The 128194-nt window shown below is 41.3% G+C and overlaps 1 protein-coding gene across 1 annotated transcript; it reads left to right on the top strand.

Annotated features, from left to right (window-relative positions):
* Positions 1-16374: 16374 nt before the first annotated feature.
* On the top strand, positions 16375-112236 carry CACNG3 (calcium voltage-gated channel auxiliary subunit gamma 3). The gene is made up of 4 exons (XM_054580946.1): positions 16375-16585; positions 103372-103455; positions 106720-106860; positions 111445-112236. The coding sequence occupies exons 1-4, from the start codon at positions 16375-16377 to the stop codon at positions 111954-111956; spliced, it is 948 nt and encodes a 315-aa protein (XP_054436921.1). The 3' UTR covers positions 111957-112236.
* The last annotated feature ends 15958 nt before the right edge of the window (positions 112237-128194 follow it).

The following is a 128194-nucleotide window of genomic DNA, read 5'->3' as shown; positions in this document are numbered from 1 at the left end:
ATACAAAAGCCATATATGAAAAACCTACAGCCAATATCATACTCAATAGGCAAAAACTTAAAGCTTTCCCACTAAGACTGGGAACTAGACAAGGTTGTCCACTTTTACCACTTCTATTCAACATAGTACTGGAAGCCCTAGCCACAATGATCAGACAAGAAAAAGAAGTAAAAAGCATCCAAATTTTAAAGGAGGAAGTAAAACTATCATTGTTTGCAGATTACATGATAGTGTGCATAAAAAACTCTGTAGATTCCACCAAAAAACTACTCAACCTAGTAAGGGAATTTGGCAAAACAACAGGATACAAAGACAATTTCAGAAATGGAAGGCATTTTTGTACACCAAAAATGAAATATCAGAATCAGAAATCAAGAAAAAAATTCCATTTGCTATAGCAACAAGAAAAATAAAGTACCTAGGAATAAACTTCACCAAGGAGGTAAAAGACCTGTACACACAAAAAAATACAACACTGAAGAAAGAAATTAAGGAAGACACAAATAAATGGAAGTATTACCATGTTCGTGGATTGGAAGAATTAACATTATCAAAATGTCCATACTACCCAAAGCAATTTATACATTCAATGCAATCCCTATTAAAATACCAATAATGTATTTCACAGACATAGAACAAACATTTAAAAAATTTATATGGAATTATAACTGACCCTGAATAGCTGCAGCGATTTTGAGAAAAAAGAACAAAGTAGGAAGGATCACAATACCTGGCATCAAACTATATTACAAGGCTACTGTAATCCAAGCAGTCTGGTACTGGCATAAGAACAGACACATAGATCAACAGAACAGAACAGAGAGCCCAGAAATAAACCCATGTCTCTATGGTCAATTAATATTTGACAAAGGGGGCAGAAGCATAAATTGGAGTAAAAATAACCTCTTTGACGAATGGTGTTGGGAGAGCTGGACAGCTACATGCAAAAAATTGAAATTTGACCACCAACTTACACCATACACAAAAATCAATTCAAGATGGGTAAAAGACTTAAATATAAGTTGAGACACCATAAAAGTCCTAGTGGAGAACATAGGCAGGAAACTCTCAGATATTCCTCACAGCAATATTTTCACCAATATGTCCCCTAGAGCAAGGGATGTAAAGGAAAGAAGAAACAAATGGGACTTCATCAAAATAAGAAACTTCTGCACAGTTAAAGAAAACATCAGCAAAATGAAAAGGGAACCAACTGTATGGGAAAATCTGTTTGCCAATGATACCTCAGACAAGGGTTTGATCTCCAAAGTATATAAAGAACTCACACAACTCCACTCCAGGAAGACATATGATCCAATTAAAAAATGGGCAAAAGACCTGAACAGACATTTCTCCAAGGAGGACATACACTGGGCCCAGAGACATATGAAAGGATGCTCAGCATCACTAGCTATCAGAGAAATGCAACTTGAAACCAGAATGAGATACCACTGCACACCAGTCAGAATGGCCATCATAAACAGGGCAACAAACAAGTGCTGGCGAGGTTGTGGAGAAAAGGGAACCCTAGTACACTGTTGGTGAGAATGCAGACTGGTGCAGCCACTGTAAAAAACAGTTTGGAATTTCCTCAAAAAGCTAAAAATGGAACTGCCTTTTGACCCAGCCATTCCACTGCTGGGATTATACCCTAAGAATTCCAAAACACCCATTCAAAAGAACCTATGCACCCCAATGTTCATAGCAGCACAATTTACAATAGCCAAGGGCTGGAAGCAACCTAAGTGCCCATCAGTAAATGAGTGGATCAAAAGACTATGGTACATTTATGCAATGGAATACTACGCAGCAGAAAGAAAGAAAGAGCTACTACCCTTTGCAACAGCAGGGATGGAACTGGAGAGCATTATGCTAAATGAAATAAATAAGGGGGTGAAAGACAAATACCACATGACCTCACCTATAAGTGGAACCTAACCAACAAAACAAACAAGCAAGGAAAATATAACCAGCAACATTGAAAGAAGAAAGAAACCAACAGAAATGAGAGGGAAAGGCAAGGGGGTAACAGGGAAAGACAGGGGAAAGGTCAAATCAAGGAACTTCCTCTGGGCTTTGTTTGTTGTTTCTCCAGTTCTTGAAGCTGTAGGGTTAGGTCATTTATTTGAAATGTTTCTATCTTTTTGAGGTATGAAAAACATATGAACAAAGCCAAAGTGGGAAGGAATGAGGAAGGGAATCGGGGGGGTGTTGGGGGGGCAGGGGAATGTGGTGGTGTGTAAATAGAGACAAACGTATTTGAAGAATAAAAATAAATTAAAGGAAAAAAAGCAAGAAAAAGAAAATGCCTGCAACAAAGACTGCTCTACCCAGCAAGGCTCTCAATTAAAATGGAAGTAGAAATAAGGAGTTTCCCAGACAAAAGAAGGCTAAAAGAATACACCTCCACCAAGCCAGCATTGCAAAATATGCTAATGGGACAGCTTTAGGAAGATGAAGAAAAAGATGAATATCCACTTCCTTTCACAGTCACCAATACTTGGTATTACCAATATTTGTAATACTTACTATTCTGATTGTGACAATGATGTTATTTTAATTGTTACTTCATTATTTGTTGAAACTAAACCTGTTTTTATATATTTCTTGCCTATTTCTATTATTTTTTTAAAAAAGCTTTAAATGACTTTTTGGTATTCTTTATCCATTTTTTGATTAAACATTTGTAGAACTTTTTCCCTAAAAAGAAACAAAAACTACTAGCCTTTTTATAGATGTGTTGCAAATACTTTCCTATTCTATTACTTGTCCTTTAACTCTTTTTTACATGAATATTACTGTATAGTCTTAAATGTTTAATATAGTCATATTGTCAATATTTTACTTTATAGCTTCTGGGTTTGAATATTTTACTTCAGTGTAAGAAAAATATTTTTTTGTATTTTCACCAACATTTCCTTAGATTTTACATATTGATTTTTAACTCACCTGAATGTTTTTTGTATAATGTGTGAAATAGGGCTCTATATTTGTTTTATTTCAAGTAATAGTGGTCCATGCACCTTCTATGTTGAATAAGCCTTATTTTACCCATTGATCTGAAATATCAATTTAATCATATAGTACATTGTTAGAAAGCTATATACATTTGTTTCTAGAATGCTCATTTTATTTCATTGATCTACTTGATTATTTCTTTGTTGGTGTCATGATTGCTGAGATTTTATAATGGATTTAATTTTTTAAATATTTATAATGGATATAGACATTTAAAAATAAATAAAGAAAATCAATCTGCATTGAAGAAAGAGAAAGAAAGAAAGAAAGAAAGAAAGAAAGAAAGAAAGAAAGAAAGAAAGAAAGAAAGAAAGAAAGAAAGAACTCCTACCTTTTGTAACAACATGGGTGGAACTGGAGAATATTAGGCTAAGTGAAATAAGCCAGTTGGTGAAAGAAAAATACCATATGATCTCACCTATAAGTGGAATCTATTCATCAAAATAATCTAACAAACAAAATAAAGCTCAGGCAAGGAAACATGGAGGAGGCTGAAAGTGACCAGAGGGGAAGGGGAAGGAAGACAATGGTGGAAGGGAGAGGGAACTAAACTAAGAACATGTATGATCCTTGTGCATGAACGATCCTTGGGCATGGACAACAGAATGGGAATTGACTGTGAGGGTGGGATGGGTGGAGGAGGACAAAGGGGGGAAAATCGAGACAACTGTAATAGAATAAACATGACAAAAAATAAAAATAAAAAATGTAAAAAAAAAACATTGCAGGCTAGAATGTATTGGCAAGAAATATTCAAAGTGACAAAAAGCAAGGACCTACAACCGAATCTACTCTACTCATCAAGGCTATGATTTAGAATCAAAAGACAGATAAAGAGCTTTGCAGACAAGAGACAGCTAAATGAGTTCATCACCAACAAACCAGTATTATATGTAATGTTAAAGGGTCTTCTTTAAGAAGAAGAAGAAGAAGATAAAAAATATGAACAATAAAATGGCAATAAATACATATCTATCAATATTTGAATATAAAAAACAAGGAGGCAGAACAGAAACAGAATCATAGATACAAAGAACATTTTGATGATTGCCAGATGAGAGGGTGGTCATGGGGAAGAATGAAAACAGAAAAGGGATTAAGAAATACAAATTAGTAGTTACAGAATAGTCATTGAGATGTAGAGTACAGCATAGAGAATAGAGCAGCCAAAGAACATATATCTGTGACCCATGGATATGGACAAGGATTGTCTCAGGGAGTGGGGAGGGCTCAGGGAAGGGGGACAAAGAGGAAAAATTAGGACAACTGTAATAACATAAACAATAAAATATAATTTATAAAAGATTATAGTTAAGGAAAATAAATTTAAAATGCAGAAAATATTATGAATGACTTCATATTGATAAATGAAACAATATTGATGAAATAGATTATATTCTAGGAAAACATATATGGCCAAAAAGTTGATTACAAAAGAAGGATGAAAAGATCTGAGTAAGATTCAAAACCATGGGAAAAACTAAAAATTAGGCAAGGAATGGCTGTGGGCCCTGTTGGTTTCATGGATGAGATCACATGTTCGGACAAACTGGTGGGAGTTGGTGGGATCTATACTTCCATATCTCTATTTTGTTCTAAACCAGGGGTACCCCTGAAGCCATTCAGAAAACTTAGGAGTGGGGCCGATGGGCTGGGGACTATGGTAAAATGAAGCAGGCATGCATCGTTGAAGGGGGTAAATGCTACTCTCCACCAAGTTGCTGGCAGGTATGGGGGCCAACACTCAAGTGAGTGCAATGCAAATTTTAAAACCAGGTGAGCACAGCAAAACATAAGCAGACTAGAAAGAACCAATGAACTTCTAATTTGCATGTTCTCTTGGAGATTCTAAAAATACACAGGATTTAAAGCAATACACCTCCATACCATTGCTTGGAATTATTTTGAAAACTGTTTCTCAGAAGAGACAGTTACCCTAAGCAGTCCTTCCAGGTGGGATATTTTGCTGGAAAACTTGCAGCACTGAGGGAAGCCATTGATGAAGATAACATAAGATTTCATTTTCTACCTCAATTGGAGTTCTTGAGAGGTTATGGTAAAGGAAAACAACTATTTTGAAAATTATTTACTCAAAAAATATTTATCAAGTACCAATGATGTGTCGTGTGCTATTTTAAGTATGAGACTAGAGCAGTGAATAAAATAGAAAAATTTACTGCTTTCATGGAACTTTATGTTCTAGAGGTTGTAAAAATAAACAATAAGAGGAACCCAGGATCCTCTGGTCAACTTCAGCATTAAATTTAAAAAAACTTTAATTTTGTAATTAAGAGTCACTCATAGGTATTAAAGCCCAAACCCACAATAATACAATATCTGAGACTTATTTCAAAATAATCCAGTAGTGAAGGGCAATTATGGAACATAGAGATGAAACAAGATAGGCCATGTGTCAATAATTGTTGTAGCCAGCAATGGGTGGTACAGGGCATTCATTAACTAAAATTTCCTTCCCTCTTTCATACATGTTTGAAATTTCTTCATAATGAGAAGTTTAATCCAATTCAGTTGAAATCAAAATTCAACTTCATATTCAATTCAGTCTTTTGCTCCTTCCAGCCCAGCCAGAACATGAGTGGAGGGCCTCCACGTGGGAGAGAAGAAGCTGGGGTGGCCTCTGCTGGCTCCTCTGGGGCTAAGGGAAGGGGCTGGGTGTGATGGGAAAGGGTAAATGGCAAAAGTCTTCTTGCTTATATGGTGCCATCGGTGGTTCTCTTTGGCCACGATTCTCTCTCTCTCTCTCTCTCTCTCTCTCTCTCTCTCTGTCTCTCTGTGCATTCTGGCTTTCAAATGCTGTTCTCTTTTGAGTGTGGTCCCATGAAGAGAATTGGAGCCTAGTTATTTCCTCAGCATCCACATGGTACTCAGGGTCAAGTTTGCCTTCTTAATGCCTTTTCTCCTTCCCCTGTGATGGAGAGTGGTGCCAGCCAGCTTCTTCCTTTCATGGTTCTCCAGGCGAAACTGGCCACTGTTCTCTACATCCATGAGTCCGTCTGTGCACCAAAGCCCAGACAGCACTTGTCAGTTTCCCTCAGGTGTTGAATCCTGGTGCTCTTCCCTGGCCTCTGCTCTGTTCCAGGTGCCACAGCTCAGAGAGCACCAGCCAGGGAGGGTCATCTTCCCTCTCACAGGCCCCTAGTCCCCCCAGTGAGTTCATTGGACCTCTTCTCACTTGGTTTGGTGGGGAAGAGTCACCACCTCCTTCACCATGGGGATGGAACAGAAAGAGCCAAAGCACCTTCTTCCCCAAGGCTCAGGACTTGGTATGTCCTGCACCTCATTGAATTCTGGTCTTCAATCCATCGTAACCCACATGGACCTCACCAGAGTGAGAGCTGCAGGACCTGTCTGGCTGTCTCTTCATGACCCCTAGGGAGTCACCTGGCAGCATTTTGGCTCTGGCTGTGGGAATATTTCATGCTTATTGTAATCATTCTTGGAGCTTCAGCCAACATTTTAAGCCAAAAGGAAAAGCCCTAAACTACAGCCCAGTTAATGCAACAGCCTTCTAATTTGCCTCCTGGTCTTCAGTCTTACCTCTGTAGAGTCCATTATTCACTCAGTTGCTAGAGTGAAATTTCCAAAGTATAGATCAAATTACGTCACTCCCCTGCTTAAAATTGTGCGATGACTTTACAATGTTAAAGACTAAAATAAACAAACTGTTTGCCCTGGCCCAAGAGTTCCATATAACCCGACCCCAGCTCACCCCCCCAACCTCACTGGCTGAGACTGTTCCTCTTGTTCTTAAGATTCCCACCGCACTAACATTTCTGTCCTTCAAAAAGACATGTTCATTCTCATGGCAGGGCTTCTGTGCCTGACAACTCTTCTGCTGGGAACACTTCCCTGGGTCCTTTAGGGCTGAGTCTTCCTCCACCACTGACTTTTCTCAACTCAAAGTCACCTCCTCAGAATGCCCTCTGTCACATGCTACTTACAGCAGCCCTTGTGCCACCAACACTGCTCATCATATCTTATCACCTTACCTGATTTTATTTTCTTCACAGCATTTATCACAACCAGCGTTTTTTGTTTGATTGCATGTTCACTGCTCATCTCCCTCACCTGGAATGTAAGTTCCTCAGAGGCAGAGATATGTGTTGTTCCCCACTGTATCTTCAGTACATACAGCAGTCTGACAAGTATTTGTGGAATGATCTAATGGCTAAAGGCCCTGCATGCTCTGACAGCTATGTATTTGTAGTGCACACTGAACATCTGTTATTTTTACTTCCTACCACTGATTCATCTTTCTGGTAAGAGTACCCTTGAATGCCTGTAAAGAATTAGCCCTGTACCCACTCTCTGTTTACATGAATTAAGGTGAGACTGATCTTCCTCCTTATGCGTCTGGGGACAGAAAACTAGCCCAGACCTGAAAATCAGTGACTCTTCACCTCTTGGCCACCACGATTGATTCCGTTGGGTATGAACCAAATGGGTCAATGAGAAACCTGCCCCAAGACATTTACTGTACATGTTGATAGACAAATGTCCCCTTTCTGCTAGGGTTGGTAGGATGCAAGCCAGGAGTTCCTGGTGCTTGCGAGCCAGGCTGAGCATGCAGCCAGGGCAGAGGGAGACAGGGCTGAGGTTGGGGGTAGATCCCAGGCCCATTCTCTCAGGAAATTCATATGCACTGGATTGTTTATTTTAGACACTTTGACTTGGGTTTCTGTCAGCTGTGACTGGAAGCTTCATGATCAATAGTTACCTCTCTAATTTCACATCTCTTCATCTGTATAAATTGGGAGTTATGTTCAGCTGCTAAACTTGAAAAGGAGTGAATTAAGGAGTCTTTTTGTCATATAATAGCTTTGGCAATAAGCCATGTGACCTGAGATGGTGGCTCCATAGTACTATTAGGAACTCAGGCTTCTTCAATTTTATTTTATTTTCAGCCACTTAAACATGTACTCATCACCTTATGGCAACATGGTGATTGATGGACCTCCAGCTCTGGTTTCCAGTTCAGACAGGAACAGAGAGAAGGACAAGACAGCACACATGTCTTAGCAAAGTCTGACCACCAACCCCCTTGAAGGAGATTTTACAGAGCACAAAATAACATTTTCTCCATCATTTTCATTATAAAACATATGGGACATAAATTTTGCCATTTTAACCATTTTAAGTGTAGTTTAGTGGTATTAATGACATTCAGAATGTTATAAAAAAATCACCTCTGTTTTTAAAGCTTTTCATCACACCGAACAATTCTTTATCTGTTAAGCAATAACTCTCCATGCCCATCTCCTGTCAGCCCCTAGAAACCTCTAATCTACTTTCTGTCTCTACAAATTTGCTCATTCTAGGTATCTATGAGTGGGATCACACAATATTCCTCCTTTTGTACCTAGACGTTAATTCAGTTAATGCAATGTCTTCAAGGTTCATCCATGTTGTAACATGTGGCCATATTTCATTTTTTATACTTTCTTTTTTAAATTTTATATTAATTAATTTATTTTTTCAACTACATTTGTCTCTGCCTTCCCTCCACCACTTTCCCTTGCCCCCTCCCTCCCTTCCACCCTCCCTCAACTCTACCCCTTTGGTTTTGTCCATGAGTCCTTGCTATATGTTCCTTGACTTTCCCCCTTCCCTTCCTTTTCCCCAGACCCTCCTCCCTCCTTCCCTCTTGTCTCTGTTGGTTTCTTTTCCTTTCACTGTTGCTGGTCTTATTTTCACCAGTTCAAAAGAACCTATGCACCCCAATGTTCATAGCAGCACAATTTACAATAGCCAAGTGTTGGAAGCAACCTAAATGCCCATCAGTAGATGATTGTATCAAAAAACTATGGTACATTTACACAATGGAATACTATGCAGCAGAAAGAAAAAAAGAACTACTAAACTTCGCAACAGCATGGATGGAACTCGAGAGCATTATGCTAAGTGAAATAAGCCAGGGGGCGAAAGACAAATACCATATGATCTCACCTATAAGCAGAACCTAACCAACAATACAAAAATGCAAGGAAAATAAGACCAAATTTCATTTTTTTAGTGTGGCTGAATAATATTCCTCTGTATGTATATAACACATACATTTATCCATCCCTCATCTGTTGATGATATCTGATTTATCACCACTTTTTGGCTATTATTGCTCACAAAATAACTTTTAATTATACTTTATTGGTTAGAATTTTGTTACAGGGCATCCTTATCTTCAAGGAAGACTGAAAGATGTAATTTTCTTTCAAGTAGAGAAAGTGGGCTCCTCACCACTTTATTAGTTAAAAAGAAATGAAAGCTATTAGGTAAGCAGCAGAAGCCTTTGCAGCAGTCCAGCCTTTTGCCAGCAAATGTCTTCCCATACATAGAACACATTTGCCTTTTCCCAAAGGAGACAACCACTTGCAATGTGCAGTCATCTTCAACAGGTCTGGGTGTGTCTTCTTTTGTTCTGAACTACCAGCACACCCATCATTCAATAGCACAGATGGAACCAGGTAACCAGAGGTCCTTTAAAAAACAGAGACTGAGGCACACACAGCATTTACAGGTTCACAGAAACTGTCAAATTCAGCTGAGCAGGAATAACAAAATTTCGCTTTCTTGAGAATGGAGGAAGTTTCCTGCTAGCAAGGAAGAACTCCTTTACTTATTACTCACCATCACCCTTCTATCTGCCCTCTGGATTCTCCTTTGTCCAGCTCTCTCCCTGAACTCATCTTGGAAACACAAGCTTCCTGTTGGGCTCAAGTTTCTATAAGAGTTTATCTGTTTAGGAGTTTAATAAACACAGGTTGCTACATATCAAGCTTGGGAATTATTTGGCAATATAATTCTTTGATAAAGCTAATAAGCTTCCAGTATTTTATCTAAGGGTATTTATGACCAAACATTCTATCTGTACATAATATTCAAGCATGAATATTCTGCCATACTAAGCTTCTTTCATTTTCTCAAACTAATCATGCACTCGGGTTTTTAACATGCTGGTCCAACTACCTGGGGCACAGTTCCCTGCTCTTCATTGGCTATTCATCCTTGAGTGTTCAGTTTAAATGGCACTTCCTCTGTGCCATTTCTTCCATGACCCTCAGTGACAGTGGTTGTCCCTGACCTGTAATCCTGAGCAGAGTGCTTACCAGCCCTCCTTGTTATCTTAGGTAGAGTTCTCTTGAAGCAGAGCTTGAAGCAGGGATTCAGATGCATGTGACATATAGAAGGAGTGATCTTTAGGAAAAACTTATAAGGGACTATGGAAACAGCATAAGGAAGGGTAGGGTGATTTCTCAGAGGAGCAACATTAGCATCACCTGGGAATTTGCTGGAAACAAAAAAATGTTAAGAACCACCTTAGAGACTCTGGGGGTGGAACTGGTAATCTATTATTTAACCAGATTTTTAAGTGATCATGATGCACACTAACATTTGAGAACCACAAGGAATGGGGACAAAGTCAAACAAGTATGTGGTCCCAGATAAAGTCTAGCTTTGGCCTGATCCATGGAGGACTCTAGAGCATAAATTGCAGCACAGAGTTGTCCCTGCCTCTGGTGAGAGGGCAGTGCTCCCGTATCAGACACTCGTTGACTGCAGGCTGGTGAGGCAGCTTCTATCAGCCAAGAACAATTCTCCCTAGAAGGAGGCAGCTGAGGGTAGGCAAAGCAGGTGGGAAGGTCAGGGTTAGGTCTGAAATGTACCAACCCAGTAAAGGGAACCTGGGCATCTGTGGGTAGCCAGCAACATCCACCACAACTGTTTCTTTTTTCTTAATTATCTCTGTCCTCTCCATTGGACTGAGTTCTGGGTGATCAAGAACAATGTCCTTCTTGCTTATTGATTTACCAGTGCCTATCACAGTGTGCAAAACAATAATTATTTATGCAATTAATTGGTTAAACACATGCTAATCGAGTGCCTTCTATATCCTGGATATTGTTCCAGGGACTTATAGTCTTGTGATTTATATGTGAGTAACACAAACTACTTGTCCTCATGAAACTCTTTTGCTCTAGTTGGGGAGATGTGAATAAACACACAAATATGTGCATATATGTGTGTGTGTGTGTGTGTGTGTTTTGAGAAGGGTATCTCAGGAAAGAGAATTCCAGGCACAGGGATAGATGGATAAATCACAGGGAACACCTGGCATTTCTGCACTGATACAGCAGAAGGTGGTTGGGAGAGATGGAGACATGCTGCTTACTGTTTTCACTTATTTTTTAATTAACTTTAATCATTTATCAGAGTATACATGCACAAAATTTTAAAAAATCAAATAAGATCTAACAGGCTGAAGGGAAAAGCAGTTGTCCTGGTCCCACTCCAGTCCCTGTCCCCAAAGGTAAGCACAGTTACCCACTTCTGTCTTAGTTTAGCTCACTTCAACCCAAATATAGTTGAGGTAATTTTTAGTTCATCTATTGCTTATCCTAACTTTCAATAACATTCTTCAACCTCTCACTCTTTCATCAACTGTACACAGTATATCTTGGCTGTTCTCTTTGTAATGTCAGGATGTTGTATCCTTCCTGTTCCTCCCCTCCTCCCACCATCCAGCTTCTGTCCCTACTCTAGGAAGCAGGAACAAAACTTGCAAGTACTTGGATGATTTTCACCATCTCCTTAATTTACACCTGTGTGGGTGCCTTTACCTTAGAAGAGTTTTTCTCTTTTAACTCATGCCCCTTGGAAGAAGGGCACAGACAAAGGTAAGGCTGGTTTGGTACCACCAACACCCAGCCCAGTTCCTCTTCTAGCAGAGGTTTTCAGAATCTTCAGTGCTCCTAAATCCTGCCATGTTGTCTTCTCTATCACGACCATGTTTTACTGTTAAGCCCATGGGCACCATCCAAGTGGAGGTGTCGTGGAAACTCCTCCTAATTTGAGAATGTCTTTCCTTCCCCATCTGATAGCTCTGGGAACACAGCTGGTTGGGCCAGGAAGTGGCACATGACACAAACTAGGTCAGTCAGTTTTTCTCTTCTGGAAATTTTAAATTGGGACTAAAGCTGCCCAGTTTAGTCTGGGTGGGTCTCCTGAACAGAGATGACATAAAATGTCAAAACCAAGCTTACATCGTGAGTACTGAAAAGTAGAGGAAGCAAAACAATTATTTTGTCAACTAAAAACAGGCAAAAATGAAAAGAGAGTGACTGTAAAGACTCCCGTTGGCTTTGATTACCTAGCTTCAGCCCCTTGCTAAGGCCTGACTGTGACTTTGCCCCAATGATTCTTAAAACACTGCCACACCATTATACCAAGGCCCCCCTAATTTTTTTGTTTATTTTTTATTTATACATCATGTTTATTCTATTACAGTTGTCTCAATTTATACCCCTTGGTGGGGGTATCCCTTGGTGGAGGGTATACCCCTTAGTGGGGGTCCACCCAACCCACCCCCACCCCCTGCTCCCACAGTCAATTCCCACTCTGTTGTCCATGTCAATGGGTCATTCATACATGTTCTTTGTCTAATCCCTTCTCCTTCTTTCCACCATTGTCTTCTTTCCCCATCCCCTCTGGTCACTTTCAGTCTGCTCCATGTTTCCTTGCCTGTGGTTTATTTTGTTCGTTAGTTTATTTTGTTGAATAGAGTTCACTTAGAGGTGAGACAAGCTCCAGTGAGTCTCTGCTATTTACAGTCAAAATTAACTTATGACTATCCTCTGCTATAGACTGGGCTCCTTGTAGGGTAGGAAACTTGTCTCTATATTCTGTGAATTGCTAAGCAGAATGCCCTGTACATAGTAGTCACTGAAGAAGCACTTACTGAATTGACTCAGCTGTCAGTACTCCTCCATAAACCACTTTCAGGGGGCACTGACCCTTCTTGAGATGAGGGTAACTCTGAGAGGACAAGTGGAAAAAAAGACAGAGGTCCTGTGCCAGCTGCTCTCCTAGCCGAGTCCAGTGGAGAGGTTGCGGGGAGGGTAGAAGCCTTAAAAAGAGAATCAAATGTTAGATTCATTCTGTCTAAACACCTCCCAGTCTCCTGCTACGTCAGTAGGATCAGAGAAGGTCATTAGCAAACACAGAGGCTCTATCACTATAAGGAGAGATAGTGCTTTGAATCTCCTGAGTGCTTGATTGTCCTGGTGAAAGAGCCCTCTAGTGGTGAAATAGCATTATACCTAGGCTTAGAAGCAGATTCTAAGCACACATGTACACACACCTACACATCAACTGAATGAAAGGATGAGGTCATCCCCTAGTAAGTGGGGAGGCATCATCGGGAACTAACTGACGGCATCCCTGCCTCCTCACTCCCACTCTAGTCAGGTGTTCTGACTTGTTGCAAATGCAGGTTCAGGACTTCCCACACTCTGTGATCAAAGGCTCAGTACAAAGCTCCATTCTTTTTACGTGTCCCTTTCTCTCCTTCAGAAAAATTGTGCACATGCTCTCCCATGACTGTTGTCTTCATCTGCCTGAGCTCCTGACCCTTCCTCCCAACCCAACACTGACCTACCTGGAGACCTAATTCCCTCTGCTGAACTTTCTGGACACCGCCTCTTGTATGTCTGGAATTAATGACAGAGCTAAAGAGGTGAAGACAGACATGCTCTTGTTTTACTGTGGGTCTGGTGAGTGGAGTGACTGGAGCACACTCTCCTTAAGCCCAAAGCAAAGCCCACTGACCTTTTGTCTACATGGTCCTGCTTTGAGAAAAGACCTTTCTCATCCCTGGTCAAGTGAGGAAAAAAACAGCTCCTGAAGTGGCTGCTTTTGGTCATTATTAATTAATTATTTCATGTTATTTGTTTCACCTCCATGTTACATGTGGCTTTTTTTTCCATTGAGAGGCAAGTTTTCTTTTTAGGAAAAGAAACCTCTAAAGAAGGCCCTGTGCATCTCCCCCTATCTCCTATCACTCATTTTGGTTATGTGGCAAATCTTCAGTACAATTTCTTCTTCAAAAATCAGTGTTTGTGAACCACAACACATGCGTATGCAATTAAATGCACAAACCCACTGTATACCTGTACTCAGGCATGTACATCCACACATGCAAACAGCTATGCATTTATGGCAAACACTTTTACATGACCCGTAACACTGCATGAAGTTACAGACTTGTATTTACATGTCTGCTTTACAACAAACTCAAAACCTATAATTAAATTGAATACAGCACAAGTAAACATTCAAACATAACTGTTCCATGACTATATATTTGAACCTATGCATGTATATGCATGTATGTTTAACATCAAGAACCAAGTCTTCAAGTAACCCTGGTATAAAATAAAAAGTGGCAAAATCACCAATAAGTTGTGTGCTGCATTTAGAACTCTTCAGTACATTACTGCTACTCAGTCATCTGTATGGAATCTCTCAAGACAGCTAGAGATGGCACCAGGAGAATATATGTGTCTGTGATTACCCCCCATTATATTTTTGTCCAGTTAAATAACATTCAAACATGGCAGTTGGTTATGGACACATCTCTGGGACTGCAGAAATAACCCAAGCAGCCTCAATTCCAAACACTGGCCTCTGGGTATCCATCCTATCAGGCCACAGGGAAAAAAATAATAAAGGCATTCTGTGGACTCTTTTTAGTTAACTCAGTGAGTGCTCAAGTACATGCCAGAAGACATAGTAATAAAAAGATGGTTAAATGCTAATCTTTTGTAACATTTACTATTTCTAAGGGAGAGTCTCACTAACTTTCCAGTATGCAGTGGAATTTACACTTTGGACTAACAAGAAAACCAGACTTAATTTTACCTGCCTTCTGTTCTAACTTAGAAAGCATGTTAACAAATGAACATCCCAGGGACCTTTGGAAGGAGTCTGACATTCTCCGTGACTTTCCCTTCTTGAATCCATCACACACACTCCCAGTGTAGGAATGGTAAAATATATGAGGTATATTCATAGATCAATATTTCACACCCCTTCCCCCAAGTTCCTGATATATGTACAACAGAGTCTATATACAATTAGCTCCTTCTGTTTTTTAGGAGTACAAGATCATATGTATATGCCCAGTTCCAGGTCTGGTCTGAGCACATTGTTTCTGGTGTAAACCAGAGCTCCAGAGAAGTGAAGGTAGACATATTGGCTTGTTTTGTCGGGAACCAAAGTGAGACAAACTATACACAGATGTGTCTGCGACAACACGTTCTGCCCTCCCAAGTGAGCCATAGAACCGTCATCCAGAGTCGCAGGCCCCTTTAAGAAGACTCGGGTCTTTCCCAATGGGCTCCAGCGGCGCCCGCAGTAAAAGGCAAACTTGCCTGGCTCATCGGTGGTGGGGGTTGGGGAAGTGGGGGGACGCCGAGTTGGGTGAAAGCTGTGAGAGCGCCACAGTGCGCGGCGGAGTTCTCTCCCCTTCCCCTTCCTTAACCCTTGCGGGAGCGGAGAAACACGGTCGTAGTGCAGAGCAAGGAGCCGGGGCTCAGACTGCCCTGGGCTCCCAAACTTTGAGCGGAGTGTGGGCTTGACTAGCCAGAGCCGACGGGGAAAGGGCGTAGGGGAGGAGAACCCTTGTGCAGCCGAGGTCTTTAGCTCAGGCGCTAAAAAGGCTGGGGCGCAGCAGCGGGAGTGACAGGGTGGTAGCAGTCAGCTCAGCTGCACGGACCTGAATTAAGCCTTGGCATCTGGAAGGCGGAGGATGGGCAACGGGAAGGGAGCTGTCCGTTCAGCACCACGGACCCTGTTCCCCTCCACTGAAACCACCGGCCCCAGCCCAGGACTGTCTATTCTCTAGTTTGAGCGGGGGTGTTGGGAGCAGGGGGAGAGCTTTCCTAGGAGGCTGGGAAGCAGTGAACACTCTTCTCCGCGACCCGCCTCCCAGCAGTGCTATTTTTTGCCATCCGCCCTCACCCCCAGCACACACATTCGCGCACCCACAGGCACGCGCGCACACACACACACACACACACACACGCACGCACGCGCGCGCGCGCCCATACACGCACGCGCGCGCGCGCACACACACATACACACATACACACAGAGACCTCTCTAGATTTCTTTGCCTTGAGTCTCCCGGGGCTGTGAGAAGCCAGGCGCATCTCAAACCGAGCTGACAGCTCTAGGCTCCGGAGCCATGCTGTGCACGGATTCTCATCTTTACCAAGCTCTTGAGGAATGAAAGGAACCCAGGGACCCTCAGAAGGCAGCAGTGATGTGGACCAACCCCCTGGAGCCTGCACCCTTCCGAGGGCCATAGGCAGACCAGGGAACTGGAGAGAGCTCCAGACAGGAAATTCCAGTTTTCCCAAAGTCCCTGTGGATGCTGACAAAAGGAGATCCGAATTTTTGGAAGAGCCTATCTTAGGTTATCCAGCTGCAGAGTGATTTTTTCCTCTGGCATTGAACTTCCCCTTCAACCCCCAGCCATTCAGAATACCATGAAGAATTATGAGGATGTGTGACAGAGGTATCCAGATGCTGATCACCACCGTGGGAGCCTTCGCAGCGTTTAGTTTAATGACCATTGCAGTGGGCACGGACTACTGGTTATATTCCAGAGGCGTGTGCAGGACTAAATCTACAAGTGATAATGAAACCAGCAGGAAGAATGAAGAAGTAATGACCCACTCGGGGCTGTGGAGGACCTGCTGCCTAGAAGGTATTTACAAATTCCTCTCAATGGCCCTTAATAACCCAGTTTCTGATATTCTGATATTCCATAGCGGGGTAGGGGGAGGTAGAGGCAGTGAATGGGGGGGGGCAATGGTTCAGATTATTGCCGAGGAGGTGCAGATGTCCAGACCGGTCCAAGTAGAACTAATGCTGTGTTGTATGGGATGAAGTGGTTGGATCTTATTGTTTTTGGTATAAGCTTCATGACATGAGGTTTTATAGCACTCTCTGTAGCTTCTGCAATTGAGAAAAGTCCTTAAATACAAAATCCCTAGACACATTGTGAACTGCTTTGATCTCTGGCTTGAGATGGGGTCTTTGGTTTTACTTAAATTGTATTTCAGTGGGAGAGGGGATGGAAGGGGGGGGAGAGAGAGAGAGAGAGAGAAAGAGAGAGAGAGAGAGACAGAGAGAGAGACTCCCTGACCTCATCTGATACACTCTTAGCTATCCTTATTTACCAATATAGTCTTATCAGTTTCTTCTGAGTTTGGTTTAACTAGATATTTTCATGAACTTCCATTGCCAACCAGTTCCACACTAACATATGTGAACTCCTGCACACACACACATATACACACATTTTAAGAAAATTTCCTTATAAATACACATTTTATTATTTTGGGATCAAAACAAAACTGAAGTCTTGGTATTTGGCATCTACATGTCTTCTTTCATATATCATCCCCAAACCCCCAAAATGTATTTCCATTATATTTGCATAAGGGTGATTCTCCAAGAATGACAGCTATTGTTTCTAATTTAAAAAATTGAGAATTAGCTTTCAATTATTTTGAAGAGGACAAATCAATTTTAGAATGTCAAGTTCTTGGGTTTAAACTTGCTTTCACTACACCGGGAGTCACTCTCAGCATCACTAGACAATGGCTGGATGTCTGTGGTAGAAAACAGAAAGAAAAGACAATCAAAGCTTTTGGAGCCTACGTGCCTGAGGAGAGGCCCTGGATTAAATGGTTAGAAGGAAGCTTTCTTGGGCTTCTAAGGAATCTGTGAAGCTTGTCTCAATGATGGGGAAGGAAAGCTGGATTTTCTATATGCTCTTCTTCCCTGCTCATCATTGGTTCTCCATGCCTGCATTCTCACTGGCTAGCACTCATCAGGGCTTCTTGAGAACTTGCATTTATGTCAATTGCTTAGGAAATCATGCTATGACATCACTTGCTAGTGTAATATTGCTTCATTCCCTGGCCTTCTGCCCATGTTCTGACACTCTGAACAACTGCTGTCCTGACTGCAAGACTTACTACAACTGAGTATGTTTCCAATGCAAATTTGCAAGTGGTGGGAAGTCCAAGTGGGAAAGATTATTTTAAATGCAAAAAGGATCACTGTATGTAAAGTCAGAACACCTCGGTGAGGGCTGCAAACTATCTGCACAATCTTGGCTAAGACATTTGCCCTCTTCAACACCCAGTTTACTAATCTGGGAAATGATTAATTCAGAATAGGTGGTCTTAAATTAGCACTATCCAAACCTCATATTTTATCCAGTGTCCTGATGGAAATTAAAGAACAATTGTTTCCTAAACACTGGCAAAAAGCTAACATTTGTGTTCATTTGTGGTTGGGTATGGTGAAGTCATTTACCTTAGGGAAATCCCATAGTTTGCTTTCTTTATTGACAATAAGGAACTGAATTATCTTTTGTAAAGGTGTAATTTTGTGGATGTTTTGATGCTTACATGGTTCTAGGGATGGCATAAAGAAGTCTGAGACTCCTACCAATGTCTACACATGTAGATAATATTTCAGTTATTTCTGATTGTTTTGCCTCTTGCAACTAAACTTTAAAATGCACAATTAAACACCAGTTCTAGCTTCCCTCTTTAGGATCTATGATTCCTGAACCTTTGCCATTTCTCAACTGAAGTTTTCTCTTTTCTCCAACATCATGTCCTATACCCACAGTTTGCACAGGAATTGGAGACCCACCCAGGCATTCTGTGAAAAATGAGAATTTGAATCAAACAAGAATTGGTTGAATTTAAGATATGTTCTTGGTCAGATGAATTCTTCTGAGAAAATTTGTTTCAGTCTCCATGCAATTTGGCCCAGCTACTTTTTGTTTACATTTTTGAAGAATAAATACAGTAAGATGCATAAACTTTAATGAATCACAGTAAAATTTTTTGCTATATGTACACCCCTATAACCAACATCGAGTTGGGCCTGGCTGAAACTGAAGCTAAGATCTTTCTTGGAGTGGAGTGGGTGGAGATTGAAGAGGGTATAGGAGGGATAAATGGTGATAGAAAGAGACTTAACTTAGGGTAGTGAACACACAATACAGTGTACAGATCATGGGCTGTGGAATTGTGCATCTGAAACCTGTTTAATTTTGTTAACAAGTGTCACCCCAATAAATTCAATAAAAAAAGAATAAATAAATTCCACAACTGCTAAAAAAAAACTTCTTCATGTACTGTCTACATCAAGTGTTCAAGGAATTTGCAGGGGCCTCTGATTTCTGCATGGGCAGACACATGCAGTAGACAGACCCATGCTTTGACGGAATGAAGGTGCACAGCCATCTCCTGCTTGGTATCTTCCAGAACCTCAACATCTTCATTTTTTTCTGGTCCTTTAAGTGTCAAAGGATAACTACAGAGTGGCAGTAGCAGTTTTGTAGCTCATTTTTTTTATATCAAATTAGAAGAGTCTGTTCATCTACATTTTTTAAAGAACTATGAGAGAATGTGGCCATGTTATTCAAAAGAAGAGAATGCTCAGCAGGAACATGACAACTCTTTGCAAATATCTGAAAAGCTGTCTGAAAGAGATTTGAAATGCTCTGTGTGGTCTCAAAGGCATGGAAGTGGGAGCTAGAGGTAAACAGGTTTTATCTCAATATAAAAATGTATTCAGTGTAGAATAGGAAGCTTTAAGAGGTGATGAGTTCCTCACCACCAAATATATTCAAGTATAAGAAAGACATTCAAGTACATTAAATGCTCCCAAACTTGGCTAGTTATCAGAATCAAATAAGGAACTTTAAAAATAGATTATCAGGTCCTGCAACTAGATTCTCTATTTCCATAGGTCTGCAGTGGATTACTAGAGTCTGAATTTTCTAAAAGTCCTACAAGTTATTACAATGTTAAAGCCAATATGTACTGAATATTTACAATGGACCTAGGGATGACTAAATGTGTTAGGAAGAATCACATTTCTGAAGCAAGAGAAGGGATGTTTCCAGGTTTCATTTCTATAATTTATCATAATGTCATTTATATTAGCATTTACTAGGAGCTAGAACTGTTTTAAGAATTTTTAAAAATTAATTTTCCCCTTCAAAGGTGCTCAGTGGTATGGATATTATTACCCTTATTTTACAGATGAGGAAACTGAAGCTGAATAAGTTATATAAGTTTCCCAAGGTCACATACTTGAACTCAGCAGTAACTTACTTCACCTAAGCCATGCTGCTTCTCAGAGCACTTGCTAGAGAACATTAACTCCTGCTCTGGTAGATATAGGTTGCTACATTAGCTTGTGAGAATGCTGAGACACATGGGTCTTTCCATTCAGATGCTCCACCTCGCAGAACACTCAGCATGCCTGTGCAGCATCTGCAGGGGCACAGAAGCCACCAGACAGGCACAAACTCAGAGGCAGCAAGGACATTCTTTGAATGCAAAAACAATCGACCTATGTAGAGACACCCACACTGAGAAACGGGAATGAATGCCTGACTCATTATCTGGAAGGCATGCGAAGCATTCACAGAGTAGTTTCCCAACCTGCTGCAGGTTTTCAATAGCAGAGTATGAATTTGAATGAGAACGTGTTTGACATGTGATGCTCTCATTAGGAAAATCTCTTTCTTGAAGTCCTAGATGCAATCAAAATGATGTATTTAGACAGTGAAAAGACCATTGCACTGGCCTGGGAGCAAGGAACCCTGGCAGATAATCACATATATATCACTAACATTTATGTGAATTGTGCATGTTATTTTCCTCATTTGGACCTTGGTTTACCCAAATCTAAAATGAGAGCCTCAGCCCTGACCAGTGTGGCTCAGTTCATTGTGCATTGTCCTGCAAAACAAAAGGTTCAATTCCAGTCAGGGCATGTAACTGGGTTGCAGGTTTGGTCCCCAGTTGGGGCGCGGATGAGAGACAACTCATTGATGTTTCTCTCTCACATCAATATTTCTTTCCCTCTCTTTCTCTCTCCTTCCTCTTCTCTCTCAAATAAATAAATAAGTAAATAAATAAATCTTTAAAATGAGGGAGTTTCAGGTAAGATTAGAGAGTACCAAGCCCAAATTGTCATGTGGACTAGGCAGGTAATGTAAAGTGTGAAAAAAGCATTTCACAGTTGTCTTAACTCAGTTCTATGGTGGGGGCGGGGGGCAGGGAGGAGTAACAGTGCATTTAGGAAGATGTAACTGAAACTTTGTCTCAATGTGGGGGCAATAGAGAGAGTTGGGAGTGGTGGCAAATCGGAGAGCACAGCCCATTGTAAGGGACAATTACTACTTAAGTTGATTTTTATGCAGGGGAAATATGTACCAATTTGGCCCAATATTTCAAATTTTAAAATGCCAGAAATAAAATGTCTTGATTTTTTAAATACAGGCAACTAATTCAACTTTTTAAAAAGATGTTGTCAGCCAAATCAAACCTGCTTCGTAGCTGAATTTGATGCAGGGGCTGCCAGTTTTGAACCCTGGAAGTTATTTAAAAGGCCCTTTTAACTCAAATTTCTTATATTTTCACACTTGACTACTGAATTCCTCTTCATTATCAATAATCACTTTTTAAATTCATTTTTAAAATACTTACTAGGAAAGCTCATTTAGGATTTTAGGACATGGAAATAAAATTATGGAAAAGAATTTCACTAAATGCTATTTCTGCTACAGATGGTCTTGGGTGACATCAAACATCAGACTGAAAAACTAAAAAAAAAAAATAATAATAACCAATCATTAGAAATTTTCCCATATTTCCAAATCCCCAGATGGTCAACTTTTTCAACCAGATGGGGTTCCAGCTTTATTGATGTGTTCAGAAGCCTTCAGGGAAGTGGCAAAGGTATGGGTGAGGATGGGGTGAGACAGGCACGTAACACTGGTTGTTTCCTGTGTGCCAAGCCCAGTGCCAGGTGCTTTCACACACATGAACTCATACTTTGCCTATCTCCCAGTAAAATAGAAACTTGATAAGGACAGAGATTCTTGTCTGTTGATGGCACTGCTATATCTCTGGAGCTTACAAACAGTACCAAGTGGTCATTCCTGTGCCTCCTGTCCTAGGTCTAATGCTGTGCCTTCCTTTAGACATGGGTGTGGAATATATCAGGACCCTCTTACCCTCTTTCTTACTCCTGACCTTCTCCCTGTTCCTTTCACTGCACTGTTCCTCCTTATCCCTAAAGCCCAAGAAAGAAGTGGGCTGGAGTCTTCAGGTAGGATGGGGAAGAATGACCATGACTATGTTTGGGGGGCATGTCAGAGTTGGGGCTGGCAGGTTTAGTAAGGGTGTGAGCCTGACTAACATTCAGCCAGAACACATCTGTGTAATCACACAAGTTATTAAAATGTTGAAATATTTCCCTGCCTGTTGGTAAGCAGCTCCTGGCCCAAGTTTCCCCACCCCAACCTCCACCATCAATACAGCCACCCTAGCCATTCCTAGAATCTCCCAGACATCTGTTAAATCCACCAAATAAAGGGTTAAAACCTGACCCAGCAAGGCCATCATGATCCTGCTCCAGCCCTATGTAAACATATATTCTGGTTGGCAGGTCTTTGGTCTTACCAGTGTTTATTTCATATCTTATTCCTAGATGTGTCATCATTGGTGGAAAAGCCCTACTCCTTTTCTTTCTACCTCAAATCCAGCCCCTTTATCTTCTGATTCTAGGACTTGACACATCTCAGGAAGTAGATACCTTGAAAATACTGCTGTTTGGTTCATATTTGAAATTTTATCTTCTGCATTAGAATAAAGGCAAGTGATTTGCATTCTGTGGTTGGGTGGCCAGTGTGGGTTACCAGCATCAGGAAAAAAATAAAACAAGGAATTGGGCAAAAAGATGACTGTGTCCTTTTAATGATCTCATAGAGTGGTGTCTAATGGGTTTATCTGAAGGGTCCTCTGATTCTCTCAAGGAATGGAACTTTGTCTGACTTAGCTTTCATTATGAATTCAAGCCCAGCTGCATAGTTATATGCTTACTTGTAGAAAGCCTCAGAAGATGTATGTAAAATTTTTGTTCAGTAGAGATAATTTCTCTTCATTAGGGGAGATAAACAGAAATGTTGTGGATATATTGCCACCTTCTAGGACATTAATCAGTTTTATATATAACTTAAAAATCTTATTTCGAATACTTCCACTGAAAACAATATAATATCCTCCTTTGAACCAGCTTTGTCATTCAGCTGGTTCCCTCAATGATGCATTGAATAAAACTTGACACAAATTCCCTGTGTATTTTAAGAGAATTGTGTTTCTAACAATTTGAATATTATACTCTGACATGAGGAAGTACCCCCAATGAACCAATGTTTCTGAAGTTAAAGAGAAGCCTATAAAACTCCAATGCTGTTTTTCTTTTTCCCCATTCCCACAACCCTGCCAGAGCCCACTTTTTCAATGTAGGAGTAAATGAGCCTTTAATAATTTATGAGAGACAACAGAGAATATCAGATAACAGGGGTTTTGAGGTCAGGTAGACATGCATTCTTACCTTGGAAGTTGGTTAACCTCTGAGCATAAATTTCTTCATCCGTAAGATTAGAAAACAAACATACCAAGCGCTTTCCAATGTTTCTGTCTCAGCTCTTCTTGTGGTTCCTTCATTCCTTCATATCTCTAAGCAATACGTTGACCTACTAGTAGTCCTTGATTCATCCATTTTAGACAATATTTATTTGTTAAGACAAATGATGTTAGTTTTCTCATACCACTATCTTTCCTCCCAATACTTTTAGTTCCTCAATGGCTTCAAGAAGAATTGTTCATGAAAATTGAGGGTGTCTGGAAAAAAAGAGATGGTCATGTTGTTCCTGGATTGGGTACTTCTTAGCACAACTGTTCATCTGCTCTTGTGTCTACTTCAGCAAGAAAGTTGAGTTAAACACCAGGGCTGAGAGAGGAACTAGGAATGGAGAAGCCTGTTAGGAATGGGGAGGTCCTACAAGTTCAGTGGATTCAACAGTGGATAGCTGAGTTTGAGCCATTTGTCAGTAACCCACCCAACAGAGCAGACTGTTAGGCAAGAAGACCCCAGCTAAGGTTGCATAACATTTAAGAACATGTTACCCTGCCCAGGGTGGCTTGGCTTAGGGGTCAAGCAGAGGCTAAGAGTCATCACATGCACCACTCCTCAAACCATGCACCACTCCCAAAACCATGCACCTTGGTCCAGAACTGAGTCTATCTAAAGGGAGGAGTGCCTTTTAAAAATGTTCACAAGTTACCACAGGCCCAGCAGTATGAGGCCATGAATTATCAGTGGTGAGAGCTAATGTGGGGTGGAAAAGACTGGACCAGCCTCAAATAGCCCACATCAGAGAAGGAAGGCCCCCAGGGCCCTCCAATAGCCAATACATGTGTCTCCAAGACATTCAACAAGTAGCACCCTGCCATCAGTGTTAGCTGGAGAAAGAGTAACAAAGAACAATAGAGGTTTACACCTTCACCTAGCCAAGTGATGCTTTGGCCTTTTTAAAAATTTCTGCTCCCTGCTCACAACATACAGAAGGTGCTAGGATCTAAAAGAGGTTGGATCAGGGATACAACTTTCCAATGAGATATATAATTGGAAGTTTTAACAACCAAAAGTGAGTGGAAATTTGCCAAAAATCATTAAAGAAATAAAGGATTGGATACAACACAGTTGAAAAATAGAAGTTACACACTTATACTCCTAATGCTAACATATTGCTTAGGATGGAGGTGACATCTGAAACGATACTTAGAATTATCTAAACATAGGTGGTAATTGAATACACGAGAGTACAGAAAGAAGTGCTAGGGAAAGCTCAGTACATATAAGGAGGGAAAGTGACAGAACCCAAAAGAGTATTGACACTTGTGGGGCAAGGAGCAGAGAAAATGGTTAAAGTTGAGAAAAAACAGAAATGAAGAAGGAGCAGAATTCAGGATTTAGCTAGCACTTTGAAGGTCTCCCAAGGCTTGCTCCCAAGTGATGCTGATAAACAGCAAAGTCTAGACTAGAAGCTCTCCAGTCTAAGAGAGTTCCCAGCAAATCTGGAGGTTCACCTCAGGGCTGCTTCCTGAGTTTCACAAGGAATCCACTCCAGGGTAGGTGTGCCCTTCCTCCTGGGATCAATAAGTCAGGTCTACTTCCAAAGAAGCTAAAGGAGAGGATGGGCCATGAGAATCCCAGAAAGATGTGACAAGGAAGTAGTAAAAATAATTAATATATAACACTTAATGCGTACCTTCTTTGTGCCAAGCTATGATTATTGGGACAGATGGAGTATTCATCTCTAGGCTAAACCTTGAGTATTTATTTATGTACTTAACATATGCCAGGCACTGTTCTAAGTAAGCATTTGACAAATAGTATTCAATCCTTCTGACTTTTCAGGAGGTAGATACTTCTATTTCCCCATTTTGCAAACAGAGAGACCCAGAGAGGCACATGGTTATCAAGAGACTGGGCTGGGACTCTAACCCTACTTTATACAACTGGATAAACAGTTGCAACTGTATCTTCTAATAACCCTGTGTGATACTTGTAGGCTTGTTTCACATAAGGAGACTGAAGCTGAAAAGTAAAGTAGCTCACACATCACCTGCAAGGTGGTGGCAGGGCTAGGACTTGAACCAGAAGCTTCACAGTAACCACCACATTCACTCAATTCAGGGCCCCAGGCCTGGCGGGGTAAGTCTTCTCCAGCCTGCCCACTACTCTATCAAAGTTTTGTTTCAGTCACTGGCTCTGAACCTCTCAATATCTAGAAATATTGCAAAAAATAATAAACCAAACTATTGTCAATTTTTATTCCAAACCCAGAAAGCAAGATCAAGGAAAAGAAATGGTAAAACGAACATGTTTAGATGTTGCAGCACTAGGTTGCAAAAACAAACAAACAAACAAACAAACAACCCAAAAAGCGATGACACCTCTGGAGATCAAATATAAATTTTTTTAAAGGGCCACACCAATCATTAGAATTGAGAACAGTTTCTTTCCCAAAGAGTCTGATTGGGACAGGTGAGCAAACTATCAGCAGATTCTGACAACTTCCACACTGAAGATGGAGAGTTTGCAAACTCAGGGATACTGTTAAGTTTGCGACTGTCCCACTTTCTGAGGACTAAACTTGGGCACATCATTTATTTGGTTCTTTGAGTTTTAGACCCTGTGTCAGGCAAGAGATCTCACCTATAAACGGAACCTAACCAACAAAACAAAGATGAAAGGAAAATAAGACCAGCAACACTAAAAGGAAAAGAAACCAACAGAGACAAGAGGGAAGGAGGGAGGGGTGCGGGGAAAAGGAAGGGAAGGGGGAAGTCAAGGAACATATAGCAAGGACTCATGGACAAAACCAAAGGGGAAGGATTGAGGGAGGGAGGGGGAGAGGGGGCAGGGGAAAGTGGTGGGGGGAAGGCAGAGACAAATGGATTTGGAAAAATAAATTAATTAATAAAAAAAAAGATTTCTAGCTGGGTAACTCTGTGACTTAGGGGTCTGAAGCCCAATCCTACACAATGCTCAGAGGGCCAAAGCCATCTCTGAAGACAACCAAACACCCACCAGATCTGCAGTAGACCAATGTATCACCAGGCCTGGTTCTCAGTGACCTTGGGCCTGAGTAGTTCAGAATTGATCAGCCGAGGTGAGCTTGGGGCAGGCAAGACCTAACATCATTTATCCACCTTTTAATCTGCATGTTGTAGAAAAACATTATCAAATACATTATTATCATCAAAATTCTCTTTACCATATTTCCCTAAACAACCAGCCAAGAACCAGAGCCTGGCTTATACTAGATGTTCAATGGATATACATTGAATTTGTTGCTTGAGGTAAGTCAAATCACCCTGAGCTTCTCCTAGGAAACCATATTAATCTCTAGCAATTGCTCTTCTTCTCTTAAGTGCTTCCAAACCATCTTTTAACTAATATCTTATAATCCCTGCCACAACTATTAGTAACTCAGGTGCCTGTAGTTTGAGGCAGTCTGTCTAGACAATATTATTTCTCCATCCCTTATATTCCATCTTTTCCTCGAAGATTATCTAGACTTGTTCTACAGTCTCATTTAAAAATTCCCTCAATACTCTGGTGCAAACTTGGTGGGTGGGTAAGGAAGTACATGTTGTGTGGACATATTGTACACACATCCAGCAGACACTGTTTCTATTCTTTGGGCATAAGATTCTATATATATTTAGTTACCTGCATGCTTAGGAAATGGAATTACGACCATTCTGTATTCTGCAACATATGTGATTCAGCATCACGTATAGCTGCCTTGAAATGCAATAATACCTACCTGTAAAATTAAAGTGATTTAAAAAATCATGGGTGTCTTCCATCTTCTCATCTATTATAAAATTCTACTGTCACCTGTGGAAATTGGTTTTGGCATAGAGCAGTTAATAAAGATATGTATTTACAGCAAATCATTTTTATTTTTCATCAATTACAGGACAGCTGAACCAATTAACTGTTTATCGGCTTAAAATGCCTTAAAATATGTACTAGCAAATAAGTCCTCGTTTTTCAAAATATTAATTTTCACTGAAGATGAATCTGGCTCACAATCAAAAGTGTCTAACTGTACAGAGAAAAATAAAAAGACCAAATCAAGAGGCAATGGTGTGAGTCAGTCCAAATTCTGCCGCACAACATAGCAATCGTGCCTTTCTGCTCTTTCACTCTAGTGAGTGATGGCTTAGCTTTCGAGCTGCAGGGAGATGGCAGGGGTTGGGTTCCAAGTGATATTAAAGTCTTAACCCAGGAAAATTCAGTCTGGGCCACCCCCCAAAACAATTATCCAGTTGGAGCCCCTGGGGCTCGGCTGCAGTTATATCCCAGTGGCTGAGGAAATGAAGAGTCCTAGCCTAGCACACCGGACTTTCTCCAAACTGTTCTAAAGCAGGGGAATGGGCTGGGTGGGAAGAAGGATGAAATGGTAAATAGTGTGATCAAGGCAGGGTTCCTTGAGAAGGTGACATTTAATCTAAAATATGAAGGAGATGGGGAACCAAGCCAGGTGGCTCTCAGGGGAAAAGCACTCCAGGCAGAAGGAACAGTGAATGCAAAGGCCCAGAGGTGGAGATGTTCCTAGGCTGTTCAGGAGCAAGGAAGCCAGTGTGGTTGAAGAGGAGGAATGAGGAGGGGAGGCATAGAAGATCAGCCAAGGGTACTGGAGGCTAGGTAGTTCAGGATCTTGAAGGAAGTTGTAAGGACTTTGAGCCCAGAAATAACATGTTCTTGAGTTTGCCATGCCTGAGTCTTCTCCTTAACTGCATTATTTGCTGCTTGACAGAAAGGGCACTTTGTCTTGTGATCTCCCTTGTTCCCTGCAGCAAGACCATCGGCTCTAGTCTTTAGAGCTTTTGCCTCACCTCAGCCTTGCATTTTTCTAAGACTGGACACAATGAAATAGCATCTCTTCAGTACTGTTGTTCTTTCTCCCCTGAACACAAACTCATATCATTTTCAGTATTATATTTCTCATTGTGGGGAAATAGGGTAAAAAAAATGACAGTAATATGGAGGTTTCTAATGCTTACTGATTCTTAGAGTCATTGTCCTATCAGGCACCCCTTCTTAACTCACAGATTCTCACTTTCTCCACTCCAGCTAGTATCTTCTCTCATTCAGGTCCCCCTTCCCAGCTTGGAGATTCTTAGGAGACATGACACAAATGGTTTGCTTTTGGGGACTACCTCCAGCCTGTGTCACCTGCCCTATAAGTCCTTATTGAGCATCCACTATGTGCTGGACACTGAGTTAGGTGCTGAGGATTCACCAGAGAATAAAGTAGGCAAGTTCCTGTCTTTGATAAATTCATAAAAGTGTAGGGAAGAGGCTGAGAATTGCACCTGGATAAACAGTGCAGGGTGCTCCTGCAGCTTGGAGTACGGTTCTGGATTCGTCAGAGGAGGGGTCTTGTCACAGAAATGTTCTTTAGGGCTGTGTGTCCCCAAGTTGCCTGGCCTAAAAATAGGTGCTCAAAATCCACTTGCCAAATACACTAAAATCTTGTGTAGGGTCCACAGAGGAGAACTGACTTCTCCTAAATGCTGGGGGCTAGAGTGGAAATGCATTCATTCTCCTGGTTTCTAATCCCTTAGCAGAGGAGGAAGAGAACAGGATGATAACTATCTCTAGAAGTCCACGGAGACAAATTGAATCACTACAAATTTCTCTCTTTTAAAAAGATCCTGGATATTTAATTTTTGTCATGTTGTTTTGGGTAGCATTTTTTTCTACTGTATTTCTTAATTAAAATACATTTAATATAAAAGTAATACAAAAACATATTTTCAATATACATTTTTAAAACAAAAGTAAACAAGGCAAAGTTTCCCCACTACCTTCACTACAGTCTCATTCCCTCACCCCTAAATGACTGCTACTTTCAGTTTAGTAAATATCCAATGAATGTCATTTCCCTATTTTTCTGTTCTAGTAAGTCAAAGAGATTAGAAAGATCATATTTTTCTCTTTAAGTTCAAACTCTTCAAACTGTACTCAAAAGCTTTAAAAAATTATCTTACAATTTATTAAGATATTTAGTTATGCACACAATTTAAAACATCAAATCACATAGAAGAGGTTTTAATGATAAACATTCACCTCAGGGATACTCATGCCTTCTCACCCCAAGTCCTACTCCTCATAGTAAACTTTTTTTGAAACCGTTTCTGACTCAGTTCTTCTCATGGTTCCATCCAAATCTCTACATAATATGTTCACCCTCTATTTCTTCATTTATAATCTATTGACTTTCTGCCATAATAGGTGAGGATTTAGCTAACTCACTCCTCCCTCTGTATTGATTACCTTTCTAATGTCTAAAAAAAAGCATAAATCTTCCTTTTTTTGCCATCCTCCTTGGGTAGAACGTCTTAGCTTCCCACCTTAGAGAATGAGGTTGTCCACATTCTCCCTTCTATCTTCCTATGTCTGTGAGTTGCATTTTTAGTTTTTCATTGTCAAAATTCATTGTATTTGGGTTCTACTCTAGAGCTATGCTAATGTCTTCCATGTTGGGGCTATAGATTAGTTCCAAAGTCTGAAAACCACTGATCATTGTTTGATTATGCACATGTTTATTGCAAAACTAAGCTGTTATCTGGGATTACATTTTCCTCTTTGCTGATTCAATGTCACAATCTCTGAGTCACTCAAAGAAAAATGTCCAAATGAAGCCTCCTTTCTAACACCTAACTGGTTGTTCAAAATCCTGCCATGACTTTTGGGTACACTTTTCAATTTTTCTGGAGTTTCTGATGAACTCAAACTGTTTTTTTTAACAGGACATATTAAAACAAAACCGGGCATTTTAAATAGCTCTGTGGTGGGGGAAAGGACCTTCTGGAAAAATTCCCTCTCTCTTTTTTCCTGTTTCTTTGGTACAGTGTAATAGTTAAGAACTCAGCCTTTAGAGTCAGATTGCTTGGTTTCAAATCCCAAATCAATCACATACAGTTGTATGACTTTGGATATGATACTTAATCTCTCTGTGTCTCAGTTTCCTCATCTATATTAATGAGTTAAAATTTGTACAGCATTTAGAATTGCACCTGGCACATATAAGTACTAATTTGGTGTTGGTTGTTACCATCTTCCTGTGATAAACAGATTGGATAGACTCTGCCCATCTGCATATTCTGTCATCAGCAGGGAATCATCCAGGCCATTGTTCCATTGCTCTGTTAGTTCCCAAGAATCTTCACAAGTCTTTGTTTCCCAGAGTGATATAGCTGATGGAGGCCCTGCCAGGAAACCAGGTTCATAGTCTTTGGTGGTGATACAGTCTTTGGTGGAAACCAGACTCATGGTCTTCGGTGTCTTGGGTTTCTTTTCATACTGGTTGATGAGGTGATGAAAACCTTGCAGGAGTGTCCAATGTGTGGCACACATGCGGCCCAGGATGGCTATGAATGCAGCCCAAGACAAAATCGTAAATTTGCTTAAAACCTTTTTTTTGTTCATCAGTTTTCATCAGTATTTTTGTACTTATTGTGTGGCCCAAGACAACTCTTTTCCCAGTGTGGCCCAGAGATGCCAAAAGGATGGATACCCTTACTTAGGGAATCTGAATGAACCACACTGGGAAACACTTGCACTTAATAAATAACAAGTGAATGTATACTGAGTGCTTACATGCATTAGCCCACTGGGGTGAATATTCTTTTCAAGAGCCCAATGGGTTGAATATTATACCCATTTTACTGATGAGCAAATGGAACTGAGAGAAGTAACTATCCCAAATTTTCAAAGCTAATGAGGGGTAGAGATAGGATGAAAGCCCAGGTCTTTTAAATCTAGAAGCTGATGTCCTTAATGCTAATGTTATAGCCCAGGATTCTCAAAGTGTGTTGTTAACCCCCAGGGCAGGTAAGAGGAACACCTGTCCTCATTACGTGTCAGGAGGCCTGCAACATCAAAACTATTTCATAGTAATAATAAGATGTATTTGCCCTTTTTTACTGTGTTGACATTTGCACTAATGAGACAAAAACAACTGTGAGTGACACTGCCAGAGCCTGAGCATGAACAAAAGTAGTGGCACCAAAGTGTTCATCACCACCACTTACTCATAGCCAAGAAAATGCTAGTTTCATTTGGAAAAGTCCTTGGTGAACCAGTAAAGTATTAATTTTATTATATTTTAGTAAATCTCAAACATTGTATATGACAAAGTGGTAAGTACATATGAAGCACATGGGCTTTATGCCAAAGTACACAGTTGGTCTCCAGGAAAGGCACTTGTGTGACTGAGTTGTGTGCTGAACTAGCTGCTTTTTCCCCATGGTACACCATATTTACTTAAACAAACAGTTGATAGGCAAATTATAGTTCTTCAGCATTGGGGATCTGGCAAACATTTTCTTAAAAATGAGCTAAGAGAGCCTGCCACTTCAAGAAAAGCAACTGGTAGTATTTGTTGCCAAAGATATAATTCAAAGTCTCAAGTAAAAATTACAAATTTGCCTTTATCTGCTCCTGTGAGCACGTGCGATTTTATTAAATATTGAGTAATGAAGTGTGCTAAATTTGAGAGACCTGTACAACTAATTCAGTGAACCAGTATTTTCCAAGTGACCAATGCATGATACTACAAAATTATCCGTGGGTAAAGAGTCATTTGAAGCAGATGAGAGCAATTGATTGTAATGCACCAGAGCATGAAAAGTAATTAAATTGGTTTCAGATTCCACATTGCAACTAGTCTTTAAGACACTACTGCTTGTTGAATTTTGGTGTAGTATCGAAAAAGACTAGCTGCCGTTGTCTTCAGAGGCTATTCAAACACTTTTCTGTGCTACCCACATATTTTTCTGAGGTATACTTTATTCAGATGCTTCAACCAAAACAACACTTATCAGTAGATCAAATGCAGAAGCAGATATGGGAATCTATCCACCTTCTACGAAGCCAGATACTAAAAAGTTTAGCAAAAATGTAAAAACAAATGCCACTCTTCTCACTTTTTTGGTTTTAGTAGTCATTTTTATATAAATATGTTATTTATGTTAATATGCCATCAGGTCTATCATTATTTTCAAATAAATATAAAATAAATATTTTTTAAACTTTTTAGTTATATTTTCTGATTTAGTTATATTTTTAGTTATATTTTCTTTACATACATGTAAAGGCATTCTGAGACCAAAAACTGAGAATTGGTGCTTCACCTGTATTCTAATTCTGTTGACAAACCTTATGTGTAAGAAGAGGAATCTGAAGGAGGCACTTTTATACTTTGTCAGAAGGTTTCCTTCTAGTTCTTTTTCCCTCCATTAAGAGTTGAAATGCTGTTGCTTGGCGGATCCTGGTCAGTCAGTTGTAAGTTCTGTTTAGTTGCAGCTGAGTTAAACTATTGTTCCCCCATCACTGGGATGCAAGAGTTAATGGGAGGCACTGACAGATGTATCTTTGATTAAAATGCAACCCTGCTGATATAAAGTTTGACAGGGCCTGGAGGACTGATTCATTATGCCTTGTGCCTTTGTTCACAAACACCAACAAAGCTTTACCACGACTCCATAAAAAGGTGTCTGTGGCAAGATTCCTTACATGTGAGACAAAGCAGAGTATAGGAAAACTGAGCTATAATTTTGGTGGGTAGAGGTTTAAATTTATAAATCGTCTATCTTCTACTTGTATTAAAACAGACTGTGTATGCAGATGGAGAGTTTGGGGAATGAAAGAGACTATTGGAGAGTCACTGAATGAACACTTCTGGCCAATCCCAGTGCCAGGCACTGGGAAGCAGAGAAATGGGAAATAGAGGAGAGGTTTCCGGATGTTATCAAGAATCTCTGTTCCTGCCTGCTTATTGCTTTGTTAGCTCTACATCCATTTCTCTTCTTCTGGTAACAGTACAGTAGTCAACCATTATCTGGGGTTTTGCTTTACATGGTTTCAGTTACCTGTCATCAACCACAGACTGAAAATATTAAATGGAAAATCCCAGAAATAAACAATTTATAAGTTTTTAAGTGTGCCTTTCTGAGCAGTATGATGAAAAGAAATCTCAAGAAACTCGTTCCATCCTAGGTGGAACTGACTCCAGCCTGGCTCTCTCGATAAGCATGTAACCCAGGAATGACCTTAAAGATTACCATAACTCACCAAAGGTTCATGCTAAGGTGTTTTTGCACACCCACCCTGGGGTACATATTGGCAATGTTTGATAATTATAAAAATTAAACAAATTTAAAAGCATTACAAAGTCTCAGCAATTAAACCAACATGACATCAGCACAAAAATAATTAAGTAGATCAATGAAATATAATGAGCATTCTAGAGACATATGTATATAACAATATAATATGGTTAATATTATATGTATGATATGTAATAACAATATAACAAATGATTAAGTTGGTATTTCAAATCAATGGGCAAAATAAGGCTTATTCAACATATAAGGTGCATGGACAACTATTACTTGAAATAAAACAAATATAGAGCCCTATTTCACACATTATACAAGAAATATTCAGGTGAGTTAAAAATCAATATGTAGACTCTAAGGAGTTTTAGAAGAAAATAGAACTAATATTTTTCATGACCTGAAGTAAAATATTCAAACCCAGAAGCTATAAATAAATATTAACAATATGACTATATTAAACATTTAACTATATAGTAATATACATATAAAAAAGTTAAAGGACAGGGATATAAAAGAAAAGTATTTACAACACATCTAAAACATGATTAATAGGTTTTTTGTTTTTGTTTTCTTTTGGAAAAAGTTCTACAAACCATTAATCAATAAATGGATAAGACTACCAAAAAGTCATTTAAAGTTTCTTTTAAATAATAGAAATAGGCAATAAATATACTAAAACAAGTTTAGTTTCAAGAAATAGTAAAGGAACAATTAAAATAACATTGTCACAATCAGATTAATGAGTATTAAAAATATTGGTAATATCAAGTACTGGCAACTCTGAAAGGAACTGGGTATTCATAGAAACTTTTTCTTCATCTTAAAGCAGTCCCTTTAGCATAAACAGCAGTGCTGGTTTGGTGGAGGTGTATACTTTCAGCCTTCTTTTATCTGGGAAACTCCTTATTTTGCCTTCCATTTTATTTATTTTTTTTTAATTAATTTATTTACTTTTTAAATACATTTGTCTCTGCCTTCCCCCCACCTCTTTCCCTTGCCCCCTCCCTCCCTCCCTCAACTCTTCCCCTTTGGTTTTGTCCATGAGTCCTTGCTATATGTTCCTTGACTTTCCCCTTCCCTTCCCTTTCCCTGCCCCCCCCTTCCCTCTTGTCTCTGTTGATTTCTTTTCCTTTCAGTGTTGCTGGTCATATTTTCCTTGCTTCTTTGCATTGTTGGTTAGGTTCCGCTTATAGGTGAGATCATATGGTATTTGTCTTTCGCCCCCTGGCTTATTTCGCTTAGCATGATGCTCTCCAGTTCCATCCATGCTGTCGCAAAGTTTAGTACTTCTTTTTTTTAATTGAGAGCCTTGCTGGGTAGAGCAGTCTTGGCTGCAGGCCTTGCTTTCCATGACTTGGAATATTTCTTGCCATTCCCTTCTGGCTTTCAGTGTTTCTGTTGAGAAGTCAGATGCTAGCCATATTGGGGCTCCCTTATATGTTACTACCTGTTTCTCCCTTGCTTGCTTTAGGATTCTCTGTTTGTCTTTGATATTTGTCATTTTAACAATGATGTGTCTTGGAGTGGGCCTCACTGGGTTCCTTTTGAATGAGACCATCTGTCCTTCCTAGACTTGTGTGACTTTTTCTCTCCTCCAATTAGGGAAGTTTTCCATTATTACTTTTTCAAACAGGTTCTCTATCCCTTCCTCCTCCTCTTCTCCTTCTGGTATTCCTATTATATGGATATTATTACGTTTCAGGTTTTCCTGCATTTCCCTAAATGCCTCTTCATTCTTTTTGAGTCTTTTTTCATTTTCTTGCTCTTTCTGGGAGCTTTTCACTACCTTGTCTTCCAGCTCACTGATTCGGTCCTCAGCTTCATCTAGCCTACTTTTGATTACTTCTACTGTGTTCTTCAAATCAGAAATTGTATTCCTCATTTCCTCTTGTCTCTCATTGATAGTTTCTATGTCCTTTTTCATGCTGATATAGTTTGCAGTAAGTTCCTCATAGTTTCCCTGTATTTTTTGGTAATTCTCTCTGAGCTCACTGAGCTCATTGAGCTTCCTTAGAACCATTGTTTGGAACTCAATATCTGATAGTTTATTTGCCTCTATTTCATTTACTTCTCTTTGTGGGGGTTCCTCCTTTCCCTTTGAGTTGGGGGGTATTTCTTTGTCTTCCCATTATTTGTGAGACTCTTTTCTTTTGCTTCTGCTTCTTAAGTTGATCTGTCTTGATTTCCTGACTTTGTGGTGTGAACTTCTATGGTTGGAGACTGCTGGTTTTTTTTTTACTTTCTGGATCTGTCTCTGATAATGTCAGAACGTTGACCCTGTCTGACCTTAGGCAGTCTGGTCAAGACTTCCAGTAATCTACTGTTTGTGGCTGTCTTCGTCAGCTGTTAATCTATTCACTCTGCACTCAGCAGGCTGCCTTAGATAGGGCAGGGTGGAGTCCCTCCTGGGGGGGGGGGGTTATTGGGACCTTTCATGCAGCTGCCGTATAGGGGAGGAGTCTGCACTGGGATCCTGCTGGCTACTCTCTCCATTCTCTCCCCAAAGCCTCTGTCCCCAGTCTCTCCTCAAGTGTCACCAGACCTCTCTACACCTCCTTTAGCCAGGGATCTACTGTCTGTGGCTGCCACTCTGCACTTAGCAGGCAGCTTAGACAGCACAGGGCGGGGTGGAATCCCCTGACATTTTATTTTTTATTATTTCTTTTTTTAAATTGAATTTATTGGGGTGATATTGCTTTATAAAATTATATAGGTTTCAGGTGTACAATTCTGTAATTTATCATCTGTATATTGAATTGTGTGTTTACCACCTTAAATCAAGTCTCCTTCCATCACCATTTATCCACCTTTAACCTCTTCTATCTCCCCCCATTCCTCCTTTTCCCTCTGATAATCACTACACTGGTGTCTGTGTTCATGACTTCTTCTTCTTCTTTTTTATTTTTTAGCTTAATCCCTTCACTTTTTTCACCCACCTTCCCAACCCACCACCTCTGACAGCTGCCAGTCTGTTCTCTGTCTCTATGACTCTGTTTCTACTTTGTTTGTTAGTTTATTTTGTTCATTAGATACCACTTATAAGTGAAATCATATGATACCTGTATTTTTCTGATTGGCTTACCTCACTTAGTATAATACGCTCCAAGTCTATCCATGCTGTGGCAAAGATTATGACTTCCTTCTTTTTTAATGTTATGTAGTATTCCATTGTGTAAATGTACCATAGTCTTTTGATCCACTCATTTACTGATGGGCACTTAGGTTGCTTCCAGCACTTGGCTATTGTAAATTGTGCTACTATGAACATTGGGGTGCATAGGTTCTTTTGAATGGGTGATTTGGGATTCTTAGGGTATAATCCCAGCAGTGGAATGGCTGGGTCAAAAGGCAGTTCCATTTTTAGCTTTTTGAGGAAATTTCAAACTGTTTTCTACAGTGTCCGCACCAGTCTGCATTCCCACCAACAGTGTACTAGGGTTCTCTTTTCTCCACTACCTCGCCAGTACTTGTTGTTTGTTGCTCTGTTTATGATGGCCATTCTGACCAGTGTGAAGTAGTATCTCATTGTGGTTTTAAATTGCATTTCTCTGATAGCTAGTGATGCTGAGCATCCTTTCATATGTCTCTGGGCCCTGTGTATGTCCTCCTTGGAGAAGTGTCTGTTCAGGTCCTTTGCCCATTTTTTAATTGGATCGTTTGTCTTCATGGAGTAGAGTTGTGTGAGTTCTTTTTATACTTTGGAGATCAAACTCTTGTCTGAGGTATCATTAGCAAACAGATTTTCCCATACAGTTGGTTCCCTTTTCATTTTGCTGATGTTTTCTTTAGCCTTACAGAAGCTTCTTATTTAGATGAAGTCCCATTTGTTTTCCTTTATGTCCCTTGCTCTAGGGGACATATCTGTGAAAATACTGCTGCATGGGATATCTGAGAGTTTCCTGCCTATGTTCTTCTCTGGGACTTTTATGGTATCTCAACTTATATTTAAGTCCTTTATCCATCTTGAGTTTATTTATGTGCCATGTAAATTGGTGGCCGAATTACAATATTTTGTATGTAGCTGTCCAGCTCTCCCAACACCATTTGCCAAAGAGGTTATTTTTACTCTATTTTATGCTTCTGCAGCTTTGTCAAATGTTAATTGACCATAGAGACATGGGTTTATTTCTGGGCTCTCTCTTCTGTTCCGTTGATCTGTGTGTCTGTTCTTATGCCAGTATCAGACTGTTTTGATTACAGTGGCCTTGTAATATAGTTTGATATCAGGTATTGTGATCCCCCCTACTTTGTTTTTCTTTCTCAAAATTGCTGCTGCTATTCAGGGTTGTTTATGTTTCCATATAAATATTTAAAATGTTTGTTCTGTGTCTGTGAAATATGTCATTTGTGTTTTAATAGGGATTGTGTTGAATCTATAAATTGCTTTGGATATTGACATTTTGATAATGTTAATTCTTCCAATCCATGAACACGGTAAATGCTTCCATTTGTTTGTGTCTTCCTTAATTTCTTTCTTCAGTGTTGTATTTTCTTGTGTGTACAGGTCTTTTACCTCCTTGGTGAAGTTTATTCCTAGGTACTTTATTTTTCTTGGCGCTATAGCAAATGGGAATTTTTTCCTGATTTCTGATTCTGATATTTCATTTTTGGTGTACAAAAATGCCTTCAATTTATGAATGTTGACTTTTTATCCTGCTGTTTTGCCAAATTCACTTACTAGATTGAGTAGTTTTTTTGGTGAAGTCTATGGGGTTTTCTATGTACACTATCATGTCATCTGCAAACAATAATAGTTTTACTTCCTCCTTTCCAATTTACATGCTTTTTATTTCTTTTTCTTGTTTGAGCACTCTGGCTAGGACTTCCAATACTATGTTGAATAGAAATGGTAAAAGTGGACAACCTTCTCTTGTTCCTGATCTTAGTGGAAAAGCTTTTGGTTTTTGCCCATTGAGTATGATGTTGGCTGTAGGTTTTTCATAGATGGCCTTTATTATTTTGAGGTATACCCCTTTTATTCCTACTTTGCTGAGTGTTTTTTATCATATATGGGCCCTGTAACCTTTCAAATGTTTTTTCTGCATCTATTGATATGATCATGTGATTTTTGTCTTTCCTTTTGTTTATGTGATGTATTACATTTATTGATTTGCGAATATTGAACCATCCTTGCATCCCTGGGATGAATCCCATTTGATCATGGTGGGTGATATTTTTAATGTATTGCTGGATGTGGTTTGCCAATATTTTTTTGAGGATTTTAGTGTCTATGTTCATCAGCGATATTGGCCTGTAGTTTTCTTTCTTTGTTGTGTCTTTATCTGGTTTTGGAATTAGGATGATGCTGGTCTCATAAAGAAGAGTATTGGAGTCTTCCCTCCTCCTGGATTTTTTGGAATAGTCTGAGAAGAACAGATGTTAGCTCTTCCTTAGATGTTTTGTAAAATTCTCCTGTGACCTCTCTGTTCAAGGGCTTTTGTGTGCCAGTTTTTTGATTACTGCTTCTATTTCACTGGCTGTTACCAGTCTGTTCAGACTTTCTGCTTCTTCATTCAGTGTTAGAAAGTTATATTTATATATATATGTGTGTCCACTTCACCCAGGTTTTCAAATTTTTTGGCATATAATTGTAGTAATTTCTTACAATCCCTTGTATTTCTGTGGTATCAGTTGTCATTTCTCCTCTTCCATTTCTGATATAATTTATTTGGAACCTCTCTCATTTTCTTGATGAGTCTGCTTAAAGGCTTGTTGATTTTGTTTATCTTTTCAAAGAATGCAGCTCCTGGATTGGTTGATCCTTTGAAGTGTTCTTTTAGTTTCTGTGTCATTCAATTCTGCTCTGATAGTGAATATTTTCTTTCTTCTACTTACTCTGGGCTTTGTTTGCTGTTGTTTCTCCAGTTCTTGAAGCTGTAAGGTTAGGTTGTTTATTTGAAGTGTTTCTATCTTTTTGAGGTAGGCCTGTATTGTTGTTAACTTCCCTCTCAGGACTGCCTTTGCTGTGTCCCATAGGTTGTAGACTGTTGTGTGTTCATTTTCATTTGTTTCCAGACACTTTTTGATTTATTCTCTGATCTAATTATTGACCCATTTATTGTTTAATAGCATGCTATTCAGTTTCTTTGGGTTTGAATGGTTTTGAATTTTTTCCTTGAGGTTGGTTTGTAGTTTCAAGTCCTTGTAGTCTGAGAAAATGCTCATTATGACGTCAATTTTCTTGAATTTCTTGAGGCTTGTTTTGTGTACTATCATGTGGTCTATCTTTGAAAATGTTCCATGTGCTTTTGGAAAGAATGTATATTTTGCATCTTTGGGATGAATGGTTATATATAGGTCAGTTAAGTCCATTTGATCTAATGCGTTGTTCAGTTGCACAATATCCTTGTTGATGTTTTGTTTGGAAGATCTATCCATCTTTGACAGTTGGGTGTTAAAATCCCCTAATATTAGTGTGTTGCTGTCTATATCTTTCTTGAAGTCTTCCAAAATTTTCTTTATGTATATATGTGTTCCTATGTTGGGTACATATATAGGTTTACAACGTTTATGCCTTCTTGATGGATTTTTCCTTTGAGTATTATGAAGTGTCCTTCTGGGTCTCTTTTTATGACTTTTGTTTTGAAATCTATTTTGTCTGATATAAGTATTGCTACCTCTGCTTTTTTTTCCCCAGTCCATTTGCTTGGAATACTTTTTTCCATCCCCTTACTTTCAGTCTCTGTAGGCCCTTTATTCTGAGGTGGTCTCTTGTAGGCAGCATATGTTGGGTCATGTTTTCTTAACCATTCAGCTACCCCATGTCTTTTTATGGGAGCATTTAATCCATTTACATTTAAAGTTATTATTGATAGGTACTTATTCTTTTTTTCATTCTTTATCTGTGTTTCTCTCTTTCTCACTCTTTTTCTTCATCTTTTAAGGCAGTCCATTTAGCACATCTTGTAGTGCTGGTTTGGTGGAGGTGAATTTTTTTTCACCTCCTTACTTCACCTTCCATTTGAATTGAGAGTCTTGCTGGGTAGAGCAGTCTTGGCTGCAGGCCTTTGCTATTCATGACTTGGAATATTTCTTGCCATTCCCTTCTGGCTTTCAGTGTTTCTGTTGAGAAGTCAGATGCTAGCCATATTGGGGCTCTCTTATATGTTACTACCTGTTTCTCCCTTGCTTGCTTTAGGATTCTCTGTTTGTCTTTGATATTTGTCATTTTAATGATGATATGTCTTGGAGTGGGCCTCACTGGGTTCCTTTTGAGTGGGACCATCTGTCCTTCCTAGACTTGTGTGACTTTTTCTCTCCTCCAATTAGGGAAGTTTTCCATTATTACTTTTTCAAACAGGTTCTCTATCCCTTCCTCCTCCTCTTCTCCTTCTGGTATCCCTATTATATGGATATTATTACATATCAGGTTGTCCTGCATTTCACTAATTGCCTCTTCATTCTTTTTGAGTCTTTTTTCATTTTCTTGCTCTTTCTGCGAGCTTTTTTCTACCTTGTCTTCCAGCTCACTGATTCAGTCCTTTGCTTCATTGAGACTGCTTTTTATTTCTTCTACTGTGTTCTTCAATTCAGGAATTTCATTCTTCATTTCCTCTTGCCTCTTAGTGAGAGTTTCTGTGTCTTTTTTCATGCTGATATAGTTTGCAATAAGTTCCTGGTAGGTTCCCTGTAGTTTCTCATAATTTTCTTTGAGCTCACTGAGCTCATTAAGTTTCCTTAAAACCGTTGTTTGGAACTCAATATCTGATAGTTGCCTTGCCTCTATTTCATTTAGTTCTCTTTGTGAGGATTCCTTCTTTTTCTTTCATTGGTGGTGGGGGGGGTGCAGTTGTTTCTTTGTCTTCCCATTATTTGTGAGACTCTTCTCTTTTGCTTCTGCTTCTTAAGTTGATCTGTCTTGATTCCCTGACTTTGTGGTGTGAACTTTGATGGTAGAAGACACCTTGTTTTTTTCATCTTTCTTTCTGGATCTGCCTCTGGAGATGTCTGCTATTGACCCCGTGTGACCTTAGGCTATCTCGAAGAGACTTCCAGGAATCTGCTGTGTGTGTCTGTGTCTTCCAGTTTTTAATCTTGTCACTGTGCCTTCAGCAGTCAGAGGTGGGCAGAGTCCCTCCTGTGGGCGGGGCTATTGGGTCCTTTTACACTGCTGCCATTCAGAGGAGTGGTCTGCCTCAGTAAGATGGCTGCTGCTGTATGGAGGAGTAGTCAGCACCTGGATCCCGCTGGCTACTCCCTCAGTTCTCTTACCACCACCTCCATCTCTGGACTTTCCTCAAGTGTCTCTTGGCCACTCTGCATTCCCTTTAGCCAGAGATCTACTATCTGTGACTGCCACTCTGTACTCACTACCTGAGCCTGTGCAATACTGGGCTGGGGCAGAGCCTCCTGGGGGTGTGACTAATGTGTGCTTTTACACTGCTTATGCTGGGGAGTGGTCTGCCCATGTAAGATGGCAGCTGCGGAATGGGGAGTGAGTCAGCACTGGGACCCTGCTGGCCACTTTCTCAGTCCTCTCCCCAAATCCTCCTTCCCGAGTCTCTCCTCAGGCAGCTCCAGCCTACTCTGCTCCCACCTCTCCTGGAGCCCATGGTAAGTGTTTGCCACTAGAAATTTTTGTGCTGGCCCTTTAAACATCTCCTTGTGTCTCCAACCACCCTTCTCTGGCAGAGAGCACCCTGCCGCTTTCTGCAGCTGGTTGTGTGTGTGCTTCTTGGGCTCTGGAGCTGTAGGATCGAGATCCCTGCCTATGGTTTAGACCCCACTCTTCTCAGGGGGATCCAACTGGCCATTTCTATATCCCTCTGGCACTGCCACCCTTGGGTGCCTAGCCCACCTTCTCGAGCCTTTACTGCACTCCTTACCAGTCAGGCTGTGCTAAAGTTGATTCCTCTGCCTATCGGAGGTTTTAAGACTCCTCTCTTGCTATTGTTTAGTGGTTTTCCAGGTGATTTCTCCACAATTTAGTTGCAATTCCAGATTGGTCCTGGGAGGAGGTCAGTGTGACTTCCACTCACTCCTCTGCCATCTTGATTCCTCCTGTCTTTTCATTTTGTTGATGGTTTTTCCTTGCTGTGCAAAACCTTTTCACTTGATATAGTACCATGTGTTTATATTTTCTTTTGTTGTCTTGGCCCAAGGAAATATTTCAAAAAAATATTGCTATGAGAAATGTCTGAGATTTTACTGCCTATGCTTTCTTTTAGGAGATTTATGGTTTCAAGTTTAACATTTAAGTCTTTAATACATTTTGAGTTTTTTCTTTTTTTTGTGTGTGTGTGTGTGTTTCTATGCTGTAAGAAGGTGGTCTTGTTTCATTTTTGTAATATATCTGTCCAATTTTCTAAATACCATTTATTGAATAGACTATCTGTACCCCAATACATGCCCTTGACACCTTTGTTAAATATTAATTAGCTATATTTGAATGGAGCTTTCTATTCTATTCCATTGATCTAATGTGTCTATTTTTATGCCAGTACCATACTGTTATGATTATTATGGTGTACCATAGTTTGATATCAGGTAGCATGATTACTCCAACTTTGTTCTTCTTTCTCAAGGCTGTTGTGGTTATTTGGGGTCTTTTGTGGCTCCACATAAATTCTGGGGACATTTAGTGAATGTCCCATAGTTGTTTTACCCACTCATCTATTGATGGACACTTGGGCTGCTTCCATATCTTGGCAATTGTAAATAATGCGCAGTGAAAACAGGGGTACTTGTGTTCTTTTGAATTATTGTTTTGGGTTCCTTCACATGTATTCCCAGAAGCAAGATCACTGAGTCAAAAGGCAGATCCATTTTTAATTTTTTGAGGTATCTCCACACTGCTTTTCACAGTGGCTGCACCAGTCTGCATTCTCCCAACAGTAAAAGTGTTCCCCTTTCTCCACATCCTCTCCAGCACTAGTTGTTTGTTGATTTATTGATGATAGCCATTCTGACAGGTGTGAGATGGTACCTCATTGTGGTTTTAATTTGCATTTCTCTTATGATTAGTGATGTTGAGAATCTTTCATATGTCTATTGGCCATCTGTATGTCCTTTCTGGAGAAGTGTCTATTCAGCTTCTTTGCCCATTTTTTAATTGGGTTTTTTGTTTTTTTGGTGTTGAGTTTTGAAAGTGCTTTATACATTTTGAATATTAACCCCTTATCAGATGTATCAATGAATACATTTTCTCATTCTGTGAGTTGTCTTTTATTTTGTTGATGATTCCCTTTGTTATACAAAATCTTTATGGTTTGATATAGTCTAATTTGTTTATTTTTTCTTTTGTCTTCCTTGCCTGGGGAGATATGTCCAATAAAAATTCTACAGACAATGTCTGAGATTTTGCTGCCTATGTTTTCTTCTAGAATTTTTATCCTAGAAGACTTAACATTTAAGTCTTTGACCATTTTTATTTTTGTGTGTGGTATAAGAAGATGGTCTAGTTTAATTTTTCTGCATCCATCTGTCCAATTTTTCAAACATCATTTATCAAATACACTATCCTTAGCCCATTGTATATGCTTGCTTCTTCCATCAAATATTAATTGACTATAAAGGTGTGGGATTATTTCTGGGCCCTCTATTATGTTCCATTGATCTACGTGTCTGTTTTTGTGCCAGCACAATGTTGTTTTGTTTACTATGGCCTTGTAGTATAGTTTGATATTAGGTAGCGTGATTCCTCTAACTTTGCTCGTCTTTCTCAGGGTTGCTGTTGCTATGTGGGGCCTTTTGTGGTTCCATATAAATTTTGGAAATATTTGTTCTAGTTCTGGGAAATATGTTACTGGAATCTTGATAGGAATTGCATTGAATCTAAAGATTTCTTTGGTAGTATGGGCATTTTAATTATGTTAGTTCTTCCTATTCATGAACATGGTATGTGCTTCCACTTATTTGTGTCTTCTATTTCTTTTTTCAAGTGCCTTATAATTTTCCAAGTACAGGTCTTTTACATTCTTTGTTAGGTTTATTCCTAGGTATTTAATTCTTTTTGAAGCAATTGTGAATGGGATTGTTTTCCTAATTGCTCTTTCTGTTAGTTCGCTATTAGCATATAAAAATGCAACTGATTTCTAAATGTTAATTTTGTATCCCGCTACTTTGCTGAATTCATTATCGGTTCTCGTAGTTTCTCGGCAGAATCTTTGGGGTTCTCTATGTACAATATCATGTAATCTGCAAGTAAAGACAGTTTTACTTCTTCCTTTCCAATTTCGATGACTTTTATTTCTTATTGTGTGATTGCTGTGGCCTGGACTTCCAGTACTATGTTGAATAAGAGGGGTGAAAGTGGACATCCCTGTCTTTTTCCCAATCTTAAGAGGAATGCTTGGAGTTCTTGCCCATTGAGTATGATGCTGACAGTGAGTTTGTCATATATGGCCTTTATTATGTTTAGGTACATTCTTTCTATTCCTGCTTTGCTGAGAGTTTTGATCATAAATGTGTGCTGGGTTTTATCAAAAGCTTTCTCTGCATCTAGTGATTGATCATGGTTTTTATCCTTCATTTTGTTTATGTGGTGAATCACATTTACTATTTGTGAATGTTGTATCAATCTTCATTTCTGATTCCAGAAATCAATATCTTTTGATTTCTGAATCAGTATTCAGAAAAATATCTTTTCCCAACACTTTATCTTTAGTCTGTGTATATCCAACTTGATCATGGCGTATGATCTTTTTGATGCATCGCTGTATTCAGTTTGCTAATATTTTGTTAAGGATTTTAACATCTATGTACATTAGCGATATTGGAATATAATTTTCTTTCTTTGTAATGTCTTTATCTGGTTTTAGAATTAAGATGCTGGTCTCATAAAATGAGTTTGGGAGCCTTCCCTCCTCTTGAAATTGTATGAGGTAGTTTGAGAAGGAGAAGTGTTAGTTCTTCTCAGAATGTTTGGTAAATTTCACCTGTGAAGCCATCTCATCCAGGGTTTTGTTTGTTGGGAGTTTTTTGATTACTGCTTCAATTTTGTTAGGTGTAATCTGTCTATTCAGATTCTCTGATTCTTCCTGATTTATTTTTGGAAGATTGTATGTTTCTAAGAGTTTATCCACTTCCTCCAAGTTGTCCAGTTTGTTGGCATAGATTTGTTCACAATATTTTCTTATGATTTTTTTATTTCTTTGGTTGTTATTTCTCCTCTTTCATTTCTGATTTTATTTATTTGGGTCCTTTCTCTTTTTTTCCTAGATGAGTCTCATTAAAAGTTCGCCAATTTGTTTATCTTTCTAAAGAATTAACTCTTGGATTCATTGATCTTTTGTATCTTTTTTCAGATTCTATTTCATTTATTTTTGCTCTAATCTTAATCTTATTTCCCTCTTTTTACTCACTTTGGGCTTCATTTGTTGTTCTTTTTCAAGTTCCTTTAAGTGTCAAGTTAGATTGTTTATTTAAGCTTTTTCTTGTTGTTTTGTTGTTGTTGTTGTTTTAGAGATAGGTCCGTATTGTTATGAATTTCCCTCTCAGGATTGCTTTTCCAGTGTCTCACAGATTTTGGACTGTTGTGTCCTCATTTTCGTTTGTTTCAAGGTATCTTTTGATTTCTTATTTGATCTTGTTGTTGACCCATTTGTTGTTTAATAACATATTATTTATCTTCCATGTCTTTGCATGTTTTTCAGTGTTTTCTTGTGATTTCATAGTATTGTGGTCAGAGAAGATGTTTGATATGATTTCAATCTTCTTATATTTACTGAGACTTGTTTTGTGACTAGCATGTTGTCTACTCTAAAAAAATGTTCCATGTTCACTTGAAAAGTATATATATTCTGTTCCTTTGGAGTGAAATGCTCTGAACATATCAATTAAATCCATTTGACCTAGCATGTCATTTAAGGCCACAGTCTCCTTGTTAATTTTCTTCCTAGTAGAGCTATCCATTGAAGACAATAAGGTGTTAAAATCCCAAACTATGACTGTATTTCTGTTGATCTCTCCCTTTATGTCTATTAAGACTTGCTTTATATATTTAAATGCTCCTTTGTTGGGTGAATAAATATTTACTAGGTTTATATCCTCTTGTAGGATTGTTGCCTTTATCATTATTTAGTATCCTACTTTGTCTTTTACTATAGCCTTGATTTTGAAGTCTATTTTGTTGGATGTAAGTTCTGCTACCCCAACTCCCCCCCACCATTTGCATGAAATATCTTTTTCAAACCCTTAACTTTTAGTCTGTGCGTATTTTTTGATCTGAGATGGATCTCTTGGAGACAACATATATACAGGTCTTGTTTTCTTATCCATTCAGCTGCCCTCTGTCTTTTGGTTGGAGCATTTAAGGTGATTATTGATAGATATGCATGTAATGCTATTTTATTGTTAGACTGTTTTCCTCTCCTCCTTCTTTTTCCTTCCTTCCTCTTCCTCTTCTTCTTCCTCCTCCTCCTTCTTCCCCTTCCTCCTCATCTTCATCCTCCTTCTCCTCCTCCTCCTTCTTCTCTTTCTTCTTCTCCCCCTCCCCCCTCCTCCCCCTTCGTCTTCTTTGAAAATCCTGTATCATTTGTTGCAGCACTGGTTTGGTGTAAACAAACATCTTTAGCTTTTTGTTGTCTTGGGGGCTCCTTATTTCACCTTAAATTTTAAGTGATAGCTTTGCTGAGTAAAGTAGCCTTGGTTTCAGGTCCTTGTTTTTCATCACCTTGAATACTTTACACTACTGCCTTCTGGCCTGAGGTGCTACTGTTGAGTAATCTGATTCCAGTCTAATTAGTGCTCCCTGTAGGTAACTCTCTGCTTTTCTCCTGCAGCTTTTAGGATTCTCTTTAAGCTTTTTCATTTTAATTATGACATGTTTCAGTGTTGACCTCTTTGGGTCCAACTTGTTTGGGACTCAGCTTCCTGGACTTGAGTGTCTTTTTTCCTTCACCATATTAGAGAAGTTTTTGGTAATTATTTCTTCAAATTGGTTCTTGATACCTTACTTTCTTCTCCTTTTGGTATTCCCATGATGCAGATGTTGTTATGCTTCATATTGTCCAACATGTTTCTTAACCTCTCCTCATTTTTAAAAAATTCTTTTTTTCCTTTTTCTGCTCTGCCTGGTTGTTTTCTTCTACCTTGTCTTCCAAAACACTGATTCTATCCTCTGCTTCACCTAACCTACTGTTTATCCCCTCCAGTGTGTTTATTTTAGATATCGCTTTCTTTCTTTTTGACTTGTCCTTTCTTATGGTTTCTATGTCTTCTTTCATGCTGTTGAGTATCCTTATAATCATCACTCTGAAATTTTTATCTGATAAATTGCTTGTCTCTATTTCTTCTAGTTCTTCTGGAGAATTCACTTGTTCTTTCATTTGAGGTCGGTTTCTTTGTCTTCCCATTTTGGTTGCTTCTCTGTCTTTTCCACTTTTGTTTTAAACTAATTAGCCATTAAACTGATCGGTTGTTAATTTAATCAAATTGTGATCAGCAGCTGGGTTTAAGCACCACAGGGTGGGGCAGAGTAATTCCTGTGGGTGGGAGCATAGCTTCCTGTTAGGCTGATGCCATTCAGAGATGAGTGCTCTGCCTGAGAATGATGGCTCCTGCATTATGGGGAATGATTCAGCACAGGAATCCTGGCAGCTGTCTCCAGAACCACGAACCCCAGACTCTCCTCAAGAGTCTCTAGTCCACTCTGCTCTCCCTTTTCCAGAGCCCAGGGTAAGTGGCTGCAAATAAAATTTTGTGTATTGGCCCTTTAAGAGGCCCTCTGCCTCTCCAGCCATATCTCCCTGGTAGACAGAAACCCTGCTGCTTTTTGCACCCTGCTGGATGTTACCTGGGTTCCTTTCCAGCTCAGGTGCTGTAGCCTAGGGAGCCCAGCGTGGGGTTTAGACCCCACGCTTCTCAGGGGGAATCCCCTGGCCACTGAAATATCCCTCTGGCACTTCAGCTGCTGCCCATGGGAGCCCAGCCAGCCCTCTTGCATTTCCTCTGCACTCCCTACCAGTCACATTGTGGTGAAGAGATTTCTTCTGTCTGTCTGTCTCTCTGTCTGTCTGAAGCTGAATTTGGTGTGATGATGGCTATTCTGTATGATTTCTCTACAATTTAGTTGTAATTCCAGATTGGTTCAGGGAGGAAGTTAGTGTAGGTTCCACTTACTCCTCTGCCATCTTGGATCCTCCTGTTATTTATTTTTTATATCTGATTTTATTTGTTTGGATCCTGTCACTTTTTTTTTTCTTGGTGAGTCTGGTTAAAGATTTGTCAGTCATGTTTATATTTTCCAAGAATGAGTTCTTGGTTTCAACAAACTTTTTAATTTTTTTAGACTCTATTTCATTTATTTCTGCTCTGATCTTTATTATCTCTCTTTACAAAACCTCACTTTAGGCTTTGTATTTCTTTATATTCAAATTCCTTTAAGTGTAAATTTAGATTGTTTATTTCAGTTTTTCTTGTTTCCTGAGGTAGGCCTGTAATGCTATGAATTTCCTTTTTAAGACCACTTTTACTATGTCCCTTAGATTTTGGGTTGTTTTGTTCTCATTTTTCACTTGTTTCAAGGTATATTTTGATTTCTCCTTTGATCTCATTATTAACCCATTTTTTGTTTAGCAACATGTTATTTAGCCTCCATGTATTTGTGTGTTTTTCAGTTTTCTCCTTGTGATTGATTTCTAGTTTCATACCATTGTGGTTAGAGAACATGCTTGATATGATTTCAATCTTCTTAAATTTATTGAGATTTGTTTTATGTCATAACATGTGGTCTGTTCTAGAAAATATTCCAAGTGCATTTGAAAAGAATGTATATTCTGTTGCTTTGGGGTGAATGCTCTGAAGATCAATGAAATGCATTTGATCTAGTGTGTTATTTAAGGTTGCCATTTCCTTGTTAATTTTTTATCTAGAAGATCTATCCATTGATGTCAATGGAGTGTTAAAATCCCCTACAACAATTGTGTTAATGTCAATCTCTCCCTTTACATCTATCAAGACTTGCTTTACATATTTAGGTGGTCCAGTGTTGGGTGCATAAATGTTTACAAGAGTTATATCCTCTTGTTGGATTGTTCCCTTTATCACTATACAGTGTCCTTCTTTGTCTCTTTCTATAACCTTGGTTTTATTTATTTATTTATTATTATTATTATTTTTTGGCTGTGGTACAAGTTTAATTTTTTGGTTAGGAGGGGAGGGTTCACACTGAGTATTTTATTACTTCTAATAATTATATCTGTTTGTAATATTTACATATATAGTTGTTTTTATATGGGTAAGCATTGAAGAATAAACACATGGAACTTGTGAGTTGGCCAAGTGATCCTGGCAGAATATAACCTTGATTTTAAAGTCTATTTTGTGAGATATAAGTATTGCTATTTTGACTTTTTTTCTTTCCATTTACATGAAATATTGTTTTTCAACCCTTTACTTTTAGTCTTTGTGTATCTCTTATACTCATGTGGGTCTCTTGAATACAACGTATATATGGGGCTTCTTATCCCTTCAATTACTCTCTGTCTTTTGATTGGAACATTTAAGCCATTTACATTTAAAGTGATTATTGATAGCTATGTATTTATAGCCATTTTATTCTTTTGACTATGTTTCTCTATTTGTGTTTTTCTTTTCTTTCTTTTTAAAGAATGCTCTTTAACATTGCTTGTAATATTGGTTTGTTGTTAACAAACTTCTTTAGCATTTTCTTGTCTGGGAAGCTCTTTATTTCTCCTTCTATTTTAAATGCTAGCCTTTTAATATTTCATTTCAATCCCTTCTGGTCTGAAATGCTTCTGTTGAGAAATCAGCTGTCAGTCTTATGGGAGCTTCCTTGTAGTTAACTAAGTGTCTTTTTCCTGCTGCTCTTAAGATTCTCTCTTTATCTTTAAACTTTGTCATTTTAATTATGATGCATCTTGGTGTGGGCCTCTTCAGGTTCATCTTATTTGGAACTCTCTGTGCTTTCCGGACTTGTGTGTCTTTTTGTTCCACCAGGTTAGGGGAGTTTTCAGTCATTAGTTCTTGAAATATGTTCTTCATCCCTTGCGCTCTCTTTTTTCCTTCTGGTACCCATATCATGTGGATGTTTTTTAACTTCATGTTGTCCCAAATGTTCCTTAAACTATCCTCATTTTTTAAAATTCTTTCTTTCTTTCTTTCTTTTGCTTTAATTGGGTGTTTTCTGCTACCTTACCTTCCAAATTGCTTATTTGATCCTCTGCTTCATCAAACCTTCTAGTGTATTCTTCATTTGTGACTGGTTCTTTATTATGGTTTCTATGTCCTTTTTCATGCTGTAGTAGTTCTCACTAAGTTACTCAAATATCCTTATAACCATTTTTTTTAATTATATATCTGATAAATTGCTTCCATTTTATTTAGCTCTTTTTCTGGAGATTTCTCCTATTCTTTTTGGGGCATGTTTCTTTGTCACCCCATTTTGGCTACCTCTTTGTGTTTGTTTCTATATATTAGGTAGATTTGCTATGACTCCCAATCTTGGTTGGGTGGTCTTATGCAGTAAAGGTCCTGTGGAACCCAGCAATGCAGTTTCTTTGAACACCTGAGCTGGGTGCTCCAAGAATGTTCCTTGTGTGGGTTATGTTGGCTTTCTTGTTACTTTTGAGTCTTGCATGCTATTGGTCCATTTGTGCATGGGAATGACTCTCAGCCTGGCTGACTGCAAGGATCAACCTTGATCATAGTGTATGAGCTGCTGTGCATATACTGATCACATGAAGCTGAATTTGCCTCAGCAGGCTCTGGGACCTTCCAAGATCTCCCTTTGGATATGCCACTTGTGAAGCTAATTGAATACTGCTCTGATGTTGTCTGAAGCTGGCACTGGGTGTGTTGGTTCTGGGACTCTTGGGAGGGACTCTGGTTCAGACCAATGTCAAATGCTGCCTGTGACTGGCCCTGAGTAATCTGTTTGGAACTACAAAGTGATTTACAGTTTTGGCTGCCTCTGCTGGGCTGGGTGTGTGCAGGAAGGACCAAGATACACAGTATGGCTTTTTTTTTTTTTTTACCAGGACTGGGCCTGGGAACATGTCAGCAAAAGTCCCAAGTCTCCCCAAAATTGGCTTCTGCCTGCCTCCACCTGCTAGCTGCCTTTTAGGCTCAGCCACTGAAAGAGCCTCTGGTGGTACTCAAGTTGCATGAGATAGGTTCTCAGTGAGTCACCACATAGGGGCAGTGATGTTCTGCAGATTAATACAGGTTCAAACTCGGTGCCAGTGCTGGGTGTGAGGTTACTCAGCAAATGTCCCAGGGTATACCAAGTCTAGCTGCCACCTCTTTTTTGTGTGCACACTTTTGTATTGGTGTGGGGTCTCAGGCAGTCATCAGGGTGAGGCAAGCAGAGTTCATGAGGCCCAAATGACCAAGACTTGGCCATGTGAAGGGAGAGCTCTGCACCAGTTAGGCAGGCAAGGAAAAAATGGCCCCTCTTCTAGGACTACACAACTCAGTCTGTCCCAGATTTTGCCAAGAGCTTGATTGCAGCAGAGTGGGGCCGTTGGGATTTGGGAAGAGGGGGCTAGTGGATCTCCTGTGAAAGGGAGGTGCCGGTCAAGTGTCAGGGAAGGTGGAAGGAGTGGCCTCATCCCAGAACCACACAACACAGTCTGTCCTAGATTCTTCCCAGATCTCAGCAGGGTGGAGCCACCAGGAGTTGGGAGGGTGGGGTCACCAGGAGTCTGTAGAGTGGGGCTAGCAAATCTCCCATGAAAGGGAGGCACCAGTCAGGTTTGCAGGAAAGTGGAACAAATTTTCCCCTCCCCAAATGAGCTGATATTTTAAAAAGTCTAGTTGGGTGCTAAGTGAAAACAGATTTTAGACATGTAAGAGTGAAGCAGGGAGATGAGCCAAGGGGCTATTACAATAACCCCAGTAAGAGACTAGAAGTTTGGAGTGAGGTCTGATCTGGAAATACATATTTGGAAATCACTGGTGGTAAAGGCAGAGCCTTGGGTATAAATAAGAGCCTCTTAAAAATAAGAGAATATAACCAAAAACATAGACTTCAGGAAAATCCATGCACAGCCATTTAAATTGGTTTTTTTTTTTTTTTTTTTTAACCAGGACTGGGCCTGGGAACATGTCAGCAAAAGTCCCAAGTCACCCCAAATAATAATAATAATAATAATAATAATAATAATAATAATAATTAATATCTAACATTTTTTGAGAGTTGATGTGTCAGCTATGATGCTGAGTAATTTATGTGATCACATTTGACCTATTTAGCAATGTTTGTTATCCTTTTTTACAGATAAAAAAAGAAAAAAAACACAGAAAGGTTAAGCCATTGGCCCAAGGTCACACACCTAGTTGTTATCTGAGACAGAATTTTAATTCAAATGATATGACTCCATGGCCTTTCCCCTTAACCAGCAAGCTACTTCTCTGGACTGAGAAAAATCTTACAAAAGAAAAATTACAACTTTTAAAGGAACTTAAAGATGAAGGAAAGCCAGAGAGCTAAAAGGATGAGTGGTGTTCCATGAAGAAAGAATAGCATGTACAAGGGCCTGGAGGCTATAGAGAGCATGGCATAATAGGGAAACCAAAACCATAATAGGATATCCAGTCACAGCTTGGGAAAAGTAAGAATCTGCAGATTGGGTGAATGCAAAAAATGGCAGGTGCCATGTCATACAGACCCATAAAAGGGGTGTAAAGTTAGATTTTATCTTGAGAGCAACAAAGATCCTTTGGGAAATTTAAAAAGGGAGTTTAAAAATCTGACACAATAGGGTTTTCATTTCTAAGGTTCATTCTGGCTGGAGTGTGGACTTTGGATTGGGGGATACAAGAGCAATATTTGAATGCCAGTTAAAAAGCCTTAATGCAAAAATGGAGGAGCAATGATAGATTTCTCCATTAAGGAGGTGGCAGTGGTGATGGAGAATTTAGCTATCACTTCAGGAGATGTTTAAAAGTTGGAATCAGCCCTGGCCAGTGTGGCTCAGTTGGTTGGAGCATCTTTGTGAAAACCAAAAGGCTGTAGGTTCAATATCTGGTCAGGGCACATGCCTAAGTTGTGGGATAGGTCCCTGGTCAGGGTACATATGAGAGACAGCCAATCAATGTTTTTCTCTCATATTCATGGTTCAACAGAATTTCCTGTTCACTGTATGTCAATGGTGAGGTTAGATGACTCTCACATTTCTGGCTTTAACCTTTGGATGAACAGTGATGCCTTCTATTTATGGAAAGTTTGTAGTAGGAGTACACATTAACTTGAAGCTTTCATCTAACATTCAGTTGAGGATGTTTAGAGGACCACTGGATACACTGATCCAGAACTCCTAAAGGGTGTTTTACTAATTATTTCCATATACATAACTATACTTCCTGGTCAGAAAACAATCAAACATGTACATTTCTATCTCTGCTAATTCTACTAGAGACAACCAGTGAATGGTCATTAGCTGAAGTGCTGTGTGACTGATTAACTGATGTTCAAAGTCTGAATGCAGCATCAGAAGTCATGGCCAATCTAATTGGGTACAGGCAGAGTTTACTGGGTCATGGAAAGCAAGTTGTGTGTAACTGTTGTTTCCGCCCCTTCTTCTTTCATTTCTTTCTTTTTTTCCCTTTAATTTCTGACTTATCATCTGGTTTGGGGTGAACATTAAATAATTTTTCATAAATGGTGACCTTTTGAAATTTTCAATGATAGTTTTGACTAATTTTCATTTCAGCCCTGGGGCTGCTGCTTGAAGGTCATGAGCTTGAAGCTCTTGACTTGTTTCTAGCTCTGTGCTCTCAACCAGAATTTGGAAAAGGGCAGTGTTGTTTTCATCCTTAAAATGTCCATCATCCAGATGAAAGATCATCATTTATAATTGTGTGACTACACACTGAGGGTGAAAAATGTACTAAGTGCAGTTTCTTTTAATAGCAAGACCCGAACTGTTGTAGAGACTTTGGGAACATTTTGTCTTAGGTCATAATAGTACAATAATATTGTAGTAACACCTAGAATTCATTCAATTGCAAGTGACAAAAATCCAATTTTAATTGGCTTAAGGAAGAAAGGCAGGGGAGAGAGAGAGAGAGAAACTCTACTGGCACATATCTGGATAGTAAAAGTGTGGCTTGAGGCAGGGATCAAATTTACAAGTACACTGTTTCTCATACTATTCTTTTCTCTGCTTCCTTTCTGTTGGCTCCATTTCAAAGTAATGGATAAGTGTTTGTTTGTAAACTGGCCCCTATACATGGAGGGCAAAGAGAGACTGAAGAAAGAGACAGGCCACTCCAGGCTGGTAGGGGGCAGGTTTTTTAAACAAGAGAATTTACATACAATATTTGTCATGGGTGGTTGCAAGACAAATAGATCTTTCTACCTGCCTGCTAGAACCTTAAAAGTTTACACAGAGGCCTTAACTGATTTCAGTAAAGTATTCAGTCCAGACGGTCTGAACAATACCTTACTCTTTCGAGGCTGTGTCCTTGAAAATGATCCTACTGTGGGACCAATGAATAGAACATATATTCAAGGGGAGGTGGTGAGGACCCTCCAATTGCCCAGTCCAGCTCAAAGGTTAACTCCTGAGTCTCTCATTGTTGGAGGAGATCATGGAGAAGATGTGACCAACAGTTGACCCTCAACGGGCTCCTTCAGCAATGAGAGAATCAGGGATATGAGATGATAGCAGCAGCTCTGAGGGCTACATTCTTCTATACTTGAATCCAGCATAAGATAATGAGTTTCTTTCCCAGCAAGTAAAAGTCTCATTTCAGTTAATTGGCTCTGATTAGATCACATGTCCATTATTGAACCAATCACTGTAGACTAGGGGATCCCAAAGGGCTGATTGACTTAGGCCTGAGTTCTGTGGTTCAGCCTTGAAGTGGGAGAGGCATAGGTCCCCAAAGGTAATTATGATGAAAAACAACAAGCATCACCTATCAGTTACTATACTCATATGTTAGGCACTATTCAAAGTATGTGTATGTTTTTTTATTTGCTCCTTGTAACAACATTTGAGGTGTCATCTCTCTTTTATTGATAAGGGAAGCCAGAATAAAGTGTGTTTAAGTAGCTTGTCCAAGGACTCACAGCTGGAAAATGACAAAACCAAGGCATGGAGAGGGAAAGTAACCTTCCCAAAGACCCACAGATGGTAAGTGATGGAGCCGCAGTACAAATTCAAATATTCTCTTGCTACAGCCTGGGCTCTTAACCCTGAATTGGGATAACATTACCAGATATCTGCTGTCACTCAGCACTTCACTGCAGTAGAGGGCTTTCATACATGACTTCATTTTTCCTCACAACTTTATGAGTGAGACAGGGCCTGGGGGCAATTTCCTCATAATCTGTTGAGGGAGTTGAGGTTCAGATTCACTGAGTGATTTACTCTAGTAAATCAAGTAAATCAAGTAAAGAGTGGAACAGAGACTTGGATCCCATGCCTGTCTTTTCTGTGATGTAGCCTAGAGTCTAGTAAATGTTTAGGAAGTCACACAGGCCCGCAGACTCACTGGACTCACAGCAGACTAATCCTGAATGCTTTACCCTTCTGCTGCCTCCATGCTAATTCCCTGTTGTGGGTGGATAGGAAAATCCCAAGAACTTGCACACTACATTGTGTTAAATGTTTTTAGTGCAAATTAAGCTATTTGTGAACTATGAAATTGTTCACCCACATTATCTTTTATTAAATCCATGTACATATATAATAGATCTGTATCTGCTTTCTGGAGTTTGTATTCTTTTTGTCTATTATTCTAAGTTTGAGGTTGTATCATAACCACTGTTAGAATTGATAGTTTTCTAAGACTCTTAACACATCTTCGTAGTTCTTAAGTTTTGATTTCCCAGTGACTTTTCTGACCATTCTGTCAAGTTGCCAGAATAACAGGGATATTAATAAAATGTAATAGCATTATTTGAGCATGATCCACATCTTTAGAATATGGAGCCTTCCTCATTTAAAAAGAAATATATCTCTAATTTATTAACACTTTCTTCGGTGTCTTTTAAAAAAGTGACACCATTTTCTTCATTCAAACCTGTGCATAACTTATATTCTTGATTACTAATGTTAGTGGGTGATTTTTCCAGGACATTTTCTAAGTGGTTAGTATTACTGGTTTTGTGACAAAGTTCTCAAGCTGTAATTATCTGTAACCTGCTCAAACTTTCTTATTGTTGCCAGTTGCACTGTAATTAATTTTTATTTGGTTTTAAAAATATATAATCATGTCACCTACAAATAATAGATAAAACTTACATTTTTTTCTACTCTCTTTTGTTTGAGGTTTAGAGGATAGTGTTGAATGATGGAGTTGTTCAAAGACCACCTTGCCTTGCTCTTAACTGCAATTGTAATACTTGCAGACCATGTTTCTCAGAGTGTGTTTCCAGATACAGGAATAAAGCCCAGAATTTATTAATTAAACCTAGTCATCTGTGTTTTAGCAAAACTCCTGGGATGACTTCTGTCCCCCTAAAGTGAACTGCTGCTCCAGAGTTTCATCAAGAAGCATGGTGTTTACTATTGGTTTCAAAAGGTTTTCTTTTATGTGCGATGATTTCTGTCAATGTCTAGTTAACCGAGAATTTTAATTGCATATGGATGTTTAATTTTTTGGATATCTATTAAGATTGCAAGTTTTTTCTCCTTTGGTTTGCTAATAGAAGTTATGTTAATGCCTTTCACATTAGCAAACTATCATTCATCCTTATAATAAATCCTTTTGGGGGTATTTTTTAAATAGAATGCTGTAAAAGAAATGCTAATATATAATTTAGGATTTCCTCTATATTATTGAATGCAATTTGTCTGTAGTTTGCCTTTTGTATGTTATTTTTGCCCAGTTTTGATATCAGAGTTGTAGTAGCTTGATAAAATGGTTTTCTGTGCTCTGCAATAGATTATACAGCATGGACACTTCACATAAAACTTTCTGAAAGTAGGGGAATCAAGATGGCAGAGGAATGAGTGGAAGTCAAATTGACCTCCTCTCAAGAACAATCTGGAATAACAACTAAATTGTGGAGAAATCACTTGGAACAAACAACTGAACCATAGTGAGAAAGGGACCTTATAACCTCAGAGACAGAAGAATCGGCTTTAGCACAATCTAGCTGGTAAGGAGTGCAGTACAGACTCGAGAAGGTGGGTGGGGAACCCAAGGGTGGCAGCACCAGAAGGATGTTGAAACAGCCAGTTGGATTGCCCTGAGAAGAGCGGGGTCTAAACCAAAAGCAGGGATCTTTAGCCTACAGCACCAGAGCCCAAAAAGTCACAGAAAACAGCCAGCCACAAAAAGCAGCAGGGTTGCTCTCTGCCAGAGACAGGTGGCTGGAGACCCAAAAAACCATTTAGAGGGTCAATGTGAAGTTTTTATTTGTAGCCACTTATCCTGGTCTCTGGCAAAGGCAGGGGCAGAGTGGGCTAGATACACCTGAGGAGGGACTGGGGAAGGAGGCTTTGGGGAGAGAACTGAGAGAGTAGCCAGTGGGATCTCAGTGCTGACTCATCCCCCATGCAGCAGCAGCCATCTTGCTCAGGCAGAGACCATGCCCCCTGAGCAGCACCAATGTCAGAGGACCAAATAACCCCATTGTCAGGTGGGATCCACACTGCCCTGTGCTGTCTAAGCTGCCTGCTGAGTGCAGAGTGGCAGCCACAGACAGTAGATCCCTGGCTAAAAGGGAAACAGAGAGGTCTGGAGGCACTTGAGGAGAGATTGGGGATGGAGGCTTTGGGGAGAGAACAGAGAGAGTAGCCAGTGGGATCCCAGTGTGGACTCCTCCCCCATATGGCAGCAGCATGAAAAGACCCAATAACTCTGCTCCCAAGAGGGACTCTACCCTGCCCTGATCTGTTTAAGGCAGCCTGCTGAGTGCAGAGTGATTAGATTAACAGCTGAAGGAGACACCCACAAACAGTAGATTACTGGAAGTCTCAAACAGACTGCCTAAAGTCAGACAGGGATGACATCTGACATCATCAGAGACAGATCCAGAAAGTAAAACCAGCGGTCTCCTACCATGGAAGCTCACACCACAAAGTGAGGAAATCAAGACAGATCAACTTAAGAAGCAGAAGCAAAAAAAGAAGAGTCTCACAAATAATGGGAATACAAAGAAATACCCCCCAACTCAAAGGGAAAAGAAGAATCCCCAGAAAGAGAACTAAATGAAAGAGACGCAAGTAAATTATCAGATACTGAGTTCCAACCAACAGTTCTAAGTAAGCTCAATGAGTTCAGTGTGCTCAGAGAGAATTACCAAAAAATACAGGGAAACTATGAAGAACTTACTGCAAACTATATCAGCATGAAAAAGGACATCGACAGGGAACATATAGCAAGGACTCATGGACAAAACCAAAGGGGAAGAGCTGAAGGAGGGAAGGAGGGAGGGGGCAAGGGAAAGTGGTGGGGGGTAGGCAGAGACAAATGTATTTGAAAAAATAAAAATAAATAAAAAAAATAATAGCAGGTATAGTAGTATAAAGTCATGTCAAAATAAAATATCTCTAGCTAAACATATATATGTATTTTGAATAAAACATTAAGATAGTTTTTCACCATTCAACCCATCCATTTTCTATAATGAATTTGGCAGAATTTGAAGTGAAAAAAGAAAAAAAAGAAAAAAAGACATAGAAACTATCAATGAGAGACAAGAGGAAATGAAGAATACAATTTCTAAGTTGAAGAACACAGTAGAAGGAATCAAAAGCAGGCTAGATGAAGCTGAGGACTGAATCAGTGAGCTGTAGGACAAGGTAAAAAAAAGGTCGCAGAAAGAGCAAGAAAATGAAAAAAGACTCAAAAAGAATGAAGAGACATTGAGGGAACTGCAGGACACCCTGAAATGCAATAATATCCATATAATAGGGATACCAGAAGGAGAAGAGGAGGAGCAAGGGATAGAGAACCTGTTTGAAAAAGTAATGATGGAAAACTTACCTAATTGGAGGAGAGAAAATGTCACACAAGCCCAGGAAGCACAGAAGGATCCCATTCAAGGGGAACCCAAAGAGGCCCACTCCAAGACACATCATCATTAAAATGACAAATATCAAAGACAAACAGAGAATCCGAAAGGCAGCAAGGGAGAAAGAGGTAGTAACATATAAGGGAGCCCCAATACGGCTAGCAGCTGACTTCCCAACAGAAACACTGCAAGCCAGAAGGGAATGGCAAGAAATATTCCAAGTCATGAAAAGCAAAGGCCTGCAACCAAGACTGCTCTGTCCAGCAAGGCTCTCAATTAAAATGGAAGGCGAAATAAGGGTTCCCCAGACAAAAGAAGGCTAAATGAATACACCTCCACCAAACCAGCACTGCAAGATATGTAGAAGGGACTGCTCTAAGATGATGAAGAAAAGAGTCTATGATTACCCAGTTCCTTTCACAGTTGCCAATACTTGATATTACCAATATTTTTTAATACGTATTAATCTAATTGTGACAGGGATGTGTTATTTTAATTATTCCTTTATTTGTTGAAACTAAACCTGTTTTTGTGTATTTCTTTTCTATTTCTATTCTTTTTTAAAAAGCTTTAAATGACTTTTTGGTATTCTTTATGCATTTTTTGACTAAATGTTTGTAGAATTTTTTCCCTAAAAACAAACAAACCATTAACACTTTTTTAGATGTGTTGCAAATACTTTCCTATTCTATTACTTGTCCTTTAACTTTTTTATGTGTATATTACTGTACAGTCTTAAATGTTTAATATAGTTATATTGTCAATATTTTACTTTATAGCTTCTGGGTTTGAATATTTTACTTCGGGGTAAGAAAAATATTATTTTGTGTTTTCTCCTAAACTCCTTAGATTCTACATATTGATTTTTAACTCACCTGAATATTTCTTGTATAATATGTGAAACGGGGCTCTATATTTGTTTTATTTCAAGTGACAGTGGTCCATGCACCTTATTTGTTGAATAAGCCTTATTTTCCCCATTGACTTGAAATATCAACTTAATCATATATTACTTTGCTGGACAGATATATACATTTGTTTTTAGAATGTTCATTATATTTCATCGATCTACTTGATTATTTCTGTGCTGGTGTCATGTTGGTTTAATTGGTGAGACTTTATAATGGTTTTAAATTTTTTAACATTTTATAATTAACTTTGACATTTAAAAAATAGATAAAATCAATCTTTATTTAGGAAAGAAAGAAAAAGAAAGAGAGAGAGAGATGGAACTCCTACCTTTTGTGACAACATGGATGGAATTGGAGAATATTAAGATAAATGAAATAAGCCAGCTAATGAAAGACAAATACCGTATGACCTCACCTATAAGTGGACTCTATTCAACAAAATAAACTAATGAACAAAATAAACCACAGGCAAAGAGCCATTGAGCAGACTGAAAGTGACCAGAGGGGTTGGAGAAAGAGGACAATGGTGGAAAGAAGAGGAAGGGACTAGACAAAGAACATGTATGATTGACCCATGGACATGGACAACAGAGTGGGAACTGACTGTGGGAGTGGGGTGTGGTGATGGGATGGGTGGAAGGGGGTAAAGGGGGAAAAATAGAGACAACTATAATAGAATAAACATGATTTATAAATTACAAAAAGTATAAAAAGAAAACTTACTAAAAGTAATTCATTGACCTTACTGAAGGAGTTCTTTGTCAACTTCTCTCATGCTTTATTTGTTTACATTGGACCTTTTTCTGGAGTCATTTTGTCTCCTAGAAAATCAATCACTTTATAGAAATGTATAAATGTTTTAGGATAGAGTTGAACAGTATAATTATTTATAGTTTTTTTAAGTCTATCTGTTTTTCTCTATTTTCTCATTTTTTGTCTCTGACTGCATTTATCATTATTTATTTGAAAATTAATGCCATTAAGTTATATTTCAGTCTTGAACTTTTAAGCTTGGCATTTTTCAACTTTCTGTTTTTAATGTATTTTTTAATTATATGTTACTGATTATGTTATTACAGTTGTTCTAATTTTTCCCCCTTGCTCCTCTCCACCTAACACCCCCAACTCCCTTAGGCAATTTTCACACCATTCTTCATGTCCATGCATCATGTGTATAAGTTCTTTGGTTACTCCATTTCCTATACTGTACTTTACATCCCTATGGCTATTCTGTAACTACCTATTTGTACTTCTTTGTGGGAAGATGCCCAACCAACTGCGCCATACAGGTTAGGGCCTATTTGTACTTCTTAATCGCCTCACCTTTTCACCCATTTCCCCCTACCCCCTCCCATCTGGCAACCATCAAAACTCTCTCTGTATCCATGCTTCTGTCTCTGTTCTTCTTGTTTGCTTAGTTTATTTTTTAGATTCAATTGTTGATAGATACATATTTATTGCCATTTTTTTATTCACAGTTTTGATCTTCTTTTTCTTAAGGTTTTTTTTTTTTTAACATTTCATATACTAATGGTTTGGTGGTAATGAACTCCTTTAGTATTTTCTTTCCTGGTAAGTTCCTCATCTGCCCTTCAATTCTAAATGATACTTTGCTGGGTAGAGCAATCTTGGCTGTAACTCCCTGCTTTTCATGTCTTGAACATTTATGTAGAATCCCTTCTAGCCTGCAAAGTCTGTTTTGAGAAATCAGCTGACAGTCTTATGTGGATGCCACTGTAGATAACTAATTTCTTTTCTCTTGCTGATTTTAAGATTCTTTTTATTTTTAACTTTTGGCATTTTAATTATGATGTGTTTTGGAGTGGACCTCTTCACATCCATCTTGTTTGTTACTCTGTGTGCTTCCTGGATTAATGTATTTCTTAAGAAGCTGGAAAGAGCTCTTTGAACGTAGCTCACCTGATGCCATTTTGAGCAACAAGTTTTTGCTCCTGTGTTTTTTTAACCCAGATTTAACATTTCCTCTTGTTCAGGTTGGCATTTCTTCATGTGGAGAGGTCCTTTTTGGTGATCCCAACTGTCTTCCAGTGGTCACTAGGCCTTCCAATTAAGTGTCATCTGTCAATGTGGCTGACTAGCTTGGCACTTCAATTCTCACCAAGTTGTCAATAAAAATCATTGGAAAGGAAAAGTTCAAGAACATAGCTCTGTGGTAAATAATTAGCTAAGTATGATCACTGTCAACATACCCATCTGAATGCATTCCCACTTGAGGTTCAATGAGTTCCCTGGAAAGCCAGATCCCATAACACTGGCTGAGTCAGAATTGTTCACTCATGTATTTATTCCACACTCACCCAGTACTTTCCCATGGAGCAGAAGGCCCTGTGCTGGCCTTAGACACACACCATCAGGGACTTGAAACAGGAAGAAAATTCTTTCTGGACTTCTGGCCAAGATGGAGGCATAAGTAGATACACTTTGCCTCCTTGCACAACCAAAAGAAAGAAAACAACAAATTTAAAAACAAAAAACAACCAGAACTGCCAAAAAATCAAACTGTATGGAAGTCTGACACCAAGGAGTTAAAGAAGAAACAGTTATCCAGACTAGTAGGAGAAGCAGAGATGGACAGCCAGGGCGGAGAGGATGATGGCAAGGTGGCTGGTGTCCCGCATAGGCATGGGGATAAACTGAGAGGAAAAACTGGGGAGCAAGACAGACTGTGCAACCAAAGGTTGAGTGCAGGAAGAGAAAACCTCAAAACCTCTGGTTGTAAAAACCTGTGGAGGTTGTGGTGGTGAGAGAAACTCCCAGCCTCACAGGAGAGGTCCCACATTGGAGAGACCCACAGGGTCATAGTATGTACACAAACCCACCAACCAGAGAATCGTTACCAGAAGAACCCAATTTGCTTGTGGGTAGCAGGGGAAGTGACTGAAAGCCTGCTGAGAGCCAAACAAATGACATTGTTCCTTCTTTGACGTCTCCCTCATGTACAGTGCCACAATGAAGTGACCTGGGTTGGCCTGCCCTGGTAACTATCTAAGGCTCTTCCCCTTACAATATAATAGGTGTGCCAAGACAAAGAAATATGGCCCAAATGAAAGAACAGATCGAAACTTGAAAAATAGAACTAAGCAATGAAGATATGCACGGTTCAAAACACTGGTAATAGGAATGCTCACTGAATTGGTTGAGTATGGTTGCAAAATGGAGGAAAAAAGAGATGCTATGCAAAGTAAAATAAAGAAAAATACACAGGGACCCAATAGTAAAGGGAAGGAAGCCAGGACTCAAATCAATAATTTGGAGCAGAAGGTACAGATAAACATTCAACCAGAACAGAATGAAGAAACAAGAATTCAAAAAAAAAAAAAAAAAAGGAGGAGAGGCTGAGGAACCTCTGGGACAACTTTAAACGTTCCAACATCTGAATCATAGGGGTGCCAGAAGGAGAAGAGGAAGAGCAAGAAATTGAAAACTTATTTGAAAAAATAATGAAGGAGAACTTCTCCAATCTGGCCAAGGAAATAGACTTCCAGGAGATCCAGGAAGCTCAGAGAGTCCCAAAGAAGTTGGGCCCAAGGAAGCACACACCAAGGCACATCCTAATTAAGTTACCCAAGACTAAAGATAAGGAGAGACTCTTAAAAGCAGCCAGAGGAAAGGAGACAGTTAGCTACAAAAGAGTTCCTGTAAGACTATCAGCATATTTCTCAAAAGAAACCTTGCAGGCAAGAAGGGGCTGGAAGGAAGTATTCAAAGTCATGAGAGGCAAGGACCTACATCCAAGATTACTCTCTCCAGCAAAGGTATCATTTAGAATGGAAGGGCAGATAAAGTGCTTCCCAGATAAGGTCAAGTTAAAGGAGTTCATCATCACCAAGGCCTTATTATATGAAATGTTAAAGGGACTTATCTAAGAAAAAGAAGAAGATCAAAAACTGTGAACAGTAAAATGACGACAAACTCACAACTATGAGCAGCTGAACCTAAAACAAAAACAAAAATAAACTAAGCAAACAATTAGAACAGGAACAGAATCCCAGAAAGGGAGACCACATGGAGGGTTATCAGTGGGAAGGGGGGAGGAGGGAGAATTGGGGAAAAGGTACAGGGACTAAGAAGCATAAATGGTAGGTACAAAATAGACAGGGGGATGTTAAGAATAGTATAGGAAGTGGAGAAGCCAGAGAACTTATATATGCAACCCATGGACATGAACTGAGGGTGGGGGAATACTGGTTGGGGCAGGAAGTGGTGCAGGGTGGAGAATAATGCGGAGAAAAAAATGGGACAACTGTAATAGCATAATCATTACAATATACTACAGAAAAAAGAAAATTCTTAGTGATATGATCTCTTGTATCACCAGGTTATCTCACACTATCACTTTCTCTAACATCTTTAAATAAAGATTAAACTTCCTCTTCAAAAATTATGAGTAAAATGGTTTTGCCATAACCACTGAAAGTATCCAAAAATAGAAAAAGAAGTAATAATATACCCTGCGAAGTCCCACCTTGCCCTGCCCTACCCCATCCAAAGTAACTGATGTTCAGATAGAAGTTTGATCTCCAAAATATATAAAGAACTCACACTACTCCACTCCAAGAAGACAAACAATCCAATTAAAAAATGGGCAAAGGACCTGGGCACACACTTTTCCAAGGAGGACATACAGAGGTCCCAGAGACATATGAAAGTATGCTCAGCATTGCTGGCCATCAGGGAAATGCAAATTAAAACCACAATGAAGTGCCACTTCATCCAATCAGAATGGCTATCATAAACAGATCAACAAACAACAAGTGCTGGCGAGGTTGTGGAGAAAAGGGAACCCTAGTACACTGTTGGTGGGAATGCCGACTGGTGCAGCCACTGTGGAAAACAGCTTGGAATTTACTCAAAAAGCTAAAAATGGAACTGCCTTTTGACCCAGCCATTCCACTGCTGGGATTACACCCTAAGAATCCCAAAAAGCCAATTCAAAAGAACCTATGCACACCAATGTTCATAGTAGCACAATTTACAATAGCCAAGTGTTGGAAGCAACCTAAATGCCCAACAATAGAAGAGTGGAACAAAAAACTATGGTACATTTACACAATGGAATACTACACAGCAGAAAAAAAAAGAACTACTATCCTTCGTGACAGCATGGATGGAACTGGAGAGCATTATGCTAAGTGAAATAAGCCAGGGGGTGAAAGACAAGTACCATATGATCTCACCTACAAGTGGAACCTAACCAACAAAACAAACAAGCAAGGAAATATAACCAGCAACATTGAAAGAAAAAAGAAATCAACAGAGACAAGGGGGAAGGAGGGAGGGAGGGTGGGGAAAGGGAAGGGAAGGGTCAAATTAAGGAACATGTATAAAGGACCCATGGACAAAGCCAAAATGGGGAAGGATTGAGGGAGGGAGGGGGAAGGGAAGCAGGGGAAAATGGTGGCAGGAAGGTGGAGACAAATGTATTTGAACAAAATATAAAAATTTAAAGAAAAAAATAAAAATAAAATAAAATATTAAAAAAAAAACAAAGTAACTGATGTTTACAGTTAAGTGTATTTCCTGCATAGCTCTCTCCACTCTCAGAACACATGCATGAGGTAGGCAAGGTTACGTTCAATTTTTAAAATTCAATCACCCTGACAATAGTAGTCAGCCACTGGCTTTTCTCCCTGAATATATCACAAATGTCTTTCCCAGCCAATAGACACAGATCTGACTCTATCATTTTAATAGCTGCATGATATTCTACAGAATGGAATCACTTCTGTGTAGTCAACCATTTCCCCATCAGTGAGCATGCGTCCTGTTTCCAGTTCTGTCTTGTTTTGGTTTTAACCATTCTTATACATGTCCTTAAGTACTGGTGCTTTTACTTTTACAGACTAGATTACCAAAAGTGAGACTGGGATGAGTAGGTTTATGAGGTTATCTTAATAGATGTTGAAAGTCTTATCCTGAAAGTTTGTAGCAAGGGGGGAAAGTGGTTATTCACCAAATGTCTTAATTATTAAAAGAAAAGACTCATACACACACAAACACACAAATTCAAAGACTTTTGCTCTGAAAGGAGACTCCCTAGAATGGGTTGGAAGCACAAATATGACCCCTGACTTTAAGTCACACCCTCTGTTGCCACCTCCAAGCTGGCCCAAAGGGACACTGCTCTGAAACAATCCAAACAAAAGCCATTTGTTAAGCACTTGGCATGTACTAGGGTAGTGCATGTCTCCCTTTTAGTCTGACTGCCATATTAGAGGTAGATATTATTCATTACTAGAAATGGAAACTGAGGCCTAGGAAGTTTAAATTGCTTGCTCAAGGTCCCACATGTAGTAAGTGGTGTGTCTGAGGTTTGATTCCAGTTCCGAGACCTGTGCTCTTAAACTGTGTGGGATTTCTTCCAAGGATGGCATGGTTGAGACTATGCTATCAGAACCCGAAGGTGACATGAACTCTGACATTCTCATTTCACAATGCAAGCCCTGCCTCTTGCAGTGAAGGAGGGAATACTCCTCTATAAGATGCTTGAGGTGAAACTGACCTCTAGGTAAAACCTCCTCTATTCAGAGGGAACTGAGTAACCTTATGGGCTCCACAGGACATTATGTTGATATGTTCACTCACAACTCAGAAGGCAACTTTCTTCTCTCTCTCTCTGTCTCTCTCTGTCTCTCTCTCCTCCTCCTCCTCCTTATGCTCCCTCTTTCCCTCTCTCTGCACTCTCTATCTCTCTACTGCTCTTTTCTTGAGACATAGAAATGAAGCCACTAAGAGAAAGTTGAACTCTTGGTTTGCCGCCTTCTCATTTTCTCAATAGGTAGCAGACAATCATGGTTAAAAGTATAAACTCTGGATTCAGAATGACTTGGGTTGGAAGTCAACTTCTAATCCCTGAGCAAATTTCCTGAGACTCTCTAAGCCTTCCAAGTCTCCCAGGCAGTATCACCATCCTGCTCAGGGTCTTCTCTTACCAATGCGAGCAATGCCTCATTGGGGACAGGTCAGTGTCCATGCCTCTTGGCTTGCAGGTCCTATGTGCAAATGTTGATTCTCAGTAACTAAATTCAATAATGTTTTAAAGTAAAGTTGAGGAGGTAATTAAGGGAGAAGGAAAATGAATTCACATTTGCTGAGGGCCCATATGTTGAACACTATCCTGGAAATTAATACACATGAACTGATGTCTGTGAAGTAGGCTTCATTATTCCCATTGTACAGAGGAGAAAACAAAATTGAGTAGGATCAAGATAACTTGACTAGAGCTAGGAATGATGGTGATGATGATGATGATGATGATGAGGATGATAGCTATTGTTTATTAAGCATCTGCTGTGAGTAAACACTATGCTAAGAGTTCTATTTGCATTATCTCATTGAATACTCACAGCAACCCAACAAGTAAGTCCTATTATCATCCGCTTTTACAGATGAGAAAACCAATATCCCCAAAAGTTAATTCACTTGTCAAGGGCACTCTATTAGCAAGTGTTGGAGCTGAGATTTGAACCCAGATCTTTCTGATTCCTCAGAGGCATCTTTTCCCCTTGCTTTGGGAGTGAAGGCCTTGGTAGCAGTTGTTCAAATTTAAATATTCGGCTTCTTGGATCATTCCCAAATGTAGTGTCATGTAGATGTTCAGAAGGCCAGGCCTTTGGAAGAAGAAACACAATTCCGTCTGCCTGTCTTAATGCTTTCATCTTCTGGACTCTGTGGGTAACATTTTCATGGCATGATTCTGTATCCTCTCTCATGGCCACATGTACCATCTGCACTTGGCACAGCCTGCCATCTCCATGGAACATCTGTGGCTCACTACTACTGTGAGTGGTTCTATTTTCCACACATCTCTAGCTCGTTAGAAAGCAAGTCTCCTATTTGTTGGTAGATGTTTGCGATCTGAAGCTGAAACACTGCAAAATGATGATTGAGCTGATTCACACTAAGGGAGCACCTGTGACACATAAACACACACACACACGCACACACACGCGCGCACGCACACCCCAGAAACTTAATTAGTAAGAATTAATTAGTAAGAAACTTAATTAGTAAGAAACAGCCCCCCCCCGAAACTTAATTAGTAAGATTAGGGGATCAGCTTGCCCCTGATCCAGTGAGCACAGTAACTTTGTCCACTGAGGGGCATCTGGCCCCTAGTGGCAACTGTAGAGCTGGTAGCGTTCCATGCAGTGATGGTGGTCTTCCCTGGCCAGGCTGCAGCCCAGATGTCCTCTGGGCCACTCATCCATCTGAAGTGTCAGTGTCCTAAGGAAACACTCTGTCATTCGAAGTAGAAAGAAAGCTGAAATAAACAGCATACCCCCTAACAGACCCTTGGCTCTGCAGAGATGAGAGAGCTTCCCCTTTTCCCTCTATGGATGTGCCTTGGAACTTCCTCCATGTTCCTCTTCAATTTTCCACTTTTGGCCTTTGGCCAAGTGCAATCCAAATGCAATCTTTAAAAATACACATTTGGCAAGAATCTATTTTAAAAAACCCTTCAGATTGCTATGGGATGGTGGGGGAAAGACACATTTTTTTTAATTCTAAAAAAAGCACCTTAGCATTTATAGGCTTTTATAATTCCGAAGCAGCTGAAATGCTAAAACTTTCAAGTTGGCAGGATCAAAAGTGAAATCTGCAAAGTCGGTTCAATTTGACAAGAGTGGGAGCCTTGCATTTCAGAGGGTTTTGATGAGCCTGTGAGCCCGAGCCATCAGCACAATGTGGCCACCCACATTTCCTTTGTGGTCTGAGTCCTTGTCTCCCTTCCACTACCTACAGAGCTTACTGTCAGGCTTGGTCCACGAAGACTTCCCCATTCATTGCCTTTGGAGCTGCTGGTGCCATAGCACAGTGCTGAAGGTATTAGGCTGTGAAGCCAGACCACCTGAGTTTCCAGTCCTGATACCACAACCTATAACTGTAGGACCTTATTCAAATTACTTGATTTCTCTCTGCCTCAGTTTCCTCATCTTTAAAATGGGAACCTAACTACCTAAGGAGGTTGCTGTGGGGCTGAGTGAAGTCTTGAGAGTGCCTTAGGACAGTGCAAAGAACATAAACAGTCAATAATGTTGGCTATTACTTGTTAGCAGAGAAAGATTTGGGGCAATAGCTAAGAGCAGTGGGAAGCCCAGTCCTGGGGGATCAGAGAGGCTTAGAATCTAACAAGTCAGGGGCAAAGTTAGAACAAATAACATTATAGATATAATGAGGACCTACTGTGTGTCAGAAGCCCTACTGCAATTCAAAATTAGTATTTAATATATTTATTGATGCATACCCACCTTTGTTCAAGAAGGGATTTAATGTGGTTTCTAGGTACTCAAAATAAGACAAGATAGGTACAATTTTTTTATAGGACTAAGATAGAAAAAAATGGGACAGAACAGAGCCAAGAGTGAGTCTAAACATGCTTCTTATAATAAACTACCCGAGTGTTAAGGTGGGTTCATAAGACTGCCTGTAAACCAAACTTCCTTGATGCCCTTTGACTAGGGAAGCCTGGCTGACTGTGTGACTGATATTTACCTGCAGGAAAAGCCCATGGCCAAGCAGGCCTGCAGTCAGCTGACCTTGGCTCACCAACAGGTTCCCCGGCTTATCCCTACACAAATGACTTAATCTCTCCGAGTTTCATACAGATAAAAGTTGTAGCCCTGGAGTTATTTTGAGGGTATAATAAAATAATATCTGTAAAGTGTTTACCATAGTACCAGCCACTTAGTATGCTCAATAAATAGGTGAAATAAATACTAAATTTTAGGATTTATAGATATATACTGCTGTCCTTGTTACCAAGATCAGATGCAAATATCTCCCTTCCTAAACGGATGATGTTTCACATAAAATATGGTATCCTCAACATGGACCTATGGCAAATCTCAAAAGCCATAGCACACAGTACTTAGGAGAAGAAGACAAAAGATCTTATAATGGCAGGGGTCCTGGATGAAAGGCCATTTCAGGTTCCCATTTAGAAAAAAATTACATTGGTGAAAGCCAGGTGCATAGGGTTGAGTTATTTGGCTTAATAGTTAAGAGCACAGCATAGGGAGTCAGCCTGTTCTGGGTTCAAAGGCTGCTTTCACCACTTACTGGCTGCAGGACCTGGGATAAGCTATTTAACCTCTTTGTGTCTTGTCTGTTAAACAAAAGAGGAGAGGCAATAGTGCCAACCTCATATGTTTGTGATAAGGATTAAGTGAATTGGTGTATGCATTGAACATGGTCACCCAGTAAAGTCAACCTAAGTGTTAGCTATTATTACATGGAGTAAATTAAGGGGGAAGAGACAGGCAGCATTGGCTGGAGGAAAGGGTTAAGAAGGATGTACATAAGAAGGATGTAGATTTAGGATGAGCTAGTTAGGAGAGAAAGACTCAGGTAAATGAGGGAGGATTATTGTGGAAGTAAAGGACACAGGGTCAACAGCCTAGAAATGTCCTGGACACAGGTACAGTGGATAACACGGGTGAGGAGGTGGAAGGCATGTAGACAAGCAAGATGGCAGCTAAGGAAGTTTAGCGCTGGAAGGGAGGAGTTTGAATATGCATAGACTGTCCTCCCATCTGCTCCTTATGGGGAGTCATGAATGGGGAAACAGTCAGCAGGAATCTCCACCTTGAGTGCAATCTGTGCCTGATTCTCCTGGGTTCAGGCCACCAGCTTCCCCACATCCCATTTAGGGATCCAGAGAGAGACTGTCATTCTCTTTGTTAAATGGAACCATGTGTTTAGGGACCAGTGAGTTTGGGGACAGGGAACTAGCACTGGTTCCTTTATGACAAAAGCGAGGCCTGGTCTTGGGTCATAGCTTTTACACAACCAACAATGGGACACATTCTGGCTGACTTCCTGATAGGTCCCTGGAGCTTGGTTCTTCCCACCCTCCCCCTTCTCTCTCCACGTCTGGCTCTCCACTCTTCTTCCTCCTCTCTATCCCTCTTCTCTGGTTCCCTCTGTATCTCTCTCCCACAAATCTGTACTCAGTTTCTGCCTCCCAAAAAGAAAAAATGAGTAGGAGGACAAATTGTTTAAAAGTAATGCAGCTATTTTAACAAAATGCTCTTTCCTTTGAGTCAGTCTTAAGAAATTTGGTACAAACTAAGCCAGAATGAACCAAAAACCCTGAAAAGTAAAATGGATTAGGGTAAAGAGCCTAAACTCCCCAGACAGACTGAGGAACTGGGAAGGACAGAAAGGATGAGAAGACTGTGGTTTGGAGAGAAAACCAAGCCAAGATTTGGTTTGGTTAGATCTGAAAGCCAGCAGCAAAAAAGTGAAACATTTATTAAATCATTTGGATGTCAAATCTATTTTGTGCTGAACATCTGGCTCTTGGAAATATTTTGATGATTGCTGTGCAGACCTGGCCTTTCCTATCCTGGCCATTCTCAACATGGGTTCCCTCCCAAGTCAAGAAGCCCTTGCCCCACTCTGGCTGGTGTGGCTCAGTGGATTGAGTGCTGGCCTGTGAACCAAAGGGTGGCCAGTTCGATTCCCAGTCAGAGCACATGCTTGGGTTGTGGGCCAGGTCCCTAGTAGGGGATGCGTGAAAGGCAACCACACATTGATGTTTCTCTCCCTCTCTTACTCCCTCCCTTCTCCGTGGCTTAAAAATAAATAAAATGTTAAAAGAAGGAGGAGAAGTAGTAGTCTTTCTTGTCCCTTGGATTTTAAGATCCTGGATCTGTCAAGAAACTATTGAAGTCTTCTCTGTTGGAAACACCAGAACCTTAGCTCTAGCCTCAGCTCAGCCCCTTACTTACCGTGTGTCCTGGAATTAACCATGCTGTTTGGGAGCCCCCTGCTTCCTTCTTTAAACATGAAAGAATTATACTAGAAGACCTCCAGTTTCCTCCAACTCTGAGCTTCAGTCTCTGGTTCCCTTTACCTTTGTTACATCACCCAACAACCAGTTAAGAGCATGGACTTTGGAGCTACACTGCCAGAATTTGAATCTTGCCTCTATAGTGATAGCTGTGAATTCTTGAACAAGTTATTTTGACTTCTCAGTGTCCTCAATTTTCCCATTTGTAGAGTGGGTAACAACAGGGTTCTTCACCCCCCATTTTACTTATCCCACTCAAGGAAGTATATTAGAATGCAACTGAGTGAGAATAGAATATATGTAATCTAATGAAGAAACTGAACTAACAAGCAAAATAGAGACAGACTTATACATAGCAGGATGACAGCTGTTGTGGGGGGTGTAGATTAGGGGATGGAGGCATCGAGCAAAACAGAAAAAGGACTCATGGACATGGACAACAGCATGGTGAATGCACAGAGGGGAGGTTAAATGGTAATGGGAAAAATACAATAATTTTTTTTAAAAAAAGAAAAAATAGAATAAAACCTGCCCTAATTTTATAATAAAAATGAAAGTACATCCCTTGAACATCCAGAAGTTATACTATTATTGGTAATAAGATCATTATGATACCCTTGGCTGGAAACAGATATTTTTGAGTGTCTGCTGAAAGGGACCTCTGGAAAGGGGAGTTCTCTCTCATTCCTAGACCTTGCCTTGGCTCTGGGACCCATACAGGAAACATCAAGAGTGGAAAAAAACAACAAAAACACCCTTGAATCAAGAGTTCTCCAATCTTCTTGGCTGTTATCCCATCCCTCTGATTGCCAGCTTCTTCCTCAGCCACAGACATGTGTTTTCATAGAAAACTGCTCCTGCCTTATCTCTCTTGTGAGAAAATTTACTGCTTCTGAAAAAATGTATTCTTCCCACCAACCTAGTGCTGTTCACCAGATCATAGGTGCAGGAGCGGGAATGCAAATCTTGATAGTAAAATTGCTTCCATTAATTTATCTGCAAACTCTTATCTTGGAGAGGACGTTGGAAGAAGACATTAGAACGCCCTCCTCCTAGTGGCTGGGCCAGTATTCCCTGGGTTTAGGAATGAGACACCCCCTGAATAGCCAGCATGAAGGGACACAACAGCACCCCTGCAGGCCGTAGAGCCACCTGTGCTGAAGCTGTGGGTCCCTAGCACTGCTCATTAAAGCTGCCCACAGGCCAGGAGGAGCCTGTCCACTCTGACGGGCACAATGTCCATGTTCCAGGGCACTGGAGGAGATAATTGCCTTCATAGCCAGAGGATGCTTGGCAAGGAGGTCAAATGACTTTATGTACTTCAAAAAAGTCTAGGTGGATGGTGACAAAACTATATTGTCCTTAACTCCTGGCAAAACAAACAAATGAAAGATATTGTAGAAGCAGTATGTTAGGGTAGAAGGAACAATAAGGGGCCTGAGAGCTGGAATCTTGCCAGGTATGAGTCCTCTGCCAGTTTATCTGTAAAATTAGGAAAAAAGTGATTCTTGCCCTGCATACTCCATAGGGTTATGATGACCATTAAATGAAGTACTAGGTGTAAAAGAATTTTGAGAAATATATAGCACTTCTTCTTTTTTTTTTTTAATTTACTTTTTAAATACATTAATGCATCCATGCACTAATTTATTCAACTGATACATACTATGTTCCCTAGATGTCAGGCACTGGGCATAGAGTGTTGCAAGGCAGTTAACTGCCCTCAGGTACATGTGGGGGAAGACCAGTGTGTCACTGCAGCCTGTGCCCAGGAGTGCCCTCCAGAGTCCAAGTCAGACGGCTACCTGCCAGTTTAGCTAGAAGTCCAGTTTCTTTCCTTGAGTCTCTTCCTAAGTCTCCAGGTTGCTTCATGGGGTCTGAATGGTCAGTACAGCCTTCTCCAGTCTTGTAGCCTGAGCTGGAGTTCAGTCTTGCTCCCTGGACGCTAGAGTATATCACAACTGCCCACTGAGATATTAGCTTCAGAATACACCTCCAGTGCTGCCAAGCCACCTTGCCTGCCTCCTGCGACACAAAAGTCTTTCATAGATCTTCAACCTGCTCCTCCAGGTGCTGATGGCAGCTAAATCTTAGCCTCCAGAGATTGTGTAGTTTCTATCCAGGCAGCTGAAGTCCTTCAAGGTGTGAGTAATAAAAACAGCTGACATTCATTGCATAATTTAGCAATTTATGGACTGGGTGGTGTTCTGAGCACATTTCATGCAATAACTCATTGAATCCTGACAGCAACGCTAAGGGGTAAGTGTTAAAATTGTCCCCACTTTACAGGGGAGGAAACTGAACCTGGCAGAAGTTAAATAACCCTCCTGGTCACAGCAATAAGAGACAGAGCCAGGATTGAAACTGGAGCCATGGCCTCACATTACCAAGTTCTACTGGAAGAGTTGAGGAGGAGCAGGGTTTTGCATGAGGTTCAATAAATCATAGTAAGGCACACAGATATCTAGATTCAGGTTTAAGTCTGCCCTCAGGATGGCAAGGTCAGGAGTGGTCCCCGTGTCCACCAATCCATGGCTGTCTTTCCCTCTCAATGACCTAACTCCTGGTCTGGTTTCCTCCCACCATGGGGTGACTTCCCCTAGGGGTCTGCACTACCCTCCCAACCATTAGCTGGGTCATTTAGCTCCAACAGAGCCCCACAACTTTACATTTTGGTCCCTTCTGTAGATTTGTTCTCTGAACTTATAGCTCTCCCACAACCATTTATCAACTGTTTCTCTGCAGAAAACAAAATTAAACTTCTTCCTCACCAGACAGCCAGCTGTGTACAAAAAAATTAATCAACTGCTTTTGAGATAAGAGCCACAAAGGAGTAGCTCAGAGCGATACTACCATTATCTCTGAAGACACTCCTGAATCATTGTTGGAGAGGGAGGCTGGGCTTGTTGGGGAGGGTGTACGTCGACACTGTTTCCAGACCTCAGTCTCCCCTGGATGCTTTTCTCTCTCCTTCTTCTCCTCTTGGGTGCTGAGAAGTAAAGCATTAACCTTCCTCTTTCCTTGGTGTACATGACAACTACAACTGTGTCTGAACAGTCACGCTAGCGTGCTATTATAAAGCCAGGATTCTCTGAGTGCTACCAGGGAAAGTGAGAGGGCCTGCTTGGTGCTACAGAGTTACTAAACTCCCAAGGAGGTGATGGCTGGGCCTGAAAGGGTTTTGTCATTCATCCGCCAGTCATTTTGGATCTGTAAATGGCCCTTCCAAGCAACTGTGCCTCAAACAAGGACAGAAACAGAGCACAGCTGGCTTGGTGCTCCTCAGTCCTAGCTGTATGGATTACCAGGGGTGGGCTAATACCTGGTTCCTACTCCAGACCCGGGTTGTAAAGTAGGCAGCCAGGGTGAAAGGTACTGCTGTGTTACAAGGAGCAAGGCCTTTAACAACTAAAACAGGAGTCCTCTCAACCTAGAACTGTAAATGAGAGAGGATGAGGAGTGAGCAAAGCAGCAGGTGCATGTGTCCATCCACTTGCTCCATCACTCAACAGTATTTTTTGAGAGCCTGACACACTCTGAGCATATTGAAAAGCCCTCCAGGCTCTGCACCAGAATAAATGGAAAACCATATGACACTGAGGCCTCTGGGAGTTATCCAGCAGAAAAGGCCAGAGGATGGACCGGGAGCGACTGTGGGTAGGAGACCTCTGTGAAGTTCCAGAGCCTCATGTGTTCAGCAGTGAAACCCTTGCACTGAAAAACATCTTATGTTTTTCTAGTGTCCTGGAGAGAGGCAAAGACTGGATTCTATTGGCAGTGTGAGCTGAGTGGGAGTCCATGGCCTGGGCCTAGAGCCCACAATTTTCTTTTTTTAAAAAATTTACGCACACAAAATTTTATATATAAATATATTTTATATATGATTTTATGTATATTAAAATTGTCTTTCTTTCTTTCTTTCTTTCTTTCTTTCTTTCTTTCTTTCTTTCTTTCTTTCTTTCTTTCTTTCTTTCTTTCTTTCTTTCTTCTAAAACTTTCTCACTTAATAGAATGTTCTTCATGACATCTCTGAGGCTGTAAAGAGAGCCTGGTATAAAGTTCATTCTGATGATTAAAGACTTGTACCACTGAGTAAGGCAGTTTCTTGAACTCTCCCTGTCCCCTAGCAGACTTTCCTAAAAATCTATCGGACAACCAGGGAGGAAGTATATCCATTCCTTTCCCAATGGGGGCTTTATGTCTCCTCCCAGAAGGTGATTTTACAGCAGTGGCCCCTGAGCAGCAGCCTCCTGCCAGTCATTCTGCAATGGTTGGTTTCAGCCACATGTTTTAGAACCTGTCAGGTTTTTGAGTCTTCATGTCTGAAGAGCATTTCAGTCCATTTCCACTTCAGTGAGGGTCATTGGAGTCTGGTGGCCACAGTCAGGCTTCTATCCTTTGATAACTTGTATTCTTTCTTTCTTTTTTTTTTATCTATAGAACCAAGGCATTATTCACTATAGAAAACTCAGAAAATAAAAATTAGTTTGAAAGTAATATGTAATAATTATCCTCATGTTCCCAGATTATCACCCTGAGCAAGTATACATATTTACATTTTTTTTACTCTGCATAGTTCTCTCTTAATTTTACCCAAAATGTACTTTTTCATTTACTAAAGGATTATGATCATCTTTTCTACATCAGTAAATGTTTTATTGTATCACTTAATGACCAGGTAGTATTTCATTTTGTGTTATACCATAACTTATTTAGTTAATCCTTCTTATTTGGTCTTTAGTTTGCTTCATTTTAAAAGCAATAAGCATACACATTTCATTTTAAATAAATTCTTGCACACATCCATAATAATTTTCTTATAATGGAATTTGTTGAGCTGAAATTCCTGAGTAAAAAAGATGTGCATATTTTAGATGCAAGGAAAATAAGACCAGCAACACTGAAAGGAAAAGAAATCAACAGAGACAAGAAGGAAGGGGGGGCGGGGAAGAAGAAGGGAAGGGGAAAGTCAAGGAACATATAGCAAGGACTCATGGACAAAACCAAAGGGAAGAGCTGAGGGAGGGAAGGAGGGAGGGGGCAAGGGAAAGTGGTGGGGGGTAGCCAGAGACAAATGTATTTGAAAAAATAAATTAAAAAAATGAAAAAAAAATGTGCATATTTTAAAAAAACTTTTAACTTAGAATGGTTTTAGATTTACAGAAAAGCTATGAAGATAGTACAGAGGGTTTCTGTTACCCTCATATTCAGAGTCTCCTGTTTTTAAGATCTTACATTAACATGATACATTTGTCCAATTAATGTACCAATAACCGATATTGATCCATTATTAAGTAAATTCTGTAATTTATTCTGATTTTCTTAGTCTTTACCTGTTCCTTTCCCTCTTCCAGGATTCTATATTGTGTTTAGGCTCCTCTAGACTATGACAGTTTCTCAGATTTTCCTTGTTTTTGATAATCTGAACAGTTTTGAGAAATGCTGACCATGCATACTGTAGAATGTCCCTCAGTTTGGCTTTGTCTGACATTCTTCTGATGATTACGTCAGGGATTATGAGATCTGAGAAGAAGACAACAAAAGTGCTATTCTCATCACATCGTATCAAGGAAACATGCTAGCCACATGACATTCCTGTCGATGCTGACCTCGGTCACCTGGCTGAGATTGTGTTTGTCATGTTTCTCCACTGTAGAGTTAGTTACTCCCCCCACCCTTCCATACTGTACTAGTTGGAAGGAGGTTACTCGGCACAATCCACACCTCAGGAGTGGGGAGTTAAGCTTCCCTCCTTGAGGAAGTAGTATATACATAATTTGTTTGGAATTCTGTATAGAAATTTCTCTGTCTTCCCCATTTACTTATTTATTCACTTATGTATATCAGCATGGGCCCATAGATATTTATTTTTTTACTTTGGATTGTAATCCATTATTCCATTACTTATTTTGTTGCTCAAGTTCTTCCAGCTTTGGTCATTAGGAACTCTTTCCAGTTGTCTCCTGTTTCCTTTTGACACATCTCATCAGTTTGTATCTTGAACCCTTCCTTATTTTCCGTCCTAAAGATGTTTCAGGCTCATCTTATACATTTCTCACCCCAGCCCTAGAAGAAGTCATTTCTCCAAGTGTTCCTGGTTTCTTTTACTGGAGAATGGGATTAGAAACCAAGGTCTGGGTGCTGGTTATGCTCACTGCTACCAGGGTGCTGTTGTTTCTTGGCTCTCTCAGCAGGCAAAGCTTTGAGATGGATATATGTCTATAACACATATGTATAGACATATCTATAATTATTATCTATTTGTATCTATATTAAGCTAAACACTAGTTCATAATTATGTCTCTAATTCTAATTTATTTTCACATGATTTGTTCTAGCCTTCTCCCTCCTTGAAGAGAGCTATATTTTAGAGACTTTTGATTTATATTGCTATAATGCTTTCCATGAACTTTTTGTGTGGGGAGGGGGTAGTCCAGGAAGGGGAGAAGTATGCCCTGAACTTATTTGTTGTCTATCAGGTTTCAATGAAATTGGTTGCACACACACACAGGATAGAATGACACATCCTAGGACACCATTTCTCATGCTTTCCAAGGGACTCACAGTCCTCTTTGCTTGAAGAGATCAAAATCTGAAAATATGCACAACTCACTGACTTGGACAAGCAGGGACCACTTACATGAGAAAAGAGCTCCAGGTGGAAAGCTGTGGTTATTTCTACATTTTTTTCCCCTCACTTTGTAGAGTTCTCTTTTGAGCAATGACTAAGAGCTTTTGATCTCAATGACTTCCAAAGTCCTCTTAAGTCCCAGATAAAGAGCTTTTTTTTGTTGTTATTGTTGTTTCTAGCTTGTGGATCTAGGACTTCATGGAGCAAACAATGGGCTCTTGAATCTGTGAGACAAGGGTCACAAACTCAAGTGCATACAGAGCCAGGTGAAGTTATGCACAAGAGAAGGGGGGACGGGGTGATGGCAAGCTAGAAATCACATGGTCTGTTACAGAAAGGTGGGCTCATTGCCGGCAGGTCTTCTGATTTTTTTGTAAGAAGCCAGAGACCTAGATTTTGGGGTGACCTCTGAAGTTTTTAAATCTTGGCTATAATTGTCAATCTTTCCAGACTGCTATAAGAACCTACCAAAATAAGTCCTCTGGCAGAATATGGCATTCAGAATTTCAGTTTGGGACCTCAGTGTTTGTACTGTCTTGTTGATAGGAAAAGCGTAACAATTCAATTATGTAAAGATCCATGACCATCTTTTTATATTAAAGGGGTCCCACATAGTAAAAAGTTTGTGGAACATTGGGTCATTTTTGTTTCGCAAAAAACATTCACTTTTCTTTCTTCCCTGGGCTGATGAGTTTCCAGGGAAGCTGGAATCTTAACTCTCTGGAGATGAAGGGATTGACACTGGGATATAACAGACCATTCAAGGCAGAATAGCCCAAGTCAGTCAACCTCTCTGCACAGTGTTGGGAGAAGTGTGGTGTTCTGAGTCCAGCACAATCACAGAGAGTACTTGGGCCGGGAAAGACTTCTGCCCACCTTGTGAAGGTGTATCCCCATCCTCTGAGGGCTTCACTGCTTCCTTTACTTTTCTAGCTCATGGCTCTTTTTTTCAGGGCTGTGGGGATTGGTTCAAAGATTTCACCCAAGGCAGGGCTTTGGGCTAGGAAATTATTATCCATCCAGCAGGATCAGACCTTCAAATGGAAACCATACTTCATTCATCTTGGCATGTAGCCTGTGTGCCTTCACCCAAAAGAGCATGATTAGTTGACAACAAATGAGTTGAGACATTCATGATCATTTTTATACACATTAAAACAACTATATATTCTTCTCATATACTCTTTTTTATATATATTTTTATTATATATATTTAATATATATTTTATTGATTATGCTATTACAGTTGTCCCATTTTTTTCTCCGCATTATTCTCCTCCACCCTGCACCACTTCCTACCCCAACCAGTATTCCCCCACCCTCAGTTCATGTCCATGGGTTGCATATATAAGTTCTCTGGCTTCTCCACTTCCTATACTATTCTTAACATCCCCCTGTCTATTTTGTACCTACCATTTATGCTTCTTAGTCCCTGTACCTTTTCCCCCATTCTCCCTCCTCCCCCTTCCCACTGATAACCCTCCATGTGGTCTCCCTTTCTGGGATTCTGTTCCTGTTCTAATTGTTTGCTTAGTTTATTTTTGTTTTTGTTTTAGGTTCAGCTGCTCATAGTTGTGAGTTTGTCGTCATTTTACTGTTCACAGTTTTTGATCTTCTTCTTTTTCTTAGATAAGTCCCTTTAACATTTCATATATTAAGGCCTTGGTGATGATGAACTCCTTTAACTTGACCTTATCTGGGAAGCACTTTATCTGCCCTTCCATTCTAAATGATACCTTTGCTGGAGAGAGTAATCTTGGATGTAGGTCCTTGCCTCTCATGACTTTGAATACTTCCTTCCAGCCCCTTCTTGCCTGCAAGGTTTCTTTTGAGAAATATGCTGATAGTCTTACAGGAACTCTTTTGTAGCTAACTGTCTCCTTTCCTCTGGCTGCTTTTAAGAGTCTCTCCTTATCTTTAGTCTTGGGTAACTTAATTAGGATGTGCCTTGGTGTGTGCTTCCTTGGGCCCAACTTCTTTGGGACTCTCTGAGCTTCCTGGATCTCCTGGAAGTCTATTTCCTTGGCCAGATTGGAGAAGTTCTCCTTCATTATTTTTTCAAATAAGTTTTCAATTTCTTGCTCTTCCTCTTCTCCTTCTGGCACCCCTATGATTCAGATGTTGGAACGTTTAAAGTTGTCCCAGAGGTTCCTCAGCCTCTCCTTCTTTTTTTTTTTTTTTTTTTTTGAATTCTTGTTTCTTCATTCTGTTCTGGTTGAATGTTTATCTGTACCTTCTGCTCCAAATTATTGATTTGAGTCCTGGCTTCCTTCCCTTTACTATTGGGTCCCTGTGTATTTTTCTTTATTTTACTTTCCATAGCATTTCTTTTTTCCTCCATTTTGCAACCATACTCAACCAATTCAGTGAGCATCCCAATTACCAGTGTTTTGACCTGTGCATCTGATAGGTTGGCTGTATCTTCATTGCTTTGTTCTATTTTTGGAGCTTTGATCTGTTCTTTCATTTGGGCCATATTTCTTTGTCTTGGTGCACCTGTTGGAAGGGGCAGAGCCTTAGGTATTTGCCAGGGTGGGGCAAGCCAAGTCACTTCGTTGTGATGCTGTATGCGGGGGAGGGATCCGAGAGGGAACGATGTCACTTTCTTGTCTCTCTGCCAGCTTTCAGTCACTTTCCCTGCTACCCACAAGCAAATTGGGCCCTTCTAATACTGATTCCTGGGTGGGTGGATTAATGTATATTCTAGGACCCTGTGGATCTCTCCAATGAACTATCCTGGGAGGTTGGGAGTTTCTCCTGCTTCTACAACCCCCACAGGTTTTTATAGCCAGAGATTTTGAGGCTTTCTTTTCTTAGACTGGAACCCTGGATTGCGCAGTCTGGCTCCTCCCCTGTTCCTCCCGGTTTATCCACACACAAATGTGGGACCGCCGGGTCTGCCAGCTGCCGCCTTGTCACGCTTTCTCTCTGCCCCGGCTGCCAGTCTTGATGAATGTTTCTTCTTTAACTCCTTGGTTGTCGGACTTCCATACAGTTCAATTTTCTGGCAATTCTGGTTATTTTTTGTTTTTAACTTTGTCGTTGTCCTTTTTTTTTGTTGTGTGAGGAGGCAAAGTGTATCTACCTACACCTCCATCTTGGCTGGAAGTCACTCTTCTGTGCTTTTCTACTTCCCTATACCTGTTCTTCCTTTCTGCTCTCTGAGCTCCCTGTGGTTGGGGCACAGATCTGGGTTAGAAAGTCATTACTGGGGGGAGTCATTCCTTGTGGGAGTATTTGAGTATCTAGTGAGATGACATAAATAGGGATTCAAGATTAAGTTTCTCATCTCTCTCTGGCTATTCCAATACTGGGTGCTAGGACCTCAAGCAATGAAGAAAGCAAGAGAAATCACCTAGCCTCTCCTTTTTATTCCTCATTATTTATCTTCTACTCTGTTCTCCCTCTAGTCCATTTTATGCATTGTAGCCGGCATTTGAAAACACCCATAATGTTGTGCCATTGTGCTACCCTGCTTAATATCCTCCAATAGTGTCCATCTTTCAAAATGAGCCTACTTATCACAGCAGCTACTGAACCCAAATTACTCATCAAAATCTGCATTTCAACAAGATGCTCTGCCATTGGGACATGTATAAAATTTTAAGAAACTGGGCATCTGGGCTTCACATAAGTGGTTTTCACCCCAGCTGCACACTTAATTACGGGTGGAATTGGAACACAGGCAGCCCTGGGCCCCCATCATACCATGGGGGATTCCAGGCACTGGTATTTCTTTTAAAAGCTCCCAAGGGGGACGTAAGCTGCAACTGGGGATTAAAAACCCTCTTTGCCTGTTTTGTCCTTTGCTTCCTCTTCTGCTTCATTTCCACCTTTTTCCTTTATTCCAGCCACATCAAGATTTTTTAATCCTACAGCATTCATCAGGCCTTAACTCTTGCATTCCTGCTGCCTAGAAAGCTTTTCTCATCATTTGGGATTCCCCTTACAGGTCATCTTCTCAGGGAACCTTTCTGACTGCCCCACACCCCTACCTGTATCCCATTGCCCTGCTTAATTTTCCTTTAGCATTGATTGATGTCTGCATGTACATTGTTTCTGTATTTGTTTCCCTGTGGAATAGCTGTTTTCCTTCATTAAAATTCCAGTATCACAAAGACAATGAACTTGGGGCTTTTATTTACCACCAGGACTGTATTCATAGCAAACTAAGCATGTGCTTCAGGCAAGAAGAGGTGGAGTATTGGAGAGAGAGAAAATCCTTTTAAAAAGGAAATTTGATAGTTCAAAAACTGACCAAAGCTGTTGTCAGCCCTGCTCACATAGGAAAAATTGGAATTTGTTGTATTTCCTTATGCTTATTTTAAGGATAGTTATTTCTTTTTTAATTACACATGGGAAAGTGTACCATCATCTTTTTAATACTTGGAGTTTTTAAATTTTTTTTAACTTCTAAAAAATTAAAGTGTGTCATGCTTACAGAGAAATGTATCCTCTGTACAAAAGGCATACAATTCAGTGAAATTTCACAACCTGACCATACTGTTTAAGCACCACCCAAAGCAAGAAATGGCTACTGGTCAGCCTGTCTCATAATCCTCTGGTCATGACCAGCCATGACTTCTAACAGCATAGGCTGGGGGTTTTGAAATATTTTAATCCAACATTGTCACCTCTGTGACCCTGCAACTAGAGCAGTGCCTGGCAAGCACAGGATGAATCATCAGTGTTTGTTCCATGAACTAATTGATTAATTGATTGCTTCTTTTCTTCCTGTCATCTCCATGCACACTCCTTCTGAAAAATCCTGACAGTGCCACCTTCTCAGAGACCAAAGTACCTAATTTGGACAATAAAAAAGTGATGAGCTCAGAACCGACCTCAGGTGGCTTTCAGATGTCAGGCAGTTGATGAAGCATTTACCAGGTCTGGTAGGTAAGAGCTTTTTGATGGCACCACCAAGGTGATTTATTTTTGGTGCCTCCCCTCTATGTCATTCATCCTGCTGTGTCACCACTTTGCAGCAGTGATGGGACTTATCATAACAGTGGGCTTTCCTTGGTTTCACTGTGGTCACTGCCCAGGGCTTCTTTGTATTTAACTGGGGCTTAGATTTAGCCACATGGAAGCTTGGGTTCCTAATCTTCCTTCTGGCCTTTGCGTTTTTTCCCTTCTGACTGACGAAGCAGCTGTGCTGAACAAGGTAAAAAGGGCTGAATGGCAGTTTCAGAAGTAGAAATATATCAATCACAGTTTCCTGTGCAGCAGGATTAAGGAACAAAGGGAGGAAGGTGCTGGCATTGACCCCAAAAGGCATGGACCACCTGATAGTCTGTGGGCTCCCTCACAAGTGGGCTATTAACTCTTCCTTTGCTTAAATTGCCAAGTGCCACTGTTCCTTCAGAATTCAACTGTCCCCATCTATGAGGAGCTTTTCTGGATACTTTCCTCCTCACCGCTAACTCCTGACCAGCCCCTTCCCTCCCACACCCCTCCCCCAAATTACACAGTTTGCATTGGGTGTGATACTCAGTGCCATCACAGGCACAACCCTAATAACGACCTCCATAACACTGCCAAGCCTGTGCTAGAACTCGCCCTTCATTCAGCCCTCTCCCAGCCCTGTGAAGTCCCTCCTGGGGAATGTGAGGTTCCCAGATGTTGACATACCCAAGATCTCTCAGCAAGTAAGTGGCAGAATGAAGATAGACAACCCAGTCTGTCTGACATGGGGTACACCAGCAAAACCTCCTCTTCAGTCCTCCCCCTCCCAGCTGACACAGCCTGTTCACAGCTGAGCTCCCCGCTGGGAATTCTGAGCCCTCAGAATAGGGAAACTGTCCTGGCCAATATCACATGCCCTCCCCAGGGGCATCTGCATCCAGTGGCTGGTCAAAGTGGGGTTCATTCAGAACATTTCCACAATGCCACCTCAGCTCCAAAGTCCCTTGGAAATGGCTGAGTCCATATAACAACCATACCACAGTTCCATTGTCCCTCTCTCCAGTCTTGTTTTCCTCATTCTTGCCACCATGTGGGGATTGTTCTCAAGAAACCACCCCATCAAACATCTGGCATGCCAATCTCCGGGAGTCTGTGTCCTGGGAAACACAAACTAAGACAACACGCAAATCACATTCTGAACTTCTGGGCTCTGTTGTGAATTGTACCCTCAGTCTTCTCCATCACAGTCCCCAGCAAACAGAGAAGGAGTAGAGACCCCCTCCAGCCCCTCCATCTCTCCATGCACGCCTTGGAAGAACAGGAGGTCCCCACATATAACAAAATGCTTGTAGGGAACATGTGGCCAGGAAAAGCATCCTGCCTGCTATGAGAAAGGCAAGGGCTCTCATTCCCAGAAAACATCATTGCATCCTCTGCATTTCAGACTAATGGCTCTACTTCTTGCGGTCTATGGCATCTGCCAACAGAGGAGTAGGGTTGGGGAGGCCATGACCTCTCCAGCAGCCCTGGGTCTGTGATAGAAGGCCCTCCCTTTATTGGTCCAGTGGTGCAAGACCGTGCTTGCTCATCTACATCTGAGGGTAATGGGCTTGCCACTGCATCCGTCTCCTCCCTCCTCTCTGAACTCTCCATATGAGGGCCCACACTTATTTACGTCTGAAACTCCTGGGCAGAGGACACAGCCTTTGACCTTGTGGACACTCAGGAAACATTGCTTGAATGAACAAATAATCCAGGGACCCAGGAGGTAGGCCAATAAAGGTGAAATGACCACATGTGGTGGGTTGGATGGTGAGTGACCCCCAGTGCACTTGGCATATCACAGATGTTAGTAGTCCATGCCCTTGGAGGAAAGTGAAGACTCACTCCTCATTGCTTCATGCCTGGGCGTGACTGTTCCTGAAGCTATCTGCTTGCCTAGTACCTGCAGCAGCCAGGGAAAGGCCAATGTATCCATTCTCCTCTCTGCACTTGAGGATCTACACAGCCGATACAGCTGTGCTGGCTGTGGCCTTTTTCACACCCATCATTTCTGCAAGCTGTCCTTTCACCTGGGCTGTGTCTGTAGTCCTGCATCTTCTAGTCAAGGCCTCAGCCCACCATAAGCACTTAACTGATTAATAGCATCATTGGTAAAAGCTGACAGTTTTTAAGAATTTACTAAGTGCCACTGGCTAACCACATTTCCTGAATTTACTCACAACAGCTCTATGAGTTGTTATTCTTGGAAACTAAGGCACAGAGATATCAAACAACCTGCTTGAAACCACACAGCTAATAAAGCAGTGAAATCAGGTTCTGAGCACAAGGGCTTAACCACCACTCTCTAGCTCTCCAATGTGCACAAAGTTAAGGCATTTTAACAAAGAAAAAAGGACTAAAGCATAGGCAGGGTAGAAAAAGAAAGCAGTGAACAAGTGATATTCAGTGTTAGGTACTTTCCCATACATGGTGTCTTTTTCTCCAAACAGTAGTATTATGAGATAGGGGAGGCTCACAGAAGTTAAGTACCTGCCCAAAGTCATCATAGCAAGTGGCAGAGCTGGAATTCAGACTTTGCTCTTTATAGAAGACTATGGGTGATGAAATGTTTTCAGCAAGAGAACCACCGAATAAGCTTCTAGCTTGGGCTATGACCTCCTGGTGGGCCAGCATATTATATGTTTATCTTGGTTTTGCACACACTTCCTAACACATTGCTATTGAGTGAGCTGATCAATTACAGTTCACATCCTTTCACAAAGGGGTGCCCGATACCTGGTTGGGCTTGGTAAAAACAGTGCAAGAACACACTGTGTAATATACTTTCTCCACAAAGCAGTGAGAATGATCTTCTTAAAAAGTAAAATAGATCATGTCCTGCCATGGGATGACAAGGAGGGCCTCTCTGAGGAGGTGACATTTGAGCTGAGACCCGAGTTGGAATATGAAGCCAGCCGTGAGGGAATATGAAGGAGATATATTCCAAGCAGAGAGGACACCATGTGCTAAAGCCTGGGACAGTGAAGAGCTCAGTATGTTAATCCAGGCACAGGACTCTTCTAAGCATGAGACCCTATAAGACTGCACCAGTCCTATGCCATAAAAGCTGGCTCTGTCAGTGGTGTGGATCCTCTGGACCCTCAGAGCAGCCAAGCAGAGGTGGCTGACCCCAGACCTATTGCCTGAGTGGCTTTGACCTTTGTACCAGTGTGACATGATGTTTAAAAGGTAGAAAGCCTCGCCCTCATGAACGAATCTAGAAAGTGGGCTCTTTTTCAGTTGGAGCCAAAGCTCAGTTCTCTTCCTCAGGATTTATTAGTTATCACAGTATTCTGCAAGTGTGGGCTGCCACAACCCTCACAGTATAGATATATATGTCCCTGTGTTCCCACTACTCCCCAGCAGCCATGTGGCAGCTTCATTCTGAAACTGGGAACGTTCATCAGGGATTCACTGCTGCTTCCTCATCTTCGTCCTCCACACCCCACCCACCCTCCCTCATTTGCATGCCGTTCAGGAGCACACACCACCAGCAGAAAATCCAGGTAGGTGATAGGGAATAGAAAATAGGAGCCTTGGGGCCCTAGCCAATGTGCCTCAGTTGTTTGGAGCAAGGTCAGGGGTTTGATTCCCGGTCGGGGCACAAGCCTAGGTTGCATGTTTGATCCCTGGTCAGGATGAAAAACAGAGGCAACCAATGGATGTTTCTCATATCAATGTTTCTCTTCTTCTCTCTCTCCCTCCCTTTCCCTGTAAACATATCTTCAGGTGAGGATTTAAAAAAAAAAAACAAAACCAGACATGGGCTCTGAGCACTATGGTGATAGAGCAGCTGAGGCTGGGAGCCCCTCAGCCCCATAAGGAGGCTGCAGATTTACCCAGGATGCCCAAAACATGGAAGTGGTCTCACCCTCCTGAAAGTCCAAAGGCAATGGCTCCAGAAGGGAGCTTACCTCCCCAGTTCACACTAGCATTTTCCTAACTGAGCGTCACCACCTTTCCTCAACCCCTGAAGAATTATTTTTGGAATGCTATTAATTCAACAAATACTTGCTGAGTGCTTCCCCAGGGCCAGGCAGGCCACAGTGACATGCTGCCAACTTAGTGTCTTTGGCCAAGATTTACCCATCTCCATTTCACATCCAGGAGAAAGGTCTTCTGCAAAGACAAGGAAGGGATGTTTGGACTTCTCAGTGTACTTCCTCAGCTGTCAGAGCATACCTGTCCTTTTCACTTCTTCCTACTCTGATCTCCACCCTCACCATCAGTGTAATTTACTTAATAACATTATTGAGCATGTACTATGTACCAGACAGCATACTGTGTGCTTCACAGGCACTGTCTCCTCAAATCCTACAGCACACCTTGGGGGTTGTACTATTATTATTCCCATTTTATAGAGGATGAAACTGAGGTTCAGAGACAGTAGTAACTGGCCCAAGACCACACAGGTTGGGAGCAAGGCTGGATAAAACCTTGAGACCTTCCACACTTGGAGGATGTCAGGAACCCTGTGGACCTCACCCATCCATCAGGGCATCCAGAACAGGCACAGCCTTTCTTTCCAATCCCTGGCAAGAGCTTTCCCCATCAGTCTGGAATATGCCATCCCATAAAACCTGTCCCCATGCTTTCCCCCATCAGTGCCCTGGCCAAGGCCCAGTTTTGGCCCCTCCTAGCCCCAGCCCAAGTGTCCAGCACTCTTGGAGCCCCTCTGAATGCTAAGCACCCCCTGGCTGTTCTGAATGGGTTCCTTGTTTGTGAGTCTGTGGTCTCTCTCCCCAGTGAGACAAAGCTCCCGCAGAAGGTGTCCCAGCCTGCTTCTCCGTGTCTCCCACAGAGCCAGCATGGCTCAGGCAGCCATGGTGCTCACAGGGCAACAACTGATTGATCCATCTGTGGCTTCGTTCTGCTCTGGGTACCATCCCAGGCTTTCCCCCAGCAGCCCAGCTGAATCTCCCTGACACTTCACCCTATCATTAGCATCCCCCAACCTGATCCAGGCTGTGCTTTGCTCACTCCTAGGAGTGACTGCTAATTCTGCCCACATGTGTGGCATTCTCCAAGGTCCTGATATGGTGGCCCCATGGAGAGTGAGAACAAACAGACCTAGGTTCAGACTTCAGCTCAGCTACTTGACTCGGTCACTCTTAAATACCTTCCTCCACTTCTCTGATCTGTTGTGTCCTCACCAATGAGATATAGATAAAAATGTACATATAACATATGTGAATAGCATAAGGGGAAATGCTTCATACAGTACTGATACATAGACATCTTGACAAGTAGGGTCAGCATCCCAGACTGGAACTAGGGGTTGAATGAGTGAATAAATGATGGATGTGAGTGAAGAGGCCCCACAAGTGACCCACCAAGCTGCACAATTTGGCCCACATTGCCTATGTCCTGGGGAAATGCTAAGTGCTTTATTTATATGATTTCATGAATTGGCCATTCTAGCTTTTTGGTTGAGGAAACTGGAGTGTAATGATGTTGAGAAATTTGAACAAGGTTGGACCGGCAAGAAGGGGCAGAGGCAGGTTTGAATTTGGGGTTGGCTGATTCCTGGGCCTGAGCTCTGAACTCATGGGTGATCCCACCAGGCTGGCTCTCTCTGAGGCACTTAGACTACACCCATGCCTCACAGAGGAATCAGATGATGGGAGGCAGGGTTTGCTCCTTAGCTTGCTTCCGCCACCACAGGCAGAACATGGAGAAGCCATTGTCCATAAGGAATGGGTAAGACTAGGTCCTGGCAGAGCTACCTTGGAACCCAAAGCCACAGCACTGGAGATAATGGATCTCCTCGTTTCTGCTTAGGCTTTGGGGTGGCTCCAGCAGAATGAGGTCTAGAGAGACTGCTATCTGATTTTGGTATCTGCAGTGTTTGCAGGTTTGGAAGCCCGGGGAGGCTGCACACCCCCACCAACCTAAGCAGAGATGTCTGTGTTTGTAGATGGCACCAATGGCTGGAGGAAGGTGGGACGCTTCCCTCAGGGAGCATAGTAAGTAGGGTGAGTAGAATCGAAAGACCCTGAACTAGCAGCATCAGTGTCTCCTGGAAGCTGGTTAGAAGGCAGATCCTCGGGTCCCACCCCAGACCTGTTAAATCATAATCTCTGAAGAATCTGTATTTTAATTAGACCCCCAGGAGATTCTGCAGCCCCTGAAGTTTGAGAAGCAGTCCCCAGAAGGTGACTCATGGGACTTGGGGATTCCAGCTTGTCAGTCACCCCACCAGGATATCTCCTTCTTCTCCTTAGGCTTCAGCATCTGGCCTCAGCTTAGACACCTTTTATAGAGGCTTTGCTCACTTCCCCTGTGACTGACCGGTCATCATGGCACTTTGTTGATTTCCTTCATGGCACGCCCCCCTCCCCATGCAGTAATGAGCTTGTTCCTTCTTTCTTCTGCCCCAAAGGTGAGATTTTGTTCATATTCTGGTCCTCTGCATCCCTGGAGCCAGATGAGGGAATTAGCATGCAGCAGGTACTCTGCAGACCCTCTTGTGAACAAATGTGAGAAGAATGGCCTGGATCTCAGACACAGTCACCCCCATGCTTGCCCCATTCCCTGCTGATAATGCCTACTCTCCTAGTAGGGTTGAAACTCTCACATCACCATCACTCCTCAGTTGGGTGAGAAACAGGAGACTCTGTCTCCAGATGCCCCAGAGAAACACAGCCCAGACAGCACCTTGGACAGTTCTGTGGTCTCATTAGCACCTCACTCTGTGTCACTCTTGGGTACACACCAGAAACTGCCAAGACAAGCTGTGAACTCCAGGGCCAGTTTCTTTTAGCTTTGTAACCTGTCCCTCCCCATCAGACATACTCTCGAGTCCCTCATTTTCTCCTTTAGTGGCCATTTTTATTGAAAATGTAAACCCATGCCAGGCAGTGGTCAGCTAAATATTTTCTTTTATATTACCTCTGTTTTTAGAAGGTTTTTAAATATAAAAGATGCAGGGAAATAGAGCCAAAACAGTAAAACTGATTCAAAATCCACTTTAAAAACAAAGAATTAGAGACAAAAGTTATCCCCCATTCTGCCACTCAAATCCTATCCTCTCCTCAACCCACAGAGGTAACCACTGCCGTCAACAACTTTCTCAATCTTTTCCAACACTTATTGAGACATATTTATGTCCAGATCTATATTCATGACTATTCTATATCTAAACCTACCTATTTAGTCAGCAATCTGCAAAATAACCTACGTACAGTTGCGCAGGTAGTGTACTGCTCAGCTCCTGGGGCTGTCATTCACATAAAGTCCCTAATAATCAGAAGCAAGGGAGAAACCATGGTGTCACAGAAGCTAGAGGGAGGCGGCCAAGCTCTTTACCTTGCAGAACTGAATTCCAGTGTGTTATTTGGTCCAAACGTCAGAACTATTCCTGGATGTCAGGTGCAGTTAATGGTTGCCATGGCAATAACCCATGCTTAATGAATATGAGAGTAAAAGACGCTGGATAAATGTCAGGGCTTAGGATGAATTTGCCCAGGAGCAAATATGTTAGCACCCAGCATAGCTGACTGGTGAAGGTTGAAGTGAGCAGCCCAAGGTAACTGGAATGGGTCCAGGAGCCTCTCTCTCCCCTTTCTCAGGTAAGCAGTCAGAATGGCACAAAAGGTCAAAAAGTGTGGCTTTCTGCAGAAACAGTTTAAACATATGCTGCAGTTTTGTAGGTTTTATTCTGTAAAATGTTACAGGGGGCAGAAATCTGAGCCCAGATCGCTTATAAATTCAGATGCCACAAAAAAAGAAAAACTCTTTTGGATTAATTTTTCACAAAGAAAGTGCCAAATTAGAGCTTAAAAAGTAACTTTTGGAAATACAGTGTCAAGAAAATGAGAAGGCAAGCCACAGACTGGGAGAAAATATTTGCAAAAGATACATCTAATAAAGGACTGTTATCCAAAATATACAAAGAACTCTTTAAAACTGAACAATAAGAAAACAACCTGATTAATAAATAGGCCAAAGAAAATATTGATATGACAAGTAAGCACATGAAAAGATGCCCCATATCCCACATCATCAGGAAAGTGCAAACTAAAACATCAAGATACCATTACATACCTGTTAGAATGGTCAAAATCTAGCACACTGGCACCAAATGCTGACAAAGGTAAGAAGTAACAGGAACTCTTATTCATTGCTGGTGAGAATGCAAAATGGGACAGGAAGACAGTTTGGCAATTTCTTACAAAAATAAACATATCCTTACCATATGACCCAGCAATCACATACCCTGGTATTTACCCAAATACTCCTTGGTATTTATGTATGCACAACAACCTGCACACAGATGTTTATAGCAGCTTTACTCACAATTGCAAAAACCTGGAGGCAACCAAGATGTCCTTTAGTGGGTGATGGATAAATAAACCGTGGTCCATCTAGACAACAGAATGTTATTTAGTGATAAAAGGAAATGAGCTACCAATCTGTGAAAAGATATGTTGGAACCTGAAATGCATCTGACTAAGTGAAAGAAGGTAATCTGAAAAGGCCACATACTGTATGATTCCAATTATATGAAATTATGGAAAAAAGCAAACTACAGAGACAGTAAAAACATAATTTTTCTGGGTATTAGGGTAGACAGAGGTATGGAGAGCTAGAACACAGAGAATTTTTAGGGCTGTGAATCTAGTCTGTATGATACTAAAGTGGTGGCTACATGTCATTATATATTTGTCTAAACCGATAGAATGTATAACACCAAGAGTGAACCCTAATGTCAAATATTGACTTTCCATTATAATGATGTGTCAGTATAAGTTCATTTTTTATCACAAATGTACCACCTGATGGGGGATGTTGATAATGGGGAAGGCTGTGCATGTGTGTGGGCCAGGAGTGGTATGGGAAATCTCTGCATCTTCTGCTCAGTTTAGCAGTGAACCTAAAACTGCTCTAAAAAATAAAATCTATTAAGAAAGAGTAATTTTTTGAACCCCACACCTCCACACATTGTATTGTAATTGTGCCATTTACATGCTACTTACAGGAGTTAGAACACAAATGGAGGGTCTGTTGGATGAGGAACAGGGTCAGAGCTGCCCAATGAATATCAGTGTGTCCCTGTGACTGTGTGCAGAGCTGCATTTGGGAATGACACCAAAGTCTGCTGGCACCTGTGAATGTGAAGGCCAAGTGCAAGGGCTAACATGACACTCCTTTTTAGAGGAAACTCACACATGTCTCACATGGTCTCAACCTCAGATTTCATGAGAATCACTGTCTACAGACCCTCCGAACCCCCAAACCCAGTAGGCCTGTGTTCCAGTGAAGGTCTCAAGCACCCACAGAGGCCAAGGCTTTTGCACATGTGACTAGGTGTCCACCTGGCTACAGGACATGGCATTATAATCCTACATGTGCCTGCTATAAAAAGCACAGGTTCTCAGATTCCATCTGAATCAGTGCATCAGGTATGGGCCGCAAGACTGTGCTTTTTTTCTAATGCGAGCTCACCTAAAAGCAGCAGAGATGAAGAGGCTACAGCCCTCTCTCCAGAACCCCTACCACACCTACAGCCATCTCTGTGGTCTGGGAAATGGGTAAGTTCTTGACTGTTGCTGCCTCCCAAGGCAAGATTAAGAAGATTTTTAGGACCACTACAATGATTATGGTGACCACCACACCCTCAGAGATAACCCAATAAAAATACTAAGCCATTAAATAAGGAAAATCAACACACTTCTAATTTTTTTTGATGATATTTCGATGCTCTTTTGTAAAAGTCAAATACCAAATAATTTCCAGTTCCCTTTTTATCTCTCTCCCTGCACTCCTGCTTAGCTGGTACACCAAAACAGAAGGTTTATTCTGTCTAACTTGCTAATCCTACATCAGGGGCTGTGTTAGGTGCCAGATGGCAAGGAGATCTAGAAGAGAGAACTAGACTAGAACTGTGGTCTCGTCCAGGATGGGTGGGGCTTGGGGCTGGGCCCCGGACTCTGTGCTCCAAGACTAGCTCTGGCCTAGGTTTTGGGCTTGACTGGTGTTCCAGCTGGATCTGAATTAACTAAATAATTAGGACCAGAGAAAGCATTTTACCCCAAACCCACCCAATGGACTGATCAAGCAAGGCTCCCAGCATCAGGCTTTTGGGAAATAAAGCAGGCCTGTTACCTGGGTGCCGAGAGGGACAGGTAACACCTACAGTCCCTTCTTCCTATTAGATTCCCTGTACTTGGTTCCAAGAAAGGATATTTTCTCCACTGGGCATCTCTCTGAGTGGATGGGGCAGAACACTGGATGGACTGCTGTTCTGCCCTCATCACCAGTTACATCTTCAAAGGGTCATGATGGCTTTCAATGATGTTCCTGAAAATGCACTTCCATTCCTGCTCCCCTGCAAACCCCTGGCATCCAAGAGACCTTTTAAAACTATAAATCAGATTGTGCTTGTCACATGCTTAATGCCTTCCAAAAGTGTGGACCACACTTCTTTCTAGCTTCTGGCCTGGACTGTAAGGCGCTCCATCATCTGACTTGTTCATGGATCTGGTCTCATTTTGCTTCCCCACACTCACTCTGTTCCAGTTGCCTGTGATGGTCTTGGTATCAGAAACACACTTAAGGTTTACCCTTCCCTGGGCCTTTTCACTTGCTGTGCCCTTTTCCTAGAAAGCTCATCTCTCAAATCTTCCCGTGGGTGGCTTCATCTTGCCACTTAAGCTGCCTTCTCAGACAGGCTTTCCCTGTCCACCCAAACTCATGATTGCCCCCTCTGTCCTCTCTGACTCACTCTCTCTCCAAGGTTTATTATTCCTGTGACACACAACACTACCTGAAATTACCTTTTATTTTTACAGAAACATTTGTGTAAGAAATAAATAATAATGAATATATTTATAATTGTTTTAATATATTTAATAATTACTATAAATAATAATAAATAAATTTCACTCATTCACTGTAGGTCTCTCCCTACTAGAATTTAACAGCCTTGAGATCTGGAACCTAATCTCTGTATAGTTCACTGATAAACCCCACATACCCAGAATGTTGCTTAATATGAAGTGGTCACCTCAGTAGACATCTGTCAAACAAAAGAATACCAGTTCAGTAACATCAGAAGAGGGCGTTATTTCTCCCTTACTCACTCACTCCTATGGTTCTCTCATTAGGAGCTGTGGCCATAACTGCTGTACCCAAGTTCTTCATCTTGCTCAGAGACTAAGTTTAGTTCAGGGTCCTCACTATGGTGAATTCATTATCCATAAAACCCTTGCACATGTGAGGCTGAATGGACAGGCAAGCAAACTAAATCTTAATATGAATATGTGCATTAATGGCCTGACCACTTAAGAAACCAGTCTCTACTCAGACTCACTCCCACCCCTCACCCTGCCCCACTTACTGCTCTGCAGTTTGCAGTCTGTGTCTGAAACTATTCTGATTGCCAATTCTTGTCACCATGTGACAGTACAATGCAAACAAGAGGCAAACAATTGCAAAGTGAGATTATGTATCTAGCAAAATACACAGGACATCATGAAATGAATGTGAGGGGCACTGGGGATCTGCTGGAGTGATGCGACATGCCAGCCATGGGCAGTGAAATCCTGGCAGAAGGAGGCCAGGTAACTGGAAGAAGAGACAGTCAACAAGAATGATGGGAGAGGCACATCTGGTGCCTTGGATTGTATCAAAGAATTAAGAGAAGCCCTTGAGAAAACTGATGACATGTTCAAATATGTTTTGCCAAAATGACCCACTCTATGATCCTGCTGTGAAAGTCAAGCTTTACAATCCAGCTGGGAAAGTGAATGATTTCATATTGGACCATCATGTGACTTTACCAAAAAAATTATTACCCCTGCCACCAAAAGCAACACCCTTCTTTCTTTGTTCACCCTAGTGCACAGTTAGAAAAGATAAGACAAAATAAACATGTTTTCATAAACAATCATTTTATTTTCAAGATAAAGTTGGAGGTGCACCTTTGAAGTTCATTATTTATTGTGAAATAATGGCCCCAATTTTTAAGTGAACTCACCTGGAGGCTGTGTTACTCAATTTCAGCTGGACAATTCAGCCTTCCTGGGGAGCTCTGAAAAACCCAGATGCTCTGACTGAGTAAGTAAGAATTTCTGAGGGTGAAACTGCATATCAGTATTTTCCAACTTAACTCCCCATGTGCAGCCCACATTGAAAACATGTTTTAGGGTATCCTTATCCTCAGATAATAAAGATCTGCTATAGCACCAGGAAACTGAACATTCTTACAGTCAGGCAGTTATTTTTGCTTTCTTAACCCAAGTTCCCAGGGGCATAGACAAACTTGATCTTTCTTCCTCTTTCCTGATTCGTCAAGGCAAATTCATCACAATGGGGACCTAATGAAAGGCCTGCATTGCTGGACCTAGGGCCCTAGTCTCCGATCAAGCTTGGTTTGGGGCTCTGAGCTGAACTTTGGAGCCTAGAATTTGAGTGCACCAGTGGAACTTGTGGCTGAAATGAGTATCAAGCTCTGGGCTGTGTGTTGTCTGTATTTCTGGGCTGGACCAGGTTCTAGCACTGTTGCTGGGCTGGATAGGCTGATTAGGGAGAGTCCACCTCACTCTGAGCACTTGGTAACTATCCAGAGACCACTCAGAGGTAGTGTCCCTTTGCTGGGCTGGCTCGTGCCACAGCCACCAAATTCTGCCCCAGAACCATCCATGTGAGCTGCTCGCAAGAGAGTCTCTCCAGGAAGGCCGTCGAGGTGCTCTGCTAATGTTCCACTTCCACTGGAGAAAGGATGTCCAAGACACAGCTGTGCCCCACACCCATGCAAGGTCTCCCTTCAGGACTGCAAACTTGGGAGAGTTGAACCTCGGATGACACTCGCACTTCCCCAGGCCTCTCGGCTCTGGCTCCAGTTATTTCCTCACTTGAGGATGAAAACTCTAAGTGCAGAGCTATCTTTACATGACCCAGAAAAGCTCTGCCTGGCCCTCACCCAAACTTGGTGTAGCAGGTGGGCTAAGCCTACTCCTGCTAGGGTGTGGTGGTTCCTTAGGCTCCCTGCCTGCGTTATCCTACGTGTGTACACCCACATGCAAGCACCCACACACATAGATCTGCACATATGTATATATGTCTACATGAGGCTGAAGAAAGGACTAGTGTCCTCCCACCCCCATGCCCAAAACTTACCTTGTGCTAAGTATCACTCGAAAGCATTTGACAAATATTACCTCTTCTTATCCTCATAAAAACCTCATGAGCAAGATACTGTTGTTACTCTCAGTTTACAGATAAGGAAATGAGACACATATTAGTTAAGTAACATGCAGCTAATATGTGGCATAGCCAGCACTCAAACCTGGGTAGTCTGGCCCCAGAACCCATGCTCCTTACACCACCCCATGCCCAATAGTGGTACCTATATGACTGGGTTGTGAGGAAGACCTAGGGACCCCTGAACAAACAACTGACCAAATAATTATTTCTTTGAAAACTCCAACAATCTGCAGATTATCAATATTTTAGGGCCAAGAAGATCAAGGCTCAGGGTAATAATTAACTCAGCCAAAATCATCTGAGTAAATTAGTAAGCAGTGGAACAGAGATTTCAACTCAAGCTTGAGAGCCCCAAAGCTCATGCTGAGACCACTGTATGAAATGACCCCTCTAGAGGTCAAATATGTAGCTGCTGAAGAGAGTCTGCCTTGTAAAAATTCACAGCCAAGCAGCCTTATCCCTCCTTATGACTGTCACTGCCCATGTCCTAGGACTAGGCTGGGGACAACACTGCTGGGATCTGAAGGGAAATACTCAGTTTGAGGACTGAACCACAGAACTTGAAAGCATCATTTTTCCTGGATATTTGTGACAAAGGCTCTAAGAGTTAAAAACATGAACATCCCACCCTGGCTGGTGTGGCTCAGTGGATTGAGCACTGGCCTGCGAACCAAAGGATCGCCAGTTCGATTCCCAGTCAGAGCACATGCCAGGGTTGCAGGCCATGTTCCCAGTAGAGGGCGCATGAGAGGCAACCACACATTGATGCTTCTCTCCCTCCCTTTCTGCCCCTCCCTTCCCCTCTTAAAATAAATAAATAAAATCTTAAAACAAAACAAAACATGAATATCCCATTTTCCAGGTTCCCACCCCACCCTTGCCACCTCCCTTGTTTGGAAGATACTCAGGACCATGTCAGTCCTTTTGGTCATCCCAACCCCAAGGAAGAGATGAAATTAACCTTGGTGCTTGTGCAGCTCAACCTCCTACTAGATATTCCAGAGACCCCAGTGCTGAAGGGACCTCTAGGAGGGCCGCTGTTGGGCCTGGTGAAACCACCAATTTAGGCTCCTTTTTCCCCCATGGACCTTCCTTCTGTTCCTCAAAGTAGCCAAGCCACTCCTACCTTGGAGCCTCTGCACTGGCAGCCTGTCAGCCTGGAAAGCCCTTTCCCTGACTCTGCACATCCCTTTATTCAGGCCTGAGCCCAAGTGTCCTTCCAGACCTCCCTATCCAAAATGGCCCACCACCTGCCCTCACCAAATGCATAGTGAACACCACATCATCCTATTGTCTTTCCTTCAAAGTACAGTTGTCCTGTTCATTTACTCACTAGCCTATAGACTCTCTCCCCAGTGAGAATGTAAGTTCTGAAGGTCAGAATCTTCTGTATTGGCCACTAGTAAATTCTTAGGACTTAAAATAGCTCTAGTACACTGTGGGTGCCTAATATTTGGAAGAAGGGAGGGAAAGAAAGAAGGAAGGAGGGAGGGAGGACAAAGGCTGAATCAATCAATGGTCATTACCTAGTTCTCACACCTGCCCTCCCCAGGTTCACATCACCTCATCACCTCTCACTTGTAACCACTGGATCTGTCCCCCAAACCAACCACCTTTGATCTGCTGAACACCCTAACTACTCAAGTTTCCAAAAGAGTTTTTCTCTCATTCTCTCTCTTTACCGCACATATTGCCTGAAGCAACACACCCCCTCTTCTTTTAATTCACCTGTGTATCTCAGCTTAGACATGATTTCACTCAACATTCAGTTAATGAAAATCACTCTGTTATTATTTTTGGTCATGAGGGAAATGCTTTTACTTTTAATTTTATGCCTTTCTATATATACTGTTTGAATTTTCTAGATACGTATATTCTTTTAATTTTACAGGGATTATCTGAATATGGAATAATGTACTGCTGCTCCTATATTTTTATAATATTCCTCTGCACTGAAAACAATATCCTAATAAATGTTACTACTAAATGTCAGGACCACAGTGACTTAATTATTACAGCTTTATTGTGTAGTTTAATATCTTATAAGAAGTCCCCATACTGAGCTCTTTCATTCACTCTAAATTTTTTTTTCTAGCAAATCGCCTTCAGCTTCCCAAGTAGACTATTCTATCACCAAGAAAAATGATAATTTCATCCTGTTTTTTCTATTGCTTATAACTCTTCATTCTGTTTTATTTCTTCTTGCCTAGACCTTGTAGAACTGTGGTATAATAGAGGTGGTGGTGGGAATTCATATTTCATTCTTGATTCTAATGGAAATATTTCTAAGGTTAACCTTTAAGAAGGAGGTGCCCTTCCACATATGAAGAAAGTATTCTTCTGTTGTCCGAGCCAGAGATGAAGCATTGGCACAATCATCTCTACTCAGGATGAAGTTGTTGTCACCACAAAGCCAGTCTCTGCACTTGTACTTCAACAGCAAGAAATCCTATTGGCCCTATTTTCCATGCCAAACATCTTCCTGGTGACCTGGGGTCAGTGGGTTTTCGCAGCCTCGCTCTTGGCCTTGACCTATGCTTCGTTTCCATCACCTCTCACCTGTAACCACTGCATCTTTCTCCCAGACCAGCCGCCACTCCACCTCTTCCTGGTTCCATGTTTCTGGGTTCTGCTTCTCTCTGCCCCAGTGCCTTAGCTGAAACTCTGCAAGGACAGTGTTTGTCTCTGCATCCGACTCCATCTTTGCAGGGTGTATGTTGTCAACATCTCTTTTGGTTCCATCCTCTGCAGTTCATGAGCAAGTCCACACCCATTTTATTTTCTTCGATCTACTGTTAAAGAGAAATACTCACAAGAATATGTAATTGAGAAGAGCAGCATGATCCCAATTTTATAAAAACCATTTGTATGTGAAAGCACAGGGGGAGAAAAAGCCTGAAAGGAAATGTACAGAAATGCTAATTAGAGGTTATTTCTGGGAGCCAGCAACATGCTACTTATATAAATGGCCAAGCTCACTTTTTGATGAGTGTATGACTTGAGGTGCCAGCAGCTTCATTCTCAGTGTGGAGTCATCCTCAGGGAAATTCCTGCTTCTCTTTCCTTTCATATTGCTATTTAAAATCTTCACGACAGCACCAGTGTGTCTCTTCTGGTCCTAAAATACATACTGAAATCAACGGTAGTAATAGTTGTAATTTATTGAGCTCTTACCATGTGCCAGGAACTGTAGTAACTGCTCTGCATTATTGCCTGATTAAGAATTATGAGTAAAGTGCTAAGAACAGAGTCTGGTGCTGAAACTTCTATCACTGCCTCAGTTAATTCTCATGACAACTCCATGAAGTTACTACAATTGTCTTCACTCTGTAGAGGAAGAACCTGAGTTTAAGGAGGCAGTTTGCCGTAGGTACTTCTAGGGCTGAAGACCCAGGTGGAGACTCTGGCCAGCTGGAGCTCTCATGCCCCATTGGAAGGTGGCTGCTGATGTCCATGTGTAAAGGATTGCTGCCACATGAAACATGGGACAGAGCTCCTCGTTTTAAAAGAGAAGCTGTAAACCAGGTTTCCATGTGACAAATCCTAAATTTTACATTGCAGAAACATGTGTAGTTTTTTTAAAAGATGCAACAAGCCCTTGTTGGCATGGCTCAGTTGGTTGGAGTCCCTTCTGTAAAGCAAAAGACTGCAGGTTCAGTCCCCAGTCAGGGTGAGTAAGAGAGGCAGCTGATTGATGTTTCTCTCCCTCTCTCTCCCTCCCTTCCCCTCTCTCTAAAATCAATAAGCATGTCCTATATACTAAAATACTGCATGTAAAACAAAACAAAACAAAACAATACAAAACACACAAACCGTTCTGCAATCCTTGACACCCAACACCATCTGCTTTATAAGTGCCACCTGGACTGTGTCTCTGGTCTCAGGAAGACTCAGACTCTGCTTTCTTTTGCCCTCACAGAATTTGTGCTACCTCATAGTACAGAAATCTTTAGACCAGGAATCAGTAAAATTTTTCATAGCCGGATAGCAGCTATTTTCAGCTTTGCCATCTCTGCCACAACTACTCAGTTCTGCTGTTATAGTGTGGAAGCTGCAAACAAATGAGAATAGTTGTGTTTTCATACAATTTTATTCACAGATGTTGAAATTTGAATTCCATGTATATGTTTTACATCACGAAGAAATATTCTTCTTTTGATTTTTTTCCCACCATCTAAATATGTAAAAACCATTATTAGCTCATAGGCTGTAGAAAAAAATAGGCAGTGGGCTGCTTTAGACCATCAAAAATCAATGATGTTTCTCTGGAAGCTATGATGTTTGCCAGCCTTAAGTCCTCGCTTGTTTCAAGCTGCCTCAGGCCACCTTGGTAAGGCCCATGTCACACACAGATGCAGGCATGTGTGTAGGTCCTTATCACCACATGGTTCTGACTGGTCTATTTTACAAGAGTTTGCATTTCATCTTTGGCTAAACCTTTTCTTCTCATGAAATCTTTGTTGGAACATGTAAGACGGCTAACAATAGGCGGTCCCACAACCACTGCCCTTGCCCTGCTCAGTGGCCTCTGACATACAACATGGGAAAAGCATGGTTGATGGAAAAGACACTGGTCCATTTTGATAATAGTGGAAGGATCACAAAACTATCATAAAGCCACCTAGCAAGGACTTTACCTCCAACTCTAGAATGTATTGAGGAGAGAACGATTTACAGCGATGGTTAGGAATTTTGGAGTCATGCAGACTTGCCTTGGAGGGAGCCACTTAGAGCTGTGTCCTTGGGGAAATCATTTTGCTAAGCCTCAGTTTCCTCCTCTGGAAAATAGATATCATAATACCAGGTGCCTTGTAAGACTATTTTGAGAGCTAAAGAAGACAAAACAGGTAAAGTGCTTAGAATGGGATGTGGTATGTGGTGGGTGCTCAATGTGTGTGACTTATTCTAACTTATATCCAGCCAGTTGAAAGGGGAGGGAGCTTAAAAACAAACAGCAACATGTGGATGAACCTCAAATGTCTAAACAAATCAAACAATAACAACAACAGGCCTTTTTCAATATCAGGAAAGAGGTTATGAATGTTTCTTTTTCCAAAGAAATTCCTTGAATCTTTCAGTCTCCTTTCCAGGGCACCGGCTCTTGGTTCTGAGTCCATCCTTTGCCTGGTGGGCAAAGAATCAAAACCAAGAGGATGGTCTCATATTGCATTGTATTTACATGAAATGCCTCTGACTTGAAGTATATCCAAACAGTCAGGGTTAAATATATGCCACTCTTATTATTATAAGATAATAATACAAATAATAATAATAATAATGACTACCATTCACAGTGTAATGGGGAAAACCACAGGCTTTGAAAGCCGGATTCAAATACTGATTGCCACTCTCAGCTGTGACACCCCGAACACCTCTGTGGTCCTGGGTGGCCTCATTGTCAAATGTCAGTGTGAATAGCCCCTGTCTCCTAGGGCAGTGGGCAAGTGTAAATGGAAGAAGAAATGTAAGGTTTTTGCTCTGTTCCTGGCTCATTGGAAGCCCTTTAAGTGTTGACCATTATTCTGATATGCTTAGAGCTTTGCAAAAACAATGAGCTCATTTTCATATATCACCTTATTTCATTCTCACAGTAAAAGCCCAGCCCATGTGAGTCTAAACCTTGTCCACTGTCCACAGCACCAACTGCCCTGCACCTCCATGCTACTTCTGCCGGTAGGGACGAGAACGATAATGCATAATTCCATGCTGTTTGTGGTAAGAAGTTCTGAAATTGTTTTTCGTGTATAGGAACTGGCAGAACCATTAAGCTTCCCCCAGAGATTGGTTAATTGGATAGTTAACAAACACCCACAATGATTATCAAACACCCACAACGAGTTAAGTCAAGCTGATGTTGAAAAAAGAAAAAGAAGCGAAATGCTGACAGAAGCGAGACACAGCTGCACAGTTCTGTGCCTCCTGAAGCAGTGAGCCAGGCAGCAGAGCTCAGCAAACTCTGGTCCTGGGCCAGGACAAGGGGTAGGGAAAGTCCTGTGCCAGGTATGAACATCACTGGAGACAGCAAGCTACTCCTGAGATGCCTGAAATCTCCACTTAGGAGCCAGCAGATCTCAACTGGAATCCTAGTGCTAATCTCTCCTTCTGTGAACACAAGCAAAATTCCTATGCCCAGTTTCACTGTCTGTAAAATAGAAAGGTGAATTGTGTATAGAAATCCTGTTTTCTTTTCCTGTTTTGCCATACTACTTGGGAAAAAAGGGAAAAGAGAAGGTAGTCCTCATAATGAAGAGTTAGTCTTCATAGTTCTTTGTACTTTTAAATAGATCCCAAGATCATGCCAAATCTAGGAAACAAAATTTCAGACTCTTCTTTTTTCCTCTACCAATCTTCTTTCTGTGCCCTAAGAAAGATGCTGATGGGCCAACCTATGCACATCCTGCAAGGACCAGGAATGGGTCTTCACTGTAGGGGTGAGGACCAGGGCTGGGCCCAGAAGCTCTGTCTTCTCCCTCAGCTCAGGACTATGTTTGTTTCCACAGGGGCTTTCCGAGGGGTGTGCAAGAAAATTGATCACTTCCCAGAGGATGCTGACTATGAACAGGACACAGCTGAGTATCTCCTTCGTAAGTTCCCCCATTTCTTGAGTCTCCTCAAGGGGAGGGGAAGGTGCCCTGTGCTCACCCAGCTGCCCCTGAGTTTGAGGCTGCTCATACCCACTCTTAGAAATGAATATGTGCAAAGGACACTTCAGGGGAGACTTTCAAGTGGTTCTGATAGCTAAATCTCTAATTTCAATGAATAGAAATAGAAGGGGGAAAATTTAGGCAAGTCAGATTGAAAGATTCTTTATAGTCTGCTTAGGAGGAAATCTAAAACATTTTCTTCAACTGGAATCCAAGATTTCACCTTCCCCAGAAGGATGATTTGAGGTGCTAATGGGAAAAGTGCTAATGGGGGAGATGCTAACGGTGAGATGCTAATGGGTGAGGTCTTAAGGGGCAAGACCTGGAAGAATAATTTCAAAGCAAAGTTCACCTCTCTTTGACTTCCCTTCCATTTCAATCCTACTAGGACAGGGCCAGTGTCTTTGTAGGGCTGCCCCAAGGTCATAACCCAGAAATGACATGGGACTGTCACAAATACTGCATATGGGGAGGCTGCAGAGTGTGGTGGCTTAGAGCAAGGTCTCTAGATGCTAGTCAACATGGACTTTTACTCCCATCTGACTCCCTACCAGCTGGGTTGGACTTGGGCCAAGCTGCTCTCTCTCTCCATCTCTTAGCTTTCTTTATCTAGTCAGACATGAGATTACAATGCCGTCTACCTGACAGGGTCATGAAAATTAAATAAACTAATGCACATTACACTTAGCTCCCGGATCAACATGTCATCATGAAGCTATACGTGTTAGCTCTTTTTGTTGCATGAGATGAGCTATAGATAAGTCCAGCTGCCGACACGGGCCTGACATTGACTAAGGCATAGGGAGAACTTGGGACTTAATGTAATTTATTTATTTATTTATTTTTTAAAGTTTAATAATGATAATTTATTTTATAAACATAAAATGTTATTTATAACATTTATATATTTTGATTATAAAATAATACACAATCATCATAGAAAACAGAAAAATGAGAGAATAGGATAAAGAAAAGTATCCAATTCATACCCTAGTTTAGCATTAATAATTGCTAACATTTTGATGTATTTCTTTCCTTTTTGCTTAAATGTACCTTCTTTAATGAGCATGTGTATCCAGTTCACTTGAAAGGAGAATTCTAAAGCATGACTAATTATATTAAGAAGTGTTAAATGCAAGGCTTTTGTTTTTGTTTTAAACTGCTATTAAAATGAAAACTCCAAGAAGTTGTCCTATTCAGATTATGTGTGTAACTCATCACTCAAGAAGAGTGTTTTTACAATTAAGATAATTTTTAGCTTTATTCATGGTTGCTAGTCTGCAGATGGGCTGTGGGTCTGTGTATGAGCCTTCAATCACTTAACAATGTAAGTGGTACAGGGTCAGTTTGAAAGAAACAGTCATATTTAAGCTAATTTTTATAACATAAACATACCATTTATCTCTTTTCAGTCCATATCCATTTATGAGGATTTACCCAAATGCCTACTAGGATGTCTTTATACCAGCAGCTCAAAAAGATTTGGTGTGGGGAATAAAGGCCACATTTAGAGATGTGGCTAAACAAAAGTTTGGAGATGGCAGAGATTGGTTGGGCCTCTCAAAAAAAGAAGGACTTTAAAGTCATGTCCAGTGGGGTTTCAACAGAGTGCTCATAGTTCTCTGTTTTTCTTTCCTAATTGATGAAACATTGTGATGTTTGCCCTGATGGAGACTAAACAGAACCATGACTTTTATTTCACAACTGGCAAAACTCATCTAAAGCTCTTCAGAGTGGTCCATTGTTTTTCCAACAAAATATGTTTCTCCTGCTGGAAAGGTTGGGGTCCTCACCATGGTCCACCTGTGCTCCACCATTAGCCACAGAACCAGGCTGAGGTTAAGGAAGGACCTTAATCAGCACATGAATTTCCTGCTGAGGATATGGGAACCACTGACCCAACTACAAAGGACCAGGGACATGTGCCTGCAGGGGTCTCTGGTCCCCAATGTTTGCAAAGCCAGTTCCTGGAGTGACCACACTGTAGCAGGATGGGATTCTGCACACTGATTTTTCTGCTGTTTCCTCCTTCTCATGTGCTGTTGGATAGGAGACAACTTAACCTTATAGCAGAAGGTTTATTTGCCCATAGGTCCTGTGGACCACAGATGCCCCATAATAGAGCACTGGACTTGGCCAAGCCCTGCTCAGACACTGATAGTAGAACTACACTGGAATAAGCTTCCCTTCCCTGCCCCGAAGTAGTTTAGAAAGAAGAAATAGGGAAGAAAGACAGTAAAACCTGTTTGTTCTGAAGCCACCGTGTCTATTGCGCTAAAGCAAATCTTGAGTAGACACCAACTAACTTAGGAAGAAATGGCAGTGGCAGCCATGTGATTGGAGGCAGACAAGTGTATCCAGAGTATTCAGGGTCTGCTGTACCACATTTGCGGGGTGCCATGGGGTTGGCCTCCAATGGTCACAAAATTGTTCCTGTACCACATGGAAAACAGGCACATTTGCACATCTCATAACCACACATTTCAAATACACACACCAACCCAGTACTGTGCAAATGTAGGTGTGTGCTGGGAAAAAACCTGCATTTTGGTAACTAGCGTGTAATCTCATGGGAGTCCTGGGACCAGGGTTGGCTATATATTTGCAGGGCCCAGTGTAAAATGAAAATCCTGGGCTCCTGGTTCAATATGTAGGCAAAACACAATTTCCCTTTCTTCTGCAATCTCTCTCTTTTGACCCAGCATAGTATCTTATATTTGCTCTTTAATGTCACATTCCCTCCTTCATGGAGACTCTCAAAGGTGTCTGGGGCTTGCACCTAACCTTGATTCTCCCTATGTCCATGCCCAGCCCCGACCAGGAGTAGAGAGTGGCAGTGGTCATTCATTGGGCAGGGAAGTGGGCAGCTGAGGACCCATCCCAAGGAGAATGGGGAGTTGGGGGTGTGGTGGGTGGTGGGATCCCACATGAGTCAAAGCTCTAAGCCCCCAGTGTGTGCATGCTAGTCCATCAGACTTCCTTATAAAACACAGATTCAAAGCTAAGAGGATTAAGAAATTCAGGATGTTGACTGCAAAGGCGTTCAAGCACAGGGTCTGGTGACTGCACAGCTCTCATGCCTATGTTAGATGCAGGCTCTGTCCCCAGCTCTCATGCTGGTCCCTGCAGGCATCCCATGCCCAGGCAGGTGTGGCCTGGGGCTGGCTGAGGACCAGGCAGAGCCCTCTCTCCTTCTCTCCGCAGGGGCTGTGAGGGCCTCCAGCATCTTCCCCATTCTCAGCGTCACGCTGCTCTTCTTCGGCGGGCTCTGTGTGGCAGCCAGCGAATTCCACCGCAGCAGACACAATGTCATCCTCAGCGCAGGCATCTTTTTTGTTTCTGCAGGTGAGCACCTGGCCCCAGCCCTGAGATCTGCACAGACACCAAGCCAGGGCCACAGGGACAAGGAAAAGCAAGAAAATGCTCAACTTGTTATGTTAAGAATGAGGGTCCATGAACTTTTATCAGAACCAAAGATGCTGACACTCTAGCTAAAGGTGGCATGAAGGAAAGAGAGAAGACAGGTGGCAAGGTCAACTCAGAGAAGGCAAGACTGACTAATAAGAGAATGTATGTCTATGCTTGCCCAGAGTGGGCAGGGGTATGTATGGTGTGTGTATTGTGTGACCTGAGAGACTGAGTCAGTGTGTTTGAAAGGGATCCAACTTTTTGTTCAGCAGGGCCTCTTCATACACTCTCTTTGGCCTTTTGAGGTATGTGTTTGCCTGTTTACTATTGTTCACAGCTCTTCAATTGCTTAAATCTCCATAACGCATCTCTGGCAACAAGGCAAAACCGAGCAGTGCCAGGTACTGTCAGGGGAGATTTTGTATTCAGTGGCAGCCCTGACCAGATGGTGGCCCAGGGTGGCTAGAAGGATGAGAGACAATCTTGGGGAAAGGGTCCTACTCTCTACCTTCTCTCTCCATCCTTCATCTCCATCCTCCTCCAAGCTCCTCATCTTCCTTTGGGTTTCCTTCCATCTCCTTACCATCTCCTCCTACCTGACCCTTCAACCAATGCCATCTGGATGAAATGATTTAGGAAAGCAAAGAACAAGGTAGAGGTCTGGGAGAAGGGGCCCTGCCTATTTAGTGATGACTTTCAAGCTTTGCCCAATAATGGCAGAATATTTATTGGGATAGGAACATTGAGGAATTGTATAAAATGGTGAGTTGCCCTCCTGGATTTGAATTCTGGCTCCATCTGTGGGGCCTTGGGAATGTTGCCAACTCCCTGTAGCTTGGTTTCCTCCACTGTAAAATGGGAAATAATAATAATACCACCTACTTCATAGAGTGTTCGAAATAGGCTAAACGTAAAAAGCACAATATTACTCTCTAGTATTAGAAAAGCAGCAATGACATAGTCTTGGCCCCCTAAGATCTTTCTCTCATTCCTTCCCCTCTGTTTCACCTTCTGTGAAATGAGAAAGTTAGACTGTGTCCCGCTGTAAGCCTCTATGAACTGGCTTCAGCAACAGAGCATAGAGAAAGCTGACATCTTGCCCTAGGGATGTGGTCACCCAAAGGTGGCCGTGGCCCCTGGCCACACTCTGTGTGGACATATGGTCAAACTGGCAAACTCAGGGACCTGCGCTGCTTTGGGGAAAGTGCTAGTCTCTGGTGGCCCAACAAGACCTCCTGGGCCCTGACTGACCAAGAGGATGATGTGTTGTGCTGATGTGAGAATTTCCTAGACAAGAGAAGATCATTATTTTGTCCCCCAAGCGGATTGCTAGGGAAGGGTATGTCACCAGCAACTTTCTTCTCACAGGAGGTATTGTGAGAGATGTCAAGCTGAGTAGACACAAGGAAACTGGGAAACCTGAGGGCAGTGGTGAAAGCCCTGAGCAGCCACCAGAAGCATGAGGTCAAGTCCTGGACCTCCCTCCCTTGCTGACCTCTTTGAAGAACCCCAAAAGCCTCAGTTTCTATAGAATGAAAGTTTGGGAGAATTCAGCACTCTCTAAGGCTCTTTTTTGCTCAGCTATTCTAAAAATCTACGGTCTCAGACAAGCAATCAGCAACCCTCTATTGAGCACCTACTGTGTGCCAGAGACTGTGCAAAATGCTGAAGAGCATGGGCTCTGAGCCAGCCTGCTCAGTGCAAATCTTGGCTCTACTACTTCCTAGCTGTGTAACCTCAGGCAAGTCTCCTAATCTTTCTGTGCCTCAGTTTTCTCAACTGAAAAGCAGGGATAATAACAGTTCTACCTCCAAAAGCTCTTAAGAGGATTAAATGTGTTGGTATAAAGTGCCTAAACTGCCTAGCACACAGTAACTCTCAATACACAATAGCTGCTATTCTGTATTTTGTTCCATTTTATTCTGATGCCATCTCAATTCTGTAGTTGTTCCACAAATATGCAGCACTCTTGCTTTGGGTTAGGCTCTGGGCTGGGAGATGCCTCCAGAGCACTTAACAAAATGAGCCTAGTACAGTGTGGGAGCAGGGAGCAAATGGCTGCTCACTTACCATCAGCTATTCCTAAGTTTTGTTACTGAAATCTGAATCCACCCATGGCTAAGGGACCATCCTCAGTTCAAATCCCACTTCCACAATTTCCTAGCTGTGTTGACTTGGGAAGTTACTTATATTCTCTGGTTCTCAGTTTCCTCATCTGTAAAAGAGTGGTAATTTTTTTTAAAAAGTAGGCTTGTTGTGATGATTGATTGAGATAGTGCATGCAAAGACTTCACACAGCGCCTGACACATAGTAAGTGCCCTATAAAGAAATGGCAACTCACTGAGCTTCCTGCCTCCTTTAACCCAATCTGAGCCTCTCTTTGAATCTTTTTATTTCCCAGCAAGACTTCCATTTTGAGCTTCCCAAACTTTACCCCAAATTTTGCTGCTGGCAGAGGGAGTCAGGGGACATTCCAAGAAGCCACCTTCAGCGAGCTGAAGTGTCTTTAAAGTCTGTCTCTCATTAACACTTAAAAATTCATGTGAATTCTGTTCTCTCCTTTGTATTATATTTATGCTCATTTTAATATAAAACAATGTGCCTGCCTTACTAATATTCAAGCCCAACTGACACTGCAGGAAGAGAAGCTGCTTTTCACCCTGTGGTTTGCTGCAGCTTGACACAAGGCTGTCTATGTCACCCCAAATTAAGAACAGTTCAGTGCTTAGAACTTGCTGCCTACTTGATGAATGCCTGTGCAGAGTAATGCCAGGAGGACCCTGGGTTGAGACAGACCCTGGCCTTGCCCTCAAGGTGCAAGTCCCACGTGGAGTGCAGCTAGATATCATATTTTTAAAAATATTTTATTTATTCATTTTTAGAGAGGGGAAGGGAGGGAAAAAGAGAGGGAGAGAAACATCAATGTGTGGTTGCCTTTCGTGCACCCCCCATTGGTGACCTAGCCTGTATCCCAGGCATGTGCCCTAGACTGGGAATATGAACCAGTGACCCCTTGGCTCACAGGCGGATGCTCAATCCACTGAGCTACACCAGCCATGGCTAAAGATTATATTTAAAATGTGAATTCCCCTTAGTGCATGAGCAACACCTGGTCAGAATGGTAGAAGTGGAGCACAGTCCAGTGGTTCCTGCTATTCCAAGCTTTAATCATTTTGTTGCTGGACCATGAGGAGATCTTGGGGATCCCTAGGAAGAGTGTGGGGTGCACACAGAATGGAGGAAAGACTCAGGAGGCCACTGAAAATGATTATTTACCAACTGGTGCTGGGAACTATAATGAGGGACAGCCTCCATTTAGTGCCACCCTGCAGGTGGTCTGAATTTGGAGGCAAGGAGATGCCAGCTGATGAACTAACCTGTCTGAGTCACTGTTGGTATCAAGGCCTGGATGAGGCCCTTGGAGCAAAGGGACAAAAAGAGACATTCCACCTTGGAGCGTTAATGTGAGACAGGTGGTTAAGACCTGAGCAGAGTCCCCGGCCCCCAGGTTCTCTTGTTGCTTCTTACTACTCCCTAGAGAACCAGTTCCTCTCTGATGGCCTCAGCAGCTATTCTTGTGCTATCCTGTTGGCACTTGGGGACACTAAGTTGGCAGGCTTTGCCTATGGGGGACAATGGGTTTATCTTCCCCAATTCCTGATGCTCCAACAAAAACTAATCCAAAGCATTATCTTATCCTGTGCAGATAAGGAGACTTAGGAGCTACTGTACCTTCTCCACAGGCTCATTAGTTCCCCAAACTGCAGCCCTGGCCCCATGCATGTCTACCCGACAGCTACAGCTGGATTCCCAATAAGCACTTCCAACTCCGTGTGCCCAAATCTCTTTTCTTCTCCAAACCTATTCTGCTGTTTCTTATTTTAACTCAAGACACCACCAATGTCCACATGACCCAAGCTAGAACTTTAGTAAGTCATTTTTCCTCTCATGCTCCATAGTCAATAGCCTTTCATTTCCTTGCTCGCCCCTCTTCAAATTTCAGGATCCAGCTCAAATGTCACCTTGTCTTCAAAGAGAAGTGTCTTAATCATCTCTCTCCCTTGGCTCTTGAACCATTTTATCCATGTCTCTGATAGTGCCCTTCCTGTCTGTTGCTCTAATTGCATTTACACGTCAGTCTCTCTTACTAATGGTGATGAACTCAGGGCAGGGACCTATATCTCATTCGTTATACCATCCTCATGACTTCCTGCCAAAGATTATGTTTTGATGGAGTGAATTGTTTCTAAGGGAAGAAAGACGTGTGTTCCAAGTTCTACTGTACTTGCTATGGGAGTCAGGTATCTTCTTTAGCTGAAGGCTCACCATCTGGGCCTGAATTCTTCATTTCCTAAGAGACAGACCATGTAGAAGAGCTCAGCAGGGTTGGATTTCTCAGCCACAAATCCATTCTTCTCTCTCCCTGTTACCTTCATATTCTCTATAAATATTTCAAGACGGCAAGTGACAGTAGCCTCTGAGGTTTATAAAAAAGACATTTTTCTTTTACCTTCTCTTAGGGTTAAGCAACATCATCGGCATCATAGTTTATATATCGGCCAATGCTGGGGACCCTGGGCAGCGTGACTCCAAAAAGAGCTACTCCTACGGCTGGTCCTTCTACTTCGGAGCCTTCTCTTTCATCATCGCAGAAATTGTGGGTGTTGTTGCTGTGCATATCTACATAGAGAAACATCAGCAGTTACGTGCCAAATCCCACTCAGAGCTCCTGAAGAAATCAACTTTTGCCCGCCTGCCACCCTACAGGTATAGATTCCGGCGGCGGTCAAGTTCCCGCTCCACAGAGCCGAGGTCCCGAGACCTGTCCCCTATAAGCAAAGGCTTTCACACCATCCCTTCCACTGACATCTCAATGTTCACCCTTTCCCGGGACCCCTCAAAGATCACCATGGGGACCCTCCTCAACTCCGACCGGGATCACACTTTTCTACAGTTCCACAACTCCACACCCAAAGAGTTCAAAGAGTCGCTGCATAATGACCTGGCCAACAGGCGTACCACACCTGTCTGAACTGCCCTTTGCCATCTGCCCTCCTCCCCAACACAGCCCTGGGGGATGCACAGAGATGTCTCTGAGGTTGCATGACATGGTCCTCGTGGTGGTATTATTTTTTACAAAGAATGAAACCAAATGGACTCAGCCCTCTCCCACACTCTGTCCCTCACCCTTCAGGTCCCCTGTTCCTCAGTTCCTCTCCCATCTTCAAGCCAATCCTGTAACACCATTCCTCTCTGTGTATCTGTGCCAGATGTTTTCCCTTCTTCCTTCTTTACTGGAAGGACCTCCACATTCTTCCCTCCTTGGAAGAGGATTTCACTCAAAGTCACCCGCGGTGGCTTGGGAGGAGGATCCCCAAACCCCCAGGCGTGTGCACAGTTGTCCCTATTGTCCACTCACACAAATCCTCAGGACACCAACCACCCAGGTGGCCCTGGGGGAGGCATTCACCTTTCTGTGTTAGAAAAATATGACCAGAAATGAAAGCTGTCAGAGGCCTGAAGCAGCTAATGTAATAAGCACTCATGTGATTAAAGGTTTTGCCTTGTAACCACCTGAGCCATAGTGTTTTATTGCTTCTGGTTACTTCCTGCCCAAATTCACTGCCCTGTGGTTGAACTGGAAGTCAAGCTTTGTTCATCCATACTCTGGCCAATAGAAAGGATCTCCCTTTACCTCTTTAAGCCAAAAAGGTGCTCCCATAAGTGTCAGAGTTGGTGTGTCCCTCACCTGAATCCCTGGGCTAGCTGGAGGTGGGCATGTGTTCAAAAACCTGGCTCTTGCCCCTAGTAGCTCTAGGATGTTGGGCAAGTCCATCTAACCTTCAAGGCCCAGTCTTCTCATTTTTAAAATGGAACATGGTATAGCATTGTCCTCCATAAAGTTGTGAAGCTTAAATTAAACTACACATGTAGAATGAATAGCACATTGTAAATTCTATCTATGTGTATATATATGAGTGGGACCCAAAAAATCTGGAATTATTTATTAAAAAATCATGTATTTATTCTTACATGTTTAAACTTCAGTCACCTCAAAGTACTCTCTATTTGATATAATGCACTATCAAGATTTTTTTTCCACTTCTCAAAACAGTTTTTGAACTCATCAATTTTGATGCCTTTTAGTGCTTCTGTTTTTTGTTTCATCTCTTCCATATTGGTAAAACATTTCCCTTTGAGGGTTTTTTTTTCATCTAGGGAGGGAGGGCACAGGGGTTATGCCATTTTTGGCTAAAAACTGATGAACACTCAGTGTGGTATGAGTAGGTGTGCTCCTAGATCCCCCATCATGAAATGGGCAAACACATGGTAAAAGTCTTCAAAAAAAATTCACTGAAGCCAAACACAGCCTCTCACTACAACATCAGCTGGTGCACTGATACAGATGGGATCCTTGAATACTTACCTAGCAGGGGAAGCCTGTAATACAAGGGGCCCGCCATCCAGAAGATAATTCTGGGTTTTTTGAGTCTCTCCCAAAATTTATATATACTCATATATATTCCTCCACATAGTCATATATATAAATTTTGGGGTGGATTCTAGGTAGAATGAACATAGCATTAATCTCCTCGGGATGCTCTAACAAAGTCCCATAGTCTATGTGGTTTTAACAACAATTATTTCTCACAGTTCTGAAGGCTGGAAGTCCAAGATCAGGGTGCAGGCCAACTGAGTTCTTGATGAGGTGAGAGCCCTTTCCTGGCTTGCAGATGGCCACTTTCTCTCTTTATCCACAGATGGCAAAGAGAAAGTGAGTATTATTGCTCTCCCTCTCTATCTCTTCTTACAAAGCCAGTAATCCAATCAAAATGGCGATACCCACATGACCTCATCTAACCTGAATTACCTCCCAAAAAATCCATCTCCAAATGTCATCACATTGGGGGTTAGGGCTTGAGCATATAAACTTGGGAGGTGGGGTAAACAAATCAGTCCATAGCAAGCAGTATTGCAGGAATATAAAAGCCGATAGAGCTGTTCTATACTGGGGTCAGGGGTGTGTTTTGCACAGGCTCAGAGGGTGTTGGGGGCAAAAGTGGAAGGACTTTTGAGTGTTTTAAATATTTGATATCAGATAGCACAAGAGATTGATGTCACCTCTGCCAACACTGACTTTCTAGAGCCGTATGACATACACCCAAGCACTTCATGCTTCAAAGAGCTTTCCCATCTCAGGCTCTTGTGACTCTAAGGGGAAGAGTTATGGTCACAAGAGCTCACACTTACGTAACACTGCTATGTGCCCAGCTGTGTTCTAGCAATGCACACATATTACATCATTTCATCCTCGTAGCAATATCCTCATTTACCAAGGAGGAAACTGAGGCAAGAGAGGTGACATGACTTGCCTAGGAAACAAGTCACTTCTCCACACTCACATGGTGAACTTGATTGTTGAGCACGGACTAGTAACAATTTATTTTAACACTTGAGTCTTGCATTCAAACTGCACTCACATACATCAGATTATCTCAATGGATTCTGAAAACAACCCAATGCATAGTAGGAATTATCATCAGCATTTTGGCAGATGAGTAAACAGAGGCTTGAGGAGACTAAGTGTCTTAGGAGCTAATGGGCAGGGCCAGCATTTATATCCAAGCCTCTGCTTTCTAACTTGACTGATTTCCTCCAAGTCTGTTATTAGAGTGTAACCCTTGTGAAGCTTCATGTCCGCATACCACATAAATGATTCTTTACCTAATGTTTCATTGTAAATTGACTCAGCTTCTACTTCAATAAATATATCTTGAAACTGAAGTTTACAGCACTGCTATCAAACGGTAACTGTAATTACTTGCCATACACAAATGGTAACTGGGAAAAAAACATAATAAAAACAGCACAATCACTCCATATTCTAGCTGCTGCCTATTCTGAGTAGAGGGCCAGCTGCCTGCTCTTTATGGAAGGGATGTAACCCAAATGTTAGAAAGAGGTTAAAGGTATTCTCATACCAGAGAAGACACTTCCCTTGGATTAATCAGAGACATGGAAAGGGGATCACTTTATGTCTACAGGGTCTGATGCTCTCTAATACCTGGCCATGTGTCATGTCCAGTGATCTCATTCTGCATGTTGGGAAAAGTGGCTCCTGGCACTGTGAAGAGGGAATGATTTTAGAGATGGATGGAGTAGCTGATGAATACTGTGAGGTGGGAAAGACAACAACTTGCAGCCCTGGGAACTAGGAGTTGGTAAAAAACAGGGCATCTGGGAAGTTGGTCAGAGATGGAGAAAAAGGTTCCAGGGGCTAAACTAGCTGGATGCCTGCTCTGGAGATGAAGGTACAAAGCCCATATGCAAAGGCCAGAGAGCTGGAGAGAAGTAGACTCTGATCTCTGGAAAGACCTCACACACAGCTTCCAGCTCTGGTCTTTGTAAGGCTTTGGCACACGGGCCTCAGAGAGCCTTTGCTTGAAGAGTACCCAGCTGGACCCAGCTGGTGGCATCAAATAAATATTAATATTACCACTCTTGGTTCACATCAGGATCCTATTATTCTTGTCCCTCCAAACCCCTATAAAGATCATTCACATCCACAGGTCCCTATGTGTGTGCCAAACAATGTGCTGTAAACTCCTTTTCTTTTGTCTCACTTAACCCAACCTTTGAGGCAGGGACTACTGTTGACCCCATTGGCTAGATGTCATGCTGCTCCTTTTCCCAGCCCACTCATTTCTGGACCAGTAGCATTCTAGTGGCAAGACCACAAGACCAGTACCCTGTATTTTCCTTTCATTCTTCTCTGCTCTTCTGCCTTCAGAGCTGAACTTTGCCAAGGTATGTCTCTACCTTTCTGGAGGGGAGAGGCAGCGTGACACAACATTCGAACCCACAAACTCTGAAGCTGTGTCTGTCCAGAGTTTAATCCCAGCTCTGTATTTATCAGCCACAAGAATTTCAACAAGATAACTCCCCCATACCTCAACTTTCCCATCTGTAAAATGGACACAAAACAGTACTTAACATAATATATTAATACCTTTCTCATATTTACAATTTTCCTGCATGGGCCCTTTCCCACCTAGTCAATCTTATTTTCCAAATCATGTCAACACACCCATTTGCTCCAATCAGGCCAGTACCCACACTGTGCTCTGGCTCTACTGTATTATTCCCAACTCCCCAACTTTGTTTATGAATGTTATTTCTGCCTGAAATATTTTCCCCTGTTCTTTCCAAATCCTGTCCATTCTTTAAGGTGAAGATCAAGTCTTGACCCTTCCAAAAAGTCTTCAGTGAGCCCTAGGTTACATGGTCTCTTATTTGTGGGCATTCACTGTTCATTCATTCATTCACTCATCCATTCAGCTAGCACTTATTATCCAGTGCCTACTATGTGCCAGAAATAACAATAGTCTCAACAGATATGACCACTGCCCTCATGGATCACTCAATCCAGTGGGGGAAACAAGCACTAAATAAGTAAACACACAAATCAGCATCATTTAAAATTGTGGTCTGTATCATCAGGGAAAAATATAGTTCACAAAGTACAAAGAAATATTAACAGGGGGCTTTAATTTTGATAGAGGGTCAAAGAAGAGGAGATAGCATTCACAAGCACACATAAAGGAAGAGTTAGTATAATCCAAGTAAAAAAGGAGAATGGGGAGGGGAAAAAACAGCATATACAAAAGCTTGAGACCCTACAGTCCCTAGAGGTGGACATGACCATGAATTGGACATGACCTTGTCCCCAGCCACAGTTGATTGGCTCACATGATTGGCTGATATAAGGCTAGCCAATTCATTTATAGAGTGGCTAGAGGCCTAGGACTTGTGACTGGATATAAAAAGGTAAACTGAGTCAATAAGCTGATCTCTCTTAAAAATTGTAACTAAGGTGCAGAAAGCAGTTGCTACTTGGCTAGGGGAAGCAGAACAGAAAAGATAAAAGGACACTTTGGGACTAGGGCAGCAACAATAGGCCAAACTCAAGCTGAAACTAATTTTAATAAAACCGCTTGGTAAAGAGAGAACACCTTTGCAAAGTTCTCATATTGTACTTAAATAAAATCCAAAATTTTGCCATGGTCTCCAAGATCTTGCATTATCAAAACCATGCTAACCTATCTAAATTTATCCCATGCCACCTTGCATTGTGCTGCCTATGCTCTAGCCTTATGTCATCTCTTCTCAGTTTCTTGATCCAGCCAAACATATTTCTGCCTCAGGGCCTTTGCACCTGCTGTTCCTGCTGCTTGAAATCTCTTTGTATGTCTGGCCCCTTCTCATCTTTCAGATCTGAGCTGATAAGTCACCCTTCAGCAAGGTCTTCCTTCACCAATGCTTGAAAGTAGATCTCCTGTTATTCTGTAGTAAAATTCATACTTCTTCCCTTGATAGCTCAAAAGTCTGTAACATTTTATTTTTGTGTATTTTTTTTACTAAAATATACAATTTATTGCTTCTCAGCCTTTTGGCTAAGATCAAGTATAGTAAAATATACATTCTGTGTGAACAGTGTACCTGACACTCTTGTTCTCCACTGTTGCCTTCTGTGCCAAGTATGGAGCTACTCATCTGGTGCTCAAATATTGGAAGGAGGGAAGGAGGGAAGGAAGGAAAGAAAATGAAAAGAAAGGAAAGGATAGAAGGAAGGGAGGGAGGGAGGGAGAGAGGGAGAGAGAGAGGAAGGAAGAAAAAAAGTGTCTGAAGGCTAATAAATCATAGCCTAAAATCAAAGCCATCAAAAAGGCAATGGCAAAGCCAAGTCACCAGGCTGAAAGCAAGCAACTCCTGGATGTTAGCTTAAAGTTGTGGAATGCTGATTTTCTCTTTGTAAATAAAAACAAAACCAAACAAAACCCAATTTTGAGATGGTGGTCTGGACTTCATGGGTCCTTCTCTGATGCTTTAAGTGAGCATCTTTTGGCTTCAAGTAACATCCAATTCTAACAACTAGCTTATATACATCAGGCTGTCATAACAAACAAACCCCTAAATCTCAGGGGCCTAATCCAATAAAAACCTTTATTTCCTGTTCACACAAAATCCAATGGCTGAGTAGTACTCCTGGGTGGCTCTAATCCAGGAAGTAACTCAGGGACCTAAGCAATTTCTGTCTTATAGTTCTACCATCTTGTGGCTTCAGGGTTTCCCTCATCTCATCTACCTGAGTAGATGAGGGGAAGAAGAGGGGGCTGGTGGTGAGAAGGTGAAAGATCATGCCCCAAAACTTAATCTCCTGGACACACAAGAAACCCACTGCAAGTCACATTTCATTAGTGAGAATGAGTCACATGGTACCATCTAGAATCCAGGGGAGGAAATAAGAAAAATGTCATCCATGGCTGGAAAGTTGATTCCAAGCAATAATTCTGTGTACTATAAGGTATGCATGAATCTTTGGTAGGTGACTACTCATCTCTGCCACACTGCTTAAGAAAAATGTATCCTGCATAAAAAGAAATCTCAAAATAGACAGCCTCCAAGATTAATTAATTCAGTAGCTCAAAGATAAATTTAAAGACTCAAAGTCTTTCCATCTTTCTGCTCTTCCATATTTAGGCCAATATCCATCATATCCAGATATAACAACCAGTAAGAGAGCTCCCTCTTTCCTGTGTGTCTTTAATAGTGAAGAAACATTTCTTAGAAATACTCCACTAGACTCTTTCCTTATTCTCTTTGGCCAGGATTGGGTCGTGTGTGCATCCATCAGATAACCACCAATAAGGGGAATGAAATTAATGAGGAACCAAGACCATTGGTTCTCAGCCCTGGCTGCAGGAAACTTTAAAAATACAAATGTCCAGGACCCAATGCAGAGATTCTTATTTAATTCATCTGAAGTGAGCCTGAGCTTCAGAAGTCAACAACTGTTAGTTCAAGGACCAAAGTCTATCCACATTCTTGTTTAACTTGACCCAATGGTATTTATAAAGGTTGAGAATTTACAATAATAAAGCAAATGGGGCAACAACCTGAGTAAAATGCTAGAATCTGAGTAATGTGAATAGCAGTTCTTTATACTATTCTTGCAATTTTTTCTATAGGCTTGATTGTATATCAAAATAAAAAGTTACCCCCTGCCCCCTCAAAAAGGAAAAGAAAAATGGGGACTTGCACATAGGGGCCAAGATCTTTGGCTTCTCTTGGAAATCATAAAATCTGAGGAGAGTGGGTCTATATTTCTGCAGACAATAAAAAGCTAACTTGAGTAACAGGACCCAGACCTGTGGTCAAGGGCATCATGGAAGGGCCTGCTATTGCTAGCTAGAGCTCAAGTCTCAGAATCAAGTTTGCAAATCACTCACTGGAGTTCTTTCAATTTTTATTCATTTGCTTCTCTCCTTTTCCATCCTCTTCCAACCTCTAAGTATAGCTCAGATTATTTTTTGCCAAACACAGCACCTTGCATTTGCCCACACTGAAGCTCATCCTTGGCAACTGCCCTGCCCACTCACACAGCCTGGTGAGCTCTTCCTGCAGCTTGTCACCAGAGGCTTGGCATTTCACTCCTTGGCACAGCTAAGTGCCATCAGCGATGTGGAGCTCTCACCACATGCTCCTTCAAATCAGTTAGGCAAATGTCAAATACAAGGCCCATCCCAGCACTGATGCCCCACTGCTTTTTATTAATCAATTAACTAATTCATGGCAACCCAACCAAGTCTCTGAGTGCAAACAAAGGGAAACAACTATAGTTAGCCACAGCAGCAGAGGAATTTCATGGAAGTCAGGACTTCTCAACAGCAGTACATCTGAAATTTGGAGATGGATAACTCTTTTGTGGGGGTGGGGGGGGTCCTGTGCACATTTAGCAACATCCTGGCCTCTGCCCATTAGACACCAGTAGCACAACTCCTCCACCTTTGCCATCTTGTTGAGACAAGCAGAAATGTCTCCAGATGTTGCCAGATCTCTTGGGTGGGGGGAGTTGCTCCCCACTAAGAACTAGTGTAAAGATGGGGAAGCTGAAGAACTGAGACTTAGAAAAGATGGCAATCAAAGTCTTTCTAGGGTACGAGACAGCAAGGACTAATAGATGGTTCTAGACAGCAAGTTTTAATAGATGGCTCACCATTCAGTAGTCATGTGACTTTGGACAAGTTACATACCTCTCTGTGTATCACTGTCCTCATCTATAAAATTGGATAACCAAGATAAAATGGGTTATAGAGTGGAAACAGATAACCAGTATCAGTGGTTTAAAAATCATGGTATGTGTCCAATTTGGTCAGCTGGAGCTCTGCTCACATTGCTCAACCCAAGAGACTCAAACTGGTAGAGGTTTCACTGTCTGGATGCTGCTGGTCAAAATGACAAGGAGAAAAGAAAGAAAGGTGATAAACCGACCCTTAAACGTTTCTATCTAGGAGTGATCCACATCATCCCAGCTCATCTGCGTGGCTTGGTTGATACATCATCCTGTATACCAAAAGGCTGCAGATTCAGTGCCCAGTCAGGGCACATATAGGAGGCAATCAATCTATGTTTCTCTCTCATGTCAATGTTTCTCTCTCTTTCTGCTCCCCCCCACTCTCTCTCTCCCTTCCTCTCTCTCTAAAAGCAATATAATCATATCCTTGGGTGAGAATTAAAAAAAAAAAACAGTCATGGGGCTATAGTGGACTTGAAGAGGACAGCAAGTGAAAACTGCCACATGCTTGGAGAAAGGAGAAGAGGAAATACTTATTGATAAACAGTACTAAAGTTGAACACAAGTAATAATAATACTGACTTTATAAATTGATTGGGAATGGTAAATAATTAATACATACAGAGTTCTTAGAACAGTGCCTGGCATCTATTAATTGCTCAATAAATACTAGCTTATTATTAACTCAGCAAGTGTTTATTAAGCACTCTGATGATCAGTTTTATGTGAATAACCGAGCTATTCCATTGAACACTGATCTAGGTGTTGCTGTGAAGGAGTTTAGTAGATGTGATTAACATTTACAACTAGGTGACTTTAAGCAAAGGATATTATTCTCAATAATCTGGGTGGGCCTGATGTAAACAGTTGAAGTGCTTAAGAGCAGAATGAAGGCTTCCCTTAAAGACACAGAAATTCTGCCCGCGAACAGCAGCATCAGTTCCTGCCCAAGAATTTCCAGCCTGTGCTTCCTCACAGCCTGCCCTGTGGATTTCAGATTTGCCCAGCAAGCCCTACAATCACTTAAGTCAATTCCTTAAAATAAATATCTTTATAGCCTTAACCTTTAATACCCTTTCCTCCCTATCTCCTGCCTTCTCCCTGGACTTTATTCCTCATTCTGTGTTGACTCATTTCTGGTTTCTGGTCCTTTTATTCTAACTCCCAGCCTCCCAGGTAGAAGTTTCCTACTTTGGTCCTTATCCTTCTGGTTCTTCCTCTCACCTGCTACTGCTCACTTTCTTAGAGGTGGAGCAGTTTCTTCCCCTCTTTGGGGTGCTTGAAGAGCTAAAGTGCTTGGAAGAGCAGAAATCTTGAGCTACATGAACTTGACCTCCTTGCCACATGAAGTGCTGCCCCTGCTGTCCTGGCTCCACCTTCCCTGTCTTTGAAACAGATCTAGTTGGAGTCCCTGTTCTGAATTTACTTTATGTAAGTTCCTTTCTATGTTTCCACTTACTCATCTGTTGGAAGAGATTAGGATACGCCACCTCGAAATATGTGGCTTTGGACCTAAGGATTATTTTGAGCTGAAGGCGATCAAGAAACAGGAGGTCCAGGAAAAGCTCTCTTCCTTCCCTCTTTATGCCTAAAGGCAGGGCTTAAATTTCTCTCTGTGAACGTGTCCCCTCCTCATTCCTGCACTAGTAAAAGAAAATAATTCTTATCCCTGCAGATGACACCAACTTAAATCCACATAAACAAATCCCATTGAAATAACCTTTATTTTCCATTAGTTTTCTCCACACTTTTCCTTCCCCACAATTTACTGCCCTAGAAGCCCAGAAATTTTCCTTTGTCTTGTCACTTTGCCACAAATGTATTGCCCTTTGTTAAAATGTTATATAATCTCTCAGGCCTAACACTTTTTTGAGTTCCCACTTCTTTTTCTGTGAAATCATGTGTATGTGTAATAAGTCAAAATATTAACATCAAATAAAGTGTGTGTGCCTCTTTTCCTGTTAACTTGTCTTTTGTTTGTTTAAGTTGCAGCATCCTGGTAACTAAACTTCAAAGAATATAGGAAAAAGTTGTTCTTCTCTTATACTGCAAAATGGGGATGACAACAGAACCCACCTTACTAAGTGCAGTGAGAATGAAAGAAGACAATGTTTGTGTGGCACTTATGGACAAAAAGAGAGTATGTACAAGTCCAGCAACTGAAAGTAACGTCCCAGGATGATTTGATCATGAGAGTCCTAGCAGGGCAGGTCATGGTAGGTAGTCACAGCCCAGGCTTATACCTTCTTCAGTGAGACGTTTATCTTGGCCTTAAGCAGACCTTGTCCATTGTTCTTGTGCACCCAGGTTACCACACCTGTGAAAGGCCAGAATCATCCTCTTTTCAGACCCCTCAGAGGCTTGCTGCCCTCAGGGGAGCACGTAATCTTGTCAGCTGTCCTGTACCTTACTTTCTCCCACCTTCATGTAATCTTTCTTATTGTTCCCTCCTTAATTTCAAATGTATAAAAGAAACTGTGAACTCATTCTAAGGAGCATTTGAGATCTTGCTTCCTGGCATTGTGGTCAGTTTAGCTCAAATAAACTCATAGAAATTCTCTTCAGGTCGACACACTTAACACGTGACCAGTTCATAGCCAGTGTTTAATAAATGAAAATTTGTTAGATAGTTACTAATACTAGTTCTATCCATCCCCACTCTCAGCACCAGCACAAACCCTTCAAGGTCCCAGGACAACTTAGAGATGCCAGAACACCCGAACCAATCTCCACTCCAGGTCCATCTCAGGAATTGGAAGTTCTAAAACTCAAATTTTGCAATCATTTCTTCAAACCCACCTTCCATTAGGTAATGAGCCCTTCCATTTAGCAGGGAGCCTGAGAAAGTCGGCTTCCCTCTCCCACCCTAATACACTCTCTGGCACCTGGGGTCAATATGCCAATATCACCATCCTACCTGTGGGGATTCACAAGAAGTCTTATGCTGCCCTGGCTGGTGTGGCTCAGTGGATTGAGCCCAGCCTATGAACCAAAAGGTTGCTGGTTCAATTCCCAGCCAGGGCACATGCCTGGGTTGCAGGCCAGGTCAGGACCCTAGGAGGGGGTGCACGAGAGGCAACCACACATTAATATTTCTCTTCCTCTCTTTCTCCCTCCCTTCCCCTCTGTCTAAAATTGATAAATAAAATCTTAAAAACAAAACAAGAAGTCTTGTGCTTTGATGTCTCTCAGCTTGCTTACAACTTTATAGTTCAAGAGGGGAAAAAGACCACAAATCATTATTGGCAAGAAACAGGGAAAATAGCAGAGGTCCAGTATTCTAAAGTAATTAGTTGAGATAGCAGAAGGAACAAAAGGAAAGACATTATGCAAATGAAAGCCATTTTACCCTTGAAAAGATAATGTCCTCTTTGAACACAAAGGAAGGCATTTAAAGCAGCCTGTGTGAAGCAGCCAATTGTATGTGAATATTAAATTTCCTCAAGATTAATATTAGGCCCAAGTAGCATCAGTCCTGTGGATACTTTCATATTCCTTAATGAGTATGTTAATAGTAACTGTATTCAACTTCAAATATTTCACAACATTGGGTAGAAGTCTATACAACAATAAATCCTGTATTTCTCCTAAGTCACTCAAAACTGGCTTGAGCCCATCCACACCTATCTTATCTTTTTTTTTTTTTTGCAAGTTTCCTCATTATAGCACTTTGAGGTATACTGAATTGGGGGGGGGGTGCAGGGAGGTAGGAGGTGGGAGGTGGGAGGGGTCTTGGGCAGAAAGTCAGTCCCCGGAGAAGGAAGTAGTGCCTGATTTCAGTTACTGTAGGAGGAAATAAGCCATGGCTAAATGGAGAAATGTCCCTTCTACGTTTGTGCACCCATCTATGGGACCAGACCTCTCTCCTTGAGAAACCAGGAGAAATGGAGATCAGAGCTCATTCCTTCCCCCATCAGAAGGGTGTAGACATCTGAGATGGCAGATTTTTGGCAGCTTGGGTGTCTGGGGCTTTATTATTTGTTGGAGAGTGGTAGATTTTGAGGAAAGAATGTTTGGGAACATTGGCAGACTTCGGAGTGGGGAGGAAAATAAGGAAAGGATTAAGGGGCAGCTTCTGTGTCCTAGCATTCCATCCACCCATTGTCAACACCCCTCCTTGGTGATGTATTGCTATTTGTCTGGTGTGGAATATCCTTCAACTGACCTCAGCTGTTCCAAAACATAAGTCAGAGCAGCCCTTCAAGGGACAATAGTTCCAAGGGAGCTCCTGCCTCACCTGAGTAGAGCATATACTTAATCTTCCTTTCAGGATCACCATCATCCTCCCCAGGTACCAGGAATCCAAGAAAGTCTGTCTCTTTATCAGTCCCAGGGATACACCCAAAGCTGTTTATCTCCTTTGTGCTCTTAAACACTCCACACCACCAAGGAGCAAAAGGAACCTTCCAAGATGTTCGAAATGCCCTATGCAGTGGTCCCCCCTTATCTGCAGTTTTCCTTTCTGTGGTTTTAGTTACTCACAGTCAGCTGTGGTCCAAAAATATTAAATGGAAAATTCCAGAAGTAAGTTTTAAACTGCACACCTTCCTGAGCAGTGGGATGAAGTCTCACTTCATCTCATTCCCTCCTGCCCAGGATATGAATCATCCCTTTGTCCAGTGTCTCAAAGCTAAAGATGTTTTCACTCTAGCCCCAGGTTACCATTATCATGTAAAATAATATCTAGCTATCATTTTACATAATAATGCTACATTCATTTAATTTTTACTACAGTACATTATTATAATTGTTCTATTTTTTTATTAGTTGTTGTTAATCTCTTACTGTGCCTAATTTATAAATTAAACTTTATCATAGGTATGTATGTATAGGGAAAACCATAGTACATATAGAGTTCAGTGCTTTCCACAGTTTCAGGCATCCACTGAGGGTCTTGGAATGTATCCCCTGCAGATAAGGTTTGTGGTTACAAGGGGTCTGTGTATATCTTTAAAATTCATCGGATCTAATACTCAAGACTTGTACATTTTACCATTCATATATTGCATGTCAATAACATTTTTATAGGGGTGACTTAAGAGACTTTATCAGCCTAATTAATTAATTAATTAAAACACAACAATAGATTGAATGCAGACCTTCTCGGGCACCTTCATGGGCCACAGACCCCCAGTTTCACACCCTCCCACTCACTCCTCCCAGCTTCTGAGGCTGCTGAATAAGTAACTGTCCTTCCAAGGACTCCTTTGCCTTCCAGCTCTGACAATAACCAATCATGATTACAAACAGCTTTAGATGGGAGAAATATCTTTGGTCTTCATTAAAGTTTATTTGTGACTGTTCCAATGGTGGTTTCTGAGAGAAGAAAGAGAATGCCGATGGTAATTAGGCCCGCCTAATTGCAGTACTCACTGATTGCCTTTATTAAAAACATTGGAGAAAGTATAGCAATTAGAGCTTTGGGAAATATTTAAAAACAAAGTGAAAAGAGGCCTCAAAGTGCAAGGACACAGAGAGGCAGCCAGGAATCCCTGCCCGGTTGGAGTGGACGCTGAGCAACCCTGGACGTCTGAGCTGCTCACCCCACTGGGACAGTGGCCAGGATGACCTGAAGAGGAAGAGGCAAGTTTCCTCCCTATCACCCTTCAGCCATGGTTGTGAAACAGTCCATGGAGAGACAAATCTGTAAAAGAATAATAATAATGGCAAGCACATATTAGTGATATATATACAAGTGTAGACATATGCTGCATGTCAGTAAAAACGTTATTGCTATTGACATGCAGCATATGCATGGTAAAGTGCACGTCTTGAGTATAGAGTGATATTACACACACACAAACACACACAAACACACACAAACACACACATACACACACTGTCCTGCTAAATCCATATGACAAGCTACAGCATTATTGCCTTTTAAAGATGAAGATGAGGTCTTTCTCAAGGTCTCACACACTTGGCAGGTGGAAGACCCTAACTCAAACCCAGGTCTTCCTGAATTCAAAGCATCTGGCTATAAACAATGTACTATCCTTGTGTTATTCAGTCCCAAAGCTCTGGACTTGTCTAGTCACCAGCACCCCAGCAAAGCAAAGCTTGCTTGTGGGTCCACACTACCCTCTCCCACCAACTCTTTAGTGTCTCCCCTTTGAGAACTTACTTCCGGTTGCTAAACTAGATAATCAGGCCTCTTGGTCACCCTCAGGCCTCCCCAGCCCTGGCGCAGGATCTAGGAAGACCCTCTCAGCCCTCCCTGCAAGCTCCCTGAGAATGAGCTCTTGGAATTTCTCCACTTTTCTTCCCCGTCGAGATCAGGGGGTCCAAAGTCTTTCATACATCCCTGCAGTTCTACCTTGAAGAATTCTAGTCATGTTCATCATTCATCTCCAAATTTCCTCAACAGCCAAACAAACTTACCTTTTCCTCATCTTCTATTGACAGTGAGGACAAGCTTGGTTAAGGGTTCTTATTAAGGTCCATTAAAGGGAAGTCTGTGTGGCAAGTTTATGGGTTGCTAGGAAAGGAGAAACTATGCACATAGGGCTGATGGGATGGAGTTAGGTGCAAAGTAGAGGAAGCTTCAGGTAAACAATGATGAAACAGACCCAGGGGAGGGAAGTCATGTAATGATGGGCAAGTAGCATGAATCACGTGGCCCAGAAATGTTTTTGGATGTGACATATTTTGTTGTTGATTTAAAACAAATGCAAACTTTATTGATTAATATGCACCAGGTCCCATTCTAAGCACTTCATGTGCATTATTATATTAACCTTCATGGCAATCCCACAAGGTAGGAATTATCATTACCATTTTATGAATGAGCAAAGTGAAGCCCAGAGAGGTAAAGTAACTTACTCAGTGTCCCATATCTAGTCTATTTCTATAGCTCATGCTCCTGAATGCGAGAGTATGGTGTTCAGGCATGGGAGTTTAGGGGCTTCAGAGTGTCTAGAAGCTTCTCTATTATCCAGCAGTCCCTTCATTATTCTGAAAATAACTTCATGAGTGCCTACAATGCACCAACACCATATTTTGTACTCAATATATAAGTAACGTGTTAGAAAGTTCCCTGGGAAATGGGCTCACATTACAAGCTAGATATAAGTGCTCATATCTGTGTTACCCAGAACCCAGGAGACAAATCCATAATAGCATGGGAAAAACAAGAAAGTTTCATCAGATGTTCAGAAATTTTAAGTTAGAACTGACCGTGGGGAAGCAGACAGCATACAGGCTACAGATAAAACAAACAAACAAACAAACAAACAGACAAACAAACAAACACCATTACCTCAAAGCTTGCAACAGAATCTCCAGAGAATGTAGGAATGTGGAGAAAGGGGCTCAAAGCTCAAAGTCAACACATACAAGAAGGAAGCGGGTGGGGCACTGGAGTACTTGTCAAGGTGATTAAATGGGGGGATAGAACAACTGTGCCAGCCTTGTGGTAAACAGTGAGAAGCTGACCACTGAGAACACTGAGAAGGGATATGAATTTAGGAAGTCTCACATTCAGATGTGTGGTGAAAATTGTTAACATCAAGAATAAAGAGAAAAATTTTAAGATAGAAGAAAAAAGCCACTTAATATCATTGTCTTTTATTTTCCCCCTACTTGTTTTTAGTTTTAATGGAAGAAACTTCAGATTTTGAATATATATGAGTAGAGGACAAAGAGTGTAATTGTAATTCATATGGTAACTCAAAAATATAGAAGGGACTCATTGATGTGACAAGATCTCCATGGAGGGATTAAATTGAGAGACTCTTCCTTTCCTCCAAAGCAAGGGAGAAAACCCTAGGAATGAGTGGAGCTGCAGCTCGATCAGGGTGAATGGGCAGAGAATGGAGGAGAGCATGCCCTGGAGGCCTCTCTCCTTAGCATGTAATCTCAACACTACCCTACTCACACATACTGGGGGAAAACATGGCACATAGTATCCAAAATATATAAAGAACCCTATACACTGTCAAGAAAAATCAAACAACTCAATTTTTAAATGAATGAAAGCCATGAACAAAGTTTACAAAGGAAGATATAGAGATGACCGATAAAGGCATGGAATGTGCTCATCACCATTAATCATCACATCAATGGCAAGCAAAACCACAATGACATATCATTTTCAAATTAATTCTAATAGACTAAAACCAAAAAGACTTGCA

Source organism: Pteronotus mesoamericanus, unplaced genomic scaffold (assembly GCF_021234165.1).
Source record: "Pteronotus mesoamericanus isolate MK-2021 breed Mesoamerican mustached bat unplaced genomic scaffold, CSHL_Meso_final contig_64, whole genome shotgun sequence".
Taxonomy (NCBI): Eukaryota; Metazoa; Chordata; class Mammalia; order Chiroptera; family Mormoopidae; genus Pteronotus; species Pteronotus mesoamericanus.
The sequence above is the reverse complement of the archived record's forward strand: the minus strand, read 5'-3'. Positions and strand labels throughout refer to the sequence as shown.

Excerpts from the sequence above, each read along its gene's own strand:
- CACNG3 (XM_054580946.1), top strand. The coding sequence starts at position 16,375 with ATGAGGATGTGTGACAGAGGTATCCAGATGCTGATCACCACCGTGGGA. Across the intron at positions 16,586-103,371 it reads GAGGACCTGCTGCCTAGAAG|GGGCTTTCCGAGGGGTGTGC; the intron begins GTATTTACAAAT and ends TTGTTTCCACAG. Across the intron at positions 103,456-106,719 it reads CACAGCTGAGTATCTCCTTC|GGGCTGTGAGGGCCTCCAGC; the intron begins GTAAGTTCCCCC and ends TTCTCTCCGCAG.